General features: G+C 36.2%; 1 long non-coding RNA gene across 1 annotated transcript; it reads right to left on the bottom strand.

Moving 5' to 3' along the window:
• Positions 1-53,871: 53,871 nt before the first annotated feature.
• LOC132596994 (uncharacterized) lies at positions 53,872-143,853 on the bottom strand. Its single transcript, XR_009563276.1, has 4 exons — positions 143,765-143,853; positions 62,900-63,794; positions 62,258-62,383; positions 53,872-53,969 (listed from the first exon to the last, which is right to left on the bottom strand). It is a non-coding gene; the product is annotated as an uncharacterized lncRNA (long non-coding RNA).
• Between the last annotated feature and the right edge of the window lie 326 nt (positions 143,854-144,179).

Below are 144,179 nucleotides of genomic sequence, written 5' to 3'. Positions count from 1 at the left end.
CTGTTATGAAGATTAAATGTGCAAAAGCACATTTTGCAAAACACTTGATTTTAATAAATAACGCTGTGCTTAAGACATAGTTCACTTTCTCTTTCTCTGTTGCCTTAGTAATCTAAATGAACATTAAAATGACAGAGGCTCTGGGGGAATATCCAGAGTAGCACTAATTAGGAAGAAAAAATTTTAATTAAATATTTTGTGAATAGTTTATGTTTAGGGCAATTTTTAAAGGAACAAAATAATAGCTAAAGTAATTTTTCCACTTATTTCTGTGCCTCAGTCACACTAAAAATTACTTCTTTTTTAAAAAAGTTTTTCTCAGTTTTATTGAGAAATAAGGGACATACATCACTGTATAAGCTTAAGGTATACAGTATGAGGGTTTGATTTACGTATATTGTATAATCATTACAGTAGGTTCAGCTAATATCCATCTTCTCATATAGATGTAATACAAAGGATAGAAAGAAGAAGAGATAAAGAAAATAAATGTTCTCCTCATAACGAGAGCTCTTAGAATTTACTCTTAACAACTTTCCAGTATATCACACATCAGAGTTAGCTGTAGTCATAGATTTCTTTCCAACCCTGGTAACCACAAGTCTGATCTCTTTATCTATGAGTTTCATAGTGGTGTGTTTTTTTTATTTTTTTTTTTTAAGATTCCACATAGGGCTTCCCCGGTGGCGCAGTGGTTGAGAGTCCACCTGCTGATGCAGGGGACACAGGTTCGTGCCCTGGTCCGGGAAGATCCCACATGCCGCGGAGCAGCTGGGCCCGTGAGCAATGGCTGCTATTTTAACAGTTGATAACACAATATACATAGTATTCTTTAACTTGATTTTCTTTACTTAATAATATAATATTAACATATTTTTATTAGAATAGCAGAAAATGTTTCTATGAGTTCTTGTGAAACTGCCTCATTTTTTTCAATGACTATATAGTAACACATTGTGTGAATGTATTATAGTCTTAGTCATTCACCTCATAACTGGCATTTGGGACATTTTTTAACTTTTTCTATTACAAAAAAATTCTGGAATACATTTCCTCGTATACACAGTTTTTACAGCAGTAAAATTGTAATGTTAAAAGATAAACTGAGGCATATTAAAAATGTGAGTTTATTTGAGCAACAATCAGTTGGAATTAGGTAGTGCCAAACCAGAAGTGGTTAGGAGTGCTCTACCAGGAGCCTGGGGAGAGACTTTTATACAGAAAAGGCTGAAGCAAAGCAAGGAAATTGTTGACTGGCTTTAGCTTACAGCCTAGCTGGCTCTTTGTAATTGATTGTCCTTAGGTTTCAATTTTGTACCTTGAGGCATTTACAGACTTAGATTTTGGTTTGCTTACATAAGCCACCATAGCATCAGAGGCACCTCAGTCTGATGGCCTTCTTGTTTAGTTAACTTAACAGTATAAATATAATTGTTGGATAAAAGCAGATAAACATTAATATTCTCAATAGACATTGGAAATTGTATCAATAGAAATTCTACCAATTTATATTCCACCAGCAATTTTGGGGAGGAAATTTCCCCATACCTTTGCCAAAGCATAACAAAGTTATTTTAGCTTTGCCAACCTTTTAAATTTGTGTTTCCATTATAAGTGAAGTGGACTGGGCTTTTTCCCATAAATTTGAATCATTGGCATTTCCTTCACTGTCAACTTCCTGTTTGTCCACTTAAATATTGTTATTGGCCATTTTATCCTTGACATGCTGAAGTGGTTAACATATAAGAAAAATGATTTTTGTTTATACTATGATTGATAAATCATTTTCTCAGATTGTTATTTATTTTGTCATAGTTTTTTCCCTATATCAGTGAGTAATTTTCTTCCATGAATTTTCAGTTTTGTATCCTACTAGAAAAGCTACCACATTTTGCAATTATAAAAACAAAATTCCCACATATTTTCTTCTAGTCACACAAGCACACCTAACTGGGAAGCTTGGAAGTGTAGTCTTTATTCCCAGTAGCATGTGTCCATCTAAAATTTGGCTATTCTTATAAGGGAAGAGAAGAATGTCCAGCTGGTACCAAAAGCATAAAAACATAATATCTGTATACATGTCACACATCTACATATATATATCATAGATATATATTGATATATATACATACTTATATAGCATACATATATAAGCACATGTATCTATGCATATATCCATATCATAGACCTGTATATATCAATATGTGTGCTTATATATATATTTATATATATATATATATGTTTGTATATATATGTGTAGGGGAGGAAAAATAATTTTCCCTCTACTTTTCTAGGTTCTGTGGCTGAGACCTCCCCCACCATAATAAAAGATTACCACAGGAAAAATAAACAGAAGTTTAATAACATGTATACCTCATGTATAGTGGGAGAGACCCAGGAACACTGAGTAAAACTCCCCAAAATGGCCCAAGGCACCACCTTTAATACTGTCTTAGCTAAAGACAAAAAAGAAGTAAGGGAGTGTAGGGGCGACAGTTACGGGAGATTATTAGGAAAAGTACAGTGAGGTTATGCAGAGTTAAGTCTGAGGTTTTCTCTATTGATTAGAGTTTCTTGTCGTTTAGAGTCATCCTTCTCTTTCTGGTAAAGAGAGGGAAATATCTTCAAAATGTGGTTTCCCTTATAAATGTAAATTTCCCTTACAAAAATGTAAATTTTACTCTGTTTTCAGTGCTTTTCCTGTGTCTGCTTTTTCTCAAAAATAATCAGCTCAAAATAATCTTTATGCCAAAGAGGCATAGATGGGGTGGCATATTCTGCTACTCTTCATATGGTATATAGATAACATCATATATAGCATATATATATACATATCTATATATCATACATATATATGTTATTAAACTTCACAAATACAACATGATTTTTTTCTTCTGGTGTTTTCTGTATTCGCAAAAGAGCTTCAGACAACATCATTCAGGGTTTCAATATCTTATTTATAAGCTAGTAAGTCTGGCAAGCTTGGGATGGGTTACCCATCAGAAATGAAACCTACACTCTCAAGAATTGAAAATCAGAGTTAAAATCAAGTGTTCTTGAAATAGGATAGAGGATAAAGGGATGTCTTATGAATTAAATTCTCTACCTTCCCATGGATTTGCAGCTTCCTTCCACAAACAGGTTAACGGGGCCCTTCAAACATTGGTGCCTGTGGGATCATCTGTTTCCCAAACTTTCCACTACAGGGAGTAGTTTTGATTGAAAGGGCAACGCATAGTGGGAAAAAAACAATATAAAAATTGATAAGCTGACGGGGTGTTTTTCTGTCAAGAGCTGCCTGAGAAAGTACTGATCATGTGAGCCAAAGTAAGAATTTAAATCTTGTAATCTGGGAAACACTACGTTGAACTCTTCTACTTTTGATGTGATATGAAAACTTGAGCTCAAGTACAAACTTGCTCCACTCCTTCTAAAGCCTCTTTTGGTCTATGTTTCTGTCACTTGGAAATAAGATGATAATCTCCCCAAGGTTTAAACTAGTCTTCCTTTATAAGAGTTTTGGTGAGATAGAATAGAGGCTTTTAGACACACTGCCACTCCTTATGAGTTCACAAGAAGGTTGGGAATTAGGAGGAAGAAAAGATAGAAAACTAAAATATAAAATGCTGTGTGAGTAGTTGGCCCTTAAGTCCCATTAATATTATCACTCTGGGCTTCCCTGGTGGCGCAGTGGTTGAGAGTCGGTCTGCCGATGCAGGGGCCACGAGTTCGTGCCCCGGTCCGCGAAGATCCCACATGCCGCGGAACGGCTGGGTCCGTGAAAAATGCCATTGGTACTTTGATAGGCATTGCACTGAATCTGTAGATTGATATGGGTACTATAGTTATTTTCACAATGTTGATTCTTCCAATCCAAGAACATGGTATATCTCTCCATCTGTTTGTATCATCTTTAATTTTTTCACCAGTGTCTTATAGTTTTCTGCATACAAGTCTTTTGACTCCTTAGGTAGGTTTATTCCTAGGTATTTTATTTTTTTGTTGCAATGGTAAATGGGAGTGTTTCCTTAATTTCTCTTTCAGATTTTTCATCATTAGTGTATAGGAATGCAATAGATTTCTGTGCATTAATTTTGTATCCTGCTACTTTACCAAATTAATTGATCAGCTCTAGTAGTTTTCTGGTAGCATCTTTAGGATTCTCTATGTATAGTATCATGTCATCTGCAAAAACTGGCAGCTTTACTCCTTCTTTTATGATTTGGATTCCTTTCATTTATTTTTCTTCTCTGATTGCCCTGGCTAAAACTTCCAAAACTATGTTGAATAATAGTGGTGAGAGTGGGCAACATTGTCTTGTTCCTGATCCTAGTGGAAATGGTTTCAGTTTTTCACCATTGAGAATGATGTTGGCTGTGGGTTTGGCAAATATGGCCTTTATAATATTGAGGTAACTTCCCTCTATGCCTACTTTCTGGAGAGTTTATTTTTTTTATCATAGAGGGGTGTTGAATTTTGTCAAAAGCTTTTCCTGCATCTGTTGAGATGATCATACGGTTTTTCTCCTTCAATTTGTTAATACGCTTTATCACATTGAATGATTTGTGCATATTGAAGAATCCTTGCATTCCTGGGATAAACCTCACTTGATCATGGTGTATGATCCTTTTAATGTGGTGTTGGATTCTGTCTTCTAGTATTTTGTTGAGGATTTTTGCATCTATGTTCATCAGTGTTATTGGCCTGTAGTTTTCTTTATTTGTGACATCTTTGTCTGGTTTTAGTATCAGGGTGATGGTGGCTTCATATAATGAGTTTGGGAGTGTTCCTTCCTCTGCTATATTTTGGAAGAGTTTGAGAAGGATAGGTGTTAGCTCTTCTCTAAATGTTTGACAGAATTCGCCTGTGAAGCCCTCTGGTCTTGGGCTTTTGTTTGTTGGAAGATTTTTAATCACAGTTTCAATTTCCGTGCTTGTGATTGGTCTGTTTATATTTTCTATTTCTTCCTGGTTCAGTCTTGGAAAGTTTTGCTTTTCTAAGAATGTGTCCATTTCTTCCAAGTTGTCCATTTTAATGGCATATAGTTTCTTGTAGTAATCTCTCATGATCTTTTGTATTTCTGCAGTGTCAGTTGTTACTTCTCCCTTTTCATTTCTAATTCTATTGATTTGAGTCTTCTCCCTTTTTTTCTTGATAAGTCCGGCTAATGGTTTATCAATTTTGTTTATCTTCTCAAAAAAACAGCTTTTAGTTTTATTGATCTTTGCTATTGTTTCCTACATTTCTTTTCCATATATTTCTGGTCTGATCTTAATGATTTCTTTCCTTCTGCTAACTTTGGGGGGTTTTTGTTCTTTTTCTCTAATTGCTTTAGGTGTGAGGTTAGGTTGTTTATTTGAGATGACTCTTGTTTCTTGAGGTAAGATTGTAATTCTATAAACTTCCCTCTTAGAACTGCTTTTGCTGTATCTCATATGTTTTGGGTTATCGTGTTTTCATTGCCATTTGTTTCTAGGTATTTTTTGATTTCCCCTTTGATTTTTTCAGTGATCTCTTGGTTATTTAGTATTGTATTGTTTAGCCTCCATGTGTATGTATTTTTTACAGATTTTTTTGTTGTAAATGATATGTAGTCTCATAGCGTTGTGGTCGAAAAGATACTTGATACGATTTCAGTTTTCTTAAATTGACCAAGACTTTATTTTTGACCCAAGATATGATCTATCCTAAAGAATGTTCCATGAGCACTTGAGAAGAAAGTATATTCTGTTGTTTTCGGATAGAATGTCCTGTAAATATAAATTAAGTCCATCTTGTTTAATGTATCATTTAAAGCTTGTGTTTCCTTATTTATTTTCATTTTGGATGATCTGTCCATCGGTGAAAGTAGGGTGTTAAAGTCCCTATTACGATTGTGTTACTCTCAATTTCCCCTTTTATGGCTGTTGGCATTTGCCTTATGTATTGAGGTGCTCCTATGTTGGGTGCATAAATATTTACAATTGTGATATCTTCTTCTTGGATTGATCCCTAGATCATTATGTAGTGTCCTTCTTTGTCTCTTGTAATAGTCTTTATTTTAGTCTATTTTGTCTGATATGAGAATTGCTACTCCAGCTTTCTTTTGATTTCCATTTGCATGGAATATCTTTCTACATCCCCTCACTTTCAGTCTGTATGTGTCCCTCGGTCTGAAGTGGGTCTCCTGTAGACAGCATCTATACGGGTCTTGGTTTTGTATCCATTCAGCCTGTCTATCTCGGTTGGAGCATTTAATCCATTTACATTTAAGGTAATTATCGATATGTATGTTCCTGTTACCATTTTCTTAATTGTTTTGGGATTGTTATTGTAGGTCTTTTCCTTCTCTTTTGTTTCCTGCTTAGAGAAGTTCCTTTAGCATTTGTTGTAAAGCTGGTTTGATGGTGCTGAATTCTCTTAGCTTTTGCTTGTCTGTAAAGTTTTTTATTTCTCCATCGAACCTGAATGAGATTGTTGCTGGTTAGAGTAATCTTGGTTGTAGGTTTTTCCATTTCATCACTTTAAATATGTTCTGCCATCCCCTTCTGGCTTGCAGAGTTTCTGCTGAAAGATCAGCTGTTAACCTTAGTGGCATTCCCTTGTATGTTATTTGTTGTTTTTCCCTTACTGCTTTTAATATTTTTTCTTTGTACTTTATTTTTGATAGTTCGATTAATATGTGTCTTGGCGTGTTTCTGCTTGGATTTATCCTGTATGCGTCTCTCTGCACCTCCTGGGCTTGATTGAGTATTTCCTTTCCCATATTAGGGAAGTTTTCAACTCTAATCTCTTCAAATATTTTCTCAGTCCCTTTATTTTTCTCTTCTTCTTCTGGGACCCCTATAATTCGAATGTTGGTGTGTTTAGTGTCATCCCAGAAATGTCTGAGGCTGTCCTCAATTATTTTCATTCTTTTTTTCTTTATTCTGCTCTGCATTAGTTATTTCCACTATTTTATCTTCCAGGTCACTTATCCGTTCTTCTGCCTCAGTTATTCTGCTATTGATTCCTTCTAGAGAATTTTTAATTTCATTTACTGTGTTGTTCATTATTGTTTGTTTGCTCTTTAGTTCTTCTAGGTCCTTGTTAAACGTTTCTTATATTTTCTCTATCCTGTTTCCAAGATTTGGATCATCATTACTCTGAATTATTTTTCAGGTAGACTGCCTATTTCCTCTTCATTTGTTAGGTCTGGTGGGTTTTTACCTTGCTCCTTCATCTGCTCTGTTTCTCTGTCTTCTCATTTTATTAACTTACTGTGTTTGGGGTCTCCTTTTCGCAGGCTGCAGGTTCGTAATTTCTGTTGTTTTTGGTGTTTGCCCCCAGTGGCTAAGCTTGGTTCAGTGGGTTGTGTAGGCTTCCTGGTGGAGGGGACTAGTGCCTGTATTCTGGTGGATGAGGCTGGATATTGTCTTTCTGGTGGGCAGGACCACATCTGGTGTGTTTTGGGGTGTTTGTAACCTTATTATGACTTTAGGCAGCCTCTCTGCTAATGAGTGGGGTTGTGTTCCTGTCTTGCTAGTTGTTTGGCATAGGGTGTTCAGCACTGTAGCTTGCTGGTTGTTGAGTGGAGCTGGGTCTTAGAGTTGAGATGGAGATGTGTGGGAGAGTTTTCACTGTTTAATATTACATGGAGCTGGGAGGTCACTGTTGGACCAATGTCCTGATCTAGGCTCTCCTACCTCAGGGGCACAGGCCTCACACCTGGCTGTAGCATCAAGACCCTGTCAGCCACATGGCTCAGAAGAAAAGGGAGAAAAAAAAAAGAAAGAAAAATAAAATAAAATAAAGCTATTAAAATAAAGATAATTATTTAAAATGAAAAAATTAAAACATAACAAAAGAAGAGAGCAACCAAACCAAAGACAAATCCACCAATAATAATAAGTTCTAAAAACTATACTATAAAAAAAGGACAGACAGAACTCTAGGAAAAATGGTAAAAGCAAAGCTATACTGACAAAATCACAGAAAGAAGCATACACATACACACTCAGAAAAAGAGAAAAAGGAAAAAATATATATATATCATTGCTCCCATAGTCCACTGCCTCAATTTTGGGATGATTTGCTGTCTATTCAGGTATTCTACAGATGCAAGGTACATCAATTTGATTGTGGAGACTTAATCTGCTGCTCCTGAGGGTGCTGGGAGAGATTTCCCTTTCTTTTTTGTTTGTACAGCTCCTGGGGTTCAGCTTCGTGTTTGGCGCTGCCTCTGTGTGTAGGTCTATTGAGAGCATCTGTTCTCCGCTCAGACAGGACGGAGTTAAAGTAGCAGCTGATTAGGGGGCTCTGGCTCACTCAGGCTGGGGGAGGGAGGGGTACAGAATGCGGGGTGAGCCTGCGGTGGCAGAGGCCAGTGTGATGTTGCAACAGCCTGAGTCACGCTATGCGTTCTCCCGGGGAAGTTGTCCCTGCATCACAGGACCCTGGCAGTGGCGGGCTGCACAGGCTCCTGGGAAGGGAGGTGTGGATAGTGACCTGTGCTCGCACACAGGCTTCTTGGTGGCCGCAGCAGCAGCTTTAGCATTTCATGCCCATGTCTGGTGTTTCTGCCAGTGAAGGGGCTTCCTAGTGTGTGGAACCTTTTACTCCTTCACAGCTCCCTCCCAGAGGTGCAGGTCCCGTCCCTATTCTTTTGTCTCTGTTTTTTCTTTTTTCTTTTGCCCTACTCAGGTAGGTGGGGAATTTCTTGCCTTTTGGGAAGTCTGAGGTCTTCTGCCAGCGTTCAGTAGGTGTTCTGTAGGAGTTGATCCACATATATATGTATTTCTGATGTATTTGTGGGGAGGAAGGTGATTTCCACATCTTACTCTTCCGCATTCTTGAAGGTCCCTCGGAAAATGACTTTTAACTTTAGTATCTCTATGTTTCTGCCTTTGTTATGTGATACTCTAGGGGAGAAGTTCAAATAGAAGGTGAAGGCAAAATCATAAAAATTCATAAAACTGGCAAACTCCTTTCATAGCTTGAGCACATTGTTATATATTATATGCTATTAGACTTTATGCCAGAGAGAAGTGTGTTTTCTGAAAATGTGTCTAGATCATTTTCCAGAACACAAACCCAATATTATTAACAACCAAAAATTCTTCGTGTATCCCATTCTGCACAGATAGGAGATTAACATACCTCAGCAAAATCCTGATTTGACAATTTTTGGGGGGCGTGCAATGCAAGTTAATTTAAAAAACACCTTATTTGGTACATCACAATATTACATTTCAAGTTCCGGTGAGTCAGTGTGCTTGAGGGATTGATATAACTGGTGACATGCAACTTAGAAACCATACCAAAAATATCAGAACTTTTACTGTGTTTGCAAGTATTAGCCCTTCTCCAAAGGCCTGAATGCTGCTTCTCAGCACAGGCTGCTCCCCTGCTGGCACTACCTAGGCAGAGCTGGCTAATTGGTTAAGTAGCTTTGAGAATTCATAGACCTACACAGTCATTCAGGTTTTTAAAGAGTGGCAACACTAGACCAGGCTCTGGGGATGCAGAGGTGAAGGAGACAGGCACAGATCATGGGGTCTAGTGGAGAAAGGATACTGTATCTAAGAAAACAAACGTGCAAAAAAATGATGCCCAATGGTGATAAGGCTATGGAATTAATAAACAAGGAGCCTGAGAAGCAAACAGTGGGGAGATATAAGGGAAGACCTCTCAGAGCAGGAAGGACGTTTAAGCAAAGGGGAAGTGGATTACAGATGGAAGAAACAGTATATGCATCATTCGGGGTGATTCTAAGAAAGGGAAATGACCCCAAAAGATCACATGCAAATTAGCCATAGTGCCTAAAGCACCACAATTAGAAGTTTTAAAGTTTGTATTGAGGCTTTTCTTTTACATATCTAACTCACTGGAAATGATAACCTATAAAACAGTTTCAAAATTAATACTTTCTAATGAGATGGGAAGAAAGCTTTGGTGTTTTGGAAAGAGCACAGGATTTAGAGTGAAGTTCAGGTTTTCTATTAACTGTATGAATTAATACATTGACTCTACCAACTAATACATATTATTATTGACAAATTACTTTGTTTCCATATCTTAGTATCTTCAACTGTAAAGAAAGGTAATTATAGGCCTTCCCTGGTGGCGCAGTGGTTGGGGGTCCGCCTGCCGATGCGGGGGGCGCGGGTTCATGCCCCGGTCCGGGAGGGTCCCGCATGCTGCGGAGCTGCTGGGCCCGTGGGCCGTGGCTGCTGGGTCTGCGCGTCCGGAACCTGTGCTCCGCGGCGGGAGAGGCCACAGCAGTGAGGGACCCGCGTACCGCAAAAAAAAAAAAAAAAAGAAAAAAGATAATTACATAATCAAATGAGATAGTATAATAATTATAAATGTACTGTATAAATTATGAAGTATTAACATATGGTGATAATACTGTTATTTTTAAATGAAAAGTGGGAAAGGCTTAAATATGCACAATTTTACACAACACCAATCCCAACATCTAGCTTCAGGTATGGCTGTTTTGGACAGGAAGAATATTAGTGAGACTTCAGTGGTGACTTCATTCACAGGATCTGACTGACAGCTTCTCTGTAGAGAAGTAGTCACTGATCATTTTCTTCCCTTTAAAGATCTAACTGGGGTGCTAATATCTAGTAGTATTCTATCTCTGTTGAGAAGTTTTGCCTTAGTCCTCCAAACATAAAAGAGAAATTGAGTTGGTAAATTAGAGTCAGAGGTGACATTTGTACAAAGTAACTTTCTTCCTTATACTTCTCTACAGTGATGGTCTCTACAGTATTGAAAGACATTTCTCAAGTTTAAGGACATGTGACTACTTTCCATTGCTTCTGATAGTATCAAAGAGAGGCTGAGAAATGTGTATAGACCAGCATTCAAGTCCTCAGCTAGATTGTGAATCTGGGAGGTATATGTTTAGAGTTAACCCTTTTATGGCTCCAGCTTTCCGAATTCTTGTGCTCTTTCTGTAGAAAAACATACCATTAAGAAGGATTTGCAACTCTTTCACACTGATGTATAAATGTCTGGTAAGTTATATTTGGTTTTAAGTTTAGAAATTGAGGTTCTTGCACTGGTTTGAGATAACTTACTCACCAAGTTCATTGCCCCTCCACACCTCTCTTTCCTCAAATATAAAACAAAGGAATTGTTTATCATGGTGATTCTCAAACTCACTAGAATTATCCAGAGAATCTGTGGACCTACAATTGCCAAAACCTTGGTCATAGAAACTGTGATTCAGTAGAACTGAGGTGGACCCCAGGTGATTCAGATTCAAAGTTCAATTTGGAATTGCAGAATTATATAGACTCCAAGGTTCCTTCTAGCATGAACCTTCTAGAATTCAAAGATTTAACTGGGAAGACTTCTGACATTAAAGTATAAGCACAGATTCTTTTTATGGTCCCTTAAATAGCCAACCATCTATTAGTGACAATAATAATAGCTAATGCTTTATCGAGAGCTTAGTCTGTGCCTGAGACTCTGATAAACACTTTATATGTATTTTCATTCAATTCTTATAACAATCCCATGAAGTAGGAACTGTTATTATCCTCATTGTAGAGATAGTAAATTTGAGAAACAGAATACAGAAATGATAATGTGGCAAACACCTCCAGAGTATTTATTATGTACCAAGCATTACAGCATTACTGACTGTATTCTTAAAAATTATCTATATATCTCTTTACAACACCATGGTTTGTACTGTTATTATCATTATTCCTTTTTTATAGATGAGGAGTCCAAGGAAGGAGGGGTTAAGTAATTTATACTAAGGTTATGTAACCGTTAAGTGACAGTCTGGGGATTTAAACACAGGCAGTCAGGCTCCAGAGTCTGTGCTTTTAACTAACACAATGCAGACACGTGTGCTCTTTCTCAGAAATGTCTAGTAACCAGCCCAAGTTTGTGTAGCAAGTAAGAGGCTATCACTGAAATTAAATACTCATCTAATTTTATTTCAGAGCCCCTGTTCATAGTTACTACCATATTAGAAATGCTTGGAAGCAGTAGGCTCTACGTGGTTGGTGGTGGAATGTGGAAAATTCAAGGGCATTGAACTAGGAGTGCCATGTTTAGGGAGAGAAGGGGTACCTATAACCAAACAATATGTCTGCAGAGACAGAAAAACACAAAAATAAGATGGAAAAGCATTGTGTTCTTCAAGTTCTTATACCCGATCTCTTGAATTCTTTCCCTCTTCTGTGTGTTTCCTCAAACTGTGCAGCAGTTAAGAATAGAGCACAGCTGAAAGGATTCATCTCAAATCTTCCTCTAATGCTGAATTGAATAACTTTATAAAAGGACAGTTTTGGATTTTATTGAGTATCTACTACGTGCACAGCATCACATTATATTCATGGCTCTACGTTGTTTGGTTTCAGGACCACTTTACATGTAAAAATTATTGAGGACCACAAATAATTTTTGTTTGTGTGGGTTACATAACAATCAACATTTATTGTATTATACTTTAAAATGAAATTTTTTTTTTTTTTTTTTTTTTTTTTTTTTTTGCGGTAGACGGGCCTCCCACCGCTGCGGCCTCTCCCGTTGCAGAGCACAGGCTCCGGACGCGCAGGCTCAGCGGCCATGGCTCACGGGCCCAGCCGCTCCGCGGCATGTGGGATCCTCCCGGACCAGGGCACGAACCCGCGTCCCCTGCATCGGCAGGCGGACCCTCAACCACTGTGCCACCAGGGAAGCCCTAAAATGAAATTCTTAAAAAGAATTTATTAATCCATTTCAAAATAACCATAACAAACCTATTACATTATTCATAACATACTTTTATGAAAAGTAATATTATTTTCCAACACAAGCAATTATTTTTTAGTGGAAAAAATGGCATTATTTTATATTTTTGCAAATCTTTTTAATGTCTGGCTTTGCAGAATTCAGCTTTTGCATTTAATCTATTATGATATCACACATATGTGGTCACTAGAAAACTCCATTGTACACTTGGTGGAGTGAAAATAGTTTTGACCTTTTGAAAGAGTATCTGGGACAACCAGAGACCCCTGAACCACACTTTGAGAGTCACTATAAAAGATACTGGATGTCAATTATAGTGAAAGGGGAAGCATTACAATTACCATATAAAGGAATCTTAAAGTCAACAATAAAAAGACAGAAAATAAAATGGGCAAAGGATTTGAAGAGCCATCTTTCCAAAGAATGTATAAAAATGTCTAATAAGGGCATGAAAACATGTTCAACATCAGTAGTCACTAGGCAAATGCCATTCAAAACCATAATGAGATACCGCTTCATACCCACTAAGATGGCTAAAGTAAAAAAGACAGAAAATACCAACTGTTGGTAAGGATGTGAAGGGACTAGAACCCTATACATTGCTGATGATTTTGTATTCCAAGGTAGTGTCAACATTTTACAATTTAGTGATTCCTCAAAATATTAAACATAGAGTTACAATAGGACCCAGCAATTTCATTCTTTGTTATATATTCAGTAGAAATGAAAACATATATCCACACAAAAACTTGTACACAAATGTTTATGGCAGCACTATTTATAATAGCCTAAAAGTAGAAACAACTCAAATGTTCATCAACTAATGCATGGACAAAAATACATGGGATATATAAATAATGAGATATTACTAGCCTATAAATAAGAATTAAATACTGTTACATGCTACAACATGGCTGAACCTTGAAAACATTATTCTAAGAGAAAGAATCCAAACACAAAAGGCCACATATTGTATGATTCTGTTTATATGAAATCTCCAGAATAGTCAAATCTGTAGAGGTAGAAAGTAGATAAGTGGTTGTCAGGGGCTAGGGAAAGGGGAGGAGTAACTGCTAATGAATATGGAATTTCTTTCTTTTTTTTTTGTGGTACGCGGGCCTCTCACTCTTGTGGCCTCTCCCCTTGCGGAGCACAGTCTCCGGATGCGCAGGCTCAGCGGCCATGGCTCACGGGCCCAGCCGCTCCGCGGCACGTGGGATCTTCCCGGACCGGGGCATGAACCCGTGTCCCCTTGTATCGGCAGGCGGATTCTTAACCACTGTGCCACCAGGGAAGCCCTGAAATTTCTTTTTGGTTGATGAAAATGTTCTGTGATTAGTGGTGATAGTAGCACATCTTGTGAACATACCACAAACAGAATTTTATAGTATGTAAATTGTATCTCAATAATGCTTTTATAAAAACAAGATGACTACTGTTTTTTCCAAATTTCTAATATATTCCCCAGAAGGTTTGCCATCCCATTGTATGTCCCATCTCCTTGTGTTCCAGAACTCCTTACCATTGAAGGTCACCGCTTTAATGAGATGAAATTTTCCCCTGCTCCACTGTCAGGAATGGGGAAAATTTGAAAAATTTTACATACGTATTCTTATATAAACACTACAACAGATGAGGATAGTTATACCTGTGCCCATTCTACAGATCAGCAACTCCAACCACTGAAGTTTGCTAACCCCCTCAATCTACCCAGAGCAATTTAGCTGATTAACAACAGAGGAGCGATGCAAACACAAAGACTGACTTGTTCAAGTCACAACTGTGGCCAGCTTCGTTACAGGCAATATAGTTAGGAGTGAACATTTTTACCTGGTTTCACTAGATTCTAGGCTGTGTGATCACGTCCTATCTTAAAAACTAACAATAACAAAAAAAGAATGACAGCAGTTGTATAAAAGCTTTTTTAAGACATATAAAGTTATAACTCAATATAAAATATGAATTAAACTAAAAGGGTAGATATGCTCCTAATTACCACCTCAGTCCTTCTTAATTTAATTATATAAGCTTACTCTAGTATTTGAGCCAATTAATGTTTGCCTATACTAATTCCTACCCATCTCTTCCCATGACATGGATTTCCTTAATGCCAAACCTTCCTCGGTTTCATTTTCTCTTCGTGCCCTGAACTATACTGACATACGTGATTGGCAGAAGGGACCTTATGTCAACAGCTGTGAGTCTACTAGCAGTTTACGAAAGGAATCAGATTTGCTTGTTCATCCTTATGGGCAAAATGCAGAGTATGGCCCTCACTTCTCCTGGGCTCCAGGGCTGTCATTATTGTCGTAAAGAAACCTTTTGTTTTCTTTCAGCAACAGAAGCAATGTCTCCTGCTCTGCTTTTAAAGGCTTCTGATATGACAGCAGTTTTGTGGCAACCAGTCTACCCTGACACATTATTTGGCACCTAGTCCCCGTCTCCACCCGCAAACGAAGCAATCAAGTGCCGTTAAAAAGCGTAGGGGCCTCGGGCTTCCCTGGTGGCGCAGTGGTTGAGAGTCCACCTGCCAATGGGGGAAACACGGGTTCGTGCCCTTGTCCGGGAAAATCGCACATGCCGCGGAGCGGTCTGTGCCTCCGGAGACTGTTTTCCACTATGGTAGAGGCCACAACAGTGAGAGGCCCGTGTACTGAAAAAAAAAAAAAAAAGTTAGGTTTTAGACACAGAGTTGAGAAAACTTCAGCAAACTCTGAACCTAGAGTGGTGATTGCTTCAAGTAGCTATATTCTGTAGTTAGAAGTTTTTTCATTGTTAAGGTTGATAAAATATATTTCTAAAATCCTGAGTGGATGGAAGAATGAGCTCAGCTTTAACTAACACTGCTTTTAATTCCTTTAGAGGATTATAGCACTACAAGATGATAGATTTGTGTGCACTTTGACAATGTAAAACTTTCTATTTTTTGAAGAACCCAGGGAAAGCAAATGGTTTTCTAATAATGATAGCTAGGGAAGCATCAAAGGAAAAGCAAGCATGCTTTTTCCTTAAAGCTAGTCAGTAGACATAGAAAGAAAAGCATGTGGATGGAGAATAAAAAAGTTAATAATTAAAAACGCAAGACAAATCTCAACTCTCCTCCTCCAAGATGAACAGATAAAATAAAATTGAATTGAAAGAGGAAATTCTACCTACAGATTCTGAACAACACATTGAGCTTAGGAGATAAATCCTAAACTTAGGAGATAAATCCCTGTGCATGTGGTAGCCTCTACGGTTAGTTACAGATTGCTGGGCCTGGAACTGCAAGTTAATAGACTGTGAAAGGAAAGAATAACCATGAGATGAAAAAGCTGATACATCAGCAACTATCAGGATTGAAAATAAGGAATGACTAATACCTCTTACTTCCTAGGATGTTATAAACCTTCAGATTTCAAAAGAGAACAAATTTACTGTGACAGTGTAGATGGAAGAAGAGACATTTCTAAGAGCAATTTCTATGACACCCTTCATTTAAACAGGGACTTGGGAAGAACAGAAAAGGATACTAGAGGTGAAGCAGTACTTTGGTTTCAGTTTTCTAATGCTTTGAAGACAGCTTTATTTCTATTTGAAGTGTTAAGTTAAATATTACCTTTCTATTTAAAAAAATTTTTTAATTGACGTATAGTTGATTTACAATGTGTTAGTTTTAGGAGTACAGCAAAGTGATTCAGATATATATATATATATATATATATATATATATATATATATATATTCATTCTTTTTTCAGGTTCTTTTCCCTTATAGGTTATTACAAGATATTGAGTACAGTTCCTTGTGCTATACAGTAGGTCCTTTTTGGTTATCTATTTTATATATAATAGTGTGTATCTGTTAATCCCAAACTCCTAATTTATGCCTTCCCAAATATTACCTTTCTAAATATAGGAAAATTCAGTTTAGGGAAAAAACAAGTAAGAATTTGAGGGTAAGCCTTTGATAGTAAATGTGTTCTATTAAAAATTAAAGTTAAATGATGACACATGAATTTTATCCAAGGTATATGGGTATTATGAAAAAAGCAGAGGAGTATCCCGCAATTTTCCCTTATTCAGCTATCTAACAACTATACATTCTGGTTTTTATAATAGGAAGAACTGAAATCAGTCAGTTTATCCCAGGCTTTCTTCCAACTCTGTTGGTAGAAACAGTTTGGGTTCTGACCTGAAGCTCTCAGAGCTCAAGGTATCTATGAGTAGTTCAGTGATTAAATATGCTAGGTAGGTCTTTTTCCACAGCAACTCTGAATGCTAGGAAACAGTGATCAATCCTATTAATTCTTCAAGGAAAAAATATATACCCTATGAAATTTATTCCCAGAGGGAATACAATTTCTATGCACCCTTCTTGACAAAAGTATTAGACAACAAACCTCACAGTATCGTGTACTTCGAATTTTGTTGAGGGTAGATGTAATGTTAAGTGTTGTTACTTAAAAAAAAGGACACTATGGGAGGTTTTGGATATGTCCATTACCTTAATTGTGGTGATAATAGAAGTGTTTGCGTATGTCCAAATTCATCAGATTATACACAATAAATACATGCAGTTCTTTATATATCAGTTATACCACAATAAAACTATTCTTTTTTTAAGTCAGTGAAGCAAGAAATGAAACCATGGTAATAGAAAAGAATGAAAGTATCCCAAACCTTGATAGTGTTGGAAGAGGGAAGGTAAAAGAAGATGAAGGACAGATTGATCACAAAAAAATAGTCCCAACTTTTCAACCCTCCCTGGATTCATGCCATTGCTCTATAACTTTTCAGTGATTTCACATTGTGGCTGGAGCATTCCGCCTCACCTCCCTCAACTGGACTCAGCTAAGTTATATTCTTTAACCCAAAGCATTATATTCAATATATGTATGCATACATATGTATTTATCTATACACATATATGTGCATATATACAGATAAATAAAATTTATCATGTAGATAGGTATTATCTTTGGGGTTGGGAAAATTAAAATAGGTATAGGCAGAAGATAGAATGTAATTATTTTCCTTGTTAATTTGTTATGTGTACTCAGAAGTCCAAGGACTAAAGCAGTCTTTTTGAAATTCCCTATTTTTTAAAACTTCTAATGCTGAAGTGAAATATTTATAGCTTAAATGACCTAAGTTAAAATTTAGGCTGGCATCTCTAAACTAAGGATATGTATTTATCACTAATTCCTTTTCTGAAGAACTACACAGCCTCCATTTGCAGTTACAAAATAAACAGATTATGTTTTTCTCAATTAACAATGGAGTCAAGAAAGCTCTTCTCCTTATAACAGCCTTGACAAAGAACACTAAAAGTTGTGTGAGGAAAAATTAAAGCGCAGGTGAAATTTTAGCAAGGCAAGCCTATATATAGTGTCTTAGATTTATTGAAGAAAATTGTAATGATAGGAAAGGCATATAAACAGAATTTGTTTCAAAAATTTTGTAAACAGAAACAGCAATAATAATTGCATTATATCACATATATTGCATTACATATAAATAATTCATAAAATCAAAATTATAGCTCTGAGTTTATAAAAGTGATACTTGCCCTAAAGTTGAAGAATTATTACAGAAAATAATTCCCACTTTTTTTCTCTCCCTGCTTGCACAAATCATGCTCACCTATACCCTCTGGGAAAACTGTTATCAGCCATAAACTTTTAAAGCTATTTGTTATTAGTGAAAAAAGGAAAGACTATTCATGATAAAGCAAGTTCACCCTTCTAAGAGTAAGCATATATGTAATTTACATAATAGTTCAGTAATGCATTCTGTTATACACTATGCCATTATCTCCTACCTTAGTAGATACAAGCAGAAATCATAAAAGTAGCCATATGATCATATATAATCATTTCAGGGATTTGGGAAATAATATATGAAGAATACAATGGCCACAGTTGGCACAAGCTGCTGTAATGAAGAAATTGTAAATTCAATGACTCAATTAAGATAGGCATTTTATTTTTCTCTCATGGAACAATTCCGAGATACAAAGCTCAAAGCTGGTAGTTAGACTCTGCCATTAACAAAATAGGGCTTTCATGGTTGCTCTGATCTTCTTCATCATTTCCAAGCCAATAGAAACAGAATAAGAGAAATCCGTGACAGACAAGCAGCTTTTTTTTTTTTGGCCGCACCACATGGCATGCGGGATCATGGGATCTTAGTTCCCTGAGAACCCATGCCCCTTGCAGGGGAAGTACAGATTATTTACCACTGGACCACCAGGGAAGTCCCAGCTTCATCTTTTTTTTTTTTTTTTTTTGCGGTACGCGGGCCTCTCACTGTTGTGGCCCCTCCCGTTACGGAGCACAGGCTCCGGACGCGCAGGCTCAGCGGCCATGGCTCACGGACCTAGCCGCTCCGCGGCATGTGGGATCTTCCTGGACCGGGGCACGAACCCCTGTCTCCTGCATCGGCAGGCAGACTCTCAACCACTGCACCACCAGGAAGGCCCCCAGCTTCACTTTTAAGAGGAGCCTTAAGAGGAAGGTCCAGATGTCACTTCTACTCACAGTCTTTGGCTGGAACTTTACCTCTTGGCTATAGTTAGCTTTCAAAAAAAGAAAAAAGAAAAATGCTGGAAAATACAGTTTCTAGTGAAATTCTGAGAATCTATTTATTAAGGTAATGAGACAGTGGAAATTATAAAACAATGAACAGACTTATCATGGAGGATGTGGAGACTGCATCTTCCAAAGATGATCTGTAAATATATCTCATACCATATGTTCTTTTTAATGTCACTTTGCCACTCCAACATCAAAAGACAGAGTCTTATAGCTTATCTTGCTTCTGGGATATTTGACCAATAGAATATGGCAGAAGTGATATTCTGTGACTTCTGAGGCTGAGTCATAAGAAGATTTAGAACTTCTTCCTGGACTCCCTGGAATACACATCATTGGGACCCTCTTCGAGGAAGGAAGCAATCTTGCTGTGAGAAGTTCAAGGCACATAGAGAGGGCATGTGTAGGTTTTTCAGTCAACAAACCCACCCAAGCTCTTAGTGGACAGCCAGTATTGATCACCAGCTGTATTAGTGACCCATGTGACACATGCAGCCCAGTTACACCTTTGGATGACTCCAGCCTCAGCTTCCAACTGACTACAATTATATGAGAGTCCCTAAGCCAGAATCAGCCTGGTGTGCCCTGCCAACCACAGAACCATGAAAAATAATAATAAATTGTGTTAAACTTCTAAGTTTGAAGGCAGTCTGTTACCAACAATACATTCCTGAAGCAGATGATAAATATTTATTTTGGACATTGAGTAAAATCTCTGTCTCAGTTTCTCTCAGAGCTGAATAATAAGTATTATACTAGCAAAAGATGCTCTCTGCCTTTACTCTCCCTTTAATATTTAAAGCAATTATTTAAATCTTTACTGGAGTAGAGCAACTTCAGGGTCCTTGCCTGGAATACCTTTCCTCCATTGTTAAAATTCAATTACCCCCAGAAAAGTAAGATTTTAGATGTTATCAAGCATTTTTACCTTAATTGGAATAAAGGATTTGCAAGACTGTGTTAAAAACGGTGTGGGACAGATTGGACTTCAGGCTTTGAATATGTAAGGGAAGTAGAAAATAAGCCATCAGCATCTAATGGGGGAGAAATTGAGAGCAATCAAATGCAAATTTCATGTACCTCATAAGTTTGTCTAAAGTCTGTCCTGTATTCAGTAGCCACTTACAGGAAAGCAAAACTCCCAGGAGGACATAATAAGAATCAACAAATTATTTTATTGTATGTCTTACAGAGTTTTGAGCTTCCATCATGGTGTTCATTCTTTCAAATTATTTCTATTGGTATCTAATCCATTTATTTGGGTGTCTATAGTTATTGATAAGAAGATATGGAATATACAGTAGTTTATAAGTGATTACTCCCTCCAGCAGATTTATTTTCCAGAGGTTGGTTACTTGTAGAGGCTGGATTATATGATTGGTTGCATTTTCTTATCATTAATATATCAATTATTTTCCAGAAACTGTGTGAGGAAAGTATTCTTCACAAGTTGAATTAAGATCATTTTTCCATTTATCTTGAAAAGAAATTCAGATGGAGATCATCATCTCTAAATTATACATAGATATCGAGTGATCCATATACTTGAATGATTCACAATATAATTAGTTTTACTTTCAAGGATGTAATAAAATCGATGGTGGTACCTTTCCTTATCAATACATACAATTACTAGAAAAAAATCTGTTATAGTCACTTTTGAGATGTCAGAATCAGAAACTATCCTTTGGGGATATTTATGAATGGAGAAATCAAGATATATGTATTTTCATTAGCAAATGTCCAATATTTGTGCCACTGAACATATGTGAGTTACTTAGGAAAATAAAGCAGTATGACATAGAGAGGAATTGTCTCTATATAAAAAATACATAAATACATTAATACTTATACAAATATATCTCCCTGTGTTTCTAAGATTTATTAATTTGAATTCCCAAACTGGGGAAATCAACAGTCTATTGCTTATTTCTTTTTCCTGTTTACACTCTGGTACTCATCAAGATGGACCTTTCTGAGGATTAAATTATAGCCAGAGAGTTACGTGGGCCCTGAAGGGGAAAAAAAACAATACACCGTGTTAGTATCATGTTGAAGATAGGCAGGCCTGATGATCTCTATGCCGCTTGTATAAAAACATCAGACTTTTGCGACATTTAATTGCAGAAGTAAAGAAGAAAACAGACCTAGTCCCTCTACATATATGATTTTTAGTAATCCGAAGTCTACAAATTATAACTCTTAGAATATTTTAATCTTGAAAATGATTGGTAGAAAAAGTCATTGACCTAATAGTCATTACAAAGCCCAGCTATTCTGGAAAGGTTGCACCTACACTCTAGATCTGTGAACTCCTTTCGTATTACATTCCTCTGCCTATAGCAGAAAACCTAAATAGGTCCAAGTGACTTAAATATAACAGAGCGCAATTGTTCTCAGTTAAGAAGTTCAGAGGTAACTGGTTCAGAGCTGGTAGTTTGACTCTAAGAAATGCCAGAGGGACCCAGGCATCAGCACCTTTACTGAGTAGTTTCCTTTTCATGTTCACAAAATTGTTGTTCTACTATAATATATTATGTTCAGAAAAAAAATGTAGGACCAGTGAAAGGCAAACGTGAATGTTGAGCGATTTGTCTTTATGAGGAAAACAATAGTTTTCTGTAAGCTCCAGCTAATGGAGCACTTCTTATATTATTTTGGTCAGAATTAGATCACAAAACTATTGATAATCTGTAAAGAGCCTGGAAAATTAAATATGAAGGTGGGTACCTTCCTTTGGTAATAAAGGAGGGAGGAATGCAAGTTGGATAGCAAAAGCAACATCTGCCACAATCCTGGGTGACCCTTGTTCCTGTGAAATTAAGAATTTTCCCAGGGAAAGAGTAAGTGGACTTTTATTTTTCAAAGTGTTGTTGAGAACTTTGCTATTACAGGGCAGCAGGGAAAACATTTGGGTGGCAAAAGGAATCAGTCGTGGAAAAGGAGTTGGACAGGTCAATAAATATAACACTGGCAAGCAGACTTTGATGTATGAGAGAATAACAAGCTCTGACTTCCTGTGGTGCTGTGCTACGTACCTTGATGGGAGACAAATGCATCAATAGACTCCTTAGCTTGGAATTACCATACCTAACTGGTGCAGCCACTTTCATTACTGATGGCAGTCAGATATGCTGGAGTCAGTCTGTAATCAGTAAAGTGAGGGTCCTCATGGGAGAAGATAGAAGGATAATTTGAGTGAACCAGTAATCATTAGCTACTATAACTGGCTCTGTCCTTCTGTTAGAGGTGATCACCTTTTTAAAATAATGATGGTGGGGCTGCCCTGGTGGCGCAGTGGTTGAGAGTCCGCCTGCCGATGCAGGGGACACGGGTTCGTGCCCTGGTCCGGGAAGATCCCACATGCCGCGGAGCGGCTGGGCCCATGAGCCATGGATGCGGAGCCTGCGCGTCCGGAGCCTGTGCTCCGCAACAGGAGAGGCCACACAGTGAGAGGCCCATGTACTGCAAAAAAAAAAAAAAAAAAAATTAAAAGTAAATAAAATAAAATAATGATGGTGGAATGACAGGTATATATGAAGACAGTCGTCCCTGGGTACCCACAGGGGATTGGTTCCTGGACCAGTGGCAGATACAAAAATCTATCAGCACTCAAGTCCACACTCCAGGTATCTGCAGTTTTGCATCTGTGGATTCAACCAACTGCAGATCATGTGGTACTGTAGTATTTATTGAAAACAATCCAAGTATGGGTGGATTCACATAGTTTAAACCCATGTTGTTCAAGGGTCAGTTGTATATTCTTTATGTCCTATGTTAAAAACAATAATAATAAGAGAAGGACAGATGGCACAACTGAGGCACCACAGGAAGTAATATGCAAAAGGAATAGTTGGGCAAAGGAACTGATTTTATCTCTAAGACACTTCTTGTGATATTGATGGTTTTCATTTTCTATAAAATATACTGATAGATGTGAAAATTTAGAAGTTCCCTTTTTTCATATTTCTGAATCCCTCTTCCTATATTGTTATTCTTAAATTACTGCCATTTTTACTTTTGTATTATTATAGCACAGTAGTTAAATACCTTAAATGGAAATTGATATAGAACTGCTTTGGCTGTTGTATCATGTTCAAAATATTGCCATTGGTCAATATTATTTAGTAACCATCCCCTGTGTTCAGACTGTATGAAAAAGATGAGGAAAATAAAATGAAATCTAAGGATACTCTCTTCCAATTTGTTGGTTGCTTTCCTCAGCCTATAGACTGGCTTAAGCTTTTCTACCTGCATTCGTCTGTTCAGGCTACCATAACAAACTGCCACAAACTGCATAGTTTAAACAACATAAATTTACTGTCTCACAGTTCTGGAGGCTAGAAGTCAAGAAATCAGGGTGTCCACAGGTTTGGTTCCCTATGAGGGCTGTGAGAGGAAGATTTGTCACAAGTCTCTCTCCTTGGCTTAGAGATGTCATCTTCTCCCTAGGTTTCTTCATTTCATCTACCTTCTATGCATGTCTATGTCTGTGCCCAAATTTTCCCTCTTTATAAGGACAACAGTCACACTGGAGTAGGGGCTTACCCTACTCCAGTATGACCTCATCTTAACTAATTATATCTGCAAGGACCCTATTTCCAAATAAGCTCACATTCTGAAGTATAGGAGATTAAGACTTCAACAAATAAATTTGGGAAGGTGGAGGATACAATTCAACCCATAATACCATCCTAGAAAATCTTTGAATTTCTGCGCCAGTTCTCACCTTCCCATTATGCCAAACTTCTTGAAGGTAAATATAATTATTAGATCTATGATATTTACCAAAACATGTTCACATGCAATTATCCCCTCCATCCCTTTTATCCTGTGGCAATACCCTAAGGTAATACACCTTCAATGAATAGGTGAAGTAACAAAGACTTACAGAGTTTCTACGATTAGATTACAACCACTGGGAAGTGGTTAAGCCACGACACAAATCCATGCTTTCTGACGCCCAGGTTCCAAGATATCTTCAATATGTTATTCTGCCTCCACTCCCTCACCATTCATGCACATCTTGATTTCAGATCGTACAGTATTTTTTATATTTTTCTGCATCAGTTTTTGGTTCACATATTATCTCAAAATGTTTAGTCTATAAGACTGTGTCATTAAAAACATGAAAGTTAACAGAAGTTAAAAAAAAAAAAAATCTTAGGTAAGATTCACACCAGTTCATGCAGCTTATTTTCAGGCCAGAAAGGATTATGATAAATTGCTTAACCACACAACCTCCTCACTTCTCTAACTCTCCTCAGCCATCTCAGGCAAATAACTTTTTTTTTAAACATCTTTATTGGAGTATATTTGCTTTACAATGGTGTGTTAGTTTCTGCCGTATAAGAAAGTGAATCAGCTATATGTATACATATATCCCCATATCCCCTCCCTCTTGCGTCTCCCTCCCACCCTCCCTATCTCACCCCTCTAGCTGGTCACAAAGCACTGAGCTGATCTCCCTGTGCTATGCAGCTGCTTCCCACTAGCTATCTATTTCACGTCAGGGAAGTAACTTTTAACTGTATGGTCTATTAGAAGAAATGTTTTAAAAATTATTTATCTGTGCATCTTTTAAATCCTCATTAATACTAAGCCATTGTGACCTTATTGCTCCTACAAAAAAACTGAGTATATTTCTTCTAAATATCCAATAAAGCATATTCTACCTAATACACAACTCTTCAGAGGTTCGTGCCTCCTGGACGGGTTCGTGCCCCGGTCCGGGAAGATCCCACATGCCGCGGAGTGGCTGGGCCCGTGGGCCATGGCCACTGAGCCTGCGCGTCCGGAGCCTGTGCTCCACAACGGGAGAGGCCACAGCAGTGACAGGCCCGCATACCGGAAAAAAAAAAAAAAAAGGCAACTTTTACATGAATCTGCCTGCCATGAAAATACCAAATTTATCCTCTTTTTCCAACTGTTTAGAATTTTGCCTAAACATTTCACCCATTTACCTAGCAATCTATGTAATCATTAATTCTTTGATTCATCTGAAAGAAACTTGACTTTCCAGTATAAACCAGTGCTGGGTTATTAAAGATAAGTAAGAATGTACTCATGTAAGTAATGGAGGTAAAGCATGTTAACATATATTTTAGCACAGTATATGTGCTACATCATATATTGGATATGATATGCATATATACATATATGTATGTATGTGTGTACATGATATATAGGATACACACACTTATGTGTATTACAGTGACAGTGTAAAATACCAAAAGAGAGACATGAACATAAGGCTATAGGAGGTGAACAAAATAAAAAGAACTGCCTCCAACTGGAAGCATCAGTCAAGGATCCTCATGCTGTTTTCACTCACTTGGTTCTTATTTAAATAGTGCTACTGATTCAAATGAATGAGCAAGTCAGTGTGAAAAATGCTGTGCAACTTTCTTTGCTTTTCTCCTTAGACAGACTCCAGAGGGAAAAAAACATCAGAAAATTGATCTGCTCCAGAGACATCAGCTGCAAAGCCTTAGGCATTCCTTGACCAATATAGCACTGAAAAGAATAAATAAGTTTGAGAAAGAGATATTATCTCTGCTACCACATTCCTAAGCTGTGCTACACTTTCCAGTGCATTATGTGTAAAAAATATTGGTTTGGTTGAATTTTAGTTTCTCATTTTTTGTTTAGCTTGTACACACACATATACTTGTATATATATATAGTTATATAATTAATATATAAATATAATTATATATAATAATTATGTTATATTATACATTATATATCTTAATACCAATAAAATATTTAGAACAATCAAAATCAACTTAACACTATAAAAGACCCTATTTGGATATGACATAATGTTAGGCAACACACAGGAAAGTTAAAAGGCATGGTTATTAAAACTCTAACTTCCATCAAATTGGCATTGTTTTGAGCACTATCTCTTTGACCTTCACAAAAACAATGTGGACATGTTATCCTTGATCTGTGTTACAGGTGAGGAAACAAAGGCTGTGAGTGTCTAGATGATGTCCCCGAGGTCACATAACTGAATGCAGGTCTTCAGTCAATGTACGTCCCACTACATATGACTACGCCATTCTTTAATGAATGGCCCATAGCCTACTGAAGAACTTTATGGGTCTTCTTGATGGGATAAAGTGGTATGGAACAGAAACTCTTTCTTCAAAAATTATAGATGTGTAAACTTTGGATCTCTAGATCCAAAGGTTTTTGTTTTTTTCAGTTTCCCAGTTCCCATCCCAGGGGTGTTCTTTTCCCCATCTCCTATGCTAAATTTATCAGCAATTTCTCTTAGCTCTAATACACATCTTGAATGCAGTCACTTTAGTATACGTCTATTGTTAGTACCTTAGTCCTGGTTATCATCAACTCTTGCCTGCCTTCCTGTCTCCCTGTTTTCACTCTGGTGCTCATTTCTATGAAGGGTAAAATATGTGGAATTAAATTTATAGGAAAACATAACTCTGATTTCTGTAAGCAGATTATTTCAACACTTTTCTTTTGAAGAAACCATATATTTGTTTTATAACAAACAGGATATTCTCAAAACACTAATGTCATGCATATAAATATTTAATTAACAGGAACAGAATTAAAGGAGTTGACATATCTTACAAATATCATGAAAGCATTATGTAATATATCCACAAGAGGCATCAAGTTTTTGAACTAGGTCACCTTGGGTATGCTTAAAATTTTTCAACTGGGAGCGCATGGCCCAGGTGATTAAGTCTAATGGTATGACTTAATTTTCCTACATACAAATTTTACCCTGTAATTTTGATGAACCCTGTAATTTTCCTACATACAAATTTTACCCTGTAATTTTGACACTTCAAGATAGAGTGTGAGGTACTAGGCTAGCATCCTTTCTGTGGTTGTCTTATTCCCATAGCTTCTATTAAATGAAAAGAAAGAAAAAATGAGGTTTGCCCAGCATGTACCTGACAGCTACTGTGCAGGCACTGACCAGTCCTTGAGCACCATGGCTTCCCTGTATATTAAACAAACAGTGTTCTCTTTAGGGATACAGTTAATCAGTTATCTCAATCTGGTGAATTTCAGCAAAAGCAGCCTCTGTGTCAACAGTTAGAAGTTGCAGGGGAATAAGAAATTAGACTATATATTTTTCTCTTTCTTAACTTCCAGGTATTTCTCCACACTCTTTCTTCTTAATGTGGAAAAGTAGAGTTTGTTGATCCCCACGTCATTTCTAGATTGGAGATGAAACATGAAAGTTTGTTGAAACTCCTAAAATAGTTAGAGGTATAAAGAAACCAAGGGAAAAAGAAAGAGGATTTGGTATCAGTGAATGAAATAAATTTTTCATTAAATTTGAATCCTACTTCATAGAATTGACCTAGCCATAGTCATCAAGAAACAGGAAAATATTTTATTTTGTAAATTATAATGAAAGTACTAAGCTCTGAAAAATATGTGGAAGAAATTTAGGATAGATGAATACTAGTTTGCCCTTAAAATGTGATTGAGAGATTACAAAACTTGGCAAAAGCCGTGAGAAACCAGTGACAAGCAGCTAAATCAGCAGTGCTTGTCTTTCAGAGAACAGTTTTTGGGAACACTGGCATTTGAAATGCATTACAGCTGCCTGCAATAATTATTATCAAGCATATCCAGAGAACCAGTGCCCCAGATTGTGAAGATTTAAAGCATTTTCCTCCCACTCTAAGTAGAATAAAGTAAGGAAATGGAGTTTCTCAGCAACTATCAGAAAAATACAGTAAATAATAATATATTTTTTCCATTGCATCAAAGTGTATTTTTTGGCCTATGTAAAGAACAACAAGAAATTTAAAGGGATATACAAATGTCAGAGACTGAATATATATTGTCTCCTATAAATTAATAGCCAGAAGCTGAGGAAAAATTCCAAGCTAATATACATCTGGATATTTCAAAACATTTCAACACTTCTTAAATACAAATTTTAGATATAAATCAGCAGGTCTCAGATCAGAAAGGCTTCAGAAGAATCAGATAGCTGACTGGGTGTCTTTTTTCTCACTATAAGTGATGTTTTGTTGAGGTAAATAATCAGAAATTTCTCTGTAATATTAAAGTTACAAGTCTATTGATTGACTTAGAGTAATAATCAAAGAATGAACTTCATTTAATTCTCAGGGCCACACCCCAGATACTTCCAAAGAAAATCCAGCCCTATTTTGATCCTAGATATGCTCAGAATGAAATAAGTGAAGAAGCTGGGCAATGGAGTGTTTTAATGTACTTCCAAAGTCTACAATCACCATTCTTAATTATTTTCCTTAAGAGACGATGAAAAATAATACGACCTGACACATTTCAAGAGTTCTCTTTTGATATGATATGATAATTACTTCTATATTTCATTTTTAGTTTTTACTAATAGTATTTTTAGTTATAATTTAGTCAGTAAAGTATACAAATTTTAAGTGTGAAGCCTGAAGAATTTTGAGAAATGTAGACATGGACCCACTATCCAAAACAAGAGAAAGAATATTTCTATCACCCCAGAAACACCCTTGTTATCTTGTCCAATAGATCCTAATTTCTATCATCATAAATTAATTTTTCCCATCACTGAACATCTTATAAATGAAATCATGTAATATGTACTCTTCTATATTTGTCTTACTTCTTTCACCCAACATAATGTCTTTGAAATCCATCTGTGTATTAGTGTGTGTCAGTTTTTGTATTGCTAAGTAGTGTTCCTTTGTAATGAATATCCAGTTTATGTATTCTTTATCTTATTGATGGACATTTGGGTTGTTTCCAGTTATAGACTATTATGAATCAAACTGCCATAAATATTCTTTTACATGTATTTCTGTAGACATACAGGTTTATTTATCCAGTTCCTAGGAGTGGATGTGCTGTGTCATAGAGCATGTTTACCGGTAAACTTGTAAGAAATTGCCAGTTTATCAAAATGGTTGTAGCACTGTATGATACTACCAGCAATTTATGAAAAATTTCATTGTTCCACATTCTTTCTAACACATAGTAGTCTCATCAAAAGTTTTAATATACACATTCTAAAGATGTGTAACATTATCTCATTGTGGCTTCAATTTGTTTTTCCCTGATGAGTAATAAAGCTGACCAAATTTTCATATGCTTATTGGCCATCTCTTTTTCTGATGTACCTATGTGAATATTTTTTCTTCTATTGTTTTCCTAGTTAGGGTGCTTGTTTACTCATAATTAATTTGTAGAAGTTTGCTATATATCTTGTGTATCAGTTCTTTGTTTCATATCTCATATGATGTCCAATCTGTGGCTTGCATTTTCACTTTCCTAAATGTTGCCTTTAGATGACAAAAGTTTTAAATTCTGATAAATTACAATTTTTTTCTTTTATGGCTAGTATCTTTTCTGTTCTGTGTTAAGAATCTTAGCTTGCCGGAAGGTCAGAAAAACACTCACCTATGTTTTATTTCTAGAAGATATACACATTTTTACATTCAGATGTAGCTAAAGGATCCATTTCAAATTCATTTTTACAATATATATCGTATGAAGTATGGGTCAAGGTTTATTTTCTATTCATATGCATGTAAATGTATGTATATATATGTGTGTATACGTACATGTATATATATACACTACACACATTCCCACACACATACACACAGATCCACATGTTCCAGAGCCACCTGAAATGCTTGAAAATGCTTTACTTCACCTGTTGAATCATTTTGCCATCTATGTGGTCTACTTCTGGACTCTATTCTGTTCATTGATCTATATAAGTGTCACTGTGCCAACCACACTATCTTAATTGCTGTGGCTTTATAGACTTTCTTGAAATCATGTAATATAAAACCTTCAATTATGTTATTTTTTTTCTCTTTTTCAATATCATTTTGGTTAAGGCCTTTGCACTTCAATATAAATTTTAGAGTTTGCTTGATAATATTTACAAAAGAAAATCCTTTTGAGACTGAGTGAGATTGCATTAAATCTACAAATCAACTTGGGGAAAATTAACATTTTAACAATATTGAATCTTCGAATCCATGAACACAAAATACATCTTGATTTATTTAGATATTCTGTAATTTCTGTCAGCACTTTTTTTTTTGCAGTTTTAAGTGTAGAAGTTTCACATTTCTTAAAATTAAACTTGTGTTCATGTATTTGATGGAATATTTGATGCCACTGTAAATGACATTTTTTTAAAGTTTCCAAATGTTTATTGCAAGTATATAGAAATACAGTTTATTTCTGTTGTATAGACACTTACTTTGATTAATGTATTTATTATTACGTTTGTTTATAGATACATATAGATTTACTATGTACAAAATCATGTCATCAGGTATAAAGACAGTTATTTCTCAATGTAATTGCAGATACTGCTAAGTTTATGTTTACAACCTAGTTGTTCTCTACTTTTTTGGTAGTATTATATTTGTTTGCCATGGGGATTGCAAATGCATCCTTAGCCCATCACAGCACATCTGCACTTAATATTCTACCATATAATATGTAAGAACCTTATAAGAGTAAAACTGTATTTATCCACCTTTCTGCCATTTATCTTATTGTTGTCTTTATTTTATTTCTACACCTTATAAACTCTACCACACAGCTTTAATTATTTGTGTTTTAAGCAATCATTAGTCTTTTTTAAAAAGCATATATATTTACTATTTCTGGTAATTTCATTTATCTCTGAAGATCCAGGCTTCCATCTGGAATCATTGCTCTTCAGCTGAAAGAACTAATATTTCTTATAGTGCTAGCTCCTAACCATAAAATTTTCAGATTTTCCTAAAATTGTCTTTATTTAACCTTCATTTTTTGGAAGAAATTTTCACTGGGTATGTAATTCTGTTTTGTTTTTTCAGCATTGTAAGGATGTTATTCAATTGTCTTCTGGGTTTTGTTGCTTATGATGAGAAAAACAGCAGTTATTCTTGTTATTCCTTTGAATATGACTTTTTTCCTCTGGTACATTTAAGATTTTCTATTTAATTTTAGTTTTAAGCCTTTTATCCAGTATATGTTTTTGGTAATCTTCATATTTATCCTGCTGAGTTTCACCAAGCTTCATAATCTTTTATTAATTTGGGACAAAATTTTGGCCATTATCTCCCCAAATATTTTTGCTGTCACTTTTGATCATAACTCTCCTTTTCTTTTGAGTCTTATATTATCTGCTAGGCCATTTGTTACTTTCCCACAATTCTCAAGTGCTTTGTTCTATATTTTACCCTTTTTCTCTGAGCTCTAGCACGTGTAGAGTATAACTTTAGAATAGTTTTTCTGAATAGGAGACAGTTTCGCCCCCAGGAGAGCATTTAGCAATGTTTAGAGACATTATTCATTGTCATAATTGGGCAGGGTTGGTTGTACTGCCTTAACAACTTATAATGTGCAGGACAGCCCTTCAGAACGAAGAATTATCTGATTCAAAGTGTCAATAGTGTCAAGATTGAGAAACCCTGGAATAGAATGATAGACCATTTTTATGCATCAGTAGATTAAAAATTGTAGAATGTTGATGCACACTAAATTGAAAGATTTAGTCCAATCTGGATCAAAATCCCAGCTTGATTTGTCATTGAATTAACAATTAATGCTAAAATTTATAGGAAATGTCATATCTGAACCACAAATTTCTTTACAGACCTTTTTTTCCTAAAAATTCAAATTTGGAGGAGAAGTGAATGAGTACTGTGAAAATGATCTTTGTGAAATGCTCTTTTTGAAGACATGCCATTTGAAGTTCTAAATTGCTTGATTGCATATTTGACATCCCTCATTTCCAGGGAAAAAAATTTCATAAATTTTTTTCAAAAAAAGTTAAATAGGAGATAACATTTTAGGGTTCAATAAATTTTGACTAAGTATAGAATTTTCCATAAGTCTTTGAAGGATTTGCTTTATTTTATTCTAGACTCTTTTACTAAATATGAGTGGATGACACCAATTTGATTCCTGTTTCTTCTTGAGTAACTTGTTTTCTCAATTATTCGTTTTTGTGGAAAATTATAGAGGCTTCCATTTTGTTAGATGATCTGAAAGTTCTTGAGGGGTGCTATGTATTTTTATATTTATACTACATGAAATCCTCTGACTTCTTTCAATCTGAATATTTTTATATTTCTTCAGTTGTAGAAACTCTTTTTATTTAATTCTTTCTTTTATTTTTCACTGTGTCCCCTTTCTGGAATTCCAGTCATGAAAATTGGACCTCTTAAATTCATCCTCTACATTCCTTAATTTTTGTCTTATACTTTGCTTCTCCTATCTTGTACTATATCCTGGGAAGTTTTCAACAGCTTTTCTTAAAAATCGTCTGTATTTTTATTTTGTTTGTTTTTAATTTCATCATCTTTATTTTTTCCAAGACTTCTTTCTTGTTCTCTGATTCTAATATTTTATAGCTTTCCAATATTAATAGATTAAATATCTCACAACTGAGGATTCTCATTGGAATAGTTTAATGTTCTTTCATATTACCCAGATTATCTATTTCCATCAGAAACAAGTCTTATGTTTACCCTGCTTTAGAGCCTTTTCTATTACTATTTGCTTTCCTCAAATGTATGGTATTCCTTAGTTCTCCATTTTCATAAATTTATCCATTCAATAAATGCTGATTGATTAGTTACCATGTGCCAATTATTTTTATAGGTAGGTAAAAAGTAAACAAGCACAGTAATTTAATTCTATAATATGTAAAAAGATGATCAGAGCCATCATAAAAAAAGGAAAAGAAAAATTAGAAGGGAATGAGGGAGATCATATTGGTGGTGTGAGGAGACAATTTTAAATAAGATGATAATGATATATATGTTGAGAAATAACATTGAAGAGAAAGGATTCAGAAGAGGAAAGCCATTGAATATCTAAAGGCAATCACTGCAGACTAAAACAACAGCCAATGGAAAGGCCCAAAGAAGAGAGCATTTCAGGTATGTTCAAGGAACAGCAAGAATGAACCAGTGGTCAATTCAGTTGGATCAGAGTAAGCAACATGGAGAGTCATAGGTGATGAAGTCTTGAAGCTAATAGAGGATGGTTTTGTGTCATTTAGAAATATGTAGAACATTATAATGATTATTTTCTTTTATTTTGAGTGAAATGGGGAGTCATTGCAAAGTTCTGGGAAATGACATGATATGTGTTACATATTTTAACAGATCACTATGACAAGACAAATTAGATATGGGATATGAGAGGAAGAGTGGAGTAATAAGAGTCCAAATTTGTTTGTTTGGAATTTTCGGGTTTTGTTGGTTGATTGATTGAATGGTCTCTAGCAACTGGTAGAATGATGTAGAAGAGTGGGACGGAAGAAACCTAAGGGATAAGTCAAGGGTTCATTTGTGGACATGTTGATTTTGAGATGCCTGTCACACACACAATTTAAGCAGTTGGTTATGGGATTCTGGTGTTCAGGAGAGTTCTGTACTGGAGATGTAAATTTGGGAGACATCAGCATGGAGAAAGCATGAAATCACTTGATTTGTCTACATTAAATTATATACTGCTTCCATTCCCCCTAACAGAATTAAGTTATTGTTTTGCAATTTAATGGTTTAAAACTTTACTAACTGGAACAATTTGTATCATGTGTGAATTTAAAGAAACACATGAATATACTTGCAGTTAGATGCTTAAAACATTTTAGATACAATTTTTAAATTCTGGTGCCTAGAAATGAAACCAGGGATCTACTTTAACATTTATAAAGACAAAAAAACTGGCAATGAGAGTCATGTAGTATTGACCTAATTGGTGATCCCTGTGTCTATGATATATTATCTAAATAAGCTTCAACTATAAAAGTGGCACAAGATCCAAAACTTAGGAGTTATAAGTACTTTAAACTTTGTGTTTCTTACCTGACTCTTGAATGACTAATTATGCTTGTGACTTGATGAGTGTTTTAGCTAAATTCATTTTTTAAACTGTCACAGGGAATTTTTTCACTATATTTTTTAATAACAGTAGCTAATCAGTGAGCACCATCTGTATGAAAAACAACTCAAAACTAATTTTTGAGAATTTCCTTCTGGTCATTTTCAAGTGTTTGTTGATGTGCTTGCTTAGTCTTTCTGTTGGATTTACTTTGTTTTGTTTTGTTTGGCTTGCTTTGAGTAAATTATAAACATTTTGCTACTGTCAGCTAAGAAGTAGAAGATAATAATGGGGAAAATCAACGAATTAATAACATTAAAAACAGTAACAAAATCTTAGATGTTATGCAGATAAGTCAGAAAGAAATTAAGACTATTCTATGTAGATGATGATGATGATTATGATGATAGTATCAACTCATCTTGAACAGTTCAATGTTTCTCAAACTGTGTACCTTGGACAATCTTCAGCTAAATCAACTAAAGGACTTGTTAAAATGCAGGTTCTCTAATGCTAATGTACCTATTAATAAGAGTCTGTACAGTCAAGGGAAGGGTCTGTGCATCCTGGAAATCTACATTTTATTTATCTTTACATTTTGGAAAACACTGTTGGAGTATTATATAGTGTAAAAATATTTCTCTATTAATTTGTTTGATTATCACAATACCTGTATGCAACAGTCTGAGCAGTTGCTATTATCTCCCAGGTTACAGATTAAAAAAAACAGGCTCAAAGAGGTTAAGTAAATTTGTGACAAAGTAAAAACTTTAACATCTTCTAGTCTCTGGTCATGAACCAATTGAAAGAACAAAAATATGATGGTTCTTTACTTAGATTTGATTTCTATCTCCCTCATTTATGAAGTGTGTGCCCTTAGAATGGATATTTAAACTACCCATTCCTCCATTTTATTAGTTAATTTCTTAGTCTGAGTTCTGAAAAAGCCAACTCTGAGATGAGGATTCCTGTGCAAATGATCTATTAAGGAAATGTGACCAACAATAAACAGTAAGTGTTGATGGAAGGAAAAGTAGGAAGTGGAAAAAGCCAAACAGCTTGTGATTGCAGAAAAGGCCTAGCATCAGCCTGATCCCCACAGGGAGCTCTGGAGTGTAAATTACACCCCAGTTTGTCCTGACTCAAGTAAGCAAGCTGGGCTGGACTCCTGCCCTATATTGACTCTGAGCATCCCAGGCGATACATAAAATCCCAGCATCTCCAACAATCTGTGTGCACAGGCAAAGTGGCTCCAGTAGCCCTTGGACAGCCTCCAAAAAGAGTCACAGTGCAGGCTATTAGATGCAAGAGAACACAGAAGCTGAGGAAATATAGGTTATTTTAAAACAAACATGCTTTTAGGAAGAAAACACTGCAGATTCTAGTACCAGTAAATACAGCTTACTAGTAATTAGTCCTAAAATGAGTCACTTTACCTCATTCAACTCTTTTTGTTTATATTTTTATCTTTCATGTAAAAAGTTAATAGTAACCTCTGTCCTGCATTCTTGTAGTATTGTTCATTGGATCAAAGAGAATAATAAATATTGTACAACACTCTGTAAAAATATAAAGTGCTATTCCCGTGAAAGATATCCTTTTATTTAAAAAGGTTTTTTGTTTGTTTGTTTGTTTTTTTATATTGAAGAGACATTTTAGAAAACCTCTTTCCTGAGGTTCATATGCTGAGAGGCCTTTGTTCTTTCTGGAAGCAAACTAAATAAGAATCCTCCAACATAGCTGTTCTCTGATACTAATGGTGTATGCAGTCCTAAGTTTATTATTGTTCATCAAGTTTACTTAAGACTATAATGTTTAAACAACATGAAGATCACTAAAAGCACATTCATCACTAATACCAAGAGTCAGTGTTTAATGATTTATCAGTAAAATTGAATCAGAAGAATTCTGAGGGAATTCTGCTTACATCACAGTATTGTTCTAACTTTCGACTATAATTTGGAAATTCCTTAGATATTTTGAACTGTGTATTTCATAAATAGATAGGCTGGTTATGTTAAACTTTTCTTGATCAAATTTAAAACTTATAATAGCTCAAAAATAGCCCATACTCATATATGTCATTGGATAAAGGAATATCTTCTAATGCAAATATCTCCTGACAAGTTATGGCAACAAGAATTGAACACTATAGAATATTCACAGATCCATCTAGAAATGTTATCCTCTACTTAAAATGTGGAGATTTGTGTCCATGAATGTGTTGCAAATTTATGAGCACAGAATTCTTCAATAAGTGATGCCACCTGAAGCAAGGGTGCATTTTACAATGCAACAAAATAGAGCCCACAAGTTGTGAAGTCTGTGTTCATTACATAAAATCAAGTGGTCTTAATTTTCCCCATAACTATGGGGATTTGAAGGAGGATCATATTCTCAAGTGTTTGGGCAAAATATCTCCTAAGTAGTGCCATATTTTCAACTTAATTTGAAAGGATAGAAACCTAAATTTAGAAGTCAACTCTGATTATCATTCAGTATTATTAGTAAAAATATTTTTATATACATTATCTCAGATGATCTTTTACCACATTTATTGGGACTACATGACCATTTGTCTCAAGATCACAATTTTTAGTTTTATAAATGAAGTTGTGTTGACTCCATTGGTATTGTTGGAAACTCTGCTGTGAACATGCAGTGTGACAAAGGCCAATTTGGAACAAACATTCTCATGGGCATCTTTGTCAGTGGCCTTCATACTATTAGGAAGTCCTGACTATAGGAAATTGTTGACTTAAGAAACAGCCTAATTTGTTCTATCAGATTCTGGGGTTTTATCTTTATTCATCTAAAACTAGAAATGAAAATTTAGCCTTAATGGGAACCTGAAAAATCTTAGCCATCTAGTGGTTCAAGAAATTGTTTTTGTATCTTTTTTTCTTTCTTTCTATAGAAGAAGTGTAATATGACCTGATTTGTTTCATAAGACTCCGTGGCTGCTGCATAGAAAGTAAAAATTACTCAACCTTGGACTCTCTGTTTATAGTCCTAAAATTGTTTTTGTTCCCAAACTTGCTACCTCCTTAATTAAGTCTTCTCAAGTTTTTTTGGCAGTTACTCATTTTCTCATGTGTTTTATATCTGCATATTATGTACTATTCTTAGTATGTTTATTGCTATTAACCTTCTTTGAGGAGAAATTTCCATACAACGTACACTTTTGTATTCCTGTCCTTTGCCCCTTCCACAAAAATGATGTTCAATAAATGCTTGTTGAATAGAATAGAATTGAAAATATAACTGGACTGGTAATACTTTCTCAGAACTTCATGAGTTCTTACATTTAAGTGAGATTCTAAAGTCATTTCATATGCTGGAACTGAAAACCACCCTTATTCGGGACATCAAGTCTACATATATGTTTGCTGTCCTTGTAGGGGGACCTGCTGACTCTGTCCAACTACAAAAAAGCTACTAAAGGAACCAAAGAGCCCTTATATTTTAAATAAAGCCTCTCTCTTCAGAAATTCTGTTTTGTTCTTGAGATTTTTTTTCCAGTGATGTCTGGAGATAATCTTTTTAGGTATTCCAGGAGTAGGAAGATGTTTAGTGTTTCTTTTGTTTTCTTTTTTTTTTTTTTTTTTGCTATGAGATCAACACTTTCCATACATCATAGAAAGATTTCAGGACACCCATCTTCTTTCACGCTAAGAAAATTTAGATTTGTCCAATGTACCCTACCTTCTCTCATACTGGCTTATGTAGGTGTGACTCTCTCTTCCTGGAATACCACCAACCACACAACCCTCCCTTTTTGTAGGTGACCCCATTAGTTTTCCATGACTTAGCTCACGTGCCACCTCATCACCCCAGAAGCTTCCCTTCCTCACCCATCCCAATGTAGATTAGGTACAGTTCTTATTGCACCAAACACATATGCCTAATCCAATGCCATCATATTGTAATTATCAAGGTACTTGATAATCTTATTTCTAGACTATAAGCTCCCTGAAAGGAAAAATCGATAGATAGATAGCACCTAGCAAAATGCCTGAAAATTCATAGGCACTTAATAATCTTATAAATGAATATTGTTTAAGTAAGCATACTTTTGTGCGAAAGAGAGAAAGGTGGTCACAATAATCCCTGTCTGTTTTTCCTGGAATTGAGACATCTACTCCAAGGCAATGTCTCTTAATTTGTATTGATCACAACAATGCCTTCTTTTTCTAAGGAAAACTCTATGACATTAACTACATCAGCTGGATATTTTACTCAAGTCTCCTGACTATGCATATAAACACTCTTTATATATTCACATAGGAAAAAGCAACATGTGATTCAAATGTCCAATGCCACCTGCCTTGGCAGATGGTAGATTTTGTTGTGCCAGCTACACTAAAATTTTGTCAGGTTTACTAAATCATACAATTAATTTTAGACCCGAATCATGCTCTTATAATGTGATGTTAATAGGGTGGTAGTAGACAAATTGTCTGAGAATTTCATATTACTCACTAGTGTGTTATCTGATTAAAAATATTACCTTTCATAAGCAAATATGTTTGTTATTTCAAATGACAGATCACTGTTATCTTATTTACCCTACATGGTGAAAATGTATAGATTGTTCACATAAATACAGGCTCTAAAATAAATTTTCTGACCCACTTGATCCTGTCATATAAATGATTAATATAATCAAAGCAAAGCCACTCCAGTTACCACGGGCATCTATCACTACCTCTCTCTATGGGAAGTGGTCAAGGAGCACTGATCAAGTATCCATATTAATTTTCTGGACTACTGCTGAGAATTTTGCTTCATAACAGAGTCCTTTACAAAATGACGTCAGCTGCTTCTAGTTGTTTTTCAAAACTTGTGCTCTTAAATATCAGAGCTGTATTAGTTATCTCTGACATGAGATCTCTAGACACCATTATTTTAATGTGGAGTCTGAATATAAGGAAAGGTTGAACTGAAGCCCTCTGTGTATTGCCATTATTACACTGTCAAGGATATTTTCAGGAGGGAAGAATAGCACCAATTAAGAAGAAGGCTTCATTATTGAAGATGATTGACTTATAAGACTTTAATGGTAGGGACAAGTAAAAGTTAGAATAGAACTCCTTCAAAATGAGTCTGAAAAAGTAACACTTTGTTTCAGATACCAATGGTGCACTTTTAAGATATGACAGGTTAATGTTGCTGAAAACTGGAATGACCAAATTGGAATGTCTCTAGGCAAAAGGAAATTGCTAAACATAGTATAACAAGCTGCCCATCAATCCAACCACTCAAGTGACTCCTGATAGCTGGCCATATTCTGTTTTCCGATTCCAGTTACTTCCCTGGATTGTAGCCTTTGCAGTTCCTTGATATATCCCTGGTATGCCTTTTGTGACACATTCTGCTACTGATTTCTCTTATACTCATCTTAAGCATGTTTCTTTGTCTGTTTTTCCCTAACCCCAATGTGGTGGTAGATGTACCTCTTTAAGAATGTGATCTATTCACTTGAAGTTTCCATTAGTGCTTAGAGGAGAATTTTCCAATGTGTGCAAATATTAGCCAGCAGTGAAGCTATTTTTAAGTCAATTATCCTATTATTGATAGATCACTAAACCAAGAATGATCTTTGTGTGAAGAGCAGGATCATGAAAAAGGTAGCTACACAAAGGTATCTTAAGCAATGTGATATATCATCTTCAAAGTAAAAAATAAAAATAATTCTCCAAATATCATCAATTTGGCTTAAGAAACAAAAGCATGGATTCATGAAGGATTTTCAGAGGATATGTAATAAGACAATAAGTAAGAGAGCTTATTTTAATTCCAGCACTTTTCAGAATAATTTTGGATGATTTAAATTTTTAAATCCAATGAGTATAGCTCCTACCTGAACAAAAATCTCTTTTTTTCTGGTGATTAACTACATATGGAAAGATAGATGATCTGAGCTCTAAAGATTTACTCTTTGATAAACAGTATAGTATTTTGGTTCCATTATGTTAATTCAGTATTCAGAAACGCAAAATAAATAGTAGTGTTTCCATGAAGTTCATCAGTTTTATTCAGAAGGCCAATGAAAACAAACCCAGGAGGCCTAGACAGTGGCATTATATCTGGGGCCCAAGAAAATGGAGTTTCAAGCACTCAAGCAAAAACTAAAATATTAAAAAATAAGAAACAGTTATTCTTTTTATGAATAAAGGCCTCAATTGAAGATGTGCTGAATTATCACTAAACAATCACCAGGCTGTTCTCCTGGGCAGGGACCTTCCATTATATAGTGAATAAATTTGAAGAAATCCAGCCCTTCTCCAGCAAATCTCTCTGAAGGACCATATTTATGGCAAAAAAAAAAAAAAAAAAAAAGTTCCTGAATAAAATGGCTAAAAGACAGAAGTCTGAAAAAATTAGAGACTGTAGTTATCTAAATCAAGTCCACAGCAATATTAAATACAGTCACACAGGAAGATGTGTCCACCCTAAGGTTTGAATGTAACTTGAAGGCACTGTTGTTCATATTTCTGAGGTGCTTATAAATACATTATGATGACGAAGAGGGAATTATACAGAAGACTATTGAAATATATCTTATATATTATTATAAATATTAAAAAAGAAATAATATTCAAGAAAGTATTCAAAAAGTTGCTGCTGCCAGAGCCAGTAGTTCCAGAAAACTATGCAGTGAGAGCAATAGAATAGCAAATTGTATCAGTGAAGAATACAAATTATACCATAGACCATGTGACCAGAAAGTAAAGAACTCAAATCCAGTGACTGAAATTAAGGTATACAGCAACTTATTAAGGATGGCCTTATTGTCATGTCTTAAAGGAGGCTTTAGTCATTATTTAAGGTGATACCTAGAGTAGGCAGACATTTAATAATTATAGCTAACAGTTATTGATCCCTTACAATATGAGAGGCATTTATATGTTTTATATTAATCTCATCCTCACAACAACCTTGTGACAAGGTACTATGATTCTCCCCATTTTACAGATGAGAAAACATGCTTAGATTGAATAAACTGCTCAAGGTCACACAGATAGTAGTAAGTAGTAGAGCCAAACTTCTAAGGCAAGCAGTGTGATACATTGCTTGTGCTCTTAAACACTGTGTGTTTCTATGATCCAGGAAGTGACCAGGAATCAAGGGAGAGGGAATTTGAAAGAGGAGGACTCATTTTGCTATGATTGGTCCACCAAACACAATGAGACACAGATAAATTTAAGAGGAAACTTGAAGGAATTGTGAGATTTTCTCTAAACTCCTTTAATACTTAATGCATTTATCAGTGGCTCTCAGATTTTTTAAATGCATCTTATGTGGAACCTCACTGTATAAAACAAATATTAATAAATATAAACATACTACCCCAAAATCTGTCCCCAGGTCCCCTTGCATCTTCAGAGATACCTCAGAAGAACCCTAGGATTCTGCATAACATGAATTGGAACTCTCCGGTAATTAGACCCTCAGACTTGGGAGAGATCTTCAAGGTAATCCCACCATGATTTGTTCATTAAGTTTTCCTCACACATCCTAGGTGCTTAGTATTTATTAAGTGAAACAATGTGAAGGACTGTGTTTAGGAACAACCCAAATACCAGCAACTACCTAATTGCAAAGTTGGGAGAAGTAGCCCTCAATTTCCACATGGATACAATGGGATGATAAGCATATCTATCTCGCAGGGTAAATGTAAGAATTAGAAATAGTGCACATAAAGTGCCCAGCACAAAGGAGGTATCAATAAAAGGTAACTGTTATTTTCATTTTCATTTTCATTACTATTGGCATTTATTTCATACAAATACAATGTACTCAACCCAAAATGCACTGTACATTTTGCTCAGTTTTCTTTGATGAATGACTAAGTGTTATTTTTTTCTGTGTTCTATAGCTTTTAAGATGAATGTGAGAATTCAATTGAATTTCTGTAGGCGGGCATAGACGAAAAGAGAGAGCCAAATGTATTAAAGTAGAATCAGTTTGACGTGGGTTATCTCCCTTTGAGTTAAGAATACATTTTTATCATTGTGCTCAGGGATATAATCAGTTAGGGAACACTCTGATAACTCTGGTAGGAAAAAAAAAAAAAAAAACAGGGCTGCGTAGGAGAAGAAATGAAATGGCACACCAGGTATGAAAGGCTGTAAGCTGTCTGGAGTAGTAACTAGAGGAGCTCATATACAGCAGAGGTTGCTGCCTGAGCCTGTCCACCACTGGGATCACACCATGCCAGGGCATGGCTAGCAAACTGGTAGGATGGGCCATAGCAGTGATCTTTGCAGGAAGAATTGGGGAGTCTCCTAGGGGAGGAGTCATCCTCAGAAAAGAGGCAGTCACACATACAAGCTTGGCCCAGTAAGAATTAATGATAATGGGGAAAGGAAAGCATGAGTACAGTATGGTATTTTTTCCAAAGATTTGTCTTTTTTATTGAAATATAGTTGATTTACAGTTTTATGTTGGTTTCAGGCATACAGCAAAGTGATTCAGTTATTTTTTTAAGATTATAGTCCACTATAGGTTATTGTAAGATACTGGATATAATTCCCTGTGCTATACAGTAAATCCTTGTTGCTTATCTATTTTATGTATAGTAGTTAATATCTGTTAATCCCATACCCCTAATTTGCCCCTCCCTCCCTCTCCCCTTTGTAACTGTAAGTTTGTTTTCTATATCTGAGTCCATTTTTATTTTGTATACAGATTTGTTTGTATTATTTTTAGATTCCACCTATAAGTGATATCATATAGTATTTGTCTTTGTCTGACTTACTTCAGTAAGTGTAATATTCTCTAGGTCCATCCATGTTTCTGCAAACAGCAATATTTCATTCCTTTTTATGCCTGAGTAATATTCTATTGTCTGAATATACCACATCTTAAGCAAATCGTCTGTTGATTGGCACTTGAGTTGCTTCCATGTCTTCACTATTGTAAATAGTGCTGCTATGAACATTGGAGAGCATGTATCTTTTCAAATTAAGAGTTTCCATTTTTGCGGGCTTCCCTGGTGGTGCAGTGGTTAAGAATCCACCTGCCAATGCAGGGGACATGGGTTCGAGCCCTGGTCCAGGAAGATCCCACATGCTGCGGAGCAACTAAGTCCGTGGGCCACAACTACTGAGCCTGCCCACCACAACTACTGAAGCCCGCACATCTAGAACCCGTGCTCCGCAACGAGAAGGCACCACAATGAGAAGCCCACACATTGCAACACACCTAGAGAAAGCCCACAAGCAAAAACAAAGACCCAATGCAGCCAAAAATAAATAAATTAAAAAAAATAAAAGTTCCCATTTTTTCTGGATACATGCCCAGGAGTGGGATTGATGGATTATGTGGCAGCTCTATTTTTAGTTTTTTAAGGAAGCTCCATACTGTTTTCTATAGTGGCTGCACCAATTTACAGTCCCACCAACAGTGTAGGAGGGTTCCCTTTTCTCACACCCTCTCCACCACTTATTATTTGTAGACTTTTTGGTGATGGCCATTCTGACTGGTTTGAAGTGATACCTCATTGTGGTTTTGACTTCCATTTCTCTAATAATTAGTGATACTGGGCATCTATTCATGCACCCATTGGCCATCTGTATGTCTTCTTTGGAGAAATGTCTATTTAGGTTTTCTGGCTATTTTGTGATTGGGCTGCTTTTTCAGTATTGTATAAGCTGTTTGTATATTTTGGATATTAACCCCTTGTCAGTCACATTGTTTGCAAATATCTTTCCCCGTTTTGTAGGTTGTCTTTGTTGATGGTTTCCTTTGCTGTGGGAAAGCTTTTAAGTTTGACTAAGTCTCACTTGTTTATTTTTGCTTTTATTTATATCATCTTAGAAGTCTGATCTAAGGAAATATTGCTACTATTTATGTCAGAGAATGTTTTGTCTATGTTCTCTTCTAGGATTTTAATGGTGTTATGTCTTATATTTAGGTCTTTAAACCATTTATTTAAAGTTTATTTTTGTATATGGTGTGAGGCAGTGTTCTAGATTCATCGGTTTACATGTAGGTGTACAGCTTTCCCAACACCACCTGTTGAAGAGACTGTCTTTCCTCCATTGAATATTCTTGCCTCCTATGTTATAGACTAATTGACCATAGGGTGTGGGATTTGTTTCTGGGCACTCTATTCTGTTCCATTGATCTATATATCTGTTTTTGTGTGAATATCACACTGTTTTGATTACTGTAACTTTGTAATATAGTCTGCAATCTGGAAGTGTTATGCCTCTAGCTTTGTTCTTTTTCCTCAGGATTGCTTTAACAATTCTGGGCCTTTTGTGGTTCCATATAAATTTTAGGATTATTTGTTCTAGTTCTGTGAAAGATGTCATGGGTATTTTGATAGGGATTGCATTAAATCTGTAGATTGATTTGGATAGTATGGCCATTTTAACAATATTAATACTTCCAATCCAAGAGCATGGGATATCTTTCCAGTTCTTTGAATCCAAAGATTTGTCTTTTGACATAATTCCTAGTGAACTCTTATTATCTCCTTCTAAAATAGAGAGGGAAAAGAACCATATGAAAGTGCTGACAAAATCTTTTCCACTGAAATCTCTATAAACCTTGGTATCACAAGAATAATATTTTACCTTTTGAGTAATTTTAATTAATATATAAATATTTAACTTTAAACAGAGAGAGCCCTTCTCTTCATTTCTGCATGAATACATATGGCTTTATTTCACTAAAGCATTCACACACAGTTTTGGCATCCTAGAACCCCCCCCCCCCAAAAAAACAGCTGCAAGAAGTAAGTGTTGGTGGTGCCCAGCGGAAGGTGACTGGAATGGAAGAAGTTAAAAAATCAAATGCTTTGTAGTAGCTAACAGAATTTGGTCGTGAAGATGAAGGATATTCCCTAGAGACTCTAGGAGACAATATAGATAAAGGATATTTTAGGGGGGCAAAAAATACTTTAACAGTAAGTGCCAGCAACACATGAGTTATGTGAATGGTTAGACACTCCAGATACAGAAATAAACTTCATGGATAGAGTTTCTGCTCCTAGGTTCTTCTGTTCTGGGGTCCAAGGTGTTCTATATACTTCTTAGAACTGACCTGGAGCAGTACCAGCTCCAGTATATTTTGGGAGCTGTACCAATTCGTGGTTCCACAATGGGGAAACCTGTGCTCTCTTAAGGATGAATGCAACACTCTCTCTTTTAGGCAGAATTTGAGTAGAGCCTCCTAGAAGGATCAGAGTGTATTGCCTTCTACTTGATATAAGTAAAATATGAAGAGCTGATACCTTATTTTGATTCACAATATTGTCCCTTCATTTTCCAAAAGGATAAACATGGTGATGAAAATTTGCCTCTCAGCTTTCCCAGTGCAGGGAGTGTAATTAACTGACACCTGCTGCTTCTCTCTGAAATCCATCAATAAGTTGGTACCAAAGCCATGCTTCTGACAGGCTGTCCACAGCTGGTAACTAAGCCTGGTAGGGGTACTGAGGCAGGCCCATCCCTGAGAAATTCAGGACTATATTAATGGGTAACTTGGTTTGAAGACTGCTCATCAACTTTGCCAAAATTATCTTAAAACTCTGTTCTAGTCTTAAGGTCTTTTCTGTCCCATATTCCTTCCTCCCCTCCTCTTCCACAAGAGTGAATGTACCTCATGGTCTGATGGCTTTTTTCCCCAGTTTTATAGTGATATAATTTACATGTGTCACTGTAAAAGTTTAAGGTGCACAGCATAATGGTTTGACTTACATATATTGTGAAATGATTACTGTAATAAGTTTTGTTAGTGTCCATTATCTCACATAGTTACAATAAAAGAGAGAAAAAATTTCCTTGTGATGAGAACTCTTAGGATTTACTCTTTAACTATTTTCAGATATATCATACAGCAGTGTTAACTACAGTCATCATGCTGTACATTACATCCCTAGTACTTCTTTGTCTTGTAATTGGAAGTTTGTACCTTTTGACCACCTTTCTCCATGTCAACCTTTCCCCGCTATGGTTAAAACAAATCTGATACCTTTTTCCAAAAGTTTTTTTTTTTTTTTAAGATTCCCCATATAAGTGAGATAATACAGTAGTTGTCTGTCACTGTCTCACTTATTTCACTTAGCATAACGCCCTCAAGGTCCAACCATGTGTTTGCAAATGGCAAGATTTCCTTGGTTTTTTATGGCTCAATAATATTCCATTGTATATAAAACCACAAATTCTTTATCCATGGCTGAATAATATTCCATTGTATATAAAACCACAACTTCTTTATCCATTTAGCCATCAATAGGTGCTTAAGTTGTTTCCATGTCATGGCTATTGTAAATAAAGCTGCTATGAACATGGGGATGCCAATATCTATTTGAGCTAGTGTTTTCATTTTCTCTGGATGTATTCCCAGAAGTATAATTGCTAGATCATATGATAGTTCCATTTTTAATTTTTTGAGGATCCTCCATCCTGTTTTCCAAAGTGCCTGTACCAGTTTACATCCCACCAACAGTGCACAAGGGTTCTTTATTCTCCATATCCTTGCTAGCATTTGTCCTAACAGGCATGAGGTGATATCACATCGTGGTTTTGATTTGCATTTTCTTAATGACTAGTGATATTGAACATTTTTTCATGTACCTATTGGCCTTTCCTATCTTCTTTGGAGAAATGTCTACTCAGGTCTTTGCCCATTTTTTAATTGGATTTGGTTTTTTGCTATTGAGTTGTATGAGTTCTTTATATATTTTGGATATTAATTTTTTATCAGATATATGGTTTGCAAATATTTTCCCCACTCAATAGGTTGTCTTTTCACTTTGTTGATTGTTTCTTTTGCTGTGAAGATGATTTTTAGTTTGAGGTAGTCCCACTTATTTTTTTATTGCTTATGTTTTAGGTGTCATACCCAAAATTCATTGCCAAGACCCATGTCAAGGAGATTTTTTTCCTCTAGGAGTTAATGGCTTCATGTCTTATGTTTAAGTCTTTAATCCATTTTTAGTTTATTTTTGTGAGTGGTATAAGAGATGGGTCTAGTTTCATTCTCTTACATGTGAATATCCAATTTTCCCAGCACCATTTATTGAAGAGACTGCCTTTTCCTCCATTGAGTATTCTTGGCTCCCTTGTCAAATACTAGTTGATTGTATATGCTTGGGTTTATTTCTGGGCTCTCAATTCTGTTCCATAGGTCTATTTGTCTGTACTTATGACAGTACTACACTGTTTTGATTACTGTAGCTTTACAGTATAACTCGAGATCAGGAAGTGTGATGCCTCACACTTTGTTCTTCTTTCTCAAGAATGTTTCGTCTATTTGGGGTCTTCTGAGTTTTCATGCAAATTTTAGAATAATTTGTTCTAGTTTTGTGACAAATTCCATTGGTATTTTAATAGGGATTGCATTGAATGTGTAGATGCCTTAGATAGTATGGTTATTTTAACAATATTAATTCTTCTAATCCATGGACATGGGGTACCTTTCCATTTATTTAGTTGTCTTTGATTTCTGTCATCAATGTCTTGCAGTTTTCAGAGTAAGAGGTCTTTCACCTCCCTGGTTAAGTTTATTCCAAAGTATTTTATTGTTTTTGATGCTATCACAAATAGGATCATTTTCTTTTTCAGATAATTCATTGTTAGTGTATAGAAATGCTACTAATTTTTGATATATTGTGTATCCTGTAACTTTACTGAACATTTTATTAGATCTAACAATTTTCTGGTGGAGTATTTAGGATTTTCTATATGTAAAATTAGTTCATCTGCAAACAGAGGAAATTTTACTTCTTCCTTTCCCATTCTGATGCCTTTTATTTCTTTGTATTGTTTGATTGCTCTGGCAAGGATTTTCAGAACTATGTTGAATAGAAATGGTGACAGTGGGCATCCTTGTCTTATTCCTGATCTTAGAGGAAAAGCTTTCAACCTTTCACTAATGAGTATGATGTCAGCTGTGGGCTTATCATATACATCCTTTATTATGTTGAGGTTTCTTCTATACCTGATTTGTTAAGAGTTTTTATCATGAACAAATGTTGAATATTGTCAAATGCTTTTTCTGCATGTATTGAGATGATCGTATAATCTTTTTTCATTGTCAATATGATATATCACATTGACTGATTTCCATATGTTGAATTGATTTCCGTATGTCACATCCCAAGTAAAAATCCCACTTGATCACAGTAAATAATCCTTTTAAAACGCTGTTAAATTCAGTTTGCTAGTATTTTATTCAGAATATTGGCATCTGTATTCATCAGGGATATTGGTCTGTAGTTTTCTACAGACCAATATCCCTGGAAGCATACTTTCTGGAAGCATACTCTCCTGACTTTGGTGTCAGGATGATGCTGACACCATGAATGAATTTGGGAGCGTTCCCTCCTCTTCAGTTTTTTGGAAGTGTTCGAAAAGTATTGGCATTAATTCTTCTTTAAATATGTGGTAAAGTTGGTCCTAGGATCTTCCCCACTGGAATATTTTAGATTACTGATTCAATCTCCTTACTATTAATTGATGTATTCAGACTTTCTATTTCTTCCTGATTCAGTCTTGGTAGTTTATATGTTTCTAAGAAGTTTTCCATTTCTTCTAGGTTGTCTCATTTGTTGGTGTATAGTTGTTCATAGTAGCCTCTTATGATTTATTTGTTTCTGTAATATCAGTTTTGATGTCTCCTTTTTCATTTATAATTTTTATTTGGGTCTCCTTTTTCTAACTTGGTTAATCTAGCTATAGATTTTTCCATTTTGTTTATCTTTTCAAAGAGCCAACTCTTAGTTTGGTTAATCTTTTATATTGTTTTCCTGTTCTCTATTTTATTTATTTCTGTGCTAATCTTTACTACAGGCATACCATGGAGATATTGCACATTTGGTTTTAAACCACTGCAATATAGTAAATATTGCATAAAAGTGAGTCACACAAATTTTTTGGTTTCCCAGTGCATATAAATGTTATGCTTACACTATACTGTAGTCTACTAAGCATACAATAGCATTATGTCTTAAAAAAAAAAAACAACAATGTGCATACCTTAATTAAAAACAATACTGTTGGGAAAGGGTATGACAGACTTGATTCATGTTAGATTGCAACAGAATTTTGCAGTATGTGCAAAGCACAATAAGGCAAAGGAAATAAAACAGTTTGCTTGTATTCCCTTCCTTCTGCTAACTTTGAGCTCATTTTGTTCTTTTTCTAGTTCCTTAAGACAGAGTTAAGATGAGATCTTTCTTAATGTAATTGTTTATTACTATGAACTTCCTCTTAGAACTGCTTTTGCTGCATCCCATAAGTTTTGGTATGTAGTGTCTCCATTTTCATGTCTCTAGATATTTTATTATTTCCCTATTAATTTCTTAGTCCATTAGTTGTTCGGTAGAGTGTTGGTTAATATCCAGGTATTCATAAATTTTTGTTTTCCTCGTTATTGATTTCTAGTTTCATATCATTGTGGTCAGAAAAGTTATCGGTTATGATTTCAGTCTTATTGAATTTGCTAAGAATTGTTTTGTGGTCTATCCTAGAAGATGTTTATGTGCACTTAAGAATGTATATTTTGCTGCTGTCAAATAGAATGATCTGTCCATGACTGTTAGGTACAAATAGTCTGTAGTATTGTTATATCCACTGTCTCCTTTTTGATTCTTAGTCTGAATGATCTATTATTGAGAGTGGAGTATTAATGTTCCCAGCCATTATTGTACTGCTGTTTTCCTTTTACCTCTGTTAGCTTTTGCTTTATGTATTTAGTTGCTCCAATCCTGGGCTCATAAATATTTACAATTATTATATTGTCTTGATATATTGACCCCTTTATCATTATATAATGACTTTTTTTTGTCTGTTTTTACCATGTTTAGTTTAAATCTATTTTTTTCTAATATAAGTATAGCTATCCTGCTTTTTTTGGTGACCATTTACATGAACTATGTTTTTCCATTCCTTCACTCTCAGACTTTGTGTATCTTTAAGGCTAAGGTGAGTCACTTGTAGGAAGCATATTGTTGGATCTAGTTTTTACATCCATTCAGTTATTCTATGTCTTTTGAGTGGAGAATTTAATCTATTCTCCAGATTAGAGAATAGATTAACTCCAGTTTAGAGAATAGAATAACTACTTTAAATGTAGTAGTTATTGATAAAGTAGTTATTTAAAGTAGTTATTGATAAGAACTTACTATTGTCATTTTGTTAATTGTTTTCTTGTTGTTTAGAAGAGCCATTGTCCTTTCTTTTTTTATCCTGTTGTGTTTTTTTCATTTGTTTGTTTGATATCTTGTGGTATAAGTATGCTTTGATTTTCATATCATGTTATTTTGTGTAATTACTACAGGTTTTCCCTTGCGATTACCATGAGGTTTACATAAAATATAACACCCTGTTTTCAACTAGTAACTTCAATAGAATTCCTAAGCATTACACTATTACTTCTCCTTCCCCTCACATTTTAGGTTTTTGATGTTACAATTTACATATCTTTTGTATTGTGTAACTGATAAGAGATTATTGTACTTATGCTTACTTTACATTTGTTTTTTTAACTTTTAAACTAGAGTTGTAAGTGAATTACACACCACCATTACCTCATTACAGAATCCAATTTTGACTATATTTACCCTTATCAGTGAGTTTTATCCTCCCTTTTAATGTTTTTATGATGTTAATTAGTGTCCTTTTATTTCCAAAGAACTCTCTTTGGCATTTTCTGTAAGGCAAGTCTAGTGATGATGAATTCCCTAAGCTTTTGTTTGTTGAGGAAAATCTTTATCCCACCTTCCTTTCTGAAGGACAGTGCTTTTTCTTGCCTGAAAAGTTTCTGTTGAGAAATCCACTGATAGTCTGATAGGGGTTTCCTAGTATGTAACTTCTCTCTTTTCTGTTACTGCTTTTAAAATTCCATCTTTGTCTTTGAGTTTTGACAATTTAATGTATCTCAGCGTAGCCCTTTTCAGGTTCAACCTTTCTGGGGTCTTTTGGGCATCTTGGATCTGGATAGCTATTGCTCTCTCAGGTTTGGGAAGTTTTCAGCCTTTATTGCTTTAAATGCACTTTATGTCCCTTTCTCTTTCTCTTTTTCTGGAATTCCCATAATGTGAATATTGTTTCTTTTCATTGTGTCCCATAAGTCCTGTAAGCTTTCATTACTCTTTTTCATTCTTTTCTCTTTTTGTTCCTCTGACTGAATAATTTCAATTTTCATGTCCTATCTTCCAAGTTGCTGATTCTTCCCTCTGATGGCTGAGTCTGCTTTTGAAGCTCTCTAGTGAATTCTTCAGTTCAGTTATTGTACTTTTTAGCTCTAGGATTTCTGGGGTTTTTGGGTTTTTGTTTTTTGGATGGTTTCCATTTCTTTGTCGAATTTCTCATTTCGTTCATGCCTTGCTTTTCTAATTTCATTTAGTTGTGTGGAGTTCACTGAACATTTTAAAGAAAATTATTCTGAATTCTCTGATAGTTCATAGCTCTTTATTTCTTTAGTGTCAGTTATTAGAGCTGTATTAGCTTCCTTTGGTGCTGTCATAATTACCTGATTTTTTTTTCATGATCCTTGATTCCTTACATTGGTATCTGTGCATCTGAGTAAGTAGTAGTTTCCTTTTCCAGACTTTGTAGGTTCACTTTGGCAGACACAGTTCTTCTCTAGTAACTTCAGTTTGGGGGTTCTGAACATGTCTGCTGGCTTGGTTCCTTGCCCAAGTGTGACTATAGGATTGGCTTTGTAGTTGCCGGGATTCTCCCATCAGGCTTACTAAACACGGGGGACTAGGTAGTATACTCAGCAGTAAGTGGGTCTATGAGTAGTTTCCCAGACCTGGCAGGGCAGCAGGAACGGGACCCAGGGCCTGTGCAGCTCATTGTTTTGGGACCTGAATCAGGCAAGAGTATGTACTAAATATCCTGGTCAGGTGAGGCCACTGGTTTTGCTCCGCAGACAGGTAAAATCTGCGGCTATGCTTTCTAAGTGCCACTGTAATCAGTGTTGTTAAATGACCTACAGTTTCCCATGTGTTCTGGTAGGATTCCCAGTCAGGTAGTCTGAAGGCTGTGTTCAGCTGTAAGTGGGGTTACATATTAATTTCCCTACCTGGGTGCAGCAGGAGAAGCAGCAGCAGGAGAATCAGCTTCAAGGCTGCTAATCCTCTGTGATCTTAACTAACTTAAGCCAATCCGTGCCCCAAGTTCCCTGGTTGAACAGGGCCACTGGCTTTGCTCTGTGGGCCATGCTCTGCAGTGAACGGGGCTGACTCCTGCCTGGCTGAAACTGGAAGGGCCTACATCTGGCAGCTCCAAAATTTTTCAGAAGGCTTTTTGGTTGGGAGGGGCTAGGAGCTATAATTTGCAGCTGATGGAACTATGAATTAACTCCCCTACCTGGCTGTAGCAAGGGAACCCTCCATGCCTGTTACTGGCTTTGTGCTAATGGCCAATAGCTCTCTCCACCTGCTTCTCCACTTAATAGTTGCTGGGTTATGTAGCTTCCAGGTATTCTCACCAGCCCTTCCTGTCAGATGGGGCTCAGGGCCACACTCTGTAGCGAGTGGGAGTATGATTCAGGCTCCTGCCTGGCTACGGACAGACCAGGCTCTAGGGACAGCAGAACTCTTTGTTTGGGGACCTGAATTAAGAAGACCTGCACCCTGCCAAATTCCCTGGTCAGACTCTGCCCCTGACTTGGTTCTGCAGATGAGCAAAACCACTTGTTGGGACTACTACTTGAGCCCTGCAGGTAGGAACTTGGCTGGTTAGTTGGAAGCCCCTCCTCTCTTTGCAGTATCAATCAGATTCCCAGTGGTTGAGCCCCACAGATTCCTCTGTGATCCCTGTGCTATCCCCATGGAGTGAAACCAGAGTAGAGACTCTGGCACAGCAGTCCACAATGCCGTAAGAGCTTGATGTCACCCCCGGCTCTCTTTCCCACTAGAGGAAACGTAGGCTCAAGGGAGACCTCTTGGTGTACTGGCCTGGGGGAAGGGCAATGTAGTCAATGTGTAGCTACTCCTTTCACACTTCTAATGCAGTCTGTTTGGGTTCCTATGGTACAGAGAGTTGCTTCAGCTTCAACTCCAAGTTCTAGGATTATTTTCATGGTCTTGTCCATCAACAGTTGTTAGTTGTTGTTCTTATGAGGGAGAGGGAAGTCAGGATTGACCAATGTTGCCATCCTGGTGATATCACTCTTCATGGCTTTTCCAATAGCTGGCTCCCTCTCCTTTTCTAACTCGCAGGCATTTTCTTAATAATGCTCTTGCATGTTTAATTCCATCTTGGTGTCTGCTGCTCAGGGAATCCAAACTAACAATGAATAAAGTGAAAATATTTTCAATAATTGCTTTAACTGAAAAGCAAGTAAAATTCTGTGAGCAAAACAGATCCTGGAGTCAGATCACATGGTGGTGTGCAGCATAACTAAAACCTAGGCTTGGGCTTCCCTGGTGGTGCAGTGGTTGCGAGTCCGCCTGCCGATGCAGGGGACACGGTTCGTGCCCCAGTCTGGGAGGATCCCACATGCCGCGGAGCGGCTGGGCCCGTGAGCCATGGCCGCTGAGCCTGCGCGTTCAGAGCCTGTGCTCCGCAACGGGAGAGGCCACAACAGTGAGAGGCCCGCGTACCGCAAAAAAAAAAAACCACAAAAAACCTAGGCTTTATCTTACCTCTGTTTTCTCATCTGCAGCAAATGAGTTAATATACTGCTCAGATTTCAGTCATAGTTGTAGCATACACTTCCATGCTAAGCATGTCCATTATTTTTTCACTTTTTTGCTTTGGGTCTTTCTTGAAGCTGTGGAGGCTACTCAGGCAACTGGCAGGTACAGTCTGGATATTCTGGGAAGTTAACATCCCTGGGGAAACATTCAATGGACTACATGTCAATGGATAAATGTCCCAGCCCCTATCCTTTAGATAGATTGTTCTGGAAGTCATTCTCTGTGCTTCTCAGAGGTCCCTGCAGGATCGACCCTCTACTGCCTAGAGCAGCAAAAATCAGCAACATGGTTAAAAAGTTAAAAAAAATCAGCAACATTACTGTTTTTGGCTTTCTTCCTTCCCTGTCCCACTCTCCTCCATCCTTTCCTCCTGATTCCTAGGATAACTTCTGAGTAAACTATCTGCACCAAAGCCCTTGCCTCAGGTTCTACTTTGGGAGAACTCCAAGGCAAGATATCATCTCTCTAAAATAGTGACAGGAATTTTTAAGATGATCAACTTCTATCATGAACATTCCACCAAATGTTAATATGGCATATGTGGCACTTAATAATTTGGTCGCTTGGCTACCCTTTAATCATTCACAACTCTTCAGCACACACTGTGTCCCATACCAAACAACATACAATTCTAATCAAAGTGCTTTTTTAGCCACATCACTATACCTTTCATATGCTAGTTTTTCCTTCTCCATCAACCTGAGGAAAATAATAGAGAAGTTCATTTACCAGTTTTGACACTTTATCTACCCACCTCAGCAAATCAGTAGTAAATGTAGAGGCCTCTGCAACAGCATGTATCACGTTGCATTGTAATTGTTAATTCATATGCCTAAATTCCTTACTGGAATAGAAGGACAGAAATCTTGTCTTCTAGAGTGGCTTGCACATTGTATGGTACTTGGAAGTTTCTCAAGCATTTTTTCCCATAAATGAGCAAAGCAATTATTAACAAAATAATATTTAAAGCAGAGCAAGATATGATACAGAGATAGTATAAATGAGAAGGCTTTAATGTTACCTGTCTTGCTCTTAATACATGTCGTATCTTATGATAATAATTACTTTTAGCTACTAATTAAGCTTTTTAATAACTAAGTTTTTTACCATAATTAAAGCAAATGTTAACTTTAACTAGTAGAGGAAATGGTTTTATCCTAGAAATTCTCTTTCCTATGTAATCTGATCAGAGTCTCATTTTTCATATAGAGGTTTAAAAGGATAAGGGAAAGAAATTCACCAACACCAACTCCTATTTGTATAGTACTAGCATTGCATTATCTCCTTTGATCTTTACTAACAATTTAGAAAAATCAGATATTACTGTTTCCATTTAAAAGATGAGGAAACTAATACTTTAAAAGTTAAAATGAATCACTCAAAAGCACACAGATGAGAAGTGCGAGGCTAAGATTTAAATCTAGAAATGCTAAACATTAAGTACTTTTCATCTAACTCAAACCTCCTGGCATTGTCATTATCTGAGATAAAATGACAGATGCTATATAGAAATTAAAGCCAATGCATCTTGTTAACATATTGCCAAATACCTAATACAGTATGTTGAGGGGGCATATTCTGGAATGAAAACATTATTGTTAATAAAGATATTATAAAATAAAGGAAAAATCTGGAAAGTACATATCATGAATATGAGTGTTTTTATAAAGTTAAAAGTACTCTTACTGTATGATCCAGAAATTCAACACCTAGGTATTTACCCAAGAAAAATGAAAAGATATGTCCACACAAAACCTGTGAGTGAATATTTAGGACTGCTTTTTTACATAATCACTCAAACTGGAAACAATATGGTATGTCTATTCAATGGAATATCACCCAGCACTAAAAAGTGAATTTACTGTTACATAAAATGACATGGACATATCTTAAAAGCATTATGCTACCTGAAGAAGGTCAGACACACAGTATGATTCCATTTATATGATTGATTGATAGTCTGAGAAAGACACAACTATAGGGACAGACATTAGATCAGTGGTTACCAGGAGATAGTGGTAGGGGAGCAGGTTAGCCCCAAACTTTTGGAAGTGATGGAAATGTTCTATATTCTGAGATAGTGGTTATGTGACTTGATACATTTGTCAAAAATTCATTTAACTGCACACCTAAAGAGTATATTTTACTCTAAATTATACCTGGATAAACCTGAAAATGTCTGAATGGTAAGATACATGGACAACCTTTAATTTGAAAGGAATTTACATCTTCAGTCATATTTTTCATAAGTAATCACAAAATACAATGCAATTATAATCAAGATCCTTTGTAATGTCTCCAGCAATTTCTAACATTTACATGAAAGAGCTAAAGACCAGATTAAGCATGATATTTTGAAGGCGCACAGGTTGGAGTGACTTGCTTTAATCAGATATCGAGACATTATAAAGCTATAGTAATTAAAATGTGTGCTATTGGCTCAGGGAAAGATAGATCAATAGGAAAAAATAGAGCACTGAATAAGAGAATAAAAAGAGAAGGCATTAAAAATCAGAGGGGAAAAGTAGTTACTTCTTAGTAAACAGTGTCAGAGCAATCCATTTCTATTATAAAATTAGATGCCTGTGTCAAACCATGCACAAAATTACTAGGTATATGACAAAGACCTAAACAAGAAAATTTTTTAAAAACTTTAAAACTATAATAAATACTATTATAAAATTTGGGCGGGGAAGGTTTTCCTTGAAAACAAAACAGCTATAGTAAAAAGGACCATAAAAGTACAAGGACCATAAAGTTTGTTTTCCTCAAAAACAAAACTGCTACAGTAAAAAGGACTATAAAGTTAAGAGAAATAAACTGAAAAATACAACCAACATGCACTACAGGCAATCGAAAAAATTCAAATAATCTCTATCAGTCAATAAGAATATGATAATCCCATAGAAAAGGCACAAAGGATATGGGTATGGCTAACTCAAGGAAGAAGACAAAGAAGACAGATACAGACATCATTAGTGGTGGAGAAAAGAAAATGCAAAACAAGATGAGATGTCATTTCAAATCCATTATATTGGAAAAATTATATTAACTCCAAATGATAGGATATGGGAATGAAAATCTCATACACAGCTAGTGGGAGTATAAATTGGGTTTGGAGGGTAATTTGGCAATATCTCAAGTTGAAAATAAGCATATCCTACAGCCCAACAGTTCCATTTCTCAGCATATTCTCACATATTCACGTAAGATATATGCACAGAGACATCCACTAGCATTGTTTGTAATAGGGGAAAATGAAAATAATGCAAATACCTGTCAATAAAGGGATAGATAATTAAATCATAGTACATATATACAATGGACTATGATACAGCACCAAAATAAATAAATTAGCATCACTAGTTCTAAGTGGCTTAATTTACATGGAATAATTAGAAAACAATGCTGAGAGAAACTTTAAACTAAAATAATCCATAATCGTACCAAGAGCCTTAAATATAGATAATTTGATCTTTTCCCAACTTAAGTAGCTTTTCCACTTGTGTTAGTTCCATCCATCTATTCCTCATTGAAGGGTTATGCATTGGTATCTCTGCCCGTTAAAACCTTCCTTAAACATTCTTCAATACTGAGCACAGATTGTATCTTCTATATGAATATTTCCTAATATGTCATTGTTAGAATTTATATTTCTCTCCTCTGGTTACTTGAACCAAATGGAAATATAATGACAAAAAAAAGCCTCAGAAATTGTGGTTTAGTATCCTCATTATATATAATCAGGAAAACCAAATGCATAGAGGTTGACCTAACCAAAAAAACCAAAGACTAACATCCCCATGACAAAGATACCTTTGCTTCTATAGACAGCCACCAAACTCTTAGCCATTGACTATCTACATATGTTCAGCGCATCTGCTCGATAGGCATGATGTAAAAAATTCCCATTCTGGCAGGAGATGATGTTTCAGTCTATTTTTGCAAACTTTAAGCATACGTTGTGATGGGTTAAGTGCAACAAAGATTATAATTAACTTACTTACAGCTGTGCTCAAACTTCAAAATTCATTCCCCAAACTACAAGGAACAGAATCCTATTTACACCAATATGACTTATAGTCATAGTGAGACAATGAAACACACTTTTTAAAAATTGTTTTTAGGTTAAAGCAAATTGAAATTACTGGAACATCATTTTAAGAAGACATGGGTATAAGTATCAATTTTTACTTTTAACCTGGAATCAAAACTCTGCTTTTTTTTTTTTGTTTTCTTTTTCTTGTCATTACACTGATCCAGTTCATTTTAGTTCCTTCTGAGAGGAATATGTGAAAATAAAATTTCTCAGGTGTGGATGAATTAGATTATATTATTAGCCAAATAGTCTGTGCTACTCTCAGGAAGGATCACCAGTAAAAGTGTAAACCCGGTCTTCCTTATATGCAGAAGAGTTAAAATGATCATTTGATGCTTTATTTTTCCATTGTTCATTCTTTTATGTTTTTATTCTAACAAAATCTATGTTATCATGTTACTATAGTCGACATTTATTCCTAATTGTTTTTTATTAGGCCATTGAGTCATGCTGCTTAAGAATTATTCAGTTATGAGAATTAGTACTAGAGTCCAGTTTTTTCCCTGATATTTCAAAAATTTACATTCAATAAGCTATAAAAGTCTGTATACCCTTAAACCTAATAAACGGATTTCTAGGAATTTATCCTGAGAACATGGACACTGATGGGCATATGGAAATGCACACAAACAAAAAAAAAGTGTACATTTATTATAATAGTGGAAACTGTAAATAATGTCCTAAAGAGTAAACTGGTTAAATAAGTGATGATATATCTCAAAGGAAAGGCTCTGTGATGATTAAAATTGTTAAATAAATAGACAATTAACTTTTCAAGAGTGTTCTGTAAAACACTAGTCCCACAAGATGTTCATAGGCATTTTAGATTCTCATCCCAGGGGTTAAATATGTGTGGGAAATGCTCAGAATGCTTTCAGTTGTGAGTAACAATACACCTAATTCCACCTGGCTTAAGTCCTTAAAGGAATGTCTTCATTCATTTAATTAGAAGTCTAAAGAAAGTCTAAATATTCAGCAATATTTCAGCCAAGGCACTAGCTCCATTTTTCTGTGCTTCTGTTAGCCCTGTCTTCCTCCACATGTTGGCTTTATCCTCAAACTGGCTTTCCTCATGGTCACAACTATTGGGGAAATATAATAAGCATTATACCAGAATGTGACATGCACCACAGAGAGTCACTAAGAGATTGCAAAGGCAAACAGAAATCTCACCCTTTTATAGAGCCAAGAAGATACAATCCATTACACATGTTCTCAAGATAAATAACTAGTCAAGTAAGAGAACAGCACAATTTGTCACATATAGCTCATCCTAAATTCACTTGGTAATGGGGGGTGACCATCTGGGTTAGCTAATTGACTTTATTCAAAGGAACAGTAAAATTCTCATATCTTTATGACCAGAGGTAATTTTGCTATTTAGAGTGAGTGTCCCTGCCAAAATTAGGCTCCTACCTTCACACAGAAATTGAGAGATAGCCATCAAAGAGATGGCTCTCAGGTACTTGAAAAAGACATTCTGGGGTCACAAAGCCGGCCTAAGTCTTATTTGGCTTTTAAAAGGATTTACACACCTTCAAACAGGCAGAGAAAGAACTTACAAGTTTCCTAAGGTAAATGCTCCAGGAAAATAAGGAGAAAAGTCACTTGTCTTATTTTCAACAGGAAAATTTAGGCTTCTTATTTTTATTTTGTATTTGTCCTTACACAACAAAGCTGCCAGTCCCAATCTGGGCAATGTGTTTTGTCCTATCTTTCCCCTAAGTATAGAGTAAAAGTCCTTCTCTTTAGTCTGATGGAATAAATCTGGTAAAACAAAATAACAACCGAAAACTATGTACCTGTTATCTTAGGCGTGGTAACTGGTTAACTATCAATCGCTTCAATAAGAACTCTGGGGCTTCCCTGGTGGCACAGTGGTTGAGAATATGCCTGCTAATGCAGGGGACATGGGTTCGAGCCCTGGCCTGGGAGGATCCCACATGCCGTGGAGCAACTAGGCCTGTGAGCCACAACTACTGAGCCTGCGCGTCTGGAGCTTGTGCTCTGCAGCAAGAGAGGCTGCGATAGTGAGAGGCCCGCGCACCGCGATGAAGAGTGGCCCCTGCTTGCCACAACTAGAGAAAGCCCTCGCATAGAAACGAAGACTGAACACAGCAAAAATAAATAAATTAATAAACTCCTACCCCCAACATCTTCTTAAAAAAAAAACAAGAACTCTGACGAGAAACTAGAATTACCTGCCTTTGAGTCCTTCGGAACACACTCTTGGAGGTAGAGTTGAATTAATTCAGCTGGAACCACACATGTGTCAAACAATGAGAAGGAGGAGGAGGAGAGGAGGGAAAAGAGGAGCATCCATTCTGCCAGGAAGTCAGCAGCATAGCTGAAAATAACATTTTCAGATTCTCATCCCCATTTCCTTTCTTTCCCGCCACCTGCCTTCAAGTTAGTGTTATGGGGCTGCACATATATATAGTTCAGTAGTGCTGCTACTGCTTAGTCCTGTTTTGGAACTTCTCTTGGTTTACCTTCAAAGCTGTGGTTCATTATTTTGACATCCTAAGTAAGGGTGAACCTTCTACCAAGTAATGGCCAAAGGTCACTAGCACCAAGACAAGTAAGAAAAGAAATTACATGGAAAAATTCTGCTGGTTTCAGAGGTGGGAGAAAATAATTAAACAGCTAGAAATATTTCCTTGTGTGGTAATATGAACCTCTTCCGAACAATAGCAGCATTGTGCAGTACGTTTTTCTCCAGAGGTGCTGCTTTGAATGGGAATGTACATATTTGAACATAACTAAGTCATAAAAGCTTAATTTTATTTATTTATTATTTATTTATTTTTTGGTACGTGGGCCTCTCACTGTTGTGGCCTCTCCCATTGTGGAGCACAGGCACCGGACCCACAGGCTCAGCAGCCATGGCTCACGGGCCCAGCCGCTCTGCAGCATGTGGGATCTTCCCTGACCGGGGCACGAACCAGTGTCCCCTGCACCAGCAGGTGGACTCTCAACCACTGCGCCACCAGAGAAGCCCCAAAAAGCTTAATTTTAAAAGGTCTCGATTCTTTCCAGTAAAGGAAATCACTACTTTTTGCTATGTTGTTCATTAATATATAAATATCCTCAATTTGAATATTATAAACTAGTGGTCTACCTTGCTAAATAGTCTGACAAACATTCAATCTAATCAATAGCAACCCTTTATAATTTTAAACATCTCTTATTTCCAGGCAGGTTCATTGAGTCATTAAATACCACCTCCTGTGGATATCACAGCTATAAAATGTTAGTTGGCTGGATTGTTGTATTTTACTTCGCTGATGATGATGGCATACGGACATTTTAGTGTGTTCTGGTGCACTAATAATAAAGACTACAAAACTTCATTCATTCAAAACTGCAAAATTATGTTGTAAAAATGGTAGGATTAGAGTGTATCTTGGTTATTTCCTTACATACCTCTAGATAAAAGGTTTGTCGTGGTTAATTGTATGTCAACTTGACTGGCCCACAGGAGCCAGATAGTTCAACATTGTTCCAAGTGTGTATGAGGGTGTTTCTGGGTAAGATTAGCATTTGAATCAGGAGACTGAGTAAGGAAGATTGTCATCCCCAATGGAGGCGGGCCTCATCGAATTTGTTGACGTGAATAGAACATTAAGAAGAAAGTCAGAGAGCTTCCCTAGTGGCGCAGTGGTTGAGAGTCCGCCTGCCGATGCAGGGACATGGGTTCGTGCCCTGGTCTGGCAGGATCCCACATGCCATGGAGCGGCTGGGCCCGTGAGCCATGGACGCTGAGCCTGCGCGTCCGGAGCCTGTGCTCCGCAATGGGAGAGGCCACAACAGTGAGAGGCCGCGTACCGCAAAAAAAAAAAAGAAAAAGAAAAAGTCAGAAAGAGAAAAACAAATACCGTATGCTAACACATATATATGGAATCTAAGGAATAAAAAAAACGTCATGAAGAACCTAGGGGTAAGACGGGAATAAAGACACAGACCTACTAGAGCATGGACTTGAGGATATGGGGAGTGGGAAGGGTAAGCTGGGACAAAGTGAGAGAGTGACATGGACATATATATGCTACCAAACGTAAAATAGATAGCTAGTGGGAAGCAGCCGCATAGCACAGGGAGATCAGCTCGGTGCTTTGTGACCACCTAGAGGTGTGGGCTAGGGAGGGTGGGAGGGAGGGAGACGCAAGAGGGAAGAGATATGGGAACATATGTGTATGTATAACTGATTCACTTTGTTATAAAGCAGAAACTAACACACCATTGTAAAGCAATTATACTCCAATAAAGACGTTAAAAAAAAAAAAAAAGAGTAAGGGAAAAAGAATTAGCTCTCTGCACTTACCTGTCTTTGAGCTGGAACACAGCTCTTCTCTTGCCTTCCGACTGGAAGTTGACCATTGGCTCTCCTGAGTCTTCAGCTTGTCAGCTTCAGATCTTGACATTCTTCCATAATCATATGAGCCAATTCCTTAAAATAAGTAAATAAATTGATAGATATGTAGATCCACCCATTGCATCCTATTGACTCTGTTTCTCTGGAGAACTCTAATACAGGCGGGAATGAGGGAAAAGGAAAAGCATACAATGTAAGAACCATAATATTTTAATGTCATTCCATTATAGCCCACACTTGCTATATACACACACACTCACACACAAATCATCTTTACACCCATTATTTTTATAGATTGCTTAATCATTAGGGTATAACCTTGGAAAAAGTTCTCATAGAACTTCAATTGGAGAATTTTAAATTTGGTCATTTTAACACAGGCACATTTCATCTTTTAGTAGGGGATAAGAGACTTTTACTAAAGCCTTTGGGATGTGGAATACACATGCTGAGCAGAGCTTTTCTTTACTTAAAACTGCGTTCCAACTGATCCCATCAACAATGGGTTTGTGGTTGCTTCTCTCTTCTCCTACCTGTTTCCAAATGATCTTTGCTCTCTAAATAAGCCATCTTCCTGTAACTATTGCTTACCTGTTTGGTAATGGATGTTTTTCTGAGACAGTTCTCTCAGGCCTTCACATTGCTGGGGGTTTCCGTCTTTCTTCTGCCGGGACCTTTCCACTCCCTTTGGCAGCAGAGCACTGCCAAGACTGATGCTAGCAGTGCCTTGAGTGTCAAATTCCCCCTCTTCCCTCCCCTCTCCACAGCCAAAATTGTCTTACTTAAACTCGTACTACTCCTCTCCTCTTTCGTTCAGTTAATATTATAGCACCACTCTACTGGCCAGAGGACATACAACGGTACACAAGAAAAACATCTGACTCCATGAAGCTTACAGTCTAATGGAGGATTCAGATATTAAACAAAGAGACAAATGACCAGATGGCAACTCTTGGTCGAATCAAATCTGTTTTGCTCATCTTTGAATCCTGAGTACCTGGCAGAATGCTGAGTTCAACATTATTTACCAAATAAATTATTTACCAAATAAACATTATTTACCAAATAAAAAGTATTTACTCCTAGAATGAATGTATGAATCTGACTTCTATATGAAAGTTGAAGACCTAATAAGAAAGGAGAGTAACTCCAGATTAGAAGGCCTGGAGAGTGCTAACCAACTGAAAGTGCATCAAACAAAGAGAACATGCATAAATGGCACTACATTTTCAAACTGGGCTAAGCTAATTGAGTAATGAGAGATGCTATAACTGACTTACTGACTTTCAACCAAGTATTTGACCTCTTTGTTCCTGAAATGCCTCAATATATAATATGAATGATACTATCTCATTTACATATTTTCTAATATCAAAAGTCTATATAACTTTCACCCTGAATTTGATTCAAACTACAATAAAATAATTGTGCAATTTGAAACCATGACCATGTGGGATGTATTATAGTAGACGAACCAGGAAGGAAACTGCAAGAGAAGGAAAAGAAGAAATCACTATAAATCACAGAACGATGAACTTTGTAGGACAATTTTTTTTCCCTTTTAGTTGTGAAGAAGTAAACAGCCTTAAGCCTGTTGTTTTATTATAAATTATACAAGCTAATTCAATGATAACTGCACAGTCCTGAGTTCTCTACAGGAATTAGAGCTGTATGAAGTAAATTATTAAAACAGTGCATAGCTAGGAAGAGTTAGTGTCCGAGCTATGTTGTTGCTGCTGCTTTTTTTTAATAGGAGGGGAATAAATAAAAATTTAAAGATAAATAACTTTTGAGTTCTTATTTGGACAAAAATTTCTCAACAAACAATCCAGCTTTTCTATAGCCTAATTACTGTTTCTTCTTTTGAAATGATCAGCCTCTCCTACTTTATCTTCATTTCCGTAAATAACTAGGTATTATGGCCATGATTCAAACCCATAACTCCAGCAGGGAAAGCAATTATGGCAGAAGCAATGAACACCAATAGGGAATACAAACCTGTAATAAACCATATTTAGGTCTGAAGATCATCTGGGTTTTGCATAATTTAGGTTAGAAAAATATTTAACTGACAGTTAAGATTCAACTAGGAAAATTCTCAGGACTATCTTTACACCTAAAGTGTGATAAAGCAGATCCACTGGCGTGCAATCTCACCATGATGTATATCAGAATTAGAAAAAGGGGGTGCAAATGATGACAAACACTTGGAGGCTGGAATGTTCGGTCCTTGAAAAGTAGTGCAAAACTGTGAGAATAAAGTGTTATCTAACTTAAGGAGCAAGTTATAAGCAAAGAAGTCTTGTGTTGAGATCATTCTTAATTTCTTCAATCAAGTACCTCAGATGGAATCCAAAGTCTTAAAGTCCATGTCATAGCAAGCGATTTCCAAGCAGAGTTCTTATTGTAAAGGAAAATAGTTGATCCATATCATTTAAGTTTAATACTGATTTGTCTCTACCAAGTGCTTCTCCTGAAGCCCAGTTTCCTGCACCTTTAAGCAAATTTTCACATGGTCCTTATAAATGAAACAAACAAGAAAGAGTTTACAGAAATCGCAGCCAACTTGAAATTAAGCTTACATTTGCCCTGTTTTAAAAGCCTTTTTAACGTAGGGTGGAAAACTTCCCTTTCTACAAACGTTCTGACACACAGAAAGAAAAAAATTAATCAAATGTTATATGCAAGCCAAAGGAAACTTAATTTAACATTTTTTAAAAGAAAAGGTGGTTGTTTTTTCCATGTTTTAAATTAAGAATGTGGAAAAAATATTTACCTAGTAGAGACTGGAAATGCATGCTTTAGCATATGTTTATAAATATCATAAGGTAAAGGAGATAGAAGAAAGGAAAGCAGGGAAAGATAAAAATTTAGGAAACCCTGAATTACATTTTTTAATATAAGTTAAGTGTCCACAAATGCTATAGGGGCCTTCAAGTTCCACGGAATTTAGAATGTCTATTATCATTGCCTTCTGAGGCTCTTATTAGCTCTCCAGGAGTTAGAAATCTTCCCTTTGCCTGAGGAAAAGCTTCTATTCTCATTTTCAGGCTGCAGAGATATTTTCAAAATAAAGCCTTATTTTTTCCTTGATCTCCTGAGTGTTTATACATGACTTAGGAATTCTTGAAATATGATTTCTCATCTTGGAAAAGCTGATAAATTTGCCCATCATTTCTAGAAAAGTCGCTTTAACTTTGAAAACTTCCCAGATGAGCTTATGTCAGTTTCTTACATGTTCAGGGCTGTTTATTTCTGTTGTCAGACAAATCTCTAAATCCTTCTGGAGATTAAGTTTCCCACTTAGAAAATCACTCAATTGACTTGGGTCATCTCCAGAATCCAACCTAGCTTTAATATTCAATCACTCTATCTCTAAATTTGCATTCAGAATCAGTATTTATTTAATGATTCCAAGCATCACTCCCACACACTTTAAAAATCAAACAAACAAAATCTCTTTTTGGTTAGATCAGTCATAGTAGGAATAACCCATATTTTCTTTTCTGAAGTGAAAACCTTTCAGACAAAAAATGTGAAATGTGTTGACTTTCTTTGCTACTCCAGTTTGAATGAAGAAATTGCTTCAGAGGTCTCTTGGAAGGAAAACGGTTTGGGTACTATAGTTACCTACTTCAGAGTCTCCACTTTCCTTCCCTGATTCATCTCCACCTCTGACTAATTTAGGGGACTCTAACTGGACCATCACTGAACTTCAAGTCTCTTCATTAATTAAAAAACAATATTTTCTTATTATTCTTCTAAGATTTAACAAAATGAGTAGGACCCAATCATCGCCCTCAATTAGTTTAAAATTTAGAATTAGGAGTTTGTAAACAACTGCCTATAATACAAAGCAGTCACGATGGAATAAGAAAAAAAAACTGTTACAGGAACATAGAGAAATGATGATTTATTACATCTCAGATGTATTAAAGAAGACTTCAAAAAGGAGGCGTTATTTTAGTTGTACTTTGAAGGAAGAGTTAACTTTCAATCCATGTATTAATTGAGCCTTTCAGGAGAGGGATGAGGAGGCATGCTCCCCTCTCCCCTTCCAACCAAAGTGTGCTCTTGTCTCTGAGGTACCACCTGTAGATGACCAAGAGCAGGTTGATTCATTCATTCAAGCAATAGCTATATTTGCCCTTTGAGCACCTAATGCATGCCCACCCAGCACTGGGCTAGGTACTGAGAAATACAGCAGTTATGAGGACAGGGAGGATGCATTGATAAAATGATGCTTTAAAGGTCTCCATCAGCTCTAAGATACTATGAAGAACTAAGGTTCAAATTTCCATTTCTTGCTTTTTTCTTTTCTTTAGAATTTACAAATTTATTTTAAAATATATTGAAAACAGTAGTAGTGAGCCTCATTTGAATAATAAAATAATTTAGTTTTCTGGAATTAAAAAACAAAAAAAAGTCAAAGATTTTATTTTCAGGTAATTAATAGTCAGGTGTAATTTCCCTGAATAGCTGAGGAATCTGTAGCAAAAAGCAGACTTGGTCCTCAAGCATTTCATTCTCTTTTGTTTGTATTATACTATGGGGTGGAAAATTTTGAGAATCAGTGAACTAAATAAAGTACTCCAACTGACCATCTATTTCCTCCACATACCCCTTAAGCTATTTTTTAAACTCCCAATCAAGTGTGTAAAAGTTATTGTTTGTTATAGATTAGTACATTTTGGTGAAATGGAGCTAGCAATGTGTTGTTATATTAGAAAGAATGAACAAGAGAAAAGGAGAAGAATAAGAGGACCCCCAAATTATTGACGATCAGAGCTAGAAATGACCTCTGAAACAGAACAATTGGTCCACTTATGAAATGGGTAGTAATGTCTTTGAAGTGCCCCCTAATATGTAGAAAAATGTGTGGTTCATATATGACCTCTTATCCTGTGTACATGATACATGTCACTAACTGAACATGATGCTTTTCCTAGCTGAGCCTAGACGCACCAGCATATTCATTATCACAAAGTCAGTGCCATGAAACTATTCTCAATCAGAATTAGTGAACAAATTAAAAACTATTTGGGATCCATGACATTGTCCAAATATGTCATTTTACAGATATGGAAACTGAGGATGAAAAAGTGTTCCTGAGGTGTCCATTTATCTAATTACTGTCAAGGCATGAATAATAGTTTTTTTTTCTGTCTTTTCTTCAAGAAATCATTCATTTATTCAATATGTATTGAAGACTTGATATCTGCCAGGCTAGGCACTAAATATTGGGTTATATATATGAAAAAAACATTATTAAAAACTTCAATGGGTTTTTAAAAAATACATCAATGCGATACCTACAAGCTTTTCTGACTGAGCAATGGAAATATTTAAACATAAAATAAAGTTATGAATTTAGACATCTCTAGTTAGCTTTGTAAAAAGCACATATCTTAATTTTTCTGTAAGTGCTATAAAGTAAACATTAATGGGTGTTTAATGAATGCTTATTTTTGCTAGCATGCTAGGTTTAAGTAGGTCAAATTTAGATAACACTGAAACTTTTTTTTTTTTTTTTGCCATGCCACACAGCATGTGGGATACTAGTTCCTCAACTAGGGATCAAACCCAGGCCCCCTGCATTGGAAGCACAGAGTCTTAACCACTGGACCACAGGGAAGTCCCAAACACTGTCCTATTTTACATTGTATTATTACACATATTCAAAGTACATTGAGCATCCTAAAACATTACAGTGCTCTGAACACTCCTGCTGAAGTTATGAAAGAATTAAAAATAAACTGAGAATCAAAAGAACAAAGTTCTAATATAATTTCTGTCACTAATTACCTATGTGCCTTGGTCATAAAATTTGATTTTTCTGAAGCCTCAAAAGTCTTAGTAAAATGAAAGAAGTGGAAAAAATATTAAAGACTATTTTTGTTTTTAACAACAATTTAAAGCAAAGCATCAATATTTTAGATTTTTTGTTTCACAGTTGTTCTTATCTTTTTCTTCTATAGATTGCTTATATCTACCCTTTTGTGTTTGAACTAGCTCATTTACAAACAAAGCAAACTCAGCAAACAAAAAAGCAAAGTCTGAATGTATAACATTTGAATAACCCAAATTAACTTCTACAATTGAAAAACAAAATTATTGAAGTTAGAATCTCAGTAGCTAGATCAAACACTAGCTTAGGCACAGCTGTAGGAAATTAAAAATAAGAATATAGACCTGAATAAAATGTACAGAATGAAACACAGAGAGAAATAAACATACAATTGAAACACTTTAGTTTAAATTAATTCATGGACATTTTCCACAATTGTCTGTATTAGAATACTAGTGTTTTATTATTACTTTAACTGTCACAAGTTATTTTATCATTGATATAAAATAATTTACTTGTCTGATTGTCTATTTGTATGCACTTAAGTTGTTTCAGTTATTTTTGCTCATGGTATTCTGGCATTCAATACTGTGAAACAAATAGCTAACAACAGTCTGATTTGTTTTTTCAATGTAAAATATACTTATTCTCTCTATATTCTCGTATTTTTTGTTCTTTACTTTTTAATCTCATCTAACTCCTCTTCTTTTTTTTCCTCATAAGTCATGGGTCATTTTGATATTCAAATTCAGGTCTTTTTCCATTTCAGAAAGTTTTATTAGAATTATAGGAATAGTATTATCATATTGGAATTCTCATTCTGTTCACTTCTAGGATATCAGTTATTGTTATTTTTTATTTCCCATATTCAGTCTTCCATATATCTTGTTCTCTGATACTTTTCACTATATTCTAGATGCATCTCAAGATCATCCATGACAATATAGATATAATTTTCTGCAAAATTAATACTGTTTTTCTTTTCACTCACTATAAAACAGTTTTTAATTTTTCTAGGACATTCTCTTCAATTTTTCAGTTCCACTCTGCATTGAATATACAACCAATTAAACTTATACATAGGTATATTGCACTGTTAGTTTTTACAAATACCAAGTTGATTAGAATTTTTGTTTGTTTTCTTTAATTTAATAAATAATGGCCATAATTTAATCAGCATTTTAGTTTGTATGTAGGGAGTACAATAATACTTATCTATGGGATTCACATGCATACTGATTTTGACTACTCCATTCAAAATCAATTTGTCAACATCCATTTATGATAAAAATTCTCAACAAAGTGGGTATAGAGGGAACATATCTTAACATAGTAAAGGCCGTTTATGACAAACCTATAGCCAACATCATACTCAATGGTGAAAAACTGAAAGCATTTCCTCTAAGATCAGGAATAAGACAAGGATACCTATTCTCACTCCTTTTATTCAACATAGTATTGGAATCTCCTGGACCCTGACTCTGCCCACCAGTGAGCCAGCAGTAGCCCCAAGGACTCCCAGGGTTCCACAGCCAGCTGCCTTGTGACTTGGCCTCTCCTACAAGCAGCCAGCAGCCTCCACAAAAGAAGGGCTTAGCAACCAACCAGACTGGGGGCTGCCACACCTGTCAGCCTGCCACAACAGAAGGATCAACAGCCCACAGAGGGGGCACCCCTGGAGCATATAGCTCAGGCAACCAGAGGAGAGTGCACTTCTAGGATTCATAGGGTATCTCCTACAAAAGGCCACTTCTTCAAGGCTGGGAAACATAACCAATCTACCAGATACATCAAAATAAAATCAGCAAGTTAGGCAAAATGAGATGACAGAGGAATATGTTCCAAATGAGGGAACAAGATAAAGCCCCAAAAGAGAACTAAATGAAGTGGAGACAGGCAATCTACCAGAGAAAGAGTTCAGGGTAATAATCTTAAAGATGACCAAAATAATCAGGAGAAGAATGAATGAACAGAGTAGAAGATAGAAGTTAGAATTTTTTAAACAAAGAGAAAATACAAACAACAAGCAAACACAAATAAAGAATATAATAACTGAAATGAAATATACACTAGAAGAACACAACATTATAAAAAAAACTATACCCCAATTAAAAAAATACACTAGGGGGAATCAACATAGACTATATGATATGGAGGAATGAATCAGCAAGCTGGAAGACAGAGTAGTCAAAATCACTGATGCTGAACATAAAAAAGAATAAAAAGGAATAAGGACAGTTTAAGAAATCTGCAGGACATCATGCATACTAACGTTCATATTATAGGTGTCCCAGAAGAAGAAGAGAGAGAGAAAGGGGCAGAGAACATACTTGAAGACATGATAGCTGAAAACTTTCCTAACCTGGGAAAGGAAAAGACATCAAAGTCCAGGACCACGTAGAGTCCCAAACAGGATCAACCCAAAGAGGACCATGCAAAGACACATTATCTTTAATTGTTTCCATTTTAATTACAAAGAGAGGATATTAAAAGCAACAAAGGAAAAGCAACAAGTTACATACAAGAGAACTCCCATAAAGCTATCAGCTTTTTAGCAGAAACTCTGCAGGCCAGAAGACTATGGCATGATATATTTGAAGTGATGAAAGGGAAAAACCTACAACAAAGTACACTTTACCAGGCAAGGCTATCATTCAGATTTGATGGAAAAATCAAAAGTTTTACAGGCAGGCAAAAATGAAAAATGTTCAGCACCACCAAAACAGCTTTACAAGAAATTTTAAATGGACTTCTCTAAGTGAAGAAAGAAAGGCAACAGCTGGAAATGAAAATTAAGAAAGGAAAAAAGCTCATCAGTAAAGGCAAACATATACTAACAGTCTTATATCAACATGTACACAAAGCTGGTAGGAAGGTTAAAAGACAAAAGTAGTAAAATGATCTAAATCCACAATAAGCAGTTAAGGAATACAGAAAAACAAATAGATGAAAATTTGATATGAAAAACAGTAATTATGAAAGGAGGGGAGTAAAAATGCTTAGCTGTTAAAATGCATTTGAAATTAAGAAATCAGCAGCTTAAAATAACCACATATATAGAGAGACTGCTATATATAAACCTCATGGTAACCACAAATAAAAAATCTAAAATAGACACACACACACACAAAGGAATTCAAACATAACACTAAAGATAGTCAACAAATTACAGAGGAAGAGAACCAAAGAAGAAGAAAGGAAAAAAAAAAAAAAAACCTACAAAAACAAACCAAAAGCAATTAAAGTGGCAATAAGCACATGCATATGAATAATTACTATAAATGGAAATGGATTAACTGCTCCAGTCAAAAGACATAGTGCAGCCGAATGGATACAAAAACAAGACCTGTATATATGCTGCCTACAAGACAGTCATTTCATATCTAAGGATACACACAGACTGAAAGTGAAGGGATGGAAAAAGGTATTCTATGAGAATAGAAATCAGAAGAAAGCCAGAGTAGCAATACTTTTATCAGACAAAATAGATTTTAAAACAAAAACTGTTACCAGAGACAAAGAAGGATATTATATAATAATCAAGATATCAATCCAAGACTATATAAAAATGTAAATGTATATGTACCCAAAATAGGACCACCTAAATACAGAAAACAAATATTAATAGACATAAAGGGAGAAATAGAAAGTAACACAATTGTAGTAGAGGAGTTTAACTTGTCAAAGTACAGATCATCCAGACAAATTTATAAGGAAACACTGGCCTTAAATGACATATTAGACCAAACGCACTTGATATAAAGAGAGCATTCCAACCAAAAGCAGTAGAACACACATTCTTTTCAAGTGCACATGAAATATTCTCCAGGACAGATCACATGCTAGACCACAAAGCAAGCCTCAGTAAGTTTAAGGAAATTGAAAGCATATCAAATATCTTTCGTTACCACAATGCCATGAGACTAGAAATCAACTACAAGAAAAATAACTGCAAAACCACAAACATGTGGAGACTAAACAATATGCTATTAAACAACCAATGGATCACTGAAGAAATCAAAGAAGAAATTAAAAAGTACCTGGAGACAAATGAAAACAAAAAACAATGATCCAAAATCTATGGGCACAACAAAAGCTGTTCCAAGAAGCAAGTTTAAAGTGATTGAACTTACTTTACAAAACAAGAAAAATCTCAAACAACCTAACCTTACACCTAAAGGAACAAGGAATTACAAAAAGAATGGACAAAACCCAAAGTTAGTAGAAGGAAAGAAATAATAAAGATCAGGGCAGAAATAAATGAAGTAGAAATTAAAAAGAAAAAATTAGAAATGATCAATGAAATTTAGAACTGGTTCTTTAAAAAGATAAACAAAATTGATAAATTTTAACCAGATTCATCAAGAAAAAAAAGAGAGGGGGCCCCAAATCAGTAAAATCAGAAATGAAGAAGTTTCAACTGACACCACATAAATACAAAAAAATCATAAGAGACTATAGGCCAATAAAATGGACAACCTAGAAAAAATGGACAAATTCCTAAAAATGTACAATCTCCCATGACTGCGCCAAAAAGAAATAAAAACTACCAATAATAAAAAATATCAATTACCAGTAATGAAATTGAATCAGTAATCTAAAAACTCCCAACAAACAAAATTCCAGGACCAGATGGCTTCAGAGGTGAATTCTACCAAATTTTTAGAAAAGAGTTAACACCCAGCCTTCTCAACAATTCAAAAAATTTCAGAGGAGAGAATGCTTCCCAACTCATTCTATGAGGCCAGCATCACCTTGACAGCAAAACGAGATGAAGATATCACAAAAAAAGAAAATTATAGGCCAATACCACTGATGAACATAGGTTCAAAAATCCTCAGCAAAATATTAGCAAACTGAATCCAGCAATACATTAAAATGATCATACACCATGATCAAATGAGATTTATCCTAGGGATGCAAGGATGGTTCAATATCTGCAAATCAATCATTGTGATAAACCACTTTAACAAATTAAAGAATAAAAACCACATGATCAGGGCTTCCCTGGTGGCGCAGTGGTTGAGAGTCCGCCTACTGATGCAGGGGACACGGGTTCATGCCCCAGTCCAGGAAGATCCCACATGCCATGGAGCGAGTAGGCCCGTGAGCCATGGCCACTGAGCCTGCGCGTCCAGAGCCTGTGCTCCACAACGGGAGAGGCCACAACAGTGAGAGGCCCGTGTACCTCAAAAAAAAACCCAAAAAACAAAAAAAAACCACATGATCATCTAATAAATACAAAATAACTTCTGAAAAAATTCAATATCCATTTATGATTTAAAAAAAACTCTCCAGAAAGTGGGCATAGAGGAAATATACTTCAACATAATAAAGGCCATATAGATTAAGCCTACAGCTAACATCATAATCAATTGTGAAAAACTGAGAGCATTTCCACTAAAATCAGGAACAAGACAAGTATGCCTACTCTCACCCCTTTTATTCAACATGGTATCGGAAGACCTAGCCAGTGTAATCACACAAGAAAAAGAAATAACAGGAATCCAAATTGGAAAGGAAGAAGTAAAACTGTCACTGTTTCCAAATGACATGACACCATACATAGAAAATCCTAAGGATGCCAACAAAAAACTGCTAGAGCTCATCCGTGAATTTGGCAAAGTTATAGGATACAAAATTAATATACAGAAATCTGTTGCATTTCTAGACACTAACAACAAACTATCAGGAAGAGAAATTAAGGAAACAATCCCATTTAAAATCATGTCAAAAAGAACAAAACACTTAGGAATAAATCTACCTAAGGAGGTAAAAGACCTGAACTTGGAAAATTATAACACACTGGTGATAGAAATTGAAGATGACACAAACAGATGTTAAGTTATACTGTGTTCATGGATTGGAAGAATTAACATTTTAAAAATGACTCTACTACCAAAGGCAATCTACAGATTCAATGCAATTCCTATCAAATTACCAGTGGCACTTTTCACAGAACTAGAATAATTTTAAAATTTACACAGAAAAACCAAAGACCCTGAATAGCCAAAACAATCTTGAGAAAAAAGAACAGAGCTGGAGAAATCACATTTGCTGACTTCAGACTATACTACAAATCTACAGTAATCAAAACAGTATGGTACTGGCACAAACACAGACACATAGATCAATAGAACAGAATTGAGAGCCCAGAAATAAACCCACTCACTTTATGGTCAATTAATCTATGACAAAGGAGTCAAGAATATACAATGGAGAAAAGAAAGTCTCTTCAATAAGTGGTGCTGGGAAAACTGGACAGCTATTTGTAAAAGAATAACATTAGAACATTTTCTCACACCATATAAAAAATAAACTCAAAATGGATTAAAAACACAGATGCAAGACCAGAAATCATAAAACTCCTAAAAGAAAACATAGACAGTATACTGTTTGACCTAAATCATAGCAATATTTTTTGGGGGTCTGTCTCCTAAGGTGAAGGACACAAAAGCAAAAACAAACAAGTGGGTTCTTCCCTGGTGGCGCAGTGGTTAAGAATCCACCTGCCAATGCAGGGGACACAGGTTCGAGCCCTGGTCCAGGAAGATCCCACATGCCGTGGAGCAACTAAGCCCGTGCACCACAACTACTGAGCCTGCACTCTAGAGCCCGTGAGCCACAACTACTGAGCCCACATGCCACAACTACTTAGCCCATGCTCCTAGAGCCCATGCTTCACAACAAGAGAAGCCACCTCAGTGAGAAGCCCATGCACCGCAACAAAGAGTAGCTCCCACTCACCACAACTAGAGAAAGCCTGCACACAGCAGTGAAGACCCAAGGCAGCCAAAAATTATTTTTTTAAAAAAAATATAAACAAGTGGGACCTAATTAAACTTAAAATCTTTTGTACAGCAAAAGAAACCATGGAGAAAACAGAAAGACAACCTACTGAATGGGAGAAAATATTTTCAAATGATATGACTAGTCAGGGATTAATATGCAAAATATACGAACAGCTCATAAAACTCAATATCAAAAAAAAACCCAATTAAAAATTGACAAGGCCTGAATAGATGTTTTTCAAAAGGAGACATACAGATGGCCGATATGCACATGAAAAGATTCTCAACATCACTAATCATCAGAGAAATGCAAATCGAAACCACGAGATATCACCTCACACCTGTCAGAACGGTTGTCATTAAAAAGACCACAAATAACAAATGTTGATAAGGATGTGGAGAAATGTGAACTCTTATACATTGTTGGTAGGGATGTAAATTGGTGCAGCCACTGTGGAAAACAGTATGGAAGTTCTCTAGAAAACTAAAAATAGAACTACCATATGATCCAACAAGTATATCCCTGGGTATAGATATGAAGAAAATGAAAACACTAATTCTTAAAGTTACATGCGCCCCAGTGTTCATAGCAGCACTATTCACAATAGCCAGGATATTGGAGCAACCTAAGTGCCCATGAATAGATAAGTGGCTAAAGAAGATGTTGTATATAATGGGATATTATTCAGCAATAAAAAAGAATGAAATATTGCCATTTTCAACAACATGGATGGACCTAGAAATTATTATCTAAGTAAAATGTGTCAGGCAGAGAAAGACAAATACTATATGATTCACTTACATGTGGAATCTAAACAGCCAAACAAATGAGCAAACATAACAGAAAGAGAATCATAGAAACAGAAATAAAGAGGTGGTTTCCAGTGGGGACAGGGGGTGGCAGATGAGTGAAATAGGTAAGGGAGATTAAGAAGTGCAAACTTCTAGTTGTAAAATAAATGAGTCCTGGGAATGATGCAGAGTGGGGAATATATTCAGTAAGGTGGTCATATCTTTGTATGGTAACACACGGTAAATAGACTCATCTATTGTGGTGATCATTTTGTAATGTATAGAAATATGGAATCACTATGTTGTGCACCAGGAACATAGTGTTGTAGGTCAATTATACTTCCAAAAATAAAACCAAACTATCTCATAGAAAGAGATCACATTTGTGTTTATCAGAGGCAAGAGGTAGGGGAAGGCAGAAGTGGATGAAGGTAGTCACACTTCCAATTATAAGATAAATAAGTACTAGGAATGTAATGTACAATATAATTAATATAATTAACACTGTTGTATGTTTTTATATATATTATATATACACATATATATGAAAGTTGTTAAGAGAGCAAATCCTAGGAGTCCTCAACACAAAGAATTTTTTTCCTGTTTCTTTTATCTTGTATCTATATGCAATGATGGATATTCACTAAACTTATTGTGGTAATCCTCTCATAATATATGTAAGTCAAATCATTTTGCTGTACACCTGAAGCTTATACAGTGCTGTATGTCAGCTATATCTCAATAAAACTGGAAGGAAAAAAATCATTTTGTTGAGAATTGCTCAGTCTGATGTTTAACCCTACTTGCAAGCTAACAAGTAATACTGCCACAGTTTCATGGATGCAAGCAGAAGATACAAGACTCCTGGGTCTTTGACAAAGTACTTTTTACTCACAACAATAGCAGTAGGTAAGGTATTAGCATTTTCACCAGCTGTCCTAACCTCAAGTCCTGTGGAGGCATATGAATAGGGCCAAGGGCTATGGGCTGAATGTTTGTGGCTCCTCAATATTCTTATCTTGAAGCCCTAATCCCCAAAGTGACAGTATTCAGAGGTGGGGCCTTTGGAAGTAATTAGGTTTAGACAAGTCATGAGAGTGGAACTCCCATGATGGGATTAGTGCCCTTATAAGAAAAGAAAGAAGCCAAAGCTCTCTCCCTCCCTCTCCACCATGTGAGATGTGAGGATAAAGCAGGAAGGCAGCCATTTGTAAACCAGGTAGAGGGCCCTCCTCCAAAGATACTGAATCTGACAGCACCTTGTTCTTGGAGCTCTCAGCCTCCATAAATGTGAGAAATAAATGCCTGTTGTTTAAGCCACCCAGTCTACTGTATTTGGTTACAGCAGCCTGAACTATACAGCAGGTGACACCTGCACACATAGTGGGTTTTGTTATAAGAAAGGAACCTCAAGCTTAAAAAACCTGAACCTTTTATAATGGACAGTATTTGAACTTTGTTCCAAAAGGAAGCATTATCTTTATTACACTGAACCGTAAACAAACCTCCTTTTGCTATGAGAGGATTTACTATGTTTAGTTTCCAAGGCTATATGCTATTCAAGCATCCTTGAAAAGATAGTCTGGAACAAAGCAGTCAGTGCCTCTGCTTGCAGAAATGAGAGACCATGAAGAGATGTCTCCCAACATATATGATGATTTAAACTAATAACATTTGTGCCTCATTACTCATGCCAAAACAAAAAATCCGGGGCAAGTGATCCAGGGCTTGTTTAGTGGTTCAGTGACATCATCAAGTACCAGTTCCCTTCTGTCTTTCCTTGGCTTTTATCCACAAGCTTTCTGCATCATGATGGCAGCATGGCTGATACACTCCACCCATCATTTCCACATTCAAGACAGGAAGAAGATGGAAGGGGCAGCACCTCAATCAAGAAAGTCAAAAGCTTTCCTAAAGCCCTCAACTTGTGTCCATTCACCAAAATTATGTACAAAGTTGCCATTACTGCAAAGCAGTTTAAGGCAGCAGGTATGTTTATCTGGCAATTTAGTCTTAACTGTTTCATGGTAATCTTTACTCTTTGATGGCCCTCAGTATGCTGTTCCAAGTTCTAGTTTCCAGTACATTGAAGAATCTCTCTGAGATCTTGTGTAAATGGTAACCCCACTGCTATAGTTTTCTTTGTCTTGCCAGGCACAATACTTGCTGCCCCTGGTGAACCAGTAATGTGGAACAAAGAACATTGTTTTCCTCTCCTTGGCTGAGCATAGTACATTGCTGCACCAGGGGAATTTGCAAGATTGAGAATGTCTCATTTCATAAATATTAGAACAGTGACTAAATCAGTAAGTGATTTTCAAAATAAAAGTCAATCGCAGGAGCAGACCTAGAATGCCAGGGTTCAGAATTAGTTTTGTATTTTATGCTGTTTCCATGGAATACATTACTCACTCTAAATTATCATTGATCTTTCTCATAAGCAATCTCTTAAAACACTGTTCAGTTATATCTTCTTGGCGGATACGTCTAAATCTTGACTGGAACATAGAAATAAATGTGAAAATATTCCCCTCTATTTTTTCTTCTTGCCTGTGGAGTTGAATAGGTAATACTTACTGCTACCAATATTGAAAAGAAGGAATAGATATCCTTTTCCAGCCACCAGACTTATATTTTTATGTGGAAGCTTAATTTTTGTCCTAATGCATATGAAAACTAAAGCAAGAATTCAGCCAAACTCTCAGCCTTTTCTATCATTTTTAACATCCCTATGAAAATTTCATATAATTGAAAGATAACCCAAAGAAATGTATCCTTATGCACAAATATTTTCCAAATATATTCCAGGTTATAATGTAGTGGTTCAGAGAATCCTGGAATATGAAAGATCTGTGTTTGAATTACCACTCTGACACTTACTTGCTTTCTAACTTTGGGCAAGTTACTTAGCTTCTCAGACTAACTCATTATCTGCAAAATGATTATATAACAATGCCTATTTTGCTGGACTATTTTAAGAATCAAATGAGATTATATTACCAAAAATTTAACACAGTTTCTTAGTATGGAACTTAGTATGTGCCTAGTAAATAGTAGCTATTATTATAGCTCTGGAGTATTTTTTACTAGTTACTCCAAGTTGATTTATGGAAAATCCCCAGATTTAGGAAATACTGTTGTAGACAGAAAATGTCACCTGCCATTTCACTAAACAAAGGATGTTGAGGCCATCAAGGCATCAGCCAATGCAGCCACCTCCAACAGTGTTCCCTGAGGGGTTCAGGATAGAGAAAAACGGGATACTGGCCCTAAATAGTTAAGGTCCATATCAAAGGATTAATTTCAATGAGCCCAGACCCTTGCATCTTCCCATACATAGAACAGTACTAAATTCATTAACTTGAGATGTCTGGTTTTCTTTAAATAGCAGTAATATTCTGATGTTCTGACTATATATTTTGTTTGTTTTTCCAAAAACTCCTATATATTATGGCTCTTCCCTTACCTCTTTGGACCAGTCTCTGAGTGACTCTTGAGCTTAAATCCTCAGTAAAGTCCACCAAATAAAACATAATTCTCAACCTTTAGGTTGCACATTTTTTTCAGTTAACACTATATACTAAATATTGGGTTGGCCAAAAAGTTCATTCAGGTTTTTCATAACATCTTACAGAAAAACCCGAACAAATTTTTTGGTCAACCCAATATCTTACTTAAATATTCTCAATATACATTATCCTAACACTAGACCTAGAGAGTCCTGCAACAAAGAAAGCTGTTTAACTTGATTAGCCTAGTCATGATTTGAAGTGTCAATTGATTACTCCTGCTCTCCTCTGGGTTCTAACAGAGTACAGATATGGGATTAAATGAGGGTCCAAGTGTCAGTTTATTAGTGGACATTCAATAACTCCTAAAGAAGAGAGCACAGCTTTTCTCTGGATTCAAAAACATATCTAGAACCTCAAAGCTGCTTCACAATGTCAGCATTGCCTATTTGCCCCTTGATGTAGTCAGCCAATCATCTGAAAAACTTGTATCAATAAATGCCAAGTTCACAGGGGGTAAGCAAAGCAAGGGAAAACAGGCACCAGAGAGGCAGAGACAGAGGGGTGGGGGGAAGGGGGGGTGGTATTCTATTATCTCTTACAATACTCTCTAGTACAAACATGAGAATGGGAGAATAAGTGGTCTCCTTATAATTTAGCATTTTCTAAACATTTTTAACAGAAGTATTTCATGATCAACAACACACCTAAGAACATTCTAGAATAGTATTCTGCAGAATAATAGCTTTAGAGAGCATCAGTCATACATATGTGTGTGTGTGTGTGTGTGTGTGTGTGTGTGTGTGTAGGATCCAACAGACTTGTTTCCAAAGTGTATTAGTTGGGATTTTTTTTTTTAATCCCACCATGGAATCACTTTGGCACTTTGTCCTACTTTTCTTTTAGCACTTAACACGCATTGAATTGCTTTATAGCTATTTGTGGGCAAGACTTATCTGCTAGACTTCTCTGTTTGAGGTTGGAAGTCTTACCTCTCTATATATGGAATCCTCCACAATACTCAGCAGTGGGTTGTGAAGGTAATAAACACAAATGTAATAGTTATAGTATAAACAAGTTGGTCATAAAACATTTAGCCTCTCAGTGACACTAGTGTTTCTTCTGCCTAGGCTATCTGAGAAAAGAATAGAAAATGCCGGCTGTACCTTTTGTGTCCTGAATGAACATGAGGTGGTTACAGTTCATTTAAGTCAGATCGCTTCCTAACAAATGGATTTGCATGTACATGTATAAGCTTAAATACTCAGGACATTGCTTAATGCCAGCCTTATCTAATGGCTCAGATATAATCTCAGAGATGATTTCACCAAAGAAAATAAAATCATCTCAGGATTTTGGGAAACCTTTGAAAGACAGGGAGTCAACTTTTATCCTAATTCTATCATACTTCCTAGTGATTCCAATTCCAGAATTCTTAAGGAAATCATGGTTATATCCCAACTCCACAAGGACACAATGTGGCATAAAACAAACAAGAACGTTTCAGGACACTGAATAAACTGACAAATGTAAAGTAAAATCTGTCATCAATAGGTAGCCATCTAAATTCAGTTCTGACCTGAACTTCTCATTAAGTCGGTGGTCAGAATTCTCTTATTTTTATGGCTGACCACGAACCACAGGCCTCAGTATGAGCCACAAGCCACCCATATCCTATGAAAACTGAAACATACAAAAGGACATTCTGGTCTTTATGAAAAACATTTTATCTTGTGAATTTGGGGATGAGTGATACTATATGCACACTTACTATTATGCATCAGAAAACAGCATAATCCCCAATGTCTAGTTTGTAAACTTCAGCTATACTGTGATTTTGATTTGCCCCATAGCTGGTGGTCAGAATTTGAATTTAAGTTAATTTAAACTGTCTCAGCCCAACACCTATACAGCTGGAGACAAATGAACTGCTTAATCAAACTGATATAAAATCAGTCAATTTAAGCAGCTGTTTGGCTAGTTTTGCTTATTTCTTTATTTCACATTCACTGAGCAGAGGTTAAACATTTTCAGTATGTAGACAAGACTGATTCAATATAACCACCAAAAAAGTATTAAATGCCCCCTTAATAATGGTGCTTTATTCATTCCTTCTTCTAATAGGTAGTGAATAGCAGTGTTTATTATCTTCAAAGCATCATTCTTCCTGCTAAGGAATCAAGATAATGTGTTCCTAGCACTGAGGTAGAAAGTTCACAGTATTACATGGAAGTTTATTACTTAACATGGACAGAAAAATGAAAGTCCAATATGTGACTATGACTATGGGTAAGTATCAATAAATGTAGTCATTTGTGGATAACCCTACGATGTTTTACAGGTTGATTTTAAAAGTACCTTAAACTGTGGACATTTGTGAGACAACATCCACTTATTGTTCTAAAATTACCCCTGAGGTGATTGTGATGCTAGAAGGAGGAACTTTCCATTGAGGAACCTCCACTGGAACCATTTTAAGGCTAACACATATACCACCTTTATCATTTGGTTTCATTTTTACATAAATTTATGAGTTAACTTTAGACTTCAATACATACCTTTTTTACTTGCCTCCTCCAAGCTCAATCACAGAAAGGAGTTTGTGCCTTGAATTACCTGTCTATACCTATTCTTACAAGGGGAGCCTATAGCATGGCAGAACAGTAGCAGTGCTATGTGCTTCTTGGTGATAAAACCCAGATAGTATCCTAGGGAGACACAGATGGGCTGGTAGAGCAGAAAACTAGATTATGCCTTCAGCTGTAAGATATTCCTGCACCCTAGATGCCAAACTTAAAGATTTCCACAGGTGCCCCATTTTTCTTTCTGATTCCCACTATATAAGCTCCCTACAAAGCATGACCTACATACAGCTGGCTTCTTTCCAGGGCAGATACTTAGCTCTCAGGCCTATGACTGCTCTGTCAAACATATACACACACTCCCACTTGCATATGACTTGTTCCTACAAAATAATCATACTCCCTGTCAGAATTCTACTATACAGAAGCATATGAAATAGTTCTAAGAGTCTGAGAACTCAGGCCCAAACGTGAAACAAAAAGATAACATCAGTTTACTTGAGGCCATTTTTTCCAATCCCCTGCATCTTACTGAAGGCAGAATGAAGGGTACAAGGGAAAGAAGATAAAGTGAAAATTCTTAAGCTCTTTGTGCTGGCATCAAAGTGATAGCAAAATGGCTTCAAAGCTCGGACCTAGGATACTCCACAGTATTTTGACAGTGCTGGACTTTTATATCACTGCAACATCTGGAACTTCTGAAGACACATCCAGCTCTTTGAATAATTCTATTGACTTTATCCAGTAAAAAAAATATGGATATCTTATGATATAACCAGTTGATGGCTGAAATTCCAAGAACCTGGAATTCAAGATTTTTAAACTGTATTTAGGGTCTTATTGATCCAAAATGTCATTCTTCTCATATATAATCCAAGTTATATTCAGTCTCTATCTTTTGCTTACTGGTACAACCATCCTAAAACTCCAGGACTCTGAAGAGTTCATATACATATATACATATTTTAGAAGGTAAGTTAATTAGCAATTGTTGACTGGCATTCATCAGATAGTCAAGAGGAAAAAATAAACAAATTTGGAATAGGTAATTAAAAATCTTGCCTGATGGTTATGTAAACTGTAGGTTTAACTAAGAGTCATGAAAAGATGGAACTTTTTTCCTCTTTCTACTTGCTGTGTATTTTTGTGTCAGTTACTTATATTATAAATGCAAAGACTGTTTTTACTCCCAAAAGATCTATAGAGGCAATAAAACTATGGATAAACAAGCTGGATATTCTCACTCATCACATACAAAGTTTCACTTCTAATTGCAGAATTTGTGGTTTGGTGATGATGCTAAGTAGAGAGAGCACAGCTTGATATTTCACATCATGGGCTGAATTTTCAAGTCTAGTTAAAAAAATCAGTGTGTGATTTAGAAACTGTGCAAATGCAAGTAAATACGATTAAGAAAGATAAATATGGAAATCTATAAGGTTATACTCCTCACATATACCACAAGGTTCTTATCATATTTCAACACTAACACTTTAGCAGAAACCATCTGGGATGCTGTAATGGTGCTTCATTCATTCATTTAGTTATACGTCAAGCGCTTTTGGAGTGTCTACCATGTATTTGGCCTATTATACCATTTGAAAATGCAAAGATGAAAAACACCTCAGTTTCTCATGGAACACACAGTTATCAGTATTATTATTTTTTTTTAATGTAGGATGCTTGAGAGGTTATGACAGGAGAATCTAATCATGGACATAAGGAAATTCTTCCCTGAGGAATGTCATTTGAGCTACAATCCAAATAAAGCAGAAAAGGTAATTAGGGGAAGGTGCTGATTAGAGATGGTGTGGCAGGCATGTGCAGTCCTCGAAGTGGGAAATGAAAAAAGGTAAGTTTGTTGGGACAAATTTAGAGAGAATGGCCAAAAGTGATAAAGATATAGGTGACTAAGCCACCACTGAAGGTTTTTAAGTATAAAAGTAATAGGGTGAGATGTAGGGTTTGAAAAACATGTTTTTTGCATACAGTATAAAAAATGAATTGGAGTGTGTTGAGCAACAGTGGTTGCATGGAGACTCATTAGGGGGCTTTTACAGTATAGTATTGAGATGAAGGTGGCTTGAAGTTGGATTGGGAGTGGAGGATATACAGAGGAGAAGTCAGATTCTATATTGCAAAATTAACAGAACATAGTGATAAGTATGATAGTGGGGCTGGGAAGGAGGAAGTGAAGCAAAAGGAGTTAGGAGAAGTATTCTCAGATTTTTAACTTGTGCAAATGGATAACGATGTTCTTGACTAAAGTGGGAATTCTGGAGGAGGGAAAACTTAGGGGAAGATCACTTGTTAAATTTTGGACTCTTTACCTTAAAGGTGCTTTTGAGATACCTGAGTAGAGATAATGAAGAAGCAGTTGGATACAAGGGTCCAACCTGAAATGGTGATATACATTTAAAATTTATTTGCATCTGGTTGGTTATAGAACCCATGCATGTGGGATAATACTCCCAAGGAAAGAATTTAGAAACAAATAAGGAAAATTAGGACTGGACTTTGAGGACCTAAGTATAGCCAGAGGTTGATAAGCCAGTAAAATGGTCAGAGAAAGAGTAATCTGGAAACAGTAGGAAAACCAGAAAGTTCTTATGTCATGGATGCCAATGGAAAGAGAGGTTTTCCAGAAGAAAGGAGATATCAAATATTATTGAATAATGTTAAGAGGTTGAGTAAGGTGGTCATTAAATATGACCATTAACTTTAATGACAAGAAGTTAGGACCAATTTTGCAGAGTTTTAAGAATGAAAGCTAAATCTTAATGGCTGAGGAATGAATGAAAAGTAAAAAAAGGAGACTATAAATGTACACCACTCCTTCTGAGAGACCCAAGAAGAAGAGAAATGAGGGCCATACATAAGGTGAAAGTAAATTTGATTTACATTTTTTGTTGTTTCAAGTTTGGAGGGATCTGAGCTTGATAACGAAAGAAGAATAAATTATTGACTTTACAAACAATTTATTTTCCCAGAATACACACGCTACTCTTTTGGCTTAATACTCATTCTTTTTGAGAAAATGGATAATGTATTCACAGAATCTTTCCCTCTTAGAACATTCATCATGAGAGAAATGTATAATTCACTAGACAATTAATTTGAATTTTATAAAACTTCTAGATAAGTGTACACATAACAACTTAACTATTTGGAAATTGATTCAAGTTGATTGCTAAGATATGATTGGGTTACTAAATCGAATGACAATTTGTACAATCTTAACAGAAAAAAGAAACCTATTTATTTTTAGGAAGTATATCACCATTCAAGGTTCAAACAAAGAAACAAAACCAGTAGAAGAGATTTTATATATATATAAATGTATGTATATTTATACATATAATAGATAGATAGATGATGGATGGATGGATAAATAGATAGATACACAGGATATATCTATATTAAGGAATTCATTAAAAGCAATGTGCTTACTCATACGTGGGGACCTGACTAAATGAGTCTGAAATCCATCGAGCAGATAGCAGAAAGATAAGGTCACAAGCAGGCTGTAAACCCAAGAGCACAAGCTAAAACATTTTTGTCCACAGATGAGAATCTCTCTTTACTCAGGGAAGACTCAAGATCTATTTTAAAGATTGTCCAACTAAGTCAGGCCCATCTACGATAATTTCCCATTTAATTTACTTAGTAAAATAACTATGGACTTTAATTACACATGCAAATTCCCTTCACAGTAGCACCTATATTAAGTTTGATGTAAAGAACTTGGAGAGGGAGAGTGATGTCACCAAAATGGAAAAACTAACAACTGTTCACGGACTATGCACCACGTAGAGTACCCTAGAATGTGGGAGTGAGGCTGAAGCACCCCACTGTACTACAGAGACCAAGACAGACTGTATTAGAAAGGTAAGAGGAATGGTTATACCCTGACTGCATTGCCCCTCCCCCAGACCAGCAGAGCACCACTCCAACAGGAGGCTATGGTTCCCCCAGTGGGAAAAAAGAGCTGAGGGGTGACTCCTAGCTCCCCTCACTCAGCATATTGGTTCACTTCACGGGAGCCCTTATTGTGGTTTCACCACACAGAGATAGCAGGGGTATCCGCAGGGTTCAACCCCTTTAAATCTGAGAGACTGATAAGGGGTTAGGCGCTTCCAACAACCAGCACTTGGATTATGGCAGCTGAGTTCCTTCCTGCAGAGCTCAAATAGTAGTCCCAACCAATGGCTTTGATCATCTGCAGAACCAAGTCAGGGCCAGAGTCTGACCAAGAAACTCAGTCGGGTATATATAGGTCCCACAAATGAGGAATCTTGCCAGCCCTGGAGCCTGGTCTGTCCATATCCAGGAGGAAAAAGTGAGTCATATCCCCAGCGTGGGTGAACAGCAGCTCCCAGCCCCTTTCAAACAGAAAGCCTATTTAGGAAAATTTGGGACTAGTTACCTGAAGTGGGCCCTCCCAGTCCCACCCAGGCCAGAACCAGAGTTAGAGCCCTACCAGCTGCAGAACATGGTCTCCACCCCCATCTGACAGGAAGGTCTGACAAGAACACCCAGAAGCTGTGTAACCCAGCAATGCTAGACCAAGAGGCAGAAGGGCCCCTGAGCAAAGCCAGTGGTCCTGTTTATCCAGGGAACTTGGGGCATGGGTCAGCTTGAGTCAAGACCACAAACAAAGAGCATTAATGGCCTTGGAGTGGCTTCTCTTGCTGTGCCCAGGCAAAGAAACTTATTTGTAGCCCCACCTATTGCTGAATACAGCCTTCATACCCCTCAACCAAGGAGGATGGGTAGCCAGTCCAACAGCCCTGCTTATAGTGGCACTTAACTAGAAAGAAGAGCCTCTCACTTTCATTGTCTGCAGAGCAAGTCTTGTGGCCTCACCTGACCAGGATATTCAGTGCACACTCTTGCTTTTTTTGGGTCCCAAAACTGTGAGTTGTATAGGTCCTGGTTCCCATCCTGCTGCCCCAGCAGCACAGGGAAGCTAATTCATGGCTCCACCAACTGCTGAGTATGGTACCTAGTGCTGACTGTCTAGTAAGCCGGACCAGAGAATCCAGACAACCATAAAGCCTATCCTACACTCTCACTTGAGCAGGAAACCAAATCAGCAGTCCTATCCAGTTGTTCTTAGCCAGTGGTACTCCTCCCACCCCCAACCTCGGAGCTCACACAGTTGCCTTGCCCCCAAATTGACTCTAATAGCAGGCTCCACCCACCCAAGGATGTTACCAGCAGACATATCAAGAAACCCAAATTGAGCTAACTGGTGAAGAACTGTCTCTGCCAAAGCAAATCTGCGAAGTCTGGAAGAGGAGACCACTTACTCAAATGTGCAGTTACCAAGGTAAAGAATCAGGATCATGAAAAACTAGGTAAATATGATACCACCAAAGGAAAGTAATAAAACTCTAATAACTGATCCTAAAGAAATGGATATCTATGAACACTCAGACAAAGAATTCATAATGGTTCTCTTAAAAGAGTTTAGTGAACCCCAGGAACATGCAGAAAGACAATTTAAAAAATTAGGAAAACAATGCATGAAAAAAATGAGAAATTCAACAAAGAAATAGAAATTTAAAAAAAAGTATCCTAGAGCTGAAAAATAAAATAACTAAGAAATTCAATTGAGAGTTTCAAAAGCAGACTCAACCATCAGAAGAAACAATCAGTGACCTAAAAGATAGGATAATTGAAATTATCCAGAGAGTCAAAAAGAAAAAAGATTGAAAAAGAGTGAAGAAAGCCTATGGTATTCATGGGACATGATGAAAGAAACACAGTCTCATTATGGGAATTCCAGAAGGGGAAGAGAAAGAGAAAGGGGCACAAAGTATATTTAAAGCAATAAATGGCTGAAAACGTCCCAAACATGGGAAGAGATTAGACATCCAGATCCAAGAGGCCCAAAGAATCCAAAATAGGTTGAAAACCACATAAAACTATGCTTAGATACATTATAATTAAATTCTCAAAACTCAAAGACAAAAATATTTAAAGCAGCAAGAGCAAAGTTATATACAAGGGAACCCCCATAAGATCATCAGCAGATTTCTCATTGGAAACTTTATAGGCAAGAAAATGGTATGACATATTCAAAATATTGTTGAAAAAATGTCACCAAGAATACTAATACCTATCAAAGATGCCCTTCAGAAATGAAGGAAGGATAAAGAGTTTTCCAAACAAACAAAATTTGTTTGAGGGAATTCATCATCAATAAACCTGCCTTACAAGAAATTCTAAAGGGAGTTCTTTGAGTGGAAATAAAAGGACACTAGTTAACATCATAAAAATATAAGAATCTCTGTAAAACTCACTAGCAATGGTAAATATATAGTCAAGGTTGGATTCTGTAATAAGGAAATGGGGTGTGTAATTCACTTACATCTCTAGCTTAAAAGTTGAAAGGAGTGTAGTAAAAACAATCATAACATAAATTTATTAGTTACATGATATAAAAACTATGTAAATTGTAACATTAATAACCTAAAATGTGAGGGAGAGGAGAACTAAAAGTCTAATACTTAGAAATTCTATTGAAGTTATGTTGTTGTTAGTTTAACACAGGGTGTTATAATTGAAGATATTTTATGTAAGCTTCATGGTAACCACAAGGGTAAAACCTGTACTAATTACATAAAAGAACATGATACAGAAGTCAAAGCACACTGTCTTGTGCTAAGAAGACCTCAGAACACACACAAAAAAAGCAGGATAAAAAACAAAAACCAATGAATCAAAAAGTAACAAGAAAACCATTAATAAAATGGCAATAGTATGTCCTTACTTAGCAGAAATTACTTTAAACATAAACAGATTAAATTCCCCAGACAAAAGACACAGAATGGCTGAATGGATGTAAAAACTAGATCCAATGATATGCTTTCTAAAATGACTCACTTTAACCTTGAAGACATACATAGACTGAGAGTGAAGGCATAAGAAAATATTTTAAGCAAATGGTAACAAAACAAAACACAAAACAGGAGTATCTATACTTATAGCAGACAAAATAAACTTTAAAAATGGTAAAAAGACACAAAGAAGGCTTTATATAATGACAAAGGGGTTAATACATGAAGAAGACACAGCAATTGTAAATATTTGTGCACTCACAATGGAACACCTTAATGCATAAAGTAAAGACTAACAGAGCTAAAAGGAGAAATGAACAACAATGCAATAATGGTTGGGGACTCTAATACCCTATCTCAACAAAAGATAGATCATTCAGACAGATGATCAATAAGGAAATAGTAGATTTGAACAATACTATAGTCCAAATAAACCTAACAGACATATACAAAACATTATATCCAACAGCAGAATTCACATTCTTCTCAAGTGCACAGGGGACATTTTCCACGATAGACCATATGTTATGCCACAAAACAAGTCTTAGCAAATACAAGAAAACTGAAATCATAGCAAGTGTCTTCTCTGACCACAATGGTATGTAACTAGAAAACAGTAACAAAAGGAAAACTGAAAATTCATGAATACATAGAAATTTAAAAATCTCTAGTAAACATATGAACCAAATAAGAAATTAAAGAGGAAAGTTAAAATGGAAACAGGAGGGACCTTGAAGATGGCGGAAGAGTAAGACATGGAGATCACCTTCCTCTCCACAGATACACCAGAAATACATCTACATGTGGAACAACTCCTACAGAACACCTACTGAAGGCTGGCAGAAGACCTCAGACCTCCCAAAAGCCTCAGAAACAGCAGATTAAAGCTTCACAATCAACTTGATGTACCCTGCATCTGTGGAATACATGAATAGACAATGAATCATCCCAAATTGAGGAGGTGGGCTTCGAGAGCAAGATCTATGATTTTTTCCCCTTTTCCTCTTTTTGTGAATGTGTATGTGTATGCTTCTGTGTGAGATCTTGTCTCTATAGCTTTGCTTCCACCATTTGTCCTAGGGATCTATCCGTCCATGGTATTTTTAAAAATTTTTTTCTTAATAATTAATTTTAATAACTTTATTATACTTTATGTTCTTTCTTTCTTTCTTTCTTTCTTTCTTTCCTTCCTTCCTTCCCTCCTTTAGACAACGAATCATCCCAAATTGAGGAGGTGGTCTCTGAGAGCAAGATTTATGATTTTTTCCCCTTTACCTCTTTTTGTGAGGGTGTATGTGTATGCTTCTGTGTAAGATTTTGTCTGTATAGCTTTGCTTCCAACATTTGTCCTAAGGTTCTATCTGTCCCTTTTTTTTTCTTCTAATTATTTTTTAATTCAATAACTTTTATACTTTATTTTATTTTACTGTATCTTCTTCCTTCTGTCTTTTTCATTCCTTCCATCCTTCCTTCCTTCCTCCCTCCCTCCCTCCTTTCTTTCCTTATTGCCTTCTTGCCTTCTTTGCTTCTTTCTTTCTTTCTTTCTTCCTTCCTTCCTTCCTTCCTTCCCTCCTTCCTTTCTTTCTTTCTTCATACTTCTACTAATTCTCTCTACTTTTTCTCCCTTTTATTCTGAGCCATGGGGATGAAAGGCTCTCGGTGCTCCAGCCAGGAGTCAGGGCTCTGCCTCTGAGGTGGGAGAGCCAACTTCAGGACACTGGTAAACAAGAGACATTCCAGCTCCACATAATATCAAACGGCGAAAATCTCCCAGAGACCTCCATCTTAACACCAGCACCCAGCCTCACTCAACGACCAGCAAGCTACAGTGCTGGACACCCTATGCCAAACAACTAGCAAAACAGGAACACAACTCCACCCATTAGCAGAGAGGCTGCCTAAAATAATAATAAGGCCACAGACACCCCAAAACACACCACCAGATGTGAACCTGCCCACTAGAGAGACAAGATCCAGCCTCATCCACAACACAGGCACTAGTCTACTCCACCAGGAAGCCTACACAACCCACTGAAACAAACTTAGCCACTGGAGACAGACATCAAAAACAGTGGGAACTACGAACCTGAAGCCTGCAAAAAGGAGACCCCAAACACAGTAAGATAAGCAAAATGAGAAGACAGAAAAACACACAGCAGATAAAGAGGCAAGATAAAAATGCACCAGACCTAACAAATGAAGAGGAAATAGGCAGTATATTCTTTCTGATAAAGAATTCAGAATAATGATAGTAAGCATGATCCAAAATCTTGGAAATAGAATGGACAAAATGCAAGAAACAGTTAACAAGGACCTAGAAGAAATAAAGATGAAACAAGCAATGATGAAAAACACAATAAATGAAATTAAAAGTACTCTAGATGGGATTAATAGCAGAATAACTGAGGCAGAAGAACGGATAAGTGACCTGGAAGATAAAATAGTGGAAATAACTACTGCAGAGCAGAATAAAGAAAAAAGAATGAAAAGAACTGAGGACAGTCTCAGAGACCTCTGGGACAACATTAAACACACCAAAATTCGAATTATAGGGGTTCCAGAAAAGAAGAGAAAAAGAAAGGGACTGAGAAAATATTTGAAGAGATTAGAGTTGAAAACTTCCCTAATATGGGAAAGGAAATAGTAATTCAAGTCCAGGAAGCACAGAGAGTCCCATACAGGATAAATCCAAGGAGAAATATGCCAAGACACATATTAATCAAACTGTCAAAAATTAAATACAAAGAAAGCACATTAAAAGCAGCAAGGGAAAAGCAACAAATAACACACAAGGGAATTCCCAAAAGCTTAACAGCTGATCTCTCAGCAGAAACCCTGCAAGCCAGAAGGGAGTGGCAGGACATATGGAAAGTGATGAAGGAGAAAAACCTACAACAAAGACCACTCTGCTAAGCAAGGATCTCATTCAGATTTGATGGAGAAATTAAAACCTTTACAGACAAGCAAAAGCTGAGAGAGTTCAGCACCACCAAACCAGCTTTACAACAAATGCTAAAGGAACTTCTCTAGACAAGAAACACAAGAGAAGGAAAAGACCTATAATAACGAACTCAAAACAATTAAGAAAATGGGAATAGGAACATACATATTGATAATTACCTTAAATGTAAATGGACTAAATGTTCCCACCAAAAGACACAGATTGGCTGAATGGATACAAAAACAAGACCCTTATATATGCTGTCTACAAGAGAAGCACTTCAGACCTAGAGACACATACAGACTGAAAGTAAGGGGATGGAAAAAGGTATTCCATGCAAACGGAAAACAAACGAAAGCTGGAGTAGCAATTCTCATATCAGACAAAATAGACTTTAAAATGAAGACTATGAGAAGAGACAAAGAAGGACACTACACAATGATCAAGGGATCGATCCAAGAAGAAGATATAACAATTGTAAATATTTATGCACCCAACATAGGAGCACCTCAATACATAAAGCAAATACTAACAGTCATAAAAGGGGAAATCGACAGTAACACATTCATAGTAGGGGACTTTAACACCCCACTTTCACCAATGGACAGATCATCCAAAATGAAAATAAATAAGGAAACACAAGCTTTAAGTGATACATTAAACAAGATGGACTTAATTGATATTTATAGGACACTCCATCCAAAAACAACAGAATACACATTTTTCTCAAGTGCTCATGGAATATTCTCCAGGATAGATCATATCTTGGGTCACAAATCAAGCCTTGGTAAATTTAAAAAAATTGAAATTGTATCAAGTATCTTTTCTGACCACAACGCCATGAGACTAGATATCAATAACAGGAAAAGATCTATAAAAAATACAAACACATGGAGGCTAAACAATACACTACTTAATAATGAAGTGATCACTGAAGAAATCAAAGAGGAAATAAAAAAATACCTAGAAACAAATGACAATGGAGACACAACGACCCAAAACCTATGGGATGCAGCAAAAGCAGTTCTAAGGGGGTAGTTTATAGCAATACAAGCCCACCTTAAGAAGCAGGAAACATCTCGAATAAACAACCTAACCTTGCACCTCAAGCAATTAGAGAAAGAAGAACAAAAAAAACCCCAAAGCTAGCAGAAGGAAAGAAATCATAAAAATCAGATCAGAAATAAATGAAAAAGAAATGAAGGAAACAATAGCAAAGATCAATAAAACTAAAAGCTGGTTCTTTCAGAAGATAAACAAAATAGATTAACTACTAGCCAGGCTCCTCATGAAAAAAAAAGAGACTATAATCAATAGAATTAGAAATGAAAAAGGAGAAGTAACAAATGACACTGCAGAAATAAAAAAGATCATGAGAGATTACTACAAGCAACTCTATGCCAATAAAATGGACAATCTGGAAGAACTGGACAAATTCTTAGAAATACACAACCTGCCAAGACTGAATCAGGAAGAAATAGACAATAGGAACAGGCCAATCACAAGCACTGAAATTGAAACTGTGATTAAACCATCTTCCAACAAACAAAAGCCCAGGACCAGATGGCTTCACAGGTGAATTCTATCAAACATTTAGAGAAGAGCTAACACCTATCCTTCTCAAACTCTTCCAAAGTATAGCAGAGGAAGGAACACTCCCAAATTCCTTCTATGAGGCCACGATCACCTTGATACCAAATCCAGACAAGGATGTCACAAAGAAAGAAAGCTACAGGCCAATATCACTGATGAACATAGATGCAAAAATCCTCAACAAAATACTACCAAACAGAATCCAACAGCACATTAAAAGGATCATACACCATGAACAAGTGGGGTTTATTCCAGGAATTCAAGGATTCTTCAATATACGCAAATGTATCAATGTGATAAACCATATTAACAAACTGAAGGAGAAAAACCATATGATCATCTCAATAGATGCAGAGAAAGCTTTTGACAATATTCAACACCCATTTATAATAAAAACCCTGCAGAAAGTAGGCATAGAGGGAACTTTCCTCAACATAATAAAGGCCATATATGACAAGCCCACAGCCAACATCATCCTCAATGGTGAAAAACTGAAAGCATTTCCACTAAGATCAGGAACAAGACAAGGTTGCCCACTCTCACCACTCTTATTCAACATAGTTTTGGAAGTTTTAGCCACAGCAATCAGAGAAGAAAAGGAAATAAAAGGAATCCAAATCGGAAAAGAAGAAGTAAAGCTGTCACTGTTTGCAGATAACATGATACTATACATAGAGAATCCTAAAGATGCTACCAGAAAACTACTAAAGCTAATCAATGAATTTGGTAAAGTAGCAGGATACAAAATTAATGAATAGAAATCTCTGGCATTCCTATATACTAATGATGAAATATCTGAAATTGAAATCAAGAAAACACTCCCATTTACCACTGCAACAAAAAGAATAAAATATCTAGGAATAAACTTACCTAAGGAGACAAAAGACCTGTATGCAGAAAATTATAAGACACTGATGAAAGAAATTAAAGATGATACAAATAGATGGAGAGATATACCATGTTCTTGGATTGGAAGAATCAACATTGTGAAAATGACCCAAAGCAATTTATAGATTAAATGCAATCCCTATCAAACTACCACTGGCATTTTTCACAGAAATAGAACAAAAAATTTCGCAATTTGTATGGAAATACAAAAGACCCCGAATAGCCAAAACAATCTTGAGAACAAAAAATGGAGCTGGAGGAATCAGGCTCCCTGACTTCAGGCTATACTACAGAGCTACAGTAATCAAGACAGTATGGTACTGGCACAAAAACAGAAATATAGATCAATGGAACAGGATAGAAAGCCCAGAGATAAACCCATGCACATATGGACACCTTATCTTTGATAAAGGTGGCAGGAATGTACAGTGGAGAAAAGACAGCCTCTTCAATAAGTGGTGCTGGGAAAACTGGACAGATACATGTAAAAGTATGAGATTAGATCACTCCCTAACACCATACACAAAAATAAGCTCAAAATGGATTAAAGACCTAAATGTAAGGCCAGAAACTATCAAACTCTTAGAGGAAAACATAGGCAGAACACTCGGTGACATAAATCACAGCAAGATCCTTTCTGACCCACCTCCTAGAGAAATGGAAATAAAAACAAAAATAAACAAATGGGACCTAATGAAACTTAAAAGCTTTTGCACAGCAAAGGAAACCATAAACAAGACCAAAAGACAACCCTCAGAATGGGAGAAAATATTTGCAAATGAAGCAACTGACAAAGGATTAATCTCCAAAATTTACAAGCAGCTCATGCAGCTCAATAACAAAAAAACAAACAACCCAATCCAAAAATGGGCAGAAGACCTAAATAGACATTTCTCCAAAGAAGATATACAGACCGCCAACAAACACATGAAAGAATGCTCATTAACATCATTGATCATTAGAGAAATGCAACTCAAAACTACAATGAGATATCATCTCACACCAGTCAGAATGGCCATCATCAAAAAATCTAGAAACAATAAATGCTGGAGAGGGTGTGGAGAAAAGGGAACACTCTTGCACTGCTGGTGGGAATGTGAATTGGTTCAGACACTATGGGGAACAGTATGGAGGTTCCTTAAAAAACTACAAATGGAACTACCATATGACCCAGCAATCCCACTACTGGGCATATACCCTGAGAAAACCAAAATTCAAAAAGAGTCATGTACCAAAATATTCATTGCAGCTCTATTCACAATAGCCCAGAGATGGAAACAACCTAAGTGCCCATCATCGGGTGAATGGATAAAGAAGATGTGGCACACATATACAATGGAGTATTACTCAGCCATAAAAAGAAACGAAATTGAGCTATTTGTAATGAGGTGGACAGACCTAGAGTCTGTCATACAGAGTGAAGTAAGTCAGAAAGTAAAAACAAATACCGTATGCTAACACATATACATGGAATTTAAGAAAAAAAAATGTCATGAAGAACCTAGGGGTAAGACAGGAATAAAGACACAGACCTACTGGAGAATGGACTTGAGGATATGGGGGGGGAAGGGTGAGCTGTGATAGGGCGAGAGAGAGTCATGGACATATATACACTAACAAATGTAAGGTAGGTAGCTAGTGGGAAGCAGCTGCATGGCACAGGGATATTGGCTCGGTGCTTTGTGACCACCTGGAGGGGTGGGATAGGGAGGGTGGGAGGGAGGGAGACACAAGAGGGAAGAGATATGGGAACATATGTATATGTATAACTGATTCACTTTGTTATAAAGCAGAAACTAATACACCATTGTAAAGCAATTATACCCCAATAAAAATGTTAATAAAATAAAATAAAATAAAATAAATTGGAAATAGAACATACCAAAACTGATGGTATGCAGCAAAGCAGTTCTAAGAGGGAAGTTCTTGACAATAAGTGCCTATATTAAGAAGAAAGAACCCAAATAAACAACCTAACTCTACATATTAAGGAACAAGAATAAGAAGAACAAACTGAGCCCAAAGTTAGAAGGAAGGAAAAATAAAGATTAGAGGAGAAATCAATGAGAGAGAGACTAGGAAAACAATAGAAAAGATTAACCAAACTAAGATAAACAAAAAGGACAAACATATATCTAGACTAATCAAGGGAAAAAAATGAACAAAAATCAAAATCCTTAAAAGTCATATCACAGAAATACAACAAACCATAAGAGGCTATCATAAACAACTGTATGCCAACAAACTGATTGGCTTAAAATTAAGTGAAAAAATTCTTAGAAACATACAAACTACCAACATTGAATCAGGAAAATGGAAAGTCTGAATAGATCAATTACTGGTAAGAAGATTGAATCAGTAATCAAAAACCTCACAAGAAAGAAAAGCCCAGGACCAGAGGACTTCACTGGTAAATTTTACCAAATATTTAAAGAAGAATTAATGCCAATCCTCTGCCCTTCCAAAAAAAAAAAAAAAAAAATTGAAAAGAAGGGAATACTCTCTATTTCATTTAACAGGGCCAACATCAGCCTGATATCAAAGGCAGAAAAGGACACCACCAGAAAATAAAACTACAGACCAATATCCCTGATGAATATATATGCAAAAATTCTCAATAAAATACTAGCAAACTGAATTCAGCAGCACAGAAAAGAATCATTCACCATGATCAAATGGGAGTTTTTTTTACCTGGGATACAAGGTTAGTTCAACATATGTAAATCAATCAGTGTTAAATCACATATTAATAGAAGAAAAAAACCACATGATAATCTCAATAGATCCAGAAAAAGCACTTGACAAAATTCAACATTTATTTATGACAAAAACTCTTAGAAAGTTAGGTATAGAAGGAATGCATTTCCACATAATAAAGGCCATATATGGTAAGCTCACAGCTAATATCACACTAAATGGTGCAAGTTTGAAAGCTTTGCCTGTAAGATCAGGAGCAAGACAGAGGTGTCCACTCTCACCACTCCTGTTCAATATGGTACTGGAATTCCTGCCAGAGAAATCAGGCAAGAAAATGAAATAAAAGGCATCAGAATGGGAAAAGAAGAAATTAAATTGTCTCTATTTGTAAATGACCTGATTTTATGTATAGAAAATCCTGAAGAATCCACCAAAAACCTGTTAGATCTAATCAACCAATTCAGTAAAGGTATAGGATACAAAATTAACATACAAAACTCAGTAGCATTTATATACCCTAACAATGAATTATCTAAAAAGGAAATAAAGAAAACCTCATTTATGAGATCATCAAAAACAATAGGGCTTCCCTGGTGGCACAGTGGTTGAGAGTCCACCTGCCGATGCAAGGGACATGGGTTCGTGCCCCGGTCTGGGAAGATCCCACATGCAGTGGAGCGGCTGGGCCCGTGAGCCATGGCCGCTGAGCCTGCGCGTCTGGAGCCTGTGCTCCACAATGGGAGAGGCCACAACAGTGAGAGGCCCACATACCACAAATAAAATAAATAATAATAAAAAAATAAAAACAATAGAATACATAGTAATAAATTTGAGGAGAAATATCTCTACTCTGAAAACTACAAGACATTAATGACATAAAATGAAGAAGACACAAATAAATGTAAAGATGTCCTGTGTTCATGGATTGAAATAATTAATACTGTTAAAATGTCCATACTACCAAAAGCCATCTAGTGATACAGTGCAATCCCTATTAAGATTCCAATGGTTTTTTTTTTTAACAGAAGTAGGAAAAATACTCCTAAAATTGAAATGGAAACATAAAAGACCCCAAATGGTCAAAGCAATCCTGAGAAGAACAACAAAGTGAGTGGCATCACACTTCCTGATTTCAAGATATACTATAAAGCTACAGTAATCAAAACAGTGTGATATTGGCATAAAAACAGATAGACCAATGGAACAGAACTGCAAGTCCAGAAATAAACCCAATGATATAAGTCAACTAATATTTGACAAGGGAGCCAAGAATACTCAATGGAGAAAAGACAGCCTCTTCAGTAAATAGTGCTGGGAAAATTGGATATTCACATGTAAAGGAATGAAACTAGACCCCTATCTTACACCACTCACAAAAATAAACTCATTATGGATTAAAGACTTAAACTTGAGACCTGAAACCATGAAACTGCTAGAAGAAAACATAGAAAAACATTTCCTTGTTAGGGGTCTTGGCAATGTTATTTTTTGGATATGACACCTAAAGCACAAGCAACAAAATTAAAAATAAACATATAGGACTACATCAAACTAAAAATTATCTGCACAGCAAAAGAAACAATCAACAAATTGAAAAGACAACTGATGGAATGGGAAAAAATATTTGCAAACCATATATCCAATAATGGATTAGTACCCAAAATATATAAAGAACTCATAGAACTCAATAGCACAAAACCTCAAATAATCCATTTTAAAAATAGGCAAAAGACCTGAATAGATATTTCTCTGAAGAAGATATAGGAAAGGCCAACAGATACATGAAAAGATGTTCAACATCACTAGTCATTAGGGAAATGCAAATCAAAATCACAATGAGCTATATCACCTTATGTCTGTTAGAATGGTCATCAGAAGGACACAAGATAACAAATGCTGGTGAAGATATGGAGAAAAGATAACTCTTGTGCACTACTGTTGGGATTGTAAATTAGTACAACCACTATGGAAAACAGGATAGAGGATCCTCAAAAAATTAAAAATATAAATACACATAGGATCCAGCAGTTCCATCTCTGGGAATACAGCTGATCCTTGAGCAACATGGGTTTGAACTGCAGAGGTCCACTCACACAAGGATATTTTTCAGCAGTAAGTACTACAGTACTACATGGTCCATGGTTGGTTGAATCTGTGAATGCAGAGGAACTGCAGATATAGGGGGATGAGTAAGTTATACATAGATTAACCCTCATGTTATTCAAGGGTCAACTGTATATACAAATGAAAGGAAAACACAAACTCAAAGATAACCCAACCCCCATGTTCAAAGCAGCATTAGAATAGCCAAGATATAGAAGCAACCTAAGTGCTCATAGATAGATGAATGGATAAAGATTATATATATAAATATATATATATATATAATGAAATATTATTCAGCCATAAAAAATGAGGGAATCCTGCCATTTGCAACTATATGGTTGGACCTTGAGATCATTATGCTAAGTGAAATAAGTCAGAGAAAGACAAATGCTATGGTCTCACTTATAAGTGAATTTTTTTTAAAAAACCATAGAAAAAGAGTTCAGGGATTCCCTGGTGGCACAGTGGTTGAGAGTCTGCTGATGCAGGGGACATGGGTTTGTGCCCCGGTCCAGGAAGATCCCACATGCCGGAGAGCGGCTGGGCCCGTGAGCCATGGCCGCTGAGCCTGCGCGTCTGGAGCCTGTGCTCTGCAATGGGAGAGGACGCAACAGTGAGAGGCCCACATACTGCAAAAAAAAAAAAAAAAAAAAAAGAGTTCAAATTTTTGGTTACTAGACACAGGGGGAGGAGAGGGTTACGAGAAATGTGGTCAAAAGATACAAACTTCCAGTAATAAGTACTAGGGATGTATTATATATCACAATGACTTTGTCAACAGCATTCATATATATCACATAGCAGTGCTATGAGAGTAATTCCTATGAATCCTCATCACAAGGAAAATTACTTTTCTTTTTAAATTTGCTTTATCTTTTTATTAGGTCTACTTGAGATGATAGATGCTAACTAAACTTATAGTGATAAATCATTTCACAATATATGTAAGTCATTATACTGTACACATTAATATCTTACAGTGATGTATGTCAATTACATCTCAATAAAACTGGGAAAACATAACTTGGGGAAGGTGTGTGTATGCTACAAAATGGCTGTCACCTTACCTCCATCCTTTAGCTTTCACAAGACAGTACTCTGTGAAACCTAAAAGCTAGAGATAAAAAGGACATCAAAATTGAGATCTGTTTGAAAGTCTGACCACCTGAACAAAAGAGCAACTGTGATGAGCCAAACTAAGTAGGGATATTAGTGAAGTTATTTCGAGGATGTAAGAACTATAAGTAAGTTTTTCTAGTTCTTGTATTTTGAGATAAACTCAGACAAACTGAGTACATCTGTATATTGCAGAGAAAGCATGTTAGACTTCATCCCTGGTATATTAGTTATCTATTGCTGCAACATGCTACCTGAAAACTTAGATAATTTTTAGTTAATATATATTGATGTTTTACTTCACGAGCAGTTGCTGATATATGTAGGAATGGAATAATGGCATACTCTGCTTGGGTTATTTTTTATGAGATTGAAGTCAACATGTCAGCCAGCTGCAGTCATCTGAAGGTTTGACTGGGGATGGAGAACCTGTTCCCAAGATGGTTCATGTTGACTGTTGGCAGAAGTCCTCATTTCTTCACCATGTAGAACCTCTACATAGGACTGCTTGACTATAAAACATTGTAGTTATCTTCCCCCAAAGCCAGTGATCAGCTCTAGCCTGTGAAAAATACACTGTCACTTCTTCAGAAAAGTTATGACTAAAAACTACATAAAACATGAATATCAAGTGGCAAGCATCACTGGGGGCCCTCTTGGAGGCTGGCTACCACGCTTGGTATTGATATCTTCAACTTCCAAGGCTAGATCTTTCCACAGAGCAGCTGTTAGAGCAAAACACAGATTAAATTTCATAATCAATCTGAACTTCTGCCTATTTCAAAACCTTTTAAGGATTTATGGTCTCTTTTTTTCCAACTAGCATATAATCATGTGTATTCGTTCGCTAGGGCTGCCATAACAAAATAACAAACTTATTTTCTCACAGTTCTTGAGGCTAGAAGTCCAAGACTAAGGTTCTGGCAGGTTTAGCCTGCAGATGGCCACCTTCTTGCTGTGTCCTCACATGAATTTTCTCACAACAAACTTATTTTCTCACAGTTCTTGAGGCTAGAAGTCCAAGACTAAGGTGCTGGCAGGTTTAGCCTGCAGATGGCCACCTTCTTGCTGTGTCCTCACATGAATTTTCTCACAACAAACTTATTTTCTCACAGTTCTTGAGGCTAGAAGTCCAAGACTAAGGTGCTGGCAGGTTTAGCCTGCAGATGGCCACCTTCTTGCTGTGTCCTCACATGAATGCCCCTCAGTCTGTGTGTTATCTGTGTCCTGATTTACTCTTTGTATAAAGATTCCTGTCATACTGGATTAAGGCCCACCCATGTGACCTCATTTTACTTAATTGCCTTTTTAAAGACCCCATCTCCAAATCTAGTCACATTCTGAGGTACAGACGGTTAGAACTTCAGTGTATGAATTGGTGGGTGGGGAGCACAATTTAGCCCACAACACCATGCATCTGACCTAGCCTTTAAAAGACTATACAGTTGACCTTTGAACAACGTGGGGGTTAGGGGTGCCAACTCTCCTCACAGTCAAAAATTTGCACATACCTTACAGTTGGCCCTCCATATCCACCATTCCTCTGGTTCCATATCCACTGATTCAACCAGATGTGCAGTACTATAGTATTTACTATTGAAAAAGTCTGCATACAAGTAAACCCATGCAGTTCAAACCCATGTTGTTCCAGGGTCAATTGTATAGCTAAAATCCAGTGACTCATACTTTGCATTTATTTGAGTGACAAAGAAGGTCAAACAGTTTCAAATCATCTATCATTACATTCCATTGAACCAAAGCTAAGAAGTTTTTTTTTTCTTTCTTTTATCAATAGAAAAGCAGTATCCTTCCTTTTAAAAGAAATAGTCCAAAAGGAAACCTTCTTGGACAGCTCTTCTAGCTCAGCTATCACCTTTTCAATGAGGACTACACAGACCATAGCTACCTTTCCTTACCTTCTGCCATGACCAGTTCTTTATGTTGATTTATGTTTTCATAGTACTGTCTAAGGCCTAATTTATTTATTATGTTTATTGCTTGTTGCTTCCTACTGGAATTTTAGCTCCATGAGAGCAAGGATTTTTGTTTGGCACATGGTATGGCTCGATAATAGAATTTATCTTATCTCACTAAACAAGCTCCATTTCCCTTATTTTCATCTTTTTAGTTGTGTCATTATTTACCTCACAGCCCTTCCCAGCATTACACATGGACAACTAAGGGAAAACTGAGAAACGGACCTTCAGGAATATGAGGGAAAGAATACTCTAACCTGAAAAATAACATCTCCACTTGTTTGTCTTTCATCAAACAATTAGGGAAAGAAATTCAGAGTAACATAGTATTTATACTAAAATCATGTAATAAATAGTATCAGATCCTTCACTGTATTTCCATGTAAGCATTATTTTTCTCCTTAAGAAAAACATATGGAAGAAAGGAAACACTAATATAAACATAATTGTGATATGCTCTACAAGACATCTTCAAAATAAAGGAGGCAACATGTATGGGTATGAAATTAAAGGAAGTCTTGCTAGAGAAGTTGATATATGAAATTGAAAGGAAAAGACTATTTTGACAAGTGGAGATGGAGGACAGCCTTTCAGGTGGCCAGAATTAAACTGGAAAGCCAGAGAGCTTAGAAAGCCATGAACACTTAGTTGTAGTGAACATTACCTATGGTAATTTGACTGAACTCAGAGTACATGTTGAGACACAGTAGAAAGAGTAACTAGAAATACACATTGGAGAAAAGTCATAGAAGACCTGAATGGCCACAGTAAGTTGTTGGAATTTGGCCAGTTAGCAACTGAGAGTCACTGAACTTTTCTTGGAAGAAGACTATCATGGTCAGGGAGTCCCTCAAGGAAGATTAATCTGGCAGTATCAAACTGATACTGAAATTTTGACAAATTGAGATAAGAATACCTCCTATGTAAGTTAAAACCCTTAAAATTGGTTCATTAACTTAGAAGTATTTAAGAAAAGTGCTCTAAAATGATACATTTAGTGTGCCTCTGTTTCCTTATCTCTAAAATGAAGGCAATAATAGTAGTCAATCCACAAGGTTGTTGTAAGAATTAAATGATTTAATATATGTAAAACACTAAGCAAGTGCTATACAGGAGTTTATTGTTGTTATTATCCATTTGAACCTGGATGAGTCATTTAATCTCTGTGCCTTGTTTTCCTTATCTGTAAGATGGGGATAATAATGGTAACCTAGGTCTGTAGATATCCTTAAAGCTGAAATATGTTAAGTATAAATCTCTTTAAAATTTCCAGGTATATACCAGGTGATTAATAAGGGTTAGCTATTGCTATTGTTGTTACAATCACTCTCAACATACATGAATACAATTGGGAAACATCAGGAAAAAAATGTAAAATTCTGACCCATTCATACCAAACTTCTATGTCATTATTCCATAGTTTAATAATTTAAGTAGATAAGACTTTGATTGTGGCTACTCAACTCAATTCTCCCCAAAACTGTGGTTTTCCCTGCCAAAGTATCTTTTGACCTACATCAATTACTTTTTTGGTGTGGGTCAACATGGATGTGCTTGACTGGCTAATGAGAGGAGGAATTTTCCAGAAAGAAAAAGATGCTATTTTCTAAATGCTCAGAAAGAAATCTTAAAGACTTTTCTAGTTGGGGAAAAAGAGACCAAACCTGGAGGAAAATTTCAGGATAGTTACATTAATCAAAAAATTAATGCACCAGCAAATCTTAATTGCAGCATGCTTTGTACAAGGTACTAAACTAGGCACCCTGAAAGGTCCAAAGAAATTAAAGATAAGGCTTAATTCTGATTTAAAATCTGACACATATATTAGTTTCTAATGCCACATAACAAATTATCTCAAAATTAGCCTAAAACAACAGAAATGTATGGTCTTATAGTCTTTATGGGTGAGGTGTTTGAGAACAATGTAGCTGGATTCTCTGCTCAGGGATTCACAACGCTGAAATCAAGGCATTGGATGGGCTGTATCCTCATCTAGAGCTCAGGATCGTCTTTCAAGATCATTCAGGTTGTTGACAGAATACACTTCCTGTGGCTAATAAATACTGAGGTCCCTATTTATTGCTGGATGTGGGCAAGGGAGAGGGTTTACTCTCAGCTCCTAGAAGCTGCCCTTAGGTCTTAGCTACATGGCCCTCTTACAACATGGAAGGTTTTTCTTCAAAGCCAGCAGAAGACTCTCTCCAGTCTGCTAAGAAGAAGTCTTATAGAACTTAATATAATTACTTTAGTGACTATACTATTACATTTCCTATATCGTGTAACTTATATTAATGGTTTCTACCCACATTAAAGGGTAAAAGATGATACAGGGTGGACATGCCAGGAGGTGGGAATCTTGGGGACCATCTTAGAAAATACTGTCTATCTCACATATACATTTTCAAAAACCTGAAATATATGAAAGTAAAACCTACGAAAACCCCTGTGGGCCAAGGCTGACAAGGAAGAAGAATGGTTTGGGGAAGAATTTCTGAAGGGAGAGAAAAAGAGGGCCAAGGATCTGAGCAAGTCAGATACATGTTGGCAGCAGTTTCACCCAAACCCCCTGCTTCCTTTAGTAGTTCTTCTAGCCTGGGAGTTTTCAAGCTCAGCTTCTACTAAAAAGTCTCTCTTTTTTGATTTCTCAGAAACAGACTAATGGGGATTTGTATGGTATGTTAGTATCTTCAGAGCATTCTCTCATATACATGTCACTTAACATTTTTTAATCCAATTTCAAGAATCAAGAACTTCCCATGTCTTCATCTCCACATTCCTTCCTCCTTCCATGACCGCCACCATTCTTGACCTCTGGTGCTGAGCACAATGCTACTGAGATCACTGTGCCCAGAAGCCACTGCCAGTCTTTGACTGGAACACAGAAACAACAGGAGGATCCTGGAATGGTCACTGGCTACACAAGAACAACCTAGGGGCATCAGGCTTAGTGGCCTTAGTTTCACTTCAAGAGAACAAATCTTCCAATAAGTGTTCTTCATGAAATCTTTCAACACTATTCAGTGTTGAAACCAGAAAGTTGCTAACAAATCCTAAAGAAAACAGTTGACATAGGGAATTGTCTATTGTTGGGCAAAGACCATGATGTTATTTTTAGTGCACATAGCCATTACATTATGGATGTCAAGGGGAAAAAAAGGCTTTCTGAGAAAAATTATATCCCCATAATTGTGGAGACAGAGCAAAATGAATGCTTTCAAAAATTGTATTAAGGAGCTTGTTACTTTTTTTGCTATTCTTATTGTAGTTATGCCCTTTGAAAAGGACCATAGCAGGTTATTCTATCTAATCTTTGTTTTACTGAATGCAGCATGCAACTTTTGGGTTGCAAATAATCAAACCAAAGCACAAGGGATGGAAATTTGAATATACAGGTAAATACAGGATTCAAGTGTCAAATCTTATCATGAATTAAAAAAGTATATATATATATATTTTCATTTTTGTTAAATGGACAAAAATATAATCAGTTTTGATGTATTATTTATTTACATGAATGCAAAGCCTTCTGCCAGGTGGTTTAGAGAATAGGATACAAAATGAAGCAATAAATAATAAAGTCAGAGTTGGAGAAATAATTATTAGTCAAATCTTGAAACTGGTAAACAGGGAAAAAAACCAAGAGAATATGGACTTCTTAGTGAAGAGACTTATAAGAGAAAACATAGAATAAATGAGAATTAGAAATTCTGTCTCAGATATTTTATTATTTTATCTATCCATTCATTCTTTCCACAAATAGTTATTATCTACTATAGGACTGTCACTATGCTAAGTGTTTTTCATGTATTTTATGAGTTTATTTAATCCTCCCAATCAACTCAGGAGGTTGGCTCAGTTAGCATCCCTAGCTTAGAGATGAGAAAACTGAAGGTTTCAGAGGATAAATTGCCCAAGATCACCTAGCTAATACATCAGAGAACCTAGCTTTGAACCTAAAACAAATGGGTTTAACTAACAAGTTGACTCTTCCTAGAAAAGACATTGTCTAACAACCATTGAAAATAAATGGCAATGCTAAGAAGAATAGTGCAATTTGAATATAGGAGTACCATGATGAAAATATATTTAAAGACCACTACTCAGAGACAGCAGTGGGCATTCATTAATTTTTTGCCTTCTCAGAAATGTACTTCTGTATTTTGAATAATTCTTTACTATGACTCACCCCCTGACAGGTTCTGATGAAAGTCCAATTCCAGTACTCCATGCCCCTGTCTATAGAAATTTCTCTGCAGATGGTACCTTCATCAAAGGGGTCAGTCACAGCACATAGCCAGATTATTTTCTGACTAAAACTGGCAGTCAAGTATCTCTTTCTTCTTAGATCACTGCACTGGAGGACTGTGAATGTGGAGTAGCCCAAGACCATGCCCCTTACACAGAGAAAGTTTTATGTAAAAGATGAGAATGAAACCAACAGAGAGAAGAAATTAGAGATGGGAAAGAGATTTGATAGCTTGCAAGTCCTTCAATTCAGTTGGCACTGAGGCAAGTCTTACCCCTCCCTTCTTACCAGGTTAGTTACATGTGCCAATAAACTCTCCTTTTTGACTTAAGCTAACTCACTTAAAGAGTCTTAGAGAATACAAGCTGACTAAACAGGAGGTTTGTATGATCTTGAGAGTTGTAAGGTGCTGACGAACCATGCTAGTGAAGTAACAGTGTAAATGGAAAAGGTGTTCTCAAAGATATCTTAGAGAAAGTATCCACAGAACTTCAAAACATGATGAACTTGACAGGATGGTGGAGAACAGAGATTCCAAATCTAAGGGAGTAGCAAGATCATCAGTTAGGAGATGGTATCATCATCTAATTGATTATATTGTGGTAGATACAATGATAGCAACTGAATTTTGCTTTGTATGTAGTACACACATCAACCCTCTGAGCAAAAAACATACTAACTCCTTGACTAAGCTGGCCCCAACCATTCTCCAAATCAGCCATATTTGTCTAAATTTTTGCAATTCCTTGCAGATCCCTAGACCACCACCACCTTGTCACGCCATTCTTTATGAACTTGTTCTCTTCTTCCTTCATGTTCCCTCTTCTAGGGCTTCAAGGCAAAGTTAAATTCTCTAAGTTCTGCAAAACCTTCTCTAAATGTTTCCAGGTCTCCTCTTTATCAGACAGCAAATCTATTTGGGGCTTAGAAAGTACTACTTTGCATTGCTATTTTTGTTATATGTAAATCCAGACAGACCTAACAAATTGAAGAGCTATCGACTTTTTAAGCCTTAGGACCCTCATGTATTTATTACTCAATAACATAAATATTATACAGCAAAAATGAGTTCTAGTAATTACAGACAGCAAAGTAAGAATTTTCATTAACTACATATCTGTAACATATAATTTTATGTTTTAATTAATGATAGATTCTTATTTTACTGGTGACTGTAATTACTATGGGTCAATATGTACTTACATACAGTATGTATACTGCATGTGCGTGTGTGTGTGTGTGTGTGTGTGTGTATTGTGTGTATTTTCAGAAACATTTCAAATAGTATATAAGCTGAAGCATAACCTGGACAAAGACCAAAGCCAGAGTATAAATAACCTGCTAAAATTATTTGTATTTCATTCATTCCTTCTTTTCTTATTTTAAAATTCTAGATGAAAAAAAATCCTTTTTGTATTAAAGGCAGTTCTATAGTTTCATGTATTCAGGCAGGTAGGTCAGGCACCACTGTATTCTTCATTACATGAGATTCAGGTTAAGAATTTAGGCTTGGGCTCTGCCTTTTCCTAGTTATGTGACCTTGGGCAAGTTATTCTCTACAGATCTCAGTTTTCTTCTAAGTAAAGCTCAGATATTAATAGCTCTTTCCTCATAAGGGCTTTGCAAATATTCAATAAGTTAATGCATGTAAAGCCATTAAAAAAGTATTCAGCATATGGAAGACTTCAATCAGTATTTCATTAATAATATTTCATCATCATCATCATTGTTCTCCATGTCTCTAAGAAATATTGCAGGCATACCAGAGCATAACAAAAACTCCTGACTCATATAGAGAAAGTTACTGCTTCAGTCGGCACCATATTTAAATTTAAAACAATGGGCAAAAATTGAAAAAACGCTTTCTTATGGAAAATGAGTTCTTACGATATGTGACTTTTTTATCACTACAAAGTCAAATGTTCTGAGCTGAGCGATTTATGCAAATGTCCCAGGGTAGTAAAGTACAGCCCTTTATTGTCACCTCAAGTGCTGTGGTAAAAATGCTGGTCCTCTGTATTTTTCTCACGTAGAAGCCCCATAGAATTTCTTTCTGTTTGCAAATTATTTTCATATTATTATTGCTATTTTTGCAAGTAAATAATTAAACTTTCAACAAATCTTTATTTAAATTGGCATTATATGTCACATTCTTAGTGCTGCAACCAAAAAGTAAATCTGAGTTTCTATGCATCAAGGTGCCATTTCAAAAAATGCCAAAAACTTAATTAATAGAAGATGTGTTGCCACACTACGGAACAGAGACCCGAAAGGTTTATCAGTGAAGCAGATCAATGGAGAAAATTCTGGTTTCGGCTTCACCAGGATACCAAAATATCTGTGTCCCTTTTCCAGAACCCATGATATGTGATCTTAAACCCAACAAGGAGAAATCTCCTAGCAAGAAGTTAATTTTGACACAATGCATTTAACACCTTTGGAGAAGAAACTCATGCATACTGCTTTCTTTGGAGAATGGAATCTGAGATATTTCAGACTTCTTTCAAAGTGTAGATATTTGCAAAAGTAGTGGCCCCACAAGGATCTTATTCGAGGTGCTGTTCTTTCACAGACAACAGACTTACTTACAACTTGTTAGTTTCCATCTTGCCTTGGGTCCTATACATTGAGTATTAGCTTTATCTAGTGACATGGCCATCACGCTCTTGAGTAGTTCTATGCTGCAGTGTCTATTTCCATTGTCTCTTGCTATGGAACTGTTTAGTCCTGACAAACCTACTTTCCAGAAATGTTCTCTCACTCAAATATAATTAGCTAGCTTTGAGCCAGCTTGAGACCACATGTCTCAGGGAGAGGCAGCATCTCTTGCACATGTAGAGCAAGCTGAATGTATCCCAGGCTAGTGCTTCCACAGTTCATTCCTAGGTCAAGGGCATAACTGAGTTTAGGGTAGCCACCTGGAACTGCCAGTCTAGGGTCAGAAAATTAAAGCATCTAACTCTCTGTGGGACACTTGGAGCTAAGAAAACTTAGCAAATAAAAGCAGCAAATAACTCTCTCCAAAGTGTAAAGGACCTGTAGGCACAAAATAGCTTCTCCATAGTTCAGAGTTTTGCTTCAGCCAAGGCTGCTGCAGAATAGGTCAAACTAGTCTGACCTACTGCTTGTGCTTCTGCTGAGTACCAGGCACCACAGGGTGATATCCGAGGCCCCTTGTGCTCATATCCAACTAAGGCTCCCACACACCTTTGCTTTGGTGAGGCTCCAGGGCCCCATTCATTTCCTGAAGCCCAGAAAGACTTTCATCTTTCCTGAGATGTGTGTGGCTAAGAATATTCCCTGAGCCACTCATTTATATCTTGTGTTATTGTGACTTTACCTGTTGCCTGCTACTGATGGCAGTTTTTGTATACAGACAAGTTGCTGTTTTCCCACCATGAAGAAGGAGAGTCTATTTCCCTCTTCTTGAATCTTGGCTGGCCTCTGACTGTTTCTTTAAAGTCCACAGACTTCAGTGAAGAGATTTACCTTTCTATACTTGTATGTATGTGTGTGTGTGTACATGTGTGTGTGTGTGTGCATGTGTGTGTGTATGTGTGTATATATGTTTTCTTACATGGTAAAATCTTAGATCAGAGAACTGCTTGGCCAGGACCATCTGCAAAGTACTTCATGTGAGCAAAAAATGTATTTTACTGTGGGTTTACTGATATTTATGATAACAATTAGCCTATCTGGTCTAATATACTGATCAATCTAGGCTGTCATTTTTAAAGCAAGAAAAAATAGAAAATAACTCCACAATAAAGAATAATCATCAGCCTGAATAAAAATACCATACTGGGTATTCAGAAAGTGTTGATGGAAACCAAGGGATAAATTTTTTAAACTCCAAATTTGTAATTTCAGTGAAAATTAAAAGGATAACTTATCAGTAATAAGAGTAGCTATAGAAAAAGAAAAATTTCTTAGGATGTTAAACAAAAGAACTACTCCCCAAATAATTAAAGCTTTAAAATATTAAAATATTGTAATAGCTCAGTAGGGCATTTAGGCAGAAGCATTACTACGTAATAATAAAATACTCAGTTTACCAAGAATATATGATAGTTCTAAACTGGTATGCACAAGAGAACTTCAGTAGACATCTGTGCAATATATACAGCCAACTAACAGTAATAATCCATATCATATAAAAATAATTCCTATGAATAAATAAGACAATCTGATAGAGAATGGAGCAAAAACATGGATGGATTTTCATTGAAGAGGAAATACAAATGGTGAATAAACATGTGAAAACATGCTCCATCTTCTTAATGATCAGGAAAGTAAAAATTAAAGGCAATTCATTACACCCACAATTTATGGCAAAAATAAAGTTTGAAAATATAAAAATCAAGTATGAGCAAAAATGTAGAACAATGAGAATACTCTAAACTACTAGCAGAATTGTATATTAGTTTAACTATTTTTGAAAATATGGCATTTTTTCTAAAAATGGATATAAACACCTTACACTCTGACAATTATTCTCTTAGGTATATTTTATATATATGCATTAGTAGACATAAAAATAGAATCATTGTAATTACAAAAAAAAAAACCTGGAAACAACACAACTGCTCATCAATAGTGAAGAGATAAGTGAGTTGTGGAATTATTTATATATTTGAATATACCCAACAGTGAGGTGAACTACAGCAACTGCCAAAAATATAATGTGGAAAAGAAAAGTGATATTGGTAAAGAATAGATAAGGGATGTCTCTGTTTATATAAATATACAACAAACAGGCAAAATTAAACCACTACATGCAAATACACACTCATGTACGTGGGCACACACACATGTGTATGTGCATTTGTGTGCCAAAAGCAAGCACTGTACTTAATACAAAATTCAGAATACTGGTTTTCTCTAGGGATGAAGGATATAGAGTGTGACTGGGAAAGGGCACATAGGATACACTTCAAAGTTACTGGTAATGTTTGATCATTTAAGCTTAAGAGGGATACATGGGTGGTTGTTGGTAAAAATTAATTATATATTAACATATATTATACATATAAGTTATATATATAAATATATATTTTTTTACACAGGCCACTTTGTGTGTAAAATATCCTCCTCCTCAAAACAAACAAACAAACAAACAAAACCTAGAAAAAAATACTACATAATGCCTAAATACAAAGACCCACTGCTGAATGTTACTAGTATTGATATATACCAACAAAGGTCATAACTGTGACTGAAGAGGGAATGCAGGTCCCTAAACATCTGTGAGAGCCCCAGGAAGACAAGAAGCCTCTGCAATCAGAAGACAACCTACTAGTAATCTCATCCTTTTAGCACACATATTTCCGTCCTCGAAATCGCTATGTATAGTCCATGATAATTACCACTTCACGTCAGCCAAGAAAAACCCAAATGCAAAGAAAAATTCAAAAGCAAAAAATATTTAGATAACCAAGAGTCACCAAACATTTAAGGAAAAGCAGCACTTCAAAAGTTAAGAACTAGATTATGCATCAGAAAAATACTTGACAAAGCAGAAGTAAAAGGTTTAGAAATAATTAATATCCTCTGTGAAAATATTCATAACAAGCTGTAATAAGAAACATCTTAGACATGTTAATATTATTTCTATATAAAATGTAATAGTTGGCTTGAATATAAGAATGATAAAAATGGAAGACAAATTTGTTAGCTAGGAGTTCAAGCCAATGGTTTCTCCTAAAATGAAAAGACAGATGAAAATATATGTGATAACAGTTAAAGGAACAAACAAAAAAAGATACAGTCTATTTCTGAGATTTGTAAGAGAAAAGACAGAATATGTTAAAGTAAATGAATAAATATTACAATATTTTAGAGATAATTAAAAACTCTAGTATTCAGATTGAAAAGGTTTATCTCATACAAAGCAGGATGAAGGAGAAAGAATACCTGCCCTACACACACTGATGTGAAATTTAAGATACTGGGTACATAAAAAAAAATTTAATCTTTTCCAGAGGGGAAAATAGGTTACAAAGAGGTACAAGAATTCCACTGACATCACACTTTCCATTGCCAACTCTAGATCATGAAAATAGGTAAATTAAGTTCAAAGTATTGTAGTAAAATTATTTTGTACTTAGAATTTTATACCCACATGTTCAAGAACGTTGCTGATTACATGAGAACAAAATGTTACCAGCCATAAATCTTTCATTTAAAAAAATGAGGGCTTCCCTGGTGGCACAGTGGTTAAGAATCCGCCTGCCAACGCAGGGAACACGGGTTCAATCCCCAGTCCGGGAAGATCCCACATGCCGCAGAGCAACTAAGCCCGTGCGTCACAACTACTGAGCCTGCTCTCTAGAGCCTGTGGGCCACAACTACTGAGCCCACCTGCCACAACTGCTGAAGCCCATGCTCCACAACAAGAGAAGCCACCTCAATGAGAAGTCTGTGCACCACAACAAAGAGCAGCCCCCGCTCGCCGCAACTAGAGAAAGCCCGCATGCAACAATGAAGACCCAACGCAACCAAAAATAAATAAAATTGATTCTTTAAAAAAAAAATTATACCAAGTATTAAGGGTCCACCCCATACTTTTAACCCACAGTGATGTAGTCCAAGAGTCATTGGGTGAGCTGAGCATCATTGCAACAGCAAGCTTCTTAGAGGATAACAAAGTGAAACACAGCACTTGAAATCAACATTTGGGAATCTGCATTTTTCAAACCAATCACTAAAAATAGAATATTTTCATACGTCTGTTCTGTCTATCTCACAATAGCCTTGGAGCCAATTACCTTCAGCTTCCATTTGAAATATTTAAGTTGTTATAAAATAATGAGAGTCAGAGGTGCACAGCAATAGATGAGCCAGTCAACTAACCATTTAGGAGTTGCAGGGAGGGGGACAATGTGGACTTCATTTGTTAGCAAGAATAAAATCTCACCAAGATAATTTTAATTAAAACATCTTTTTTTATACTTTACAGAAAATTACCTTTTCTAGTCCAAATTATGTTTTATTTATATATTCTCGAATTGCTTAACAACATGTTTAAAAACATGCACTTTAAAAATATTTCAAAGTGTATATTTTTACATAGAAAAGGTCTTATCATTTCAATATGAAAAGGTACAGTTAAGTAGGTTCCTGAAAGGTGTTGGATCCAGAAAACAAAAAGTGCTAAGAAGTCAAATAATGATAAGTAAAAATCACAATCATAAAGCAATGTCAATTAATATCAACACACACACACCCACACACACCGATGATAATAATTTGGCAAATGCTATTACCTGACATTCTACAAAATATTTCCAAAGCTTTACCAGCTAACTTATATTCATGGATTAATTATAGTCACATATAAAACAGTTTCTAAAAGGGTTGAGTTTTACTCAAAGTCATGAGATATGACCTAAAACACTAATAAACTACACTTTAAAAAAAAAAAAGATTTGCCATTACCTTCTCTTTCTACAAGAGTATATGACTTTCTTGAAAGGAATGATTACCTGTTTCTCTGTAAGTGACTTAGAAAAAAGTGGAAATCATTTGGAATTACCCAATATATGACCTTATTTAAACTTCCCACAGCACCTGCTCCCTACGTTTATAACTTGATGGAAATAAGTATATTGTGAAGATCTGAAATGAAAGCCTGTTCAAAGTTATGAGGAAGCTAAAGAGATCTGGACTTTATATAAAGATTGCTTTTTATTCTCCAATGTCTTTTGCAGAAATCACAAAAAGTTTTCAAAAGTTTCAATTGAAAACAAAGAAAATGACTGTAAAATCAACTCTTTAAGACATAAATATTGCTGCTTTTTCAGATGGAAAAAGGAAACCAAAAAAAGAATTATCGTGGAAAAGCTATGTGTCATGGTGAATCAAATTTACCTATCGACAGTCTGAATATGTCATTTTTTTGTGCACAATGCATGGTTTTGTATGAAATAACTTGGAAGTATATGTCAATTTTTAGGGATTAGACACAGAAGAAAAAATACTGTAACCAACAAAGTTTAGAGTTTTACAATTTTATTTTGTGTGATTAATAGAGTTGTTATAAGGGAATTTTTTTTTCTAAATACAGTAAGAATGAAATGAATTTAATTTCTTTGGCTTCTTTGCCCCCTAAGCTAGGGCCTAATGATCTGTGAATATTTAATAAGTAATGAAATACCATGGTTCACATGATAGTGATATAGAGCAAGAGCATGGACAAACTTGAAGATTTTGCTTAGAACCTAGTATTATGAAATATGTAAAGGGAGCGTTTGTCATTAGCATTTGCAGAATGGCTCAAAAATCAAATAATGCCAAGGGTAAAATATTCCTCAAACAGGGTTAGTCCTCACTGTGTCCTTACAATGCAAACATACTTGAATTAAAAACATAGATTCTTGTCAACATTCTGAATACTCATTTCCAGACAAAACAAAACAAGCACATATTTCCAAGACTGCATGTGAAAACGCTCTTCTCGTTTTCAAGTGTATCTAAATATTCAGACAAAAATCTTACTTTGTATTTGAATGTTTTGATGTCATACAGACATACTTCTTTCCTTTTATCATTTCTTTTTTAGTTTAGGAAAAACCCACAGTTGAAAGCCTTTGATTTGAAGAAGAGAAAGACAAAGGAAAACTAGAGTAAATGGAAAAGACAATTTAAATATTTGGTGTGGAAGAAAGACAGGTAGAAGAAGTAGGCATGAGAAGGGCAACTGGAACCCTCCTACACTGTTGGTGGGAATGTAAACTGATACAACCACTATGGAGGACAGTATGGAGCTTCCTTAACAAACTAAAAATACAGCTACCATATGATCCAGCAATCCCACTCCTGGGCATATATCCACAGAAAACCGTAATTCGAAAAGATACATGCGCCCCAATATTCATTGCAGCACTATTTACAATAGCCAGGACATGGAAGCCACCTAAATGTCCATTGACAGATGAATGAATAAAGAATATGTGGTACATATATACAATGGAATATTACTCAACCATAAAAAAGAATGAAATAATGCCATTTGCAGCAACATGGATGGACCTAGAGATTGTCATACTGAGTGAAGTAAGACAACAGAGAAAGACAAATATCATATGATACTGTTTATATATGGAATCTAAAAAAAGGCTACAAATGGACTTATCTACAGAACAGAAGTAGAGTTACAAATGTAGAAAATAAACTTATGGTTACTAGGGGGTAAGGGGGTGGGAGGGATAAATTGGAAGATTGGGATTGACATATACATACTACTATATATAAAATAGATAACTAATAAGGACCTACTGTATAGCACAGGGAATTCTACTCAATACTCTGTAATGGCCTATATGAGAAAAGAATCTAAAAAAGAATGGATATTTGTATATGTATAACAGATTCACTTTGCGGTACACCTGAAACTAACACAGCATTGTAAATCAGCTATACCCCCCCCAAGAAAAGGGCAATTGGAAATGGAAAAAGGTAATTAAGAGATTCAAAAGCCCATGCTTATTCACATAGCTGTCACAGATGTCCCAAGAAAGAGAGTGAAGTATGCAAGTCCTCTTGTAGTTCAGAACTGATGCTGTTGCTTCCACTAGTATGCTTTTGGCCAAAGCAAGGCATAAGGCCAGCCAGTTCAGAGTGGGGAAGTAGACTAGGTTGTCATACTAGAAAAAAAAAGTGCTAAAGAAGGATACTTTCCTTATCTTAGCTTCCTCTATACCTGGAGAGAATGTAAAAAATTAAGATCTCACCTAAGAATTACTCACCTTGAACACATACTCATAATGAGTTCGGAGTTATAATTCAAACCTAAGTTAAAAATGATAAATGTCCTGGGTTGTCAGTGCCCCTGGGATTAGGGCAGAAATATATTTAAATAATTTCAGAACCAACTATTTTAAACATAAAACTCAAAGTATTGTCATGGGCAGCATTGCTAAACTCATGAGATCACAATAAAAAATACACAAAAAGAATTGAGAAAACAAGCCATTATGAGCAAGAACATAGAGACACAACAAAAAATAGCCTCAGATATGCAAAGACTACAGAAGTTGAAATGATTACATATATAACATTAAAAAATGAGAGAAAGAGACCCAACTAAAGGTGGAAATCTGATAAATGGTCTAGCTGACATTGCAGAATACTAAGTAAAGAATTGGCTATTCAAAAAATGGTGCTAGGATAGCTGTTAACACATAAGGGAAAAAATAAAAGATTGACACATCACACAGAAATCAAATTAATAAGTACTTAAATGTGAAAGACAAAACTTTAAAACTTTTAGAAGAAAATATAAAAACATGCATAATGAAATAAGAAGTACAGACCATTTTAAAAAATAAGAAATTACATTAAAAATAATTCATTTTTCAAAAGACATCATAAAGGACTTCTGTTTTAGGGCATGAGGAATGTGTCCCACTATAAACAATTAGAAAACTGAAGAAATATATATTAATTCTTTTCAGACATTTGACAATGGGTAGTGCATAACTGAAATCCCTGAGAGAAGGGAAAAAAATGAAGTCAGCCCTACAATCACCCCAGATTTCTGTCTCTAAGCAATTTCTAGACCTTGGTTCATGGAGCGGGATATAAGCAGAGCCTGGTGGTCTCTCAATTAGAAGATGAGACAGATACACCAAGGTGGTGAGAACTTAAGGAGGAGAGTATCAAAGGGTAGGAGCTACATAGGGTAAAGTGTCCATAAATTGTTGACTCTTGAGTCTTTGGCCATATACTAAGCTATATATTTATATACTAAAATAGGCCAAGTGAAGAATAACTTCCAGGGAAAGAAAGTTTTCTTGGGAACTTTAAGCCAAACAATTTCAAGACCTAAAAAAAGGCTGAGAATCATCCAAGATTATACAGACCATAATGAAGGGACCTGTTGAATCCATGGAGCTTTAAGTAAGTATCCCAAATATCAATACCTTAATTTCAGGACTAAATTAGCCTTAGTATAGGGGCTACAATATACATGACCTTAAAAACCTTCAAAATAGGCTTTGAAAGAATGAAGTCGCTATGCCAGAATTGTAATTTCCTTCCAGGAAAAAGGCCAACAGTCTCTGAGTACAACCCACTCAAGCAATCAATCACATAAACTTCATAACGTCTGGGATCTAATAAAAAGTTGTAAGACATGCAAAAAAAGAAGAAATATGTGATTCATTTCCCAGAAGGAAAAAAGACCTAGTAGTCACAGAAATGTTGAAATTAGCAGACAAGGACATTAAATGGCTTTATAAGAAATGAACCACTAATACATGTACTAATATTAATAAAACTCTATGGCATCATTTTAAGTGAAAGAAGCCAGACATGTAAGACTATACCCTGAATTATACCCTATATATAAGATGCCAGAAAATGTAAATCTATAATAATAGAAAACAGATCAGAGGTTGCAAAGAGCTTGGGATGGAAATAGGGGATTTGCTGCAAAGGGACAGAAGAAAACTTATGAGGCGATTAAAATATTTTTGGTTGTGCTGGTAACAGGACTATTCTTAACTTAGGAAACTATTTCTTGATTTTGGTGGTGGTTACATGACTATATATATATATATATACACTTTAGAACTCACTGAACTGAACATGTTAAAAGGATAAAAGTATATATAAATTATGTCTAAATAAATCTGATTTTTTTGAAAAAGAAGATATTATAACTCTGTGAAAACAAATGGAACTTACAAATAAATGAATGAGAAATCAAGAAAAGAAAACATCAAAAACAAAGAGTTCAATGAACAGGATTGATAGATTAGATGCTGTAAAACAGAAGATCAGGGAAATAAAAGAGGTAGCAATAGAAACTACCCAAAATGAAGCACAGAGGAAAATGACTGAAAAAAGTGACCTGGGAAACAATACCAAATTCTCTACCATGCATGTCATTAGAGTCCTAGAAGGAAAGGAGAAAGGAAAGAAAAATATATTAGAAGAAATAATGGGAATGGTGAAAAATTTTAAAAATTTCCACTAAGATCAGGAACAAGACAAGGTTGCCCACTCTCACCACTATTATTCAACATAGTTTTGGAAGTTTTAGCCACAGCAATCAGAGAAGAAAAAGAAATTAAAGGAATCCAAATCAGAAAAGAAGAAGTAAAGCTGTCACTGTTTGCAGATGACATGATACTATACATAAGGAACCCTAAAGATGCTACCAGAAAACTACTAGAGCTAATCAATGAATTTGGTAAAGTAGCAGGATACAAAATTAATGCACAGAAATCCTTGGCATTCCTATACAATAATGATGAAAAACCTGAAACTGACTTTAAGAAAACACTATGATTTACCATTGCCACAAAAAGAATAAAATATCTAGGAATAAATCTACCTAATGTGACAAAATACCTGTATGCAGAAAATTATAAGACACTGATGAAAGAAATTAAAGACGATTCCAACAGATGGAGAGATATACCATGTTCTTGGATTGGAAGAATCAACATTGTGAAAATGACTCTACTACCCAAAGCAATCTATAGATTCAATGCAATCCCTATCAAACTACCACTGGCATTTTTCACAGAACTAGAACAAAAAATTTCACAATTTGTATGGAAACACAAAAGACCTCAAATAGCCAAAGCAATCTTGAGAACAAAAAATGGAGCTGGAGGAATCAGGCTCCCTGACTTCAGGCTATACTACAAAACAACAGTAATCAAGACACTATGGTACTGGAACAAAAACAGAAATATAGATCAATGGAACAGGATAGAAAGCCCAGAGATAAACCCACACACATATGGACACCTTATCTTTGATAAAGGAGGCAGGAATGTACAATGGAGAAAGCCTCTTCAATAAGTGGTGCTGGGAAAACTAGACAGGTACATGTAAAAGTATGAGATTAGAACACTCCCTAACACCGTACACAAAAATAAGCTTAAAATGGATTAAAGACCTAAATGTAAGGCCAGAAACTATCAAACTCTTAGAGGAAAACATAGGCAGAACATTCTATGACATAAATCACAGCAAGATCCTCTTTGACCCACCTCCTAGAGAAATGGAAATAAAAACAAAAATAAACAAATGGGACCTAATGAAACTTCAAAACTTTTGCACAACAAAGGAAACCATAAACAAGACCAAAAGACAACCCTCAGAATGGGAGAAAATATTTGCAAATGAAGCAACTGACAAAGGATTAATCTCCAAAATTTACAAGCAGCTCATGCAGCTCAATAACAAAAGACAAACAACCCAGTCCAAAAATGGGCAGAAGACCTAAATAGACATTTCTCCAAAGAAGATTGCCAACAAACACATGAAAGAATGCTCAACATCATTGATCATTAGAGAAATGCAACTCAAAACTACAATGAGATATCATCTCACACCAGTCAGAATGGCCATCATCAAAAAATCTAGAAACAATAAATGCTGGAGAGGGTGTGGAGAAAAGGGAACACTCTTTCAGTATTGTGGGAATGTGAATTGGTACAGCCACTATGGAGAACAGTATGGAGGTTCCTTAAAAAGCTACAAATGGAACTACCATATGACCCAGCAATCCCACTACTGGGCATATACCCTGAGAAAACCAAAAGTCAAAAAGAGTCATGTACCAAAATGTTCATTGCAGCTCTATTTAAAAGCCAGGACATGGAAGCAACCTAAGTGTCCATCATCGGATGAATGGATAAAGAATATGTGGTACATATATATAATGGAATATTACTCAGCCATAAAAAGAAACGAAATTGAGTTATTTGTAGTGAGGTGGATGGACCGCGAGTCTGTTATACAGAGTGAAGTAAGTCAGAAAGAGAAAGACAAATACTGTATGCTAACACATATATATGGAATCTAAGGGAAAAAACGTCATGAAGAACCTAGGGGTAAGACAGAAATAAAGACACAGACCTACTAGAGAATGGACTTGAGGATATGGGGAGGGGGAAGGGTAAGCTGTGACAAAGTGAGAGAGTGGCATGGACATACATACACTACCAAACGTAAAATAGATAGCTAGTGGGAAGCAGCCACATAGCACAGGGAGATCAGCTCAGTGGTTTGTGACCACCTAGAGGGGTGGGATAGGGAGGGTGGGAGGGAGGGAGACGCAAGAGGGAGGAGATACGGGATCATATGTGTATGTATAACTGATTCACTTTGTTATAAAGCAGAAACTAACACACCATTATAAAGCAATTATACTCCAATAAAGATGTAAAAAAAAAAAAAAAGAAGGTTATAAATAGGTCAAAATAATGGAAAAAAAAGAAAATACATTTCTTACTCTATTAAAGGGTCTTGGGACCCTTGTTAAAAAAACACTTGATTATAGATGTATGCTTTATTTTTGGACTCACAGTTCTATTTCATCAATGTATATCGTTATGCCAATGCCACAATTTTACTTTGCAGTAAGTTTTGAAATTGGGAAGTGTGAGTACTCCAACTATGTTCTCCTTCATTAAGAATTTTTTAGCTATTTTGAGCTCCTGGTAATCCATATGAGTTTTTGGAATTATCTGATAATACCTACAAAGAAGTCATCTGGGATTCTGGTACGAATTGTATTGAATCTGTAGTTCAATTTGGGTAGTATTTCCATCCTAACAAACAATATTAAGTTTTCTAATCCATTAATATATTATCCCAATTATTTTGATCTTCTGAAATTTCTTCCAACAATGTTTTGTAGTTATTTAAGAGTATAGGTTTTACAATTCTTTTGTTAAATGTATTCCTATTTTTTATGTTTTGCAAATGGAATTAGAATTGTTTTCTTAATATCATTTTGAAATGTTATTAAAACCATGAGAAATACTATAAATTGTGTATATTGATCTTGTGTCAGCAAACCAGCTGAACTTGTTTATTAGTTCTAACTCTTTTTAGTTATTCTTTAGGATTTTTATATACACAGTTCTATCATCTGTGAATAGAAACAGATAGAAGTAATTTTACTTCTTCCTTTCCAATCTAGATGCTTTTTTTGGGGGGGGGATCTAATTGCCCTGGCTAAACCCTCTAGTTCAAGGTTGAATACAAGTGGTGAGTGCAGGCATCCTTGTCTTGTTCCTGGTCTTAGAGGAAAGCATTTAGTCTTTAAGCATTAGAGATGATAATACCTTTGTTTTTTTTCAGAGTTGTCCTTTATCACGCTGAGAAGTTACCTTCTATTCCTGGCTTATTGAGTATTTTTATCATGAAATGATGTTGGATTTTGTCAAATAGGTTGAAACTAAAGGATGGCAAAAAAATATACAACACAAATTGTAACTGTAACAAAGCTGGAATGCTATTCTAATATCAGACAAAATAACCTTTAATACAAAAAATATTACTAAAAACAAAGATGGCCATTTCATAGAGATAAAATATTATTTCATTAGGGAAACATAATGACACAAGCACATTGTGCCTGACAAGAGAACCCAAAAATACATGAAACAAAAATTGATATAATTGAAATAAAAAATAGGCAATCCAACAATAATAGTTGGAGATTTTAATACCCGAGTCTCAACAATTGATAGAACAAAAAGGTAGAAAATCAGCAAGGTTAAAGCTAACTTGACCTAACTGACATCTATAGAATACTACACACAATAAGAGCAAAACACACATTCTTTTCAGTGAATATAAACCTTTATGTGATAGACCATATGATAGTCCATAATACAAGTCTCAATAAATTTAAAATGACTGAAATAATCCAAAATACATTCTCCAACCATAACAGAATTAGAAATAAGCAATATAAAGAATTTTGGGAAATCTTTAAATATTTGGAGATTAAACAATTCTAAATAATACAAGTGTCAAAGATGAAATCATAAGTAAAATTAGAAAATATTTTTGAATTAAATTGAAATGAAAACAAAACAGATTAAAAATTTGCAGGGTGGAACCAAAGTAATGCTGAGAGAAGTATGTAGAAACCCCTATCTTAGGAAAGTAGAATGATCACAAGTCAATAACCTAAGATCCCACTTTTAAAAAAAACTACAAAAATAACAAAAAACTGAACCCAAAGCAAATAGAATAAGGAAGCAATAAAGATTAGAGACCAATAGTTTAAATAAAAAACAGGAAGACAATGGATTAAAAAAAATAATCAAGGAAACTAATTTTCTTTTGAAAAGATGATCAAAATTAACACTTTTAGATAGAATGAACCAAAAAAAAAAAAGAAAGAAGATACAAATTAGCAATAATGGGAATGAATTTGGACCCTTACATTGCACTATACATGAACACTAACCCAAAATGTGTTATACATGTAAATATAAGATCTAAAACTATAAAATAATTAGAAGAAAACATCACAGAAAAATCCTTGAGAACTTATATCAGGCAAAGAGCTGTTGGATATAACACCAAAATATGATCCATAAAAGAAGACTATCAATGAATGAATTTCATCAAACTTGAAAAAACTTGTACTTTAAAATACATTAGTAGGAAGATAAAAATACAAACCAAGACCTGGAAGAAAGTATCTGCAAATCACATATCTGATAAAGAACTTGTATCCAGAATATAAAAAGAACTCTTACAACTAAATAATAACCCAGTTGAAAAATGGGAGAAGAGTTGAATAGACATTTCATCAAAGAAGATATAATAATGGCAAATAGGGGCTTCCCTGGTGACACAGTGGTTGAGAATCTGCCTGCTAATGCAGGGAACATGGGTTCGAGCCCTGGTCTGGGAGGATCCCACATGCCACAGAGCATCTAGGCCTGTGAGCCACAACTGCTGAGCCTGTGTGTCTGGAGCCTGTGCTCCGCAACAACAGAAGCCACGATAGTGAGAGGCCCGCGCACCGCAATGAAGAGTGGCCCCCACTTGCCACAACTAGAGAAAGCCTTCGCACAGAAATGAAGACCCAACACAGCAAAAATAAATAAATTAATAAACTCCTACCCCCAACATCTTTAAAAAAATAAAAATAAAAAAAAAATGGCAAATAAGCACATGAATACATGGCCAACATTATTAGTTATTAAGGAAGGGCAATCAAGGGTACACTAAGATACCACTTCACACTAGGATGACCATAATCAAAAATACAGACTATAACAGGTGCTAGTAAGGATGCGGAGAAACTAGGACCCTCATGCTTTGTTGGTGGTAGTGTCAAATGTTAGAAGCACTTTAGAAAACAATTTGGTAGTATGGCAGACAGACCCTAAAATGACCCCAAATAATTCCCACCTCCTAGTAGTTATTCCTTTTGTAATCACCTCCCCTTGAGTCTGGGTATGACAGGTGGCTTGCTTCTAACCAATAAAATATGGCAAAGGAATGTTACTTCCATGATTACATTTTGTAAGAATGTAACTACTATCTTGCTAGTGGACTCTCTCCCTTGCTGACTTTGATAAAGTAAGCTGCTGTGTTGTGAGCTGTCCTACAGAGAGGCCCACATGGCAAAGAAGTGACAGTAGCCTCTGGCAGACAGCAAGAAACCGAGGCCAGTCCTACAACCCATAAGGAAATAAATTCCGCCAAGAACCACAGGAGCTTGGATGCAGATTCTTCCCCAGCTGAGATCTGAGATAATACCACTGTCAGCACCCTGACTATAGCCTTGTGAGAGACTCTGAGCCAGAGGACACATCTAAACCAAGCCCAGACTCTGCCCCACAAAATCTATGAGATAGTAGCTAAAAACAACACGTAGCTATTAAGTTTGCAGTTTATTTTTACACAGCAAAAGATAACTAATACAGGCCATTTCTGAAAGCTAAACCTTAACTTCCCATGCAATCTAGCAATTCCAATCCTAGGTATATACCAAGGATAAATGAATACATATGTCCACACAACTATTTACATACATATATTCTTAGCATTATTTGTCATAGCCCAAAAACTTGAAATAATTCAACTATTCATCAATTGGTGAATGGATAAACAAAATGTGATCTATCAGTTCTATAGAATACTATTCACCAATTAAAATGAACTACAGTGCAACATGAATGAACCTCAGAAACATTATGCTAAGTGAAAGACACATGCCAAATATTAAGCTAAGTGAAAGAAGACAGATGCATATGATTCCCTTTATATGAAATATTCATAAAAGCAAATCTTATAAAACAGAAAGCTCTGTGGTTGACTGGGGCTGGAGCTGAGAGTGGAGCTTAACTAAAGATGGAAAGGAGGGATCTTTGGGGTGATGGGAATGCTCCAAAACTGGATTGTGCTGATGGTTACCCAACTATATTAATTATTAAAACTCACTGAATTGTACACTTACAGTGGCTGAAACTTACAGTATGTCAATAGTACTTTAATAAATTAATTAATAAACTCCTACCCCCAACGTCTTCTTTAAAAAAAATAAAATAATGGCAAATAAGCACATGAACATATGGCCAACATTATTAGTTATTAAGGAAAGGCAATCAAGGGTACACTAAGATACCACTTAATAAAGTGTTTCTTTTAATCCTGATGGAGATCCTACCTTAGAAAGGATTATTTTCACTCTCTGGTCCCTGCAATACAGCCCCATATGGAACCCACAGAGTATCCTCACCAAACCATCAAGAACTTCCCCAGCCAAAACTGACCCCCTCAGACTGTGGCTTCTCTAAGCAGCTAAAAGGAGGAAGATCAAGATGATATGGCTACAGACCTTGATGGAAAAAGGGAATTTCTGCACTGAGTCTTAAAGGAAAAGCAGGAATTATAGAGCCTGAAAGGAAGACAATTATAAGTAAAAAAAAAAAAAAAAAAAAAGCAGAAGCAGGAAAGAACAAGATGTATTTGCAGAAGACTAAGTATATTTTGTTTTAGTTAAAATGTTTCAGAGGAAGAAAATCTAAAGATGAGAATAGGATTCTTAATGTGGGTTGGTCTTTACAGATAGAATCTCTGTGATCATCATTATCATCTTCTTCAGCACTCAGCAGATACTTACCAAGAATGTGTGGCACACAATGCTACACCGTAGGGATAAAATGTGCAACGCATATGCCCTATAGACTAGGCATAAACATTAAAAATGGTAAAATTATCAAAGAGAAAGAATCCTCTCTGAAAATACTTGTACTATCATATTTTCCTCTCATTCTCCTTACGTGGACAGGGAAGAAAATGGTGAAAGAAATCTAAGCTATTTTATCTTATCTAAAAAGTCTCTCTATTCCAGAAACCAGAGGAACAAAGAAAGAGGTGCATAGTCACCTGACAACTCCCTTTTTTTTTAACCCTATATTGAAATGGATGCATGCTGTAAGGTCAGAGATTCTAGTTCTAATTACTAACTTTTGCCAACCTTTATTTCTAAGGCTCTTTCTCAGAAGCACTGCTAATGGCTGGTAAAATATACACTTCCACTCCAAGTAATGGGACAAGGGAAACCTAGTAAGAAAACAAATAGAGGGCACTCCATGCTTCAGAGATTAAAAAAATCTAATTTTTCACAAAGTCATGGTGAAAAAATGGTAGCTATTATTCAACATTTAAAAGGAGAATCTCAGCATTCCCTTGTCTCTTTACACCTTGTAGAAGAGACAGTAATAATGAGGACATTTCCTTGGGGCTACAATCAAGTTGCTGAAATAAAGACTAAGCTACAATACCCTTTGTCTTCTATCCTGATGTCAGTGACAGCAGGGCAAGTCCTCTGCTCTAGCCAGTGTTTCAGTACTTTCCATTAGCAGTTAACATACCAAACACATGTTTTTAGAAGTCCACGAATTATTTTAGGAATTCATCTGTATCTAGAAGTTTAGGTAACTTCAAAGGAGATGGGAGCCACACATCTACAATGAAAGTTACCCTTTGATTATTAAATGCAACTACAGGAATGCATGTAGGAATTAGACCTGCCAGAAATGCACAATTCAAAATGCGGAAAGGCAACAAAAGCTGCAATGAAAGTCATTATAGCCCTTTGAAAAAAAGCTTCCAAGAATTTGAAACAGACTCTGAAATTCTCACTAGCCCTAGCCCTAACTGGTTTCTACACAAATATAAATAGAGAGAGAGAGAGAGAGAGAGAGAGAGAGAGAGAGAGAGAGAGAGAGAGAGTCCATCTGTCTGTATGAGTACACATTCTTCTGTTTTGGCTAAACTTTCATTTCATTTCTTGGTTAACTACTATAGAGACATTAGAAAGTTTTGTTCTGCAGTGTTAGAATGTCACAGAGTGACTAAGTCAAACTTAAAATAGAGAAAGAACATTGTGAAAGGCTGAGAATGTGACATTCAACTTGAGGGCCACAGGGGGAGCGATAATACCAAGTAAATAAATTTGTGTGCTAGATAGACCCACTAACTGCTTCTAAGAGATTACTTCTCAAGTTTTGGAACCTTAAGAAATATTCCCAGGCAACCTTTTCTTTCCAGTTCATCCTCACTCATCTAATTTAGCTCTGCTAATTAAAATTTGCTCAGGTAGTTGTAAAGAGACACATCCCCTATCTTAATTGTTCTAGATAGAAAACTGACAGGAAATGGGTAACTGCTGGATTTATTGATATTCCTATTTGACTCTGAATGGATAATACTACCAACCTTATTTTATGTATAAGAGAATGGAGGGGGAAATGAGATCTAGAGATTCTGAATCATATACCAAATGGAATTATGATTCTATTAGTATAAAAATAATCATGAACATTTTCCTCTAAACAACAATTTAAAAAAAAAGATGAGACGAAAGCAAAATGTCATAACTTCTTGTTTCGCAGATACATCCCAACTCAGAGCTGACGTGGACTAATGGGTTGACAGCACACTCTGAACAGGCAACCTGCTAATTGTGGGTGGGGTAGAGAATTGAGGATGTTTGCAATAAAAACTGCTGCTGCGGCCCACGCTCTCACCTCCCAGAGAGCCACGGGACTCAGTGAAGAGACATCTTCATTCTTGATTTTTATGAGCAGAGATCAGAGCATTTCATTTACTTCTTGCAAGAACTGAACTTCCAGTGACAAACATTTAATCTGATGCAGAGCTACGCAAAGACAATTTATCCGTTTGTTTATTTTCCTGAGTTTCTAAAAATTGCTCTTCATTAAAACAGCCCCAGGATACAAGAACAATCAAACCACATTAGTGAACAACCAGAAAAACAACAAGCTGAAATGATTAAAATATATGAACTTACTAAAGCATATTTTAATTCTATCTCAATTCATCTATCATTTGGGATGCCTAGCAGTTTTAAACTATACATGAATGTTGGCCACACAGAGTATTTAATGCAGACAATGAGAAAGTGTCTCATTTGAGGAAATTATAGGAGTGTAGCTATGCAGGCAGGGGGAAATAAATTACTGACAGCACAGCAAAAACCATCCTTATGGATCACCACCAAGGTCTAGAATTCAGAGAATACCACTAGAAAACTCTACTTTATCATTTTGTGCCATATGCTGGGACAAAACCCAAAGCTGTCATTGTCTGAGTTCCTGTAAGGCTAGGCTCAGGAAGAGGCTCCGACAGGCAGGAACCACCTCACTAATATTTTTATTCTTTCACTTATTTAACAATTTATTGAACATCTATTATGTTCAAGGTTTTGAGGGATACAGGATAAATTAGACACAGTCCTTGAACTCAAGAAGCACTTGGACTATGCCTCTTTGTGGTAAGAATATTCTTACTCAGCCCCTATATACTCCTCTCCCTCATAAAATCTAACCTCCCAGAATATTTTTCACTTAGGTTGGAGTTTGTTCATGTCACTAACACTAAAACCACTGATCCCCACCTTCCAATAGCCCGATAATTATCTTGAATTGTGAACCTCAATGTCAGCTCGAGCCTGTACTAACAAATACAAGCTTGAGTTAATGTCTGTCTTTGGAAGAAAAGATGTAAAATATAGACAGGATCGCTTTACAACAAAGAAGCCCAGTAAGACCAATAGGAAAGTATATTAAAGACCTTAGTGTGTGCTTTGGGTTAATTCACATGCCAATATTTATACACACACACGTTCATAACATACATATATACACACATATACACATATATATGTATAAAACAGACCCTAAATAATTTTAGAGAATGCTTGTTTAGAAAGAGAAAAGGATGTATGAATATGCCACAAAGCAGAAAACAACTTACACAAGTCAACTGTGGGGCCACAATTCCAGAAATTAAAAGAACCTAACTTTGTTTCCATTCTTCTCTCTGCATTACCTACATCTCCACAAAGTGAACCTACCATAGGAACTACTTTCTCCTTTCCAGTTCTATTGACACCTTGTAAAACTGGGGCATCTGTTGACCCTAACTGGCTAAGGAAAAAGTTTCTAAGCCATTTCATGACTTTAACTGAACTAAGAATATGAGCAACACACAAAGCCTCCTCCCTGCCATTTGACATCAAGGATGGTTGGAACTGGCCTATTTAGGTGCAAGAATGACATTCAAGACAGTGGAGGATGGGAATGTAAGTCTCATCAACAACCAGTTGGAAGGAATCTACCTGGGAGTGACTTGGGGATATTTAAGAAGCCATCCTCTAAATACTTAAGACAAGTGAAAATATGTATCACAAGACAGAAAACACAACTATAGAATTCAGATACTGTAATCCAGGTCTAATTCTCTAGAAGCCAAGTAGATACTTCCATAGAGGTCCAATGAAAACTATGAGATATTCTGTTAAACACAGCAACTTGTATGTAAACTATTATATAGGCTTACTTCAGAAATTTCACTAAAATTACAGTAAAGGAACTAAAAGTATAAATCCAAAAGGAAAATGAACTAGAGAGTAGATAACAGACAAGAGAGGTCACCAAAATTTTGCAAGATGGACAATAAAAGAATACAATTGATTTAGGTGTAATTGTGCTGTCAACAGTTGTATACAAGAAGCAATCTGATTCATCCTATAGAATCCCAGAGAAGCTCAGGATTTGGAATCAACAGGCATATAGATTGATTCCAGGATTTGGAATCAACAGGCATATAGATTGATTCCAGGATTTGGAATCAACAGGCATATAGGCAAAGACGACACAAAGAGCTGGTATCAGATATTATTTGAAAGTCTAGTTAGACTTGAGAGCCTCTCACTCACTCCCAAGCAAGAAGCAACTATTCTTCCCCAACTCCTGAAGGAAATGATTAGATGTAGATCTGGAGGACTGAACTACAGAGGCTCCAGATTTCGTGACAACAGGCATAGGCAAGTTCAGGGAAAAGGTCCCTAACTGACAAGAAAAGGAATATATGAAAGTCTTCATAATGAAGGATGAGGCCTCCCCAACTCCCCTCTCACCCATCCACCACCAGCCAGTTCTAGGGACATTGGTGGCCAGCCAAGAGACTAGAATGTTCTTCTTTGGAGAAAACTGAAGTCTCCATAGAGAAGGGAGGAAGGGCGGGAAGGAGGGAGGAGAGTGAAAACATTTCCTGATGCTTCTGATGATATTTAGGACCTACTGGTCCAAGCTATGTGTTCACTAATTAGCATATACTATGTATAATTAATGTCAACCCTACCTATCTCATCTTCTCAGCTAAACTATAAATTTCATAAGTTCAGAGCCCATTTCTCAATGCAGTATCTTCTGTATAATAGTTATTTCATTAAAGTATCAATGATTGCTTTAATCAAAAAACTGTCTCTTTTCATTGATCAGCACAATTGCTGGGCACAAATACAATAAGGCTTTCCAATTGATATGGAAGAAATGGCTTCTATTATTTAGAGAGTTCCTCTGCCCTTTCTGATTATCTTCTATGGGAGCCAAGGAACACAAGAGTGTTGTGTGTGGTTGGGGTAATGATACTTTATTTCTCCTTTGGTGCATTCATCTTGTCCAGAACTCCAAAAGTAAAGTGACTGCTTCAACATAACATGTTGCTGTATCTATACTATTGGTTTCTAATTTCTGTATAAAAATAGAGCTCCCAAGATTATGGAATCCGTTGCATTTTAACAAACAAGAACATAAAAGCCTATGAATTTTAGTACAAATGCAAGTGTAAGTGTAAACACACACATACACACAAACAGATCCTGAAGTGCTTTTCCTCTTGGGACCTAATCAAAATTCACCCTTTTCGAACATGTTCTCACTGATGTAAATCTCAGTCCTAGCTACATGTAACATTGAATTATTTGATGCAAACCAAGATTTGAGTCAGTTTTCCATTTTAATAAGTAGAAACAACTAGCTCAAACCTTGATATCAAACCTAAAATGTACATTTTACAGATAAGCAGAATTGCTTTTAAAAAAGTGCTTCCCTGGGTATATTTTTAAAAATAGCTCATTTTTAAAGTAGCAAGGCAGTAATATCTCGAAGTTTAATTGTGTTGATTCTTAACATATTCTAAAGCCCTGTAATGCTTGGATAAATATGTTGCCTAGTTCCTCAGGCCTCAATTATATACCTTTTTAAAAAGACTAACGCCTTGGAACTGGAAGCATAAATAATTAGAATAAAAACATGCCCATTTATATGAATTATCTATAGTCCTCAAAATGTGAAAATAACCAAGTTAGCACTTGCTGTATATGGCTTTTAATTTTTTTATTATATACTTTTTGTTTCTTATATGAGCATCTTTATTGCTTACAATTTTTCTTGTGGCTGATGGGAAGAGATACTATAAATCACCCACAATATACTATATGTTGTAGAATTTTCAATTTGTGAATCACGGGTGATGAGTCCCTGTGTTGGGACCCTGTATAAAAATGATGAGCTAGAAATAATAATTAACCAATAAGTCAGCTTAGTTTTTTTTTGTTTTGTTTTTTGTTAGTATGCGGGCCTCTCACTGCTGTGGCCTCTCCCATTGCGGAGCACATGCTCCGGACGCGCAGGCCCAGCGGCCACGGCTCACGGGCCCAGCCACTCCGCGGCACGCGGGATCTTTCCGGACCGGGGCACGAACCCGTGTCCCCTGCATCGGCAGGCGGACTCTCAACCACTGCGCCACCAGGGAAGCCCGTCAGCTTAGTTTTATGCTAAGCTGAAGACTCTTTGCATCAGAATCAAAAAGATTTCACATTCAGGTAACAGATTACACATTACTGTATAACATGCTCGCAGCATCTAGCACGTGGCAAGTATTAATACTGGTTGGATGAATGAAGAGTTAATGATTTAATTTAATTTCTCCATCACACAATCAGCTTGTTTTACCTTTCCTATTTGAGGACATATTTAAGGATAAAAGTCCTTTCATGCCAACAAGCACTCTACAGAGTTCCTTCTCCATTACCCCAGTGATATATTATTATTAGGAAAGGAACACAACTCAGCTACATATACCTAAAGGTCCAGCCTAGAAAAGAGGGGAGAAAGAGAAATGATCAATGATAAAATAAAAACAAGCCACTGGAAACAGGAGGATTTCAATAGGTATGGCTGCATCTGTGCTGTGCCTTTGTAAAGGAGTTTATCTATATGCATGATGTAATTTTACCTGGAAGTAGTAGACTGACGACCCCAACGATAATAATGTACTAAGGGCCTATTTTGTGCCAAGAACTGTATTAGAGGCTTTATATAAAACTCTCACTCAATCTTCATATAGATTCTCTTTTAAAGAAGAATAGTATCATTGCCTAACCACAGCAAACTCTTCCAAATGGGAGAACTTACATATTAAAGGACTTTGAGTGATATGTCTAGCAAATTGGTAGCAAAAGCATAGCCAACTCCTCTTAGCTCTCTACTTTCCCATAACCTCAGATACAGCATAGTGTGGTAGGCAAGGAAATTAGGATTATAAATTACCTGGAATGTAGTTCAAGTACTGGCTGTATCACTTACTGATATTATACCATTGGGCATATTATTTAACTTTCCTCAGGCTAAACTTCCTTGTTGATAATAATACTTTGTCCTGTTATGAGACTGGTATGTCTCAAGATGTATGATGTACTTAGGTCAGGATCTAAAACATGGCAAACAACTGTGGAAGCTGTTCTTTATGATGCAGGATTTTACATTTCTGTGGGTATTAAGAAGGAGTCTATTATGCTCTATGTGCATTTTCGGAGCTCCTTAAAAGGTAGGCTGACTATGTGACTCAACCATCCTAGCCACAGCAGAGTAAAACAGAGATCTACGCCTCCCCCATAGGCAGCCAATATCTTTATGGCCAGTAGCACCTGAAGTGATCTGGCATGACAGATTTGCCCAACAGGGTCAAAAATGTCTAACTAACCGAATAACATCTCTGTGTTGGAGATTTTGAACACACAATCTTTAGAGATAATGTAGTTGGTGGCTGCTGGCATATCCCAAATGCTTATATACTAAGATAGGGTAGTACACAGAAGCAGTTAGCAATAGAAGCCATGAGTAAACCAGAGGCCGTGAGAGTACTTAATTAGTTGATTCAACTTGAAGTGCCTCTGATCATTAAAACCGGAAGTAATTTAACTAAGTTTATTTGATATTAGAATCATGAGCAAGGGGACCAAGTGAACACAGTTGATCAACAACCAAACCACTATATTGAAGCACATTTCCCAATCCGAAAGACTACAAGGAGGAATATGATGTCTGTATGATTATTTAGGGAAAAAAGAGATAATAACGAAGGGAATACATGGTCTTCTCCCTCAGAACAAGAAAGTTTTTCTCTAGGATTGTGTGTTAACATAACAACTGCAAGAATAGTAAAGAACAACAATGAAATGGTCAACTGACGACACCAGCCACTTCCATCAGCACAGCAACAATTGACAAATAATTTGCAAAATGTCACGGGAAGCATTTCATTAAGCCTGTGATGGCAGTTTCTGTTAGCTTTGTCTATAATTATTCTTTATTTCCTTAACATAAACAAATTAGCTTTAATAGTATGTCAGACAGTGTTTTCAGTCCCCGCAGAACTTCTGATTTGTAGGCTTTTCAGTTGCTGATTTATCAAAGCTGTCCGTAAAACATGTTCTCAACCCCGTGCATCTGCCTTCTGGTGCTCTTCTGGCCCCTGAATATCTATTAATATACTGTCTTCACACTGGGACAATTTTTTTGTTTTTTTTTAAAGGGATAATTTCACTTTCTGAGAATAGATGTAACATGATGTCAAGCATGTGGTAGAACTCCAGGATACTAGTATAATTTTGAAAATTCATGCATCTGTTAGAAAATTCCCATGTTTAAGGCAACAATGTTCCTCATCTGCTTAATGCAACTGAAAGACAAGACACATTTTAGAATTTGCAAATATTTTCTCTGTCAACTAGTTTAAAATAGTGAGTTGCTACTGGCATCTAAACATAAGTAATAGGGGTGTCATACCTATCTACGAATATGAAATAGCCATTCAAGTGAGAGCCAGGAACAAGTGAATACCTTCCCATCTGTGAAATAGAGGGGACTTAAAGTGTTGCTGAGTGTCATGGTGTTAGTCATCATTCAAACTACTGCCATCACTGCCTATCAAAATGGGTCATCAAACACAGGCTTCCAGGGCTGATATGTGCATGGCAAAGCGGGAGAAAGAGACATTCAACCCTCTCACCAATCCATTCTCATTCCCACTGTATCCAATGTAGTCCTGATATTTTGTTGATATTTTTATTAAATCACATGGACCCGAAAAGTACTGCCTGGGCAAAACAATGTTGACAGTGCTCTCAACCAATTACTTCACAGTTGGCATCAGTCTCTTATTCTAGCTCAGCATAATGAGTTGTCCCCTATTTAGAAATATATACTCTAAATTTATAATCCCAAGGTCATTTTAGAGATGGGATTTCAATATTTCAGTATATTTCTATACCAAGTGGCTTACCATAGCTTCTCAATCTTCTCTTACACTTCCTAAAACTTATCTTTCTTATTGTCCTATGCCCTTCCTATAAAGTATTGGCTTTAAAATTTCTTGAGTTTTCCCAAATTCTGAAAATCCACATATTTTAGAAGTCATTTGGGGACAAACAAAATGTTCTGGAGATGAAAACAATGTCTGAGAGAAACCAATGAAAAATATAATCATAGTAAGCAATGTCTTCCTTATGCAAGCATGTCAGGGGGAAACATCTTTTATGAATGCTAACCCACCCCATGGGTAGCACCATGCTCAACGAATAACTCAAATGAAGATTCCAATGTCTTTATTTCTTTCTTAGTTCATTTCTGAGGCATCAGAGGTCCCATTCTAAGTTACAAAGACCTATTGCTTTAGAGACATCTCTATTTTTCAGTAATCCTTTAGCTTATATCAGTATCACAAAAGACCAGCTGGAAAGAATGCCAGGGTTTTTATAATAATGACTTTTAATACTCCAGGGCATCTGAATTCTTCCAAAATGGAAAGACCTTCCACCCTCTCTCTACCCCTTAGCAGTGTTCATTGATATATGTTTCTGGCATATTTAAATATTTTAACTCAACTTGATTGAATTATAGAATGACAAAGTAACCAGTAAACCTTCAGAATCATTAAATGTCAACAAGAAAAAAACCTTCAAAGTAGGGGGATAATATCTCATAGCTAAGGTTTTCAGAATCTGGTGCTTATTGCCTGTCTCCTCTTCTCTGGGAGATTGCTTTGTGTGCCATGTGAATGGCAACTCACAAAGGAGAAACAAATACTTCCTAGTGAACATACTAGCCTTCATTTCTAAGTTTTGAAATAAATGATTTTCTTTTTCTAAATGCAGCAACATTTTCCTCAGTAAATGTTCTAATTCAATACCTAGAGAGGTTTCTTGCCTTTTCTTCCATAGATTTGTTTTATAATACTTCCTTCTAGTCCAGGGAAAGAGCTCAGTGTCAGGCAGTATCTAACATAAAAACTCCGGTCTCCATTCCACATGAGCCAGGGAACAAAGCTAAAAGCCATCTACTTGCTGTTATACAGTAAAGAAAGATGTTTAAATTTAAATGAAGTATGTAATACTGGGTGTTATAGAATCAAAACTCTACAGGTTTTATAGAGATGGGGCCAAATGTATCCATTATTTCAACTGTCCAATTCTCTATAGATTTCCATGTGCTTTTGACTTACAATGCTATATGACAGATTACACCAACATCCTGAATGGGAAGGTGTTGGTTTATTTTTTATATATCAAACTCAGAATTTTTTATTCCCTTTGCCTTTTGGAAACTTCAGCTATTGACCCAAGGACACTCCTTACATCAGTGCAAAGACTAATAAATATAGCTTAAAACAAAGACAGTATTACTCAGCTTTTGGTTGCAAATTTAATTTCCTCAGTCCATAGTTATCTCTAATAGTCTTGAAGCTAGGCCATGTTTACAGAGGAAGTCTCCCCATTATATATCTAAACCCAAAAGTTGTTTGGCTCATTGGTTTTTTAAAGTACTACTTTTGAAAGGATAGATAATATGACAAAGGAAAAGTTCCTACTTGACAGGAAGAAGAAGTAGAAATCTTGTGCATTTTGGATTGTAAAGAGATATGGAAGTATAAGACTAGGGGAATTATGAACCCTGAGTTTCTGGGGAGAGACATTGTTGAGAAAAAACATCTGGGGAATTGTCAGATTGTCAAGCTGGTGATATACATCCTTACAATATGACACAGGAGTAAGAGCTCCAAGGACAGAAATGCATCGAGATAGATGGTCCTGGAAGATTGAACTCAAGTTTCTCTGATCTTCTGTGTCATGTTAAAAGAATCCAGATTATCTCAAATGTCCGTGAGTGGCTGTGGAAACTCTTTCATCATAACAAAGGACAAAAGTGGCATTGAAACAGAAAGACAAAGAAACTTAAATGCTTGATCAGATGGTGCTGCAGCCAGGCTTCAGGGATTAAACCATGCTTTCAAGAACACTGTAGAAAAAGCCATCATACCTTGCCTGTAACAAAAGAGCATGCTAGAACTTATACAAGCCCAGACTTTGCTTCAGTGACTGTAGTCAAGGTCAGCCAGAGCCCTCAGAGAAGACTAACATGCCCCTCCCTTAACGCTATGGTGAAGCTTTCCACAAGCTTTCTCCACAAGTTGGGAGGCACAAAGCAGGGGAGAGACAGACCTAGAGAAGAGTTTACCCAAAGGATGTTCAGTTAAACTGAAACAGACTGCTTAAGGCCAGAAGAGTTACCTCTAACTGGCAAGTTTTCCTTTCTCTTCTACTATCAGCAGAAAGGGGGGCTTAAGAATATACAAGCAGTTACATTTTTGTACATTTTACAATATAAGTTATGCCCACTTTTCTAATATTGTATTTTCATTCATATCAGCTTGTATTTATGAATGTTTCTCTTAGATGTGACAACTGTATCTCCCTCAGTGGTACCTATTATGTCAGTCTGCACAGAAACACCACCCTCATTAGTCATCAAATCCACTCATTCTACCTGATGTCACTGTCTTTTAAATCTGCCCAGTTTCCTTCATCACCATGGCCATTCATATGGATAATCGCAAGAGATTCCTAAATGGTCTTGATCTCTGTGCCTCTGAATTTTTTCAATTCCATTCATAGCCAACACAACCTCGGTCCTCTGTTTCATTCTTTATATGCTGCATCTAAAATAATCTCTCAACTGATTCACTTTGTTATAAAGCAGAAACCAACACACCATTGTAAAGCAATTATACCCCAATAAAGATGTTAAAAAATTAAATAAATAAAATAATCTCTAAACATACAACTCTGTTCCATTATTGCCCTGCTCAAATTCCAATAGTTTTCAATTTTCCTGAGAATAAATCCTGAGAATAAATAAATTGAAATAAATTTCAATTTTCCTGAGAATAATTTCAATTTTCCTGAGAATAAATCCAATTAATGGTGTATCATCCAGGGTCCCAATGGGAAAGACATGACACATTCAAATTAGTATCATTTCAGGTGGATCTTATAAGTAATGACTTATTTAGGTACTATAGGGTATAACATAAGGAAACCATAAGGAATAGTGTGGTGAGATTGCATCGTGTCAATATGGCTAAGCTAGAACCACATTTTTCAGAATCTCCTTCACTGTATGGTTATGGATGTGAGTTGACCAGAAAAGAAGTTTATTTTGAGATCTGGAAGACAGAAGTGAGGCAGAGGCCATTACAATCCAACGGCAAGTGTTTTACAGTGGTAAAGGACAGATACAGAGGTACAGATGGGTCCCAGCTGGTCCTTGCCCCAGTTCCAGCTGTCCTTCCCAACTGCTACCTCAGGATCCCTGTTAAATGCAGACTTTTCCCCCGTGGCTCCATCATCACCCCAGTCCACGAGCTGAAAGTGACTGGCATCCCAGATTGCCTGAGAAGTTTTGATTTACACACCTGTACCAGTGCTTCAGAAGGGCTGATTTATGACTTCTCTCTCATCCTCTAACTCTCCCCATGGACCGTTATTTCCCCAGCTTCTCCCACCATTGTGGAAGGTCTTATTCCTATAATAAATCCCTTATTTCATAATATCCATAGCGGTTCTGCTTCCCTGACTTTGCAGAGCATTTAGGAGTCTGGGATTATTGTTATCCCTAGGCAGAAAAGAGAGAAAACAATCAGGTGGAGGAAGCCTCCTTGAGATTAGGAGGGACTTCAAGCTATGGAACACAACTACTTCAAGCCTATTTCATAGGAAGGACAGTAGGGAAATAAATACCCTGATATCACTCTCCTCCTGCCTTCCAGTCTACTGTCTGGGGTCCTCATTGGCAGAAACTACAGGCACAGGAACCATTGATATAATCCATACATGTTGACCTCCAGTGCAAAAAGTAAGAGACATATTGGAAGACACCCAGCACACATATATTACATGACACATCATGACCTGCCCCCTACTGCCCAGTCCTTTTAACCCCACATATCTCACCACCCTTTTCCCCATACTCTATGCTATACCACTCTTCTTCTTTTTATGTATTTGAGTCTTCTATATTTTTACTTTCCTGAGGGCCTTTGCAAATAATCTCTCTGTATGTGCTATTTTTTTCCTTTCTTCTTCTTCTTCACTCGGATAGTTCCAAGTTGCCTTTCAGCTATCAACTTTATCACTTCAGCATAGAACCATCACTAGACAACTTAGCTAAATTATAAATCCTTTAGGTGGGCTTCTATAACAACATGTATTCTCCCTATTATATCTTATATCTCATTAATTATAATGTCTTTCCTGATAGAACATTAACTGTAATAGGAGAGGCCATGTATATACTGTTCACTGTCATAACTAAAATAACAGTGTTGTGCCAGGCACATAGTAGACACTCAGTATTTGTTAAATAAGGGAAATGAATAAGTGAATGAATGAGGACTATGGCTTTACTACTAAGGCAGCTGAATACCAACTAGAATATTTTTGTACTTGTAGAATTTGAGCCTAAATCTCGAAAGTGAACCCACTAGCATGTGGTGTCCATGTCTTCTTTGCTTAGAGGGATCACCAGTGTGCGGAGAGCCCATACTCCTGAGAATATTGTCTCTTTCTGAGAGAGAAGTAAAAAGGGAACAAACGATGACCACTGTGTCTCTAACAGCCCAGGATCAGATTTCACTGGAAATTTCACTTTCAAGTAGGACACTAAGGCTACCAGATGGACCCCTCTGCAGAAAACAACTATAAAACTTAGACATAATACAAAAAGCAAATATCTGAAGGTACTGGAGAATGAAGATAACAGAGTCTGGTGGAAAGTGCACACTCACTTGGAATGGGGAATATGGCATGCTCCATGACTATGTTTCCATCTTTTGTGGCCTTAACCTAGGACCAAATACATGCACATGGAACACACAGTGGTGAGAGAGTCTCACATGGAGAAAGTCCCACTCTCTCTGGTCTGGGGAACCAGAAAAGTGAAGCTAGGCAATGTCAAACTCTGAAGGAATTATGGCAGTTCTGAAGTGGCAAAAACCATAAACGGGATCCCCAAACTCTTCTGTCAGTATCTCCAACTGAACCTGAACATGCTCAAAGCAGAATAGGCTCAAAGCACCTGAATTAAAGACAAAAGCTCTCAACTGAGACCATATCTGATACCCATGCAGCAGAGCTTAGTTCAAATCCAGACAAGCCAAGTACCTGCTGCAAAGGAAATGATCCTTATCACAGATAACAGAAGCTAGAATCTTTCCAACATTCATAATATCTTGAATGCAATCCAAAATTATTCAACACGAGAAAAACCAAGAAAATACAAAGGAGAAAAGGAAAAAAAAGTCAGGTCTGACCCAGAGATGAACAAATGTTGGAGCTAACTATAAGAAATTTTAAATGGCTCTTATAATTATCACCAAGGAAGTAAAACTTTTGGTGAATGGAAGAAATAGAAAATTGTTCAAGGCAAAGAACACGGAGATAAAATATTGAGAAAAAAAAATAGTCTCAAGAACTGATTAGATGGTATCAAATGATCTAATATACATATAATTGATATACCAGGAGGAGAAAGTGAGGCAGAAAAAATATAAAATAACAGTTGAAACTTTCCCAATTTATTGAAATATTGTATTTTTCAAAAAGAAGATATTAAACATCAAGCAGAACACAAAGAACCTGTTATGAGGCTCATCATAGGCAAAATGGTGAAAATCAAAGATAAGGAACAACTCTTGAAAGCAGTAAGAAAAAGCGTTATATACAGGGGACAAATGATCCAATTAATGGCTGATTTCTCATCAGAAACCATGAAGAGTGAGAAAATCTCTCTGTAGTGCTGAAAACTGGTTTGTTTTTGGTTTTGGTTTTTTTGGGGGGTCTAACAAGGATTCTATGATATCTTTATCCTAGATATACAGGATATTTTCCTTCAAGAATGAAGGCAAACTAAAGATTTCCAGGTAAAAGAAAACTAAGAAGACTTATTACCAATATAATTGCACTATGATAAATGCTAAAGGAAATTATTCAGGTTGTGGGAAAATGATATTGGTGGAAACTTGGATCTTCTGAAAATAATAAAAAGCAAGAACTGAATTCTGCTAGAAACCTGAATGAACAGGGAGATAGATTCTCCTAGCATCTTCAGAGAAGACTACAGCCCTGCCAATACCTTGATTTCTGATATACGAAAGAGTGAGATAGTAAATGAGTGTTGCTGCTAGTTTGTGGTAATTTGTTACAGCAGCAAGAGAAAACTAACAGAGGGACTTTCTGATAAATGTTAACCTCACGTTTTGAATGGAACGTGGAAAAATCCACACCATTTTTCCAAGAGTCCCCAACAGAACTGAGTCCCACTTTTCTACAGCAGTAACCAGCCCAAAGATGTTACTTGGGATATACTTTCCTTCCTTTCTTGATTTATTCTTCCCATCCCCCCCATCTCTGGGTCTCTGGAAGCACATTCTAAATTAACCTACCTGAAAGGCAGGCTTTGTCTCAGGTTCTGCTTTTGGGGGGACTCAGGTTAAGATAGCTGGTCTAGAGAGTGGCCCTAGACGGGAGATCCTTAGTTTGGGAGAGTCCTCAGGTTAGCATAAATTAGCTAAATTATAAATTTAGAGTTGCCAGGTAAAATCTGAAACTAGAGGGCAAAGAGAGAACAGAAAAAGAGGCAGACCACTCCAAATTGGTAGGTGGTGTCAATAGGTGGAGTGGTGATCAAAACTGGCTGCAGAAGCATCATAATTATAACACTCTAATCCTCTGCAGATTAGGACAAGTTACAGGTGAAAGTGAAGCACTGGTTTATGAGGTAGGGATAGCACCTGAAAGGTTTGGGGTCAATTGTAATAAGGTCTATAGAATTGGCTGCCTTTGGTTAACTGTTTTTAGAGGTTTTTTTTTTTAAAGCAAACACAGGTTTGGGTTATTCAACTCAATTCAAGGCATACTGTGAAAATCAGAAAGCCTCATAGCAATATTTAAGACCCTTTGCAGGTCCAAGTGTGGGGAAAATTTCAGGTTCAGACTTTAAAGGTACTGGTAGGACACCTACAAGATGAATGATAGCCTCAGCAGGACTTCTGCATCAAAACCAGGACCCTAATAGAGAGTGGGACCCTGATACCTGGGAAAGACTCATTTGCATGAAAGAAACTGAGAAACTTGAACCCCCTCGGCCAATTGTAGCAGATCCCACCTTCTTGATGGAGAGCCAGACTTCACTTGCCTGGACACCTTGCAAAGACCTCATCTGAGGCAGGTGCCTTATAAGATGAAGACTTTGCCATTTCCATCTGCAGAAAGGCTAGCTCTAGCAAGAGTTCACCTCTCTTGTAGGACTTTTTGGAAACTGCAAGAAGCAGATAATATACCCTTTTGCAGCACAGGGAAATATAGCCATTGTTTTGGAGTAACTGTAAATGGAGTATAATCTGTAAAAATATTGAATCACTATGTTGTATACCTGAAACTAATATTGTAAATCAACTATACTTCAATAAAAAAGCAGCTAACATACTTCAACATTTTGAATTCATATGAACTTAAGAATATACAAAACAAAACTCTTTTTCAAAGGTGTAAAGAGAAAAGTCAGAGAAATAGAAAAGAAATATTAAAAATGTGGGTACTAGAATAATTTAAAATCAATTACATATAACAATGTTTTATCTTAATAAACATTAGTGTTTAGTTCTTTCAAGGATTTCTTTAGTCAGGAAATGCTATTTAAATTCATGAGTACTTCCAAAGATATCATTATTTGAATGCAGAACCTGAGGCAAAAAAAAAAAAAAAAAAAAACAAGCAAGCACAAACACCAGGTAGTAAGTTTTGGTTTGTTTACATTGGTAAAGAAGGTTAGAAAAAAAATTTTAAATTTTTTTAAGGTATTAGTTTAACAGGTAGTATTCCAACTGTTTATGGTTGCTTTGCAGTCTAGGTACTTTAAATAAAGGACTTGAATTCATGCTTTTGGAGATAAATATGCTCCTCACTATTGCTCCAGGCATAAATGAAGAGAATTGTCTTCCATCTGACTTGGCCCATAAGTCAATTGAGCACATTTAGCAAGTAAACCTTAGTAATTCTCATGTCAACAACAAGTCAATGTTATTGAATGCAGTATGACAACATATAAATAAGTGATATGTCTGCTTATGAGAAATGTGGCACAATGAAATAAAAGACTGTGGAGCTAAAAAAAATAAAAGTTCAAATTATATTCTTCATTTATAAGTTATATGAACTTTGGTAAGTCAATTTCTCTGAACTTAAGCTTTCTGTTTCAAAACACTGACATAAAAATGCATAGTTCAGAGGGTTATATTATATAGCACATGCAAACATAGCAAATATATTGGAGAAATATAAATCCAAGACAAAACCTTCTGCCAACCCAGAAAACTTTTCACAAAAGTAGAAACAGAGTTTATTATTGAATGAACATTAAGCCAGAATATAAGTGCATCACAGTCAGTCTGCTAAGGGACTGTGAAGACAGAAAGAAATCTTCCCCTTTTATGTAGCCAAGAACATACAGCCCATTAACCACATGTTCAAGGTGAACAATAACTAGTCCTCAAGCAAGATGACTTGACAGCACCATGTGTCGTGCATAGTCCATCTTAACTTCACCTGGTAATTATGGTGGCCACCTGTGTTTGCTAATTTGCTTTAGCCAAAGGAAAATAAGCGTCTCCTATCTTTATGATGGGAGGTAGTTTTACATCTTGGAGCAATGGACCCACTGAAGTTAGGCTCTGACCCTCTGACGGAGACGAGGAGATAGGGATGCTACCTTTCTTGATTACATTTTAAAGGAATGGCTCCCAGGTCCTTCAGAAAGCCATTTCTGGGAGAATCTTAACTACATTACATATCAAGCAAGCATGTTTTTCATTTTTTACCAAAATTAAAACTGGTACATAAAGCCTCCAAATATTTCTTGTTCCTTCTGTCCTATTAAGTAGCAGTGGAAAAAATAAAGAACTATAAAGACTCTCAGTATTACAGTTCAGCCCAACAGAGGCTAAGGGAAATGGTGTGGCTGGGGAACACCTTTGGGAGTTGCCAGGTAAAATCTGAAACTAGAGGGCAAAGAGAGAACAGAAAAAGAGGCAGACCACTCCAAATTGGTAGGTGGCAGTTTTACAACAATAAGCAACAGAACTTACATACAGGGCTTGTCTTAGGTGGTCATAAGACGAGCAGATCTCCACACCAACCCACCAGAATCTTAAGAGTTTATATAGAGGTCCTAATTGGGTTCAACCCCATATTGAGTTCAGGTGGTCTCAATCATTCCTTACTCTCTCAAGGTTTTATCCTTGAAACCGAATCCCACTGTAGGAACAGTGGACAGAATGTATATTCCTAGACAGGGGAGGGGGTGAAGAGCCTCCAATTGCCAGGGTCCAGCTCACAAGACCTCCTCCAACAATAGTCTACTGTACTCTGATCAAGATGCTGACCAAAGTTAAATGGATAAATTACTCAAAAATTTAAAAAAGCCAACACTGTTGCAACAGAAATAGAAAACTTAAGTTTTAAAGATACTGAAATAATTCAAACACTTTCTCACAAAAAAAAAGTTTGCAGATAACTACTCCCAAGTATTCAATATCAATGTCAGGTTTTCTAATTTAAGCTAAACAAATATTGCTGTTTCCCTTAGCCTCTGTTGGGCTACCCCCCAGGCCTTATAGTTGCCCAGCCTCAAGACCTAAGAAAGAACGCAGAGACAGCTACAGACACAGCAACAGTATATTGTACAGAGGATCTTACACACCTGAAACAAAGGGTCCTGGAGTGACACCCCCACTGTGGACAGCAGACAGCAGGCAGGACGTGGCAACACTCTTCACTACTTGGGAGAGAAAGAGGCTACCATTTATAGAGGGAATTGACGTTGTGTTGACTCATCTGTTACCAGGGAAACGAGTGACTAGGGCGGGGGCAGGAATGTAGGCAGTTACTGATTATGCCCTATAATTAGGAGGATTGGATAGCCATGGGAGTGAGGCAGGGACTGGTAGAGCAGGGGATATACAGACAGCAAGAGAACAGCCATCTTGAATGGCCTCAGAAGAAAAGTAGAGTCAGTGGCAGGGAGCATACAAACATATTTTGTTACAAACATATTTCAAAGGTAATTGCTTCTAACTTAAAACTTTAATGACAACTTTCCATTTGGAGTTGAGTTT

This window comes from Globicephala melas, chromosome 3 (assembly GCF_963455315.2).
Source record: "Globicephala melas chromosome 3, mGloMel1.2, whole genome shotgun sequence".
Taxonomy (NCBI): domain Eukaryota; kingdom Metazoa; phylum Chordata; class Mammalia; order Artiodactyla; family Delphinidae; genus Globicephala; species Globicephala melas.
Note: the sequence above shows the minus strand (reverse complement) of the source record. Positions and strands in the feature narration are given on the sequence as shown.